General features: G+C 42.3%; 5 protein-coding genes across 9 annotated transcripts; 1 reads left to right on the top strand and 4 right to left on the bottom strand.

Annotated features, from left to right (window-relative positions):
* Nucleotides 1-376: 376 nt before the first annotated feature.
* On the bottom strand, nt 377-15,472 carry RAB2B (RAB2B, member RAS oncogene family; the record flags this gene model as incomplete). Of its 2 annotated transcripts, XM_079701331.1 has the most annotated exons (8): nt 377-484; nt 1,183-1,251; nt 1,845-1,956; nt 5,280-5,372; nt 5,584-5,666; nt 12,087-12,154; nt 15,117-15,188; nt 15,427-15,472. In XM_079701331.1, 8 exons carry the CDS (start codon nt 15,470-15,472, stop codon nt 377-379), a joined length of 651 nt encoding a protein of 216 aa, XP_079557457.1. The 2 variants fall into 2 exon arrangements, with proteins under 2 accessions (XP_079557457.1, XP_079557458.1); XM_079701332.1 differs by lacking the exon at nt 15,117-15,188.
* A 404-nt stretch (nt 15,473-15,876) lies between these two features.
* On the top strand, nt 15,877-30,782 carry TOX4 (TOX high mobility group box family member 4; the record flags this gene model as incomplete). The annotated part of the gene is made up of 9 exons (XM_079699151.1): nt 15,877-15,882; nt 16,094-16,162; nt 23,885-24,127; nt 25,021-25,281; nt 25,621-25,851; nt 27,465-27,545; nt 27,912-28,655; nt 29,639-29,802; nt 30,455-30,782. The coding sequence occupies 9 exons, from the start codon at nt 15,877-15,879 to the stop codon at nt 30,513-30,515; spliced, it is 1,860 nt and encodes a 619-aa protein (XP_079555277.1). The 3' UTR covers nt 30,516-30,782.
* A 941-nt stretch (nt 30,783-31,723) lies between these two features.
* METTL3 (methyltransferase 3, N6-adenosine-methyltransferase complex catalytic subunit) lies at nt 31,724-42,107 on the bottom strand (the record flags this gene model as incomplete). The annotated part of the gene is made up of 11 exons (XM_079701323.1): nt 31,724-31,946; nt 32,796-32,908; nt 33,081-33,146; nt 33,268-33,376; nt 33,559-33,597; nt 33,980-34,167; nt 34,397-34,613; nt 35,212-35,387; nt 36,310-36,714; nt 36,810-37,027; nt 42,008-42,107. 11 exons carry the CDS (start codon nt 42,105-42,107, stop codon nt 31,835-31,837), a joined length of 1,743 nt encoding a protein of 580 aa, XP_079557449.1. The 3' UTR covers nt 31,724-31,834.
* Nucleotides 42,108-50,124: 8,017 nt separating this feature from the next.
* SALL2 (spalt like transcription factor 2) lies at nt 50,125-62,163 on the bottom strand (the record flags this gene model as incomplete). Of its 4 annotated transcripts, none has more annotated exons than XM_079701319.1 (4): nt 50,125-50,340; nt 50,970-53,059; nt 53,459-53,776; nt 62,091-62,163. In XM_079701319.1, 4 exons carry the CDS (start codon nt 62,161-62,163, stop codon nt 50,125-50,127), a joined length of 2,697 nt encoding a protein of 898 aa, XP_079557445.1. The 4 variants fall into 4 exon arrangements, with proteins under 4 accessions (XP_079557445.1, XP_079557446.1, XP_079557443.1 ...); XM_079701320.1 differs by lacking the exon at nt 62,091-62,163 and adding an exon at nt 54,170-54,236; XM_079701317.1 differs by lacking the exon at nt 50,125-50,340 and having other exon boundaries at nt 50,841-53,776.
* A 27,728-nt stretch (nt 62,164-89,891) lies between these two features.
* Nucleotides 89,892-90,551, bottom strand: LOC307049604 (olfactory receptor 10G2-like; the record flags this gene model as incomplete). Its single annotated transcript, XM_079699152.1, has 1 exon — nt 89,892-90,551. One exon carries the CDS (start codon nt 90,549-90,551, stop codon nt 89,892-89,894), a length of 660 nt encoding a protein of 219 aa, XP_079555278.1.
* Between the last annotated feature and the right edge of the window lie 53,628 nt (nt 90,552-144,179).

Here is a 144,179-nt window from a genome sequence, read left to right on the forward strand (position 1 = left end):
TCAGCCGGATCCCAGTAATCTCAAGTGCTCAAGCAGAAGGTCCTAGACCGTTGTTACTAATTCTTGGTGGGGAGTAGACTGTATATGCTTATAAAAGAATTTATTTTTGAACTACCATGACAATCAGCTTTGATCCTAACATTTTAGAAATTAAAATAGAAGGATGAGAAGAGCCCTAATCTATAGGGAATGCTCACGTCCCTGAAGAAGGACAGGTCAATAAGGGCCCAAATTCTCCCCTGGTCTTTAAGTGGAAAGGCAAAACATCACACCTTGAAAAGAGGCTTTTCTCAGCCAAAGCAAGTTAAGACCTCTTTCTTTAAGCCTATTGATCTGAAGCTGTTCCAGGAAGGAAAAAAGAGTCCAGGCCAGAAGTTCAGCAGCAGCCAGAGTCGGACCCCATGTCACGAGAGCTCCGCTGGGAGGCACTGGGTCCCACTGATGTTGAAATACACTGCTGGGGGCCAATCTTGATGCCATTTGCCTGTAGAAGAAAAGAGGCAGTAGTTCCCACCTCAGTGTGAAAGTTAAGTGGGAGAAAGGAGAAGGGTAAAAGGAGAAATCATTAATCACATTTTCTAGAAGTAGATATGGCCTTGGCAGGTAACCATGCACTCTAGCCAGACTGCTGTGGAACAGTAATCTGTGACAGTGAAGATGAGATGACCAGCTCTGGTATTATCAATGACTAGAACTGGCTTTTGTGCCCATTTTTAAAGTGACTGTTATACTTAAGTTTCATAGCTATGTGCAGAATCGGGATGTGATTAGGTAAGAGTAATAGGAGGTAAAAGAGAAGTGGCAGCATATTAGCATATAATTCTTTTTTCTGTTTTGACCCCAAATTTGCTTTATAGAAATGGCCGTGCTGAGCAATTAAGAATCACACTTCCCCAAGCTCTGGAATAGTGAAAAACTGAGGTTGAAAAGAAAATCTCCCATAACGTATAAACCTTTTAGATCACCAATTAATAATCTCTTTAAGCATTCTGGGTCTCAGACTTGAGAAAAAACGAAAAGGATGACAGGTTTCTGTGTACCTACATAAAAAAAAAAATCAAGTATGAATTGGCATAGCTTCAAATAGTATCATGTTAGATAGGAAGTGCTTACGTTCTAGGGAGCTTCCTATCCTGTTTAAGACAAAGCAAAGTTAATTGTCAGACCCCCACCCTATCTCACCTCATTGTGGACATCAAATAAACCCTGCTGGATCTTCCTATATATTTCTTTGGCTGTGTTAATGAAGGCCTAAAGGAAACATAAACCATAGTATTAGGCTCAAGTTTAGGTAGAGAGATTAAGAAAAGAGAATACAAATATTATTCCTATTTGGATTTCAAAGGTGAATTAGGAACTATTAGGAGAATGCAGTAAAAATATAGACGGTCCCCCAAAGGCCCTGTAAAAGCCACTGAGAGTAGTTTCAAAAAGAAAAAGGGGATTCTACGGTATTTTGGTACTGACACACGATATACCTAGGGTTCCTAGGTTGGCACCCTCTGCAAATAAAACAAACATGCTCTCTTCTCAGTTAGTTACTGAAGATACAGTCAGTATCAGGCTTACGAATGACTAAAGTAGAATCTATTAGTTCTACTGATTTACAAATAACAGTAGTGTCAACCCACACTTACCAATTAATGTTATCTAATATAAAAGTAAAGCCTTAGGAATCAAGGAAAAAGAAATGGAAAAATTCCCTTAAAGGGAGACATATGGTCACTATGACCATAAGACATCCTTTTCTTACCCATGTCTTATAAGGGAAGAGAATTCTGAATAAAAGGACAAAGATATGGCATAATCTCTGAAAACTTTCCCTACTTTTTCCCAAATAGTACCTCTTCAACATTGCAGGCTGTTTTGGCTGATGTTTCCATGAATATAAGTCCATGTTCCCGAGCAAAGGCCTCTCCCTCTTCTCTCTTCACATCCCTACGGGATTCTAAGTCACTGCAAGAGATTAATTGGGGAGAAAACTAAAAAAAGATCCAAGTGAAAGAAGAAACTCTTGTTCTAAAAGAATCCCATAGCTGTTTCAACTGCCAGTTAATCCATAAAGAATGTAGATCCTGCATGATGTTCCTTGTATAGGGTTACTGATTTCTGTAGCCTCTTGGAAAATATTCTTCAGATCAGATTCTTGACAGCTGCTGCATGGTTGAGGATAATACCTTACTCTTATTACAGAGAAAAAGGTTTGTAAGAGGTTACGCAAGCCCCCTAGTTACTCAAGGTCTATGCCCTATGCTTCTTTTTTGAAAGAGATCCAGTTAAAGCAAAGGAAAGAAGAGGAAAGGGAAATTCCAGTTACTGGAAAGTAGAAAAGTCATAGATGTCAAATCTCATAGTGATAAGTGTCTTCCTCTTTACTAGAATCAATCCACAAGAAGAGAAAGAGCCAGGAATAGGGAGAGCGCAGTTGCCTTAACGCTCACTAGTCTCATTATTAATGTGTATAAGTAGCAGCCTGCCACCAGGGAAATGAGGGATTCAGAGAAAATGATATGGATAAAATTAGGTGATACTGGGCTTCCTTGGTGGCACAGTGGTTGAGAGTCCGCCTGCCGATGCAGGGGACACAGGTTCGTGCCCCGGTCCGGGAAGATCCCACATGCTGTGGAGCGGCTGGGCCCGTGAGCCATGGCCGCTGAGCCTGTGCGTCCAGAGCCTGTGCTCCGCAACGGGAGAGGCCACAGCAGTGAGAGGCCCGTGTACCGCAAAAAAAAAAAAAAAAAAAAAAAAATTAGGTGATACTGAGGATGTGAAGACAGAGCCAAGGAATGAGAAAAAATGAAGTGGCATGGAAAGACTTTATGCAAGACAGGATAAAAGGCTGCAGAATAAGGCAATGGTGAACTGTCTGATTTTCGTTTTTCAAATTGGAAATTTTCATTTGGGAGGATTCCAGTTTTTCACCATAAAAAAAAAATCAAGGAGTAAGTCCATTAGAGAACAACAAACCTGCAAGATGTAGATTTATTATTCATCAGCTCTGTGAAGACCAGGGAAGAACTAACCCTAAATGGCAACAGTCCAAAATTTGTACCTCTAGCCCAGACACACCTCTAAGCTCCAGATCAGTTTGTCCATTTGTCTGTTCTTCATTTCCTCTCTGATGTGTAAAAGGCATCTCAGAAGTACATCAAAATGAAATGTCCTGATTCTGTCCCAAGCTTCCACATCTCCATAAATGGCACAAGCCCAAAACCAAGACATTATTAACACCTTTTCCTCCTTCACTCCAAATACCCTATCCACCCCAAAGCAAGGTACTCCAAAAGGTACCTTAAAATCATCCTTTTCTCTCTCTGTGTCATCGACCTAGTCTAATCCACCACTCTCCCACTTGGACTGCTGCTGCCGAGATCCACGTCAACCCTTGCTCCCCTCCAGGGTGATCTTTTAAAACCTGATCAAGCTACTTCTCTGCTTAAAACTCTTAAATGCTTCCTACTGTGTTTAGAATAAAATCCAAACTCCTCTCTCAGATCAGTAAGTGCCTTGATGAGATCTGACCCCTGCCTTCTTTTCCAACCTCATCTTGCACCATTCCCCTCTGATTTAGTCCAACCATACCAGGTTTCTTTCAGCATTTTAAACTTACCGAGCTTCTTTCCAGTTTAAGGCTTTCACACAGTTTGTTACCACTATTTGATACTTTTTAAAATCTTTGCCCACTGAACTCTTGCACATCCTTCAGATTCCAGCTTAAATTACAACTCTAAATCAAAAATAAGTACCCTGGTACTCTTTTTTATAGTGCCCTTTTTCTTCCCCTTCGCTCCATTTATCATAATTTGTAATCAGATACAAATCATTTTATATTCAATATCTATGTCCCCATTGACTGTAAGCTCCATGGGAATGGGGGCAGGACTTTGTTTTCACCTTGCACATTCAGGGTCTGGCACAATGTCTAAGACATAACAGGTTTTCCATAAATTGGTTGAACCAATAAATGAGTACTAATGAATTAGTCTGTGGCCACAGTTCTCAAACGGTGCACCTTAGGCACTATTACCAACTCACAAGGGTGCCACAGGTTGCTTTAAATATTCAAGGGAAACACAGGAACACTCAACATCAGAACACCAAATAAATTACAAGCTTGATATAACTGGCAATGTCACCATCAGATCCTGACAGACTCCATTCAACATTTGCACATCTTTGCGAAGCTGACTTTTTGGCAGTTGCTGTGACAAAAAGCAAACCCTGCACTAAAATCAATTTGGAACGCAGAGTGGTAGTGTCCAATATTGATTCCAAGGTTTGAGAAGCTGTTCTGTCATTATGGTTATTTAAGAATGAAATTAAAAATTCTTTTTCTTTTAATTTATGTTTTTCATTTTTCAGTTAGTTGTTATGACAAAAATACTTGTTATGTTGTTTAGATCTATTAAATAACAAAACTATTAGGTATGTGCTTTGGCCTATGGGTGCCTTAGAAAATTTATTGAGAATAACAAGTGTTGGTGAGGATGTGGAGAAACTGGAACCCTTGTGCATTATTGGTAGTAATGTTAAATGGTGTAGCCACTATGGAAAACAATACAGCAGTACCTCAAAAAATCAAACAGAATTTCCATAAGATCCAGCAATTCCACTTCTGGGTGTATACCCTAAAGAATTGAAAGCAGGGACCCAAACAGATATCTGTACACCCATGTTGACAAGAAGCATTATTCACAATAGCCAAAAGGTAGAAGCAACTGAAGTGTACATCAATGGATGAATAAACAAAATGTGGTAAATACATACAATGGATTACTATCCACCCTTAAAAGGGAAGGAAATTCTAACACATGCTACAATATGGATAAATTTTGAAGACGTTATGTTAAATGAAATAAGCCAGTAATAAAAAGACAAATATTGTATGATTCCACTTATATGTGGTGCCTAGAACAGTCAATTTTATTGAGACAGGAAGTAAAATGGTGGTTGCCAGGGGCTGGTGGGATGGGGAATGTGGAGTTAACTGTTTATGGTAATAGTCTCTCAGTCGGGGAAGATGAAAAAGTTCTGGAGATGAATGGTGGTGATGGTTACAGAACAATGTAAATATACTTAATGCCACAGAACTATCTACTTAAAAATGGTTAAAATGGTAAATTTTATGTTATGTATATTTTAACCACAATAATTTTTTTTTTTTAAACTGAGACACTAAATGTACCTAAACTAAAAAAGTTTAGGGCCCAAATGATCCAATGTCCACAGAGTACCTAGATGACTCCTGGTACTTATTATTTATACAAATAAAATTTTACCTCTTATTCCCAATCAGCATGATAACCATGTTGGAGCTAGAGTGCTGCCGGGCATCCTCTAACCACGAGGTCAGGTGGTTGAAGGTTTCACGCCTACAGCAGAAAAGTTTAGAAAGTGGGTCAAAGGCTTATTTCAAAATGCCAAAGCAATTCCAAATGTATGGGAAAATGGGGAAAATTATACGTGTAAAGAAAAATATTAGAGAGGCCTTTCCTCTTTAGCATTCTAACTAGATTCAGTAGATTAAAAAGATATTGAGAACAGAGGAAAGAATCTCCCTCTCACCCACCAGATGTGACTCACCTTGTAATGTCATACACCAGCAGTGCTCCGGCTGCTCCCCTGTAGTAGGAACGGGTGATAGAACGGAAGGATTCTTGTCCAGCCTTTTCCGTCAACGTGACAACAACAAAAAATCCCAACAAAACCAGGTTATTTCCAGAGAAATTACTTGATCACATGCCACTCTAACACAAAGGACTTAATTTTACAAAAGAACTTCTACTAAGAAAAGAGAATTAGGGAAAAGGAAACCTGACTGCCCAGGGAGAAGTCCAGGTGGGAAATCAATATTTTTCAATGACAGTGCAATGGATATTTTGGGTGGGTCAACTCTTCCTATGAGACTGTCCATCAAATTGCTGAATGTTTAGCATCGCTGGCTCCCCATCGCAATGCTAGTAGTGCCCCACCGTGTGACAATCAAAGACATTCCCATACATTTCCCAATATCCCCTAGGAAAGAACTGGAAATAGAACTAGAAACTCAGAGTATTTTCAATCCCATATGATGCTGAACATATCACATTAACCTTTCTTTCTGTTTCTATTCCTTTATCTATAAAAAGGAAAATTATCTTAGAATGCCAATGCCCTGTCTAATGGAAGTTTCATTTTGATGGATCAATGTAGAAAATTAGATACCAAGCACTTAAATTGGGCATATGCTGATTGACCTTTAGTGTTCCACTAATAAAGGCAGGACTACCAAGATGTCCCTTGCTGGGATCTTGTCATGGCAAACAGTAATAACAAATAGGGAAAGAAGCCCAGGGCCCAGGACTGAGTTTTCCTAAAACAAACCCAACTGCTTATACTCTAATCTCATTTCCAACTGGGGCCAAGATATTAAGTTTTATTTATAACTGAGCAATTTATTAATGCCCCCATATACTGGATACTTCTGGTTTCCTGATGGAAGAAGTTTTTGGGTTTTTCATTCAAGGAAGCAAAATCATCTAAATATGAATACCCTGAGCACTGAATCTATCCTATCGGAAAAGTTTTCACATTCTTGAAATTCTTTATCCTCATATTCCTACATAAAGTTTAGGAAGGAAGACTATTGTTTATAATTTAAAGATAGGAAAACTAAGATGTGGAAAATAAATAGCTTTTTCATAGTATAATAACAATAACAGTAATGATACTAATTATATCACAAATGGGAAAAATTAGGCTCAAAGGCCAGTTCAGTAACTGGCCAAAAGTTATAAACTCTATATATGTTGAACCCATAAGTTAAATTTAGGAGCTTAAGCCGCATAGCACAGGGAGATCAGTTGGGTGCTTTGTGACCACCTAGAGGGGTAGGATAGGGAGGGTGGGAGGGAGGGAGACGCAAGAGGGAAGAGATACGGGAACATATGTATATGTATAACTGATTTACTTTGTTATAAAGCAGAAACTAACACACCATTGTAAAGCAATTATACTCCAATAAAGATGTTTAAAAAATACATAAATAAACTTAAGAGCTTAGTACTTCATCGCACAAAAGTTTGTTTTCTTAGACATTATTTCATATAACCTAAACCCAGGTTTGAAAGTGAGAAGAGTGTTCCAGTACACTAATTCTAAGGTTACTTTTCCAACAATACAAGAATCTCTTACTATAAGAATCATACAAATGGGACCTCCCTGGTGGTCCAGTGGTAAGGAATCCGCCTTCCAATGCAGGGGACATGGGTCGGATCCCTGGTTGGGGAACTAAGATCCCACATGCCGTGTGGCAACTAAGCCCACGCACCTCAACAAGAGACCCTGCGTGCCGCAAACTACAGAGCCCATGCACCCTGGAACCCACACACCACAACTAGAGAGAGAAAACCTGCAGGCCACAACCAGAAAGAAGCCCGCACGCCACAACAAAAGATCCTGCATGCTGCGGTGAAGATCCCTCATGTCACAACTAAGACCCGACACAGCCAAAAATAAATAATAAATAAATATTAAAATATATATTTTTAAAAAGGAATCATACAAATGTTTTAATGAGTTGCATACCTATTAGAACATCAAAATCCAAAAATAATTCTAAAGAAGTTTGTTGGTAATATTAACAAAATTTTAAGATTTAAAACATGCTTTTTCCCTCCAAGAGCTCACTTAAATTTTGTTTATCCTCTAATGGTTTTACATCTTAAATTATTTGATTCCTGTTTTGCTTTTATCTTACTTTCTCTCATCTTCTGCTATGGTTGAAAGCTTCCTTCCTTGTGGCCTTCTAGGAACTAAAAGGGAAAGTCTGAGGGAGGCCTGTGTTATGGTTGAATCATATGGCAGCATTTAACTTTAGCAGATGAAAATACTTCCAGTGGGCCATTAGAAATGCTTTTTAAAATCAAATCACTTTAACTCTCAAATAAACAATCTAACCCTACACTTAAAACAACTAGAGAAAGAACAAAGAAAACCCAAAGTCAGTAGAAGGAAAGAAATCATAAAAATCAGAGCAGAAATAAATAAAATAGAAACAAAGAAAATAATAGCAAAGATCAATAAAACTAAAAGCTGGTTTTTTGAGAAGATAAACAAAATTGATAAACCCTTAGCCAGACTCTTAAAGAAAAAAATGGAGAGGATGCAAATCAATAAAATTAGAAATGAAAAAGGAGAAATAACAACTGACACTACAGAAATACAAAGGATTATAAGAGACTACTACAAACAACTATATGCCAATAAAATGGACAACCACGAAAAAATGGACAAATTCTTGGAAAGGTACAATTTTCCAAGACTGAACCAGAAAGAATTAGAAAATATAAACAGACCTATCACAAGTAATAAAATTGAAACCATAATTAAAAATATACCAACAAACAAAAGTCCAGGACCAGATGGCTTCACAGGCAAATTCTATCAAACATTTAGAGAGAAGAGCTAACACCCATCCTTCTCAAACCCTTCCAAAAAATTGCAGAGGGAGAAACACTCCCAAATTTATTCTACGAAGCCACCATCACCCTGATACCAAAACCAGAAAAAGATACCACGAAAAAAGAAAATTATAGACTAATATCACTGATGAACATAGATGCAAAAATCCTCAACAAAATACTAGCAAACAGAATTCAACAATACATTAAAAGGATCATACACCATGATCAAGTGGGATTTATCCCAGGGATGCAAGGATTCTTCAATATATAGCAAATCAATCAATGATTGATTTGATCAATTGATTGATCAATCAATCACCCCATTAACAAATTAAGGAATAAAAACATATGATCATCTCAATAGATGCAGAAAAAGCTTTCGACAAAATTCAACACCTATTTATGATAAACACTCTCCAGAAAATGGGCATAGAGGGAACCTACCTCAACATAATAAAGGCCACATATGACAAACCCACAGCAAGCATCGTACTCAATGGTGAAAAACTGAAAGCATTTCCACTAAGATCAGGATAAGACAAGGATGCCCACTCTCTCCACTCTTATTCAACATAGTTTTGGAAGTCCTAGCCACAGCAATCAGAGAAAAAAAAGAAATAAAAGGAATACAAATTGGAAAAGAAGAAGTAAAACTGACACTGTTTGCAGATGACATGATACTGTACATTGAAAATCCTAAAGATGCCACCAGAAAACTACTAGAACTAATCAATGAATTTGGTAAGGTTACAGGATACAAAATTAATGAACAGAAATCTCTGGCATTCCTACACACCAACAATGAAAAATCAGAAAGAGAAATTAAGGAAACACTCTCATTTACCACTGCAATAAAAAGAATAAAATACCTAGGAATAAAGTGCCTAAGGAGGTGAAAGACTTGTACTCAGAAAACTATAAAACACTAATGAAAGAAATCAAAGATGACATAGACAGATGGAGAGATATACCAAGTTCTTGGATTGGAAGATTCAATATTGTTAAAATGCCTACACTACCCAAAGCAATCTACAGATTCAATGCAATCCCTATCAAACCACCAGTGGCATTCTTCACAGAATTAAAAAAAAATTTTTACAATTCGTATGGAAACACAAAAGACCTCGAATAGGCAAAGCAATCTTGAGAAAGAAAAATTAAGCTGGAGGAATCTGGCTTCCTGACTTCAAACTATAGCACAAAGCTACAGTAGTCAAGACAGTATGGTACTGGCACAAAAACAGAAATATAGATCAATGGTACAGGATAGAATGCCCAGAGATAAACCCATGCACATATGGTAACCTAATTTACTACAAAGGAGGCAAGAACATACAATGGAGAAAAGACAGCCTCTCAATAAGTGGTGCTGGGAAAACTGGACAGCTACATGTAAAACAATGAAATTAGAACACTACCTAACACCATACACAAAAATAAACTCAAAATGGATTAAAAACCTAAATGTAAGACCAGACACTCTAAAACTCTTAGAGGAAAACATAGGAAAAACACTCTTTGACATAAACCACAGCAAGATCTTTTTGACCCACCTCCTAGAGTAAAGGAAATAAAAACAAAAATAAACAAATGGGACTTAATGAAACAAAAGCTTTTGCACAGCAAAGGAAACCATGAACAAGACAAAAAGACAACCCTCAGAATTGGAGAAAATGTTTGCCAATGAACAATAGACAAAGGATTAATCTCCAAAATATACAAACAGCTCATGGAGCTCAATATCAAAAAAACAAACAATCCAATTAAAAAACGGGTGGAAGGGCTTCCCTGGTGGCGCAGTGGTTGAGAGTCCGCCTGCCGATGCAGGGGACACGGGTTCATGCCCCGGTCCGGGAAGATCCCACATGCCGTGGAGCGGCTGGGCCCGTGAGCCATGGTTGCTGAGCCTGCGCGTCCGGAGCCTGTGTTCCGCAACGGGAGAGGCCACAACAGTGAGAGGGCCGCGTACCGCAAAAAAAAAAAAAAAAAAAAAAAAGGTGGAAGACCTAAATGGACATTTCACCAAGGAAGACATACAGATGGCCCAGAGGCACATGAAAAGATGCTCAACATCACTAATTATTAGAGAAATGCAAATCAAAACTACAATGAGGTATCATCTCACACCAGTCAGAATGGCCATTATCAAAAAATCTAGAAACAATAAATGCTGGAAAGGGTGTGGTGAAAAGGGAACCCTCCTGCACTGTTGCTGGAAATGTAAATTGATACAACCACTATGGAGAACAGCATGGAGGTTCCTTAAAAAACTACAAATAGAACTACCATATGACTCAGCAATCCCACTACTGGGCATATACCCTGAGAAAACCATAATTCAAAAAGAGACATGTCCCACAATGTTCACTGCAGCACTATTTACAATAGCCAGGACATGGAACCAATCTAAATGTCCATCGACAGATGAATGGATAAAGAAGATGTGGCACATGTATACAATGGAATATTACTCAGCCATAAAAAGAAATGAAATTGAGTTATTTGTAGTGAGGTGGATGGACCTAGAGTCTGTCACATAGAGTGAAGTAAGTCAGAAAGAGAAGAACAAATACCGAATGCTAACACATATATATGGAATCTAAAAAAAAAAAAAGTTGTACTGATGAAACTAGTTGCAGGGCAGGAATAAAGATGTAGACATAGAGAATGGACTTGAGGACACAGGGAGTGGGAAGGGTAAGCTGGGACGAAGTGAGAGAGTAGCACTGACATATATACACTACCAAATGTAAAACAGCTAGTGGGAAGCAGCCGCATAGCACAAGGAGATCAGCTCGGTGCTTTGTGAGGACCTAAAGGGGTGGGATAGGAAGGGTGGGAGGGAGATGCAAGAGGGCGTATGCATATGGCTGATTCACTTTGGTGTACAATAGAATCTAACACAGTACTGTGAAGCAATTATACTCCAATAAAGATCTATTTTAAAAAAATCAAATCACTTTACTTCTTTATCTCAATCCAAGTTCCTGAACCAAAGTTTGTGAGCCAATAAGCTAGAAAGAGTGAGCAGTTCAATTTGGGTTGGTCTGCATCAGTCTGAGGTATCTTTGTCCATCCCCAGTAAAAAAAAAATCTGAAGCAGCAAAGAATTAAGATGGAGATAAAGAGAATTAACAGCTTTCTAATCTCCCCCAAACGGAAGCATCAGATATAGTTTCAAGATATATAATCCATTCCTACAAAGTCAGATAGGCTCATTTCCTAAGAATCAAAATGCATTCCAAAGTAAAATGCAAATGAATTTGGGATTTTTTTTTTTTTTTTGGCCGTGCCACGTGGCTTGTGGGATCTTAGTTCCCTGATCAGGGATTGAACCTGGGCCCTTGCAGTGAAAGCACAGAGTCCTAACCACTGGACTGCCAGGGAATTCCCAAATTTGGGATTATGTAAGCAATATTTTTACTAGAGCAAACTCATATATTATTTGGGTAATTTAAAACAAAAAGATATGGCACTCAGAATTTGTAACTGTAACAAATGGAAGTGAAAGCTTCCCTATCTCTTTGATTTCACTCTTCTACTGCTCTGATCTCCACCATGAGCCCCACCGTCATAGCCCTTTGCCCCTGCATCAGCCTTTACTGTTATATTCAGGACTAAAGTATTTTTGTTTCCTCTCACCGTATCCCAGATTTGCAGTTTGATTTGTTTTCCATCAATGTTGACCATACGGGCCCCAAACTCCACACCTGTCAGTGAAAATCAAGAGAAAGAATGAACAACAGCCATGCTGAGAGGTTCATGTTTTTCCTCAATGTGCTAAAGACTCATTCTCAGGGGCTTCCCTGGTGGCGCAGTGGTTGAGAGTCCACCTGCCGATGTGGGGGATGGGGGTTCGTGCCCGGGTCCGGGAAGATCCCACATGCCGCGGAGCGGCTGGGCCCGTAAGCCATGGCCGCTAAGCCTGCGCGTCCGGAGCCTGTGCTCCGCAACGGGAGAGGCCACAACAGTGAGAGGCCCGCGTACCGCAGGAAAAAAAAAAAGACTCATCCTCTGTCTGCACTTAGTACCACTAAGCACATTACAGCTGCCTATTTGCTCCAATTCATTTTGTGCTCCTTGAAGTTTTACTCACCTTCTAGAATTAAAAACTGTGCTCTAGATAATGACTTCAGAAATATAACCAAAAAGCAGATATGGGGATAAAACTAATTAAGAAATCAAGGAAAAGGTGAATAAATTTTTAGCATTATTATTTAATGCTTAAATGTTATTAGGTAATGTTTAAATTTGTAACTTTTTTAAAACTTCTAAAAATTTTGAAAATATTTCCTCATATTTTCTCAAAGTCACTCTCTAGTCCTCTATATGAAACAATATTTGTTTTTTTTAATAGATTTATTTATTTGTTATTTATTTATTTATTTGTTTGTTTTTGGCTGCATTGGCTCTTCGTTGCTGTGCGCGGGCTTTCTCTAGTTGCGGTGTGCAGGGGTTACTCTTTGTTGCACTGCGCGGGCTTCTCATTGTGGTGGCTTCTCTTTGTTGCTGAGCATGGGGTCTACGTGCGTGGGCTTCAGTAGCTGTGGTTCACGGGCTCTAGAGCGCAGGCTCAGTAGTTGTGGTGCACGGTCTTAGTTGCCCCGTGGCATGTGGGACCTTCCCAGACCAGGGCTCAAACCCGTGTCCCCTGCACTGGCAGGCGGATTCTTAACCGCTGCGCCACCAGGGAAGCCCTGAAACAATATTTCTTTTTGCAATTCTAGAATTTTTGTTTTAGAAAAGCACCTATCTAAGAAGTAGGTTCTCAAGAATGAAACATTTCAAGTCTCCAATAATTCCCAGAGTTCACTGGAAAACAGCCTTCCTCCTAGGAGTTTGGAAACAGATAGTCTGATAAAGATTTTGGTTTACCTGGCGTTCAGCTTTTCAAGGTAATGTCAGGACAAAACTTAAAAATTGAAGATTACTTACATTAAAATTACTTGATGATAAGTCAAACAATTTGTCCTACTTTCTATTTTTATACAGTACTTTACTCCAGGACTTCTGATTTCCAAGTAAGAAAGAGCACTAATCTAGCTTCTGCTATTCAGTGGCCCCAGGCACAATGTGACCAGAATCTCCTCTAAAGTTCTGCAGTCAATAAGACAAATTAAAAAATTGCTTCTTACTACTCTGGACTGCTACATCAAGTGATAGTTACTAAAAAAAAAAAAAGTCACTAATTTTGTTTTCTTTCTGGACAAGAAGAATGGAATTTCAATGGGGAAGAATTAAAAAATAACACTTTTGTCTCCTTTTATGCAACTTCCTCTAATTACACAGAAACCTTCATAATTTGCACATATTTTCTATCTAACTGCCTTGTTTATCTTGGTACAGAAAACTGAATTCAGAAAGAAACACAGCCTATACTGGACTCTGGGGAAAACTTGATTGATCACTTCATTCCTCTGTTTTGAAACTTGTCATTTGCTCCCATTACCTTCAGGTGTTTCAAAATTTCATCCCTAATATACTCTCTAGCCTTATTTCTTCCCACTCTCCAATTTAAATTCCATGCTCCAACCATATTAAATTACTTTCAGTTTTCCAAATGTAGCCTGATCTCTGTTATTCCTGAGCCTTTGCACATGTTATTCCTTCTTGCCCTGATCACTTTTCCCTCATCTCTACAACCCCTTTGCCTGGCAAACTCCTGTTCATTCTTCCATTTTCAGGCTCTCTTGATAGAGGTGGTACCTCTTTTCCCCTTCTGCAGTTGAAATTTACTTGTCATTATCTGCCCCCAGCCCCACCTCCTACACTGGAGCTTTCAATGTAGGCACAGTGTTTGCCTTGTTAAGCACTGTATCACTAGCACCTAGCACAGAGTGGTTGTGCAATTAATATTCATTTGCAAAAATATTTTCCTGTTGATACTATCCTCTAAATCCTTTTCTAACCTCATTAGGTATTTCTGAATAAGTCCTTTGGGATCAGTAGTAACTTAGACTTCCATAAGGTGTGACTTGGAAGTGGCAATATAGTAAGAATGGGAGCTAGGGATTTTATTCTGAAACTGCATCTGCATGGCAAGAAGACTAGTTTTACACATATATTTTTGGGGAGGCTGGAGTTATGGAGATTATGGGGAAGGGGTTGTTAAAGCCCCAGCAGGCCATGCCTTATCACAAATGTGTGGAAGATGTTCATACTTCCCAGGACCACCAGTGTGTCTCTGAACTCTACCATACTCTTTTCTTTAAAACGAAAGTTATTACTTCCATGTACCTTTTAATTCTAAGTCTGGGATGGCTCTTCAATTTGCTTCCTCCTTTCCAACACACACACAAAATCTATATAGTAGTGATTACTTTGAAAAAACACATGTGAGGTTCGCACTAATTTACCCCAAAGCAAGGTGACTTTTTGAATAGTTATGTTTCCGTGGGATTTTCCACAGACATACAAATTGCATTTGGAAAAACAAATCCTACAGCAACTAATCCATACCTCACGCTCATCTCTAAATTTAAAGTTACCTTTCAATTACTTACTCCCCATTTATCAGCATTTGATTAGTCACACTTCACTAAACATAACTTTAGACTAGTTCAAAAATAGGGAGAGGTAACTTTTTACTTCGAACACCAAAGGCTGCTGCTAACTTTCCACTTTAGCTAGCCATATTTCATAACCTATTCTAGGACAGGTACATGCACTTACCTATTGTGAGGTCGTGGACAGGCTGGAACCTCTTGTCTGTAAACTGCAAGAGGAGACATGACTTCCCCACACCTGAAAGAAGAGGACGCGCGTTCTAGGAGTTACGCCGCCCGGGAACAGTCCAGTGTCGGGGCGTCCAGGACTCGAGAAGGGTAGCGGGGAGCCCGGAGCCCGGCGCCCCGCCCCCGGCCGCCCGCCCCGCCCCCGCTTCACTTAATCGCCCAGCCCACTGAATGAGCCCCGCCCCCAAGACCCGATTTCGGTGCTTCGAATTCCCGCCCCAGCTTGAGGGCTGTCGCCCGCGGGTTACCTGTGTCCCCGATGATGATGTACTTGAAGAGATAAGCATAAGTCATGGTCCCGTTTCCTCTGGATTCCGGGTCCGCCCGACTTCTACAGCCCTTTACCTCCGGCCTCTCTAGCCACTCAATCTATCGACCTCCGGCCCCTCTAGCCCAGATCATGTCTCTATTGCTCTCCCTCGAAATCCCCTTTCGGTCGGAGCGACGGTAATACCCAGATACCACCTCCAGGGACGTCTGTAACACTCCTACCTGCCATTATCCCACCAAGCTCCAGAGGGCGATAGCTAGCCTTTCAGTGCTCTCGGCCTTCCCGGGCTGACTCGCAACATCCCCACGGCGCTCCTTCCAATCAGCGGAGAGCGACGCACGTCGTTGCGGAAGTGACGGCAGTTCCGTGTCCAGTGGGGCGGTGGGAGCGATGAGGACACTGAGACCGTGGTAGGCGTTGTGTAAAGATGGAGGTAGGCTCCTCAGAGCTTAGAAGGCTGGCGAGGGAGCGTGGCTAACGGGGTTGAAGCAAAGGCGGGAAGCCGGGCGGAGAGGCTGCTGACGGGAGGGGAGAGAGAGCAGGGTTTGGGGAGTGATGTCATAATGTCGGGGTCAGAATCTGTCGCTCCGAGTTAACTCCCTGCTTCCCCTAACTTATCCCCGCGGCTTTCTTTTGGTTTCCAGTTTCCCGGAGGAAATGACAATTACCTGACGATCACAGGGCCCTCGCACCCCTTCCTGTCAGGGGCCGAGGTGAGCACGAGCTGCCGACGCTGCGGGGGGAGGGCATGAGGCAGCGGCGGGGCCGGGTGGTGGGGAAGAGAGCGCGGACGCCAGGGGCCGGGTGTTGGAAACGGGGGGCCGCGATTGATGTTTGGAGAAAAGTGGCAGCTGCCTCCACAGGCTATGAGGACCATGGGGAAGGCCCGGGAGCTGCTGTCGTCAGAAAAGCAGGACGTTGGAAAAGAGCGAACCTATTTCAGACTGATTCTGGATTGGAATACAGAGTGGAATTGTCTCCTTTCGTGGGGGAGAAATAACTACAATAATCTTGAGAGATCGCAGCGGGGAGAAAATCTTTAAGCCAAAGAAATTTGAGAGAGGGAAGGAATTTACCTACCAGAGGTTAACTGTGGAATGTGTTCATTCTTAAAACATACACTGTTGAAGGGGTCTTTGTTTCGTTTAAATTTCCTACCCAGTGATTTTTGGAAAAGTTAATAGTTATGTTTACTTACATGGTGTTAGCTTGTTTTGCTAGTGACAGGATGAAAGGAAATAGTTGCCAGAAAACATGAAGGGAGTTGAGTAGACCATGCATTTCGTTTTTTAAAAAATAAATTTATTTATTTTACTTATTTATTTTTGACTGCGTTGGGTCTTCGTTCCTGCGTACAGGCTTTCACTGGTTGCGGCGAGCGGGGCTACTCTTCTTTGCGGTCCACGGGCTTCTCATTGCGGTGGCCTTTCTTGCTGTGGAGCACGGGCTCTAGGGTGTACGGGCTTCAGTAGTTGTGGCGCGCGGGCTTCAGTAGTTGTGGCGCGCGGGCTCAGTAGTTGTGGCACACGGGCTTAGTTGCTCCGCGGCATGTGGGATCTTCCCGGACCAGGGCTCGAACCCATGTCCCCTGCATTGGCAGACAGATTCTCAACCACTACGCCACCAGGGAAGTCCCTAGACCATGTATTTCTGTTTGCCAGTGACTCAGAGTTTGGGCAGGTTACTTCACCCCTGTATGTCACAGTTTCCCCAGCTGTCAGATGGCTGTAGTAATAGTTTCTTATGATGATGTGAAGTAAAAGTAACGATCATGGTGAGGTCCTTTAGTATTCGTGGGAAAGTTTTAGTTGAAATATTGTAAGTGTGTATCATTTGCTTAGGCAAGGCAAAAGTGTAAGATGGAACAGAAAAATTAATTTTTTGGTCTTTGAGAAACTGAAGTCTTGAACTTTTTACTATCTTTTGAGGATTTTATTTTTTAAAAAAACGTTGTGTAAACCATTTGCATCAGTGTTTTGTATCTAGAATTATCAGTTGCTGTTGAATGAACTTATAACAAAATTTAATGTTTTCATGGATGAGAATTAGATTGGCAAGGAGCATTTGCTGCCTTTTTTTAACTGCTTTATCGTGATTACTATTCATCATTATTCTCCTAAGCCAGGGAAAGTGTGAATCAAATAAGCAGCAAATTTAGAAACAATATAAAACAAAAATCTGTTTGATGCTTTGCAGTCTCATTGCTAGTTTCTTCTGAGTGATATCTCCATGGTTTAATTTCACTGTTTGGAGTGCTGTAAATTTCACATTGGTCTCATCCACATGAAAACGCATCATTGCCAATTTCTTCTGAATCAGGTCTCCAAAATTTCTTTTTATTTATTTATTCATTTATTTATTTATGGCTGCGTTGTGTCTTCATTGCTGCGCGAGAGCTTTCTCTAGTTGCAGCAAGGGGGGGCTACTCTTTCTCTAGTTGCGGCGAGCCTGGGCTACTCTTTGTTGCAGTGCTGGGCTTCTCTTGTTGTGGAGCACGGGCTCTAGGCATGCAGGCTTAGTAGTTGTGGCTCGCAGGCTCTAGAACACAGGCTCAGTAGTTGTGGCGCACGGGCTTAGTTGCTCAGCGGCATGTGGGATCTTCCGGACCAGGGCTCAACCCCATGTCCCCTGCATTGGCAGGTGGATTCTTAACCACTGTGCCACCAGGGAAATCCTTAAATTTCTTTATTTAGAGTGTTGTAAATTTCACACTGGGCTCATCAAGAAACTTTCTGGGTTTGAGTCTGTCCTTTGTTTTTGCTTTTATGACTTTAAGAAATGTTTTAAAAAACTATTTTGCCAAGAAGCTCATAACTAAATTTCAGTGGATTCCTTTAGCCTAGAGCCCTGTCACTGTTAACATTTCTCCTTGTCATTACAATTTCTTCACCTTTCTTTCCTCTCTTGTTCGTTTGGTTTTGTTGTTGTTGTTTCCGTTTTTTTGTTTGTTTTTCCTTTATTTCAATTGGTTTGTGCTTTTTGTATTTTCTGATCTTACTGTGAGCCACCCCAAATATGTCTTAGAACTAGATAAAGGTAATTAAAAAAATTTTTTTTCTTTTAGAAGAGTAAGTTTTAGAGTTTTCTTGCAAGAAAAATGTCCACAAAAGTACTAACCATAAAAAAGTTGAAAAATTGGACTTCATTGAAATTAAGAACCTTTTTTTTTTTTGGTTGCACCATGCCGCTTGTGGGATCTTAGTTCCCTGACCAGGGATCAAACCTGGCCCTGGCAGTGAGAGCACCGAGTCCCAACCACTGGACTACCAGGAAATTCACAGACTGGGAGAAGATATTTTAATACATGTATCTGGCTCATATTCAGAATATATTCAAATACTTCTGCAGAATAAAATAAAGAATCCCATTTTAAAATGAGCAAAAGATTTGGGCTTCCTTGGTGGTGCTGTAGTTGGGAGTCCACCTGCCGATGCAGGGGGTGCGGGTTCATGCCCCGGTCCGGGAGGATCCCGCGTGCTGAGAAGCGGCTGGGCCCGTGAGCCATGGCCGCTGAGCCTGTGTGTCTGGAGCCTGTGCTCCGCGGTGGGAGAGGCCACGGCAGTGAGAGGCCCGGGTACCGCAAAAAAAAATAATAATAATAATTTAAAAAATAAAATGGGCAAAAGATTTAAACTCGCACCTCAGGGCTTCCCTGGTGGCGCAGTGGTTAAGAATCCGTCTGCCAGTGCAGGGGACACGGGTTTGAACCCTGGTCCGGGAAGATCCCACATGCCATGGAGCAACTAAGCCCGTGTGCCACAACTACTGAGCCTGTGCTCTAAAGCCTGCAAGCCACAACTATTGAAACCCACGTGCCACAACTACTGAAGCCCACGCGCCTAGTGCCCGTGCTCAGCAACAAGAGAAGCCACCGCAATGAGAATCTCATGCACTGCAACGAAGACCCAACATGGCCAAAAATAAATAAATAAAATTTTAAAAATAAAATTTTAAAAATAAAATAAATAAACTTGCACCTCACAAGAAAGGGTATTGTCACTCATCAGGGAAATACCAATTAAAATCACAATGAGACACCATTTCACACCCATCAGAATGTTAAAAATTTAAAAGACTGACAATTCCAGGAGTTGGCAAGGATATAGATAACTCTTAATCATGGCTGGTGAGAGTGTAAATTGATTCAGCTTCTTTGGAAAACTAGCAGTATCTACTAAAGATAAACATATACCTACTCTGTGACCTGGTAATTCCACTCCTTGATATATACATAAGAGAAATGAGTGCATATACTAACTGAAACATGTTCACAGCAACTTTATTTATATAGCTAAACAGTGGAAACAAAACCAGATGCCTATAAACTGATACATTTGTTAAAAGGAATACAACACAGCAATAAAAAAGAATGAACTAATAAATGCAACCTGGGTGATCTCAAAAATATATTACTGAGTAAAAGAAGCCAGACAAAAAAGGGTAGACACTATAATAGTTCTTTTTTTTGGGGGGGTGGCGGACGGTGCACCTCACAGCATGCGGGATCTTAGTTCCCTGAGCAGGGATCAGCCCCGTGCCTCCTGCAGTGGAAGTGTGGACTCTTAACCACTGGACTGCCAAGGAAGTCCCCATGAGTTCATTTTTTAATGAAGATCAAGAATAGACAACACTAGGGCTTCCCTGGTGGCGCAGTGGTTGAGAGTCCGCCTGCTGATGCAGGGACACGGGTTCGTGCCCCGGTCCGGGAGGATCCCACATGCCGCGGAGCGGCTGGGCCCGTGAGCCATGGCTGCTGAGCCTGCGCGTCCAGAGCCTGTGCCCTGCAACGGTAGAGGCCACAACAGTGAGAGGCCCACGTACCGCAAAAAAAAAGAATAGACAACACTAAACTATGCTGATAGAGATCAGAATACTGCTACCTGTTGTGGAAGGGAGGGAGTGTTGACTAGGAAGGAGCATGAGAAAATATTTTAGAGTGATGGAAATGTTCTGTATCTTTATCTGGGTGGTAGTTAATTGGGTGTTTACGTATGTAAAAATTCATTGGGCCATACACTTAAAATTTATGTGTTTTACATAAGTTATGCCTCAGTAAAATAAGAAATAATAATAATTTTTTAAAAGTACGTGTCCAGGGCTTCCCTGGTGGCACAGTGGTTGAGAGTCCGCCTGCCGATGCAGGGGACACAGGTTCGTGCCCCGGTCTGGGAAGATCCCACGTGCTGCGGAGTGGCTAGGCCCGTGAGCCATGGCTGCTGAGCCTGCGCGTCCGGAGCCTGTGCTCCACAACGGGAGAGGCCACAACAGTGAGAGGCCCGCGTACTGCAAAAATAAAAAAATAAAAATAAAAAATAAAAGTACGTGTCCAGAGAGGAAGGCTTAGCATTTATTACAGCATTGCTTGAGATAGGAAAGCTGTATAATCTGAAGGGAGTTTAATCTTTCTGTTTCTCTTGTTTAGGTTGGCACTTAAATAATGATATTGTGCTTTGAGCACTCTGGGGAAATAAGTTATAAAGATAACTATCCTTAATTAGGAAAAGTAATCATTAGAACCAGTTAATGATTTCAGGCTGAATAGTTAAAATTTTCACTACTGTATTAGTTTTTAAGAACAATTAAACTATTTTAATAATCTGTAGTACCAGGGTAATGTTGAATAAATAGGTGTTTGATTAAAATAAATTTCCTTAAAATGAATAATCTACACAAGAAAGTACTTAAAGAAATACTGGATTGTGTGTTTTGATATAGAAGAATGTGAAAAGGATGGAAATGGTATTTTTTTATATTTTGGTTCTCTCAATAGCTAAGCATCCTTGCTTATAAACTGTAATTCCCAAACTGCTTTCTTCCTCATAAAGGCCCAGGAATTTAACAGAGAAGGAAACAAAAGCTGAGTTGAGAAGGTAGCGGCATCATGTTCCTATTTCCACCTTCTGTGTCCAAATCATTTATTTTTACTTTAATATTTGCTACAGTTTTATCTTTATTTTATGTTTGACAATCTAGAGTATGACTTAGTTATGTGGTGAATCCACTAAAATAAAATAACTTTAGATATTGGATTTACCCATAATCTTACAGATAACTTGTGGTAGTAAAAGATTTAGAGTGGATCTCTATTCTAGTACGTGTGTGGTTTACCTTTCTGTATTCTTGATCATTGCCATTATTTTACTCTTCTTTTTTAAAGGAAGAAACAAATAAAACAAAATCCAAAAAAATACTGTTAAAGCCACAGATACTGAATAACAAAGCTGTTTCCACATTCCGCGGGGTGGTACATAGAAAGAATGTCTTGTTAATTGGTTACAATGGAATCTCTACATGTCTGGTTTTTTAGTGTAGTCCATGAGAGCACTCCAGATAGTTTATGAGGGCTAGTCTTTGCAGAACACTGGTCTCTTGTTTTGGATATGAGTTTTTATTCTTTTTCAGTTCTCATTAATAGTATCATTTTCATATCTTGGCAGAGTTGCTTTTATATTTGTTGTGGTAAGCAGAATAGGATAGTCATTTTTTGCTTTACTTTTGCTGTATCTTCTTAAAAAATTGTACACCACTATTATACAACTATTAATCTAGTACAGTAAATGTTTCCCCAGGTCCTTTGTCCTGCCCCTGTAACTTTTGTTTGTTTGCATGAGAATTTGGTAAAAATCTTCGTACTCTTCTTCCTGAAAAATGCGCACATGAACTTAAACTGAAATCTCAGAAAAAAATCATGGACCTGAAGTTAACAACTTCCACACAATAACAAAAATGAGTTGTGTACTGAGAAAAGTTCAGTTCTTGGGGAGAATTTTAGTTTTTCCTAAAGAATTGTCTGCTCCCGTGCTCTTCATGTATGCTCCTCTCATGTTATATCACAAATTTTTACCATGCTAAGTAAAATAGTAAGGCTCTTGGAGGAGGAAAATATAGAAATGAAGCTATATACATATCTTTTTCTCATTGAGGAAACTTCTCTCAGTGTGATGTGATTTCAGAGAAATCGAGCATTTCACAGACATACTCTTTCTCCCTAGTTTTACTAGCTGGAAATATTCTTTCTAGCAAAATTTTAAAATGGTGATATTAGTGAGACCCTTTCTGGGTTTGGAAAAACCCTGAGGAATTCCTAAAGAATGCTTTACTTATAAATCATGAAAAAAACCCCAAAACTGTGGGTACCTATTTAATTTGATCTGAATCAGTTGGTATTTACTGTGCCATGTGACAAGGTTGATAGAATTTAAAGTTTCTAAAATTCCAGCAATCTGTGGTAATTGGTTGGGGCAGGTGGCAAGTTAATAATAATTAGGATATTAATATTATCATTAAGCAGTTATATATATCAGGCCATGTGATAAAGTTTTATATACTAAATCCTCATAATAACCATATAAAGAGATTACCATTACAAGTCCCATTTTATAGATGAGGACAATCCATTCAAGGTCATATAAATGGTAAATGGTAGAGAAGGGACTTGAACCCAGATCTCTGTGACACCACAGTCTCTTGCCAATATTAATGCTCTATTGCTGCAGATGCTGCCATTTTAGTTTTTTAGTGTCAAAAGGAGCCATAGCATTTAATGTATCTTAGGTCAGACATTGGTCTGTTAGCTCTGTGAATTGTGGCCTCATTCAGAATAGAAATAGTATATTATTATTGTAGTTGGACTCAGAGGAAGGGATTGGGTCTTCAGCTGGAGTAATCTTTTTCTTCCTTTCTTGCAGGAAGGCTTGTTCAGAGCAAGGCAGGAATGTGTTCAGGAACTGTTAGAGAACCAGTTTGCCCTCCGGCTATATCTCTTAATGAAGGTTTTTCTCCGCACTATTATCCTTATCTTGGCATTTTTGGGTTTTCCAAAAATCTTGTACAAATGGAAATCTTATTTGTTGTTAGTATCATGATTTCTAAAATGGAGAAGAGGTAGGAAACTCTTAAGTGCATATATTTTAGAGAGGCATAAAGTTCCCATGATCCTTTTAGAATCTGCTTCAAAGGAACCTAAAACAACAGTCAAAGTATAATTGTCTGGTTGACAATGAATTTCTGTGGTGTAACAGTTCAGGTGTAGTAAGTATGAAATAACTGCCATCTATTAGAATATTTAGAGAGATTTTAAGCATCATAGCTAAACAGGTTATAAAGGTTGGGTCCCTACTAATGGTGCTGAAAGAATCATTCACTAGACCAATAGGCAAAATAGTTTAGGACAACCAAGATGGTAAAGGTAGAAAAGAGAGAAAAGAATTGAAATTTGTGATTGATGTTGGCAGCCTTGTATGTGACATATGGCCAAGGATATGAGGAAGATTTATTTGTAAAATTAAATGGGTCCTAGGAAATTGATAACAGAAATGGGATCCAGGCCAAAAAGAGGTACACTGAGAATCTCCAGTACTCAGCCATGTTCTTCACTTAGTATGCAGTTCCTCCTCTTCCCACTAAATCTTTTTCCCTTTTTTTCCTCCCTACAGACGTTCCATACGCCAAGCCTGGGTGATGAAGAATTTGAAATCCCCCCTATCTCCTTGGATTCTGATCCCTCACTGGCTGTCTCAGATGTGGTTGGCCACTTTGATGACCTGGCAGACCCTTCCTCCTCTCAGGATGGCAGCTTTTCAGCCCAGTATGGGGTCCAGACATTGGACATGCCTGTGGGCATGACCCATGGCTTGATGGAGCAGGGCGGGGGGCTCCTGAGTGGGGGCTTGACCATGGTAAGGGGCAAGACATTATCAGGCTTACCCAAGCTCATGGGCATGGTGTTAGGGGAGACATAAGTAACTCTATTCCCTGCTACACTTGGGTAGTACTTATTTTTCATTCTTCTGGCTAAAGGCTCACCAACAAAGACCTCGTTTCCCCTGAATAAGTGAGATTTACCATCTGAATCAATTTTACTTGAAAAATGGTTTAAAATTGTAAAATGTCCAGTGTTGACCCTGAAATGAAAATGATTTATTGGGATTTTTGAAAGAAAAGTTTTTTCCCTACTACTGTGGCTTTCATATCCTAGGATTCAAGTGTGTAAGTGTGATTGCTGGCATGTTGAGGGATGTATTCAAAAAACTGTCTGAACCAAAAGTATTAATTGTGGATTAGTATATGTTATAAATCAGTGTATTTGGGCTTCTAGCACATCTCATTAGTAGCACATCTTCACACACTATACTTGATACCAAACATCTCTACCATTGCCCTTATGCATTCTGATTTGCCTGTGTATTGCAACTTTAACAGCCGTTATTTAGGAGGGTACAGGGAGAAAGTTTTTCTTTCCCTTGTGTGTCATCACTGTCTAGATTACTGAATAACTTATTTGCTCTTTAAATTAACTTGTCCAAAATTATGACTTCTTTGGTTATTTTTAGTTATTTTGGAATAGGCCTTTGAGTACAAAGAAGTGACTTAGTACTCAATTTGTAATTTCTGTACTTTATTAAAAAGCTTAATATGTTTTATATGTAGACAAATTATTTGATGTTTGTTTAAATGATGATACATTCTGGGTAAGCAGAAGGTTTATAAATTGTCCTGAATTCTGGTGGGGGGAAGGGAAGGGTAGTGTTTTTTATATTTAGTGTTTAATTAGTCCTTCTGCTTCTCTCAGGACTTGGATCATTCTATAGGAACTCAGTATAGCGCCAATCCACCTGTTACAATTGATGTACCAATGACAGACATGACATCTGGCTTGATGGGGCATAGCCAGTTGACCACCATTGATCAGTCAGAACTGAGTTCTCAACTTGGTTTGAGCTTAGGGGGTGGCACCATCCTGCCACCTGCCCAGTCACCTGAGGATCGTCTTTCAACCACACCTTCACCTACTAGTTCACTTCATGAGGATGGTGTTGAGGAATTCCGGAGGGTGAGGCATTCCCTGCCAAAATCAAATCTGCCATATTATTCTAGGATAAAACTCTTGACCTACAGATCCTACTAAGTATTCTTTACTCCTGCCCTGCTGTCTCCTCTGCTCTTTTCTGGGTATGGGGTCCTGCCTCTCTATTTATAGTTTATAATGCTCCTTCCAATCTCCATTCTTATTGGTCCTCACATACTTTACTGTCTTAATCCTATTGCCTCTTTTAGTATTTCTGAGAATTCCATTCATGTGACTAGTTTACTCCATATAAAAGTCCTTTTCTTTCAGTTCTCCCGACATGATACTTCTCTTCTTGTAATTCTCTCTCTTTTCCCCCCACAGCAACTTCCCAGCCAGAAGACAGTTGTGGTGGAAGCAGGGAAAAAGCAGAAGGCCCCAAAGAAGAGAAAAAAGAAAGATCCTAATGAACCTCAAAAACCAGTTTCAGCATATGCTTTATTCTTTCGTGACACACAGGCTGCCATCAAGGGACAGAATCCCAATGCCACTTTTGGGGAGGTTTCAAAAATTGTGGCTTCCATGTGGGACAGTCTTGGAGAGGAGCAAAAACAGGTGAGCAAATAACAAGGAACTAGTGGTTAGTGAATGTTCAAGTTTTAACTTTCTTATGTGTTCTTTCATATCAGCTCTTTGTTAATGGCATTCAAGATCATTCTTCGTCTTAAAAGTTGCAGCCATATACTGAATCCCAAATACCCATCTAAAAATTATAGGGAGTTCCCTGGTGATCCAGTGGCCAAGACTCCATGCTCCCAATGCAGGGGGCCCAGGTTCAATCCCTGGTCAGGGAAATAGATCCCACATGCCACAACTAAGACCCGGTGCAGCCAAATAAATATTTTAAAAATAAATAAATAAAAACAATTTTTAAAAAATTATTATAAAAAACACTGAATCTAACTTTCTATGCCTTTTTTTTTCTATCTGTAAAATTAGGCTATTCTTTGGTGAGTTGCATGCTGTAGCTAACTCTAAAATCCACAGCCAAGTTTGAATTTTTTCATTGGCCTCATATAAACTTGAACTATAATCTCCCTAAATTTAACCTGGATTAAACAAATGAAAATTGTGATACTACATGAATATAAGATACAGTTGAAATTGAAGATGGCTATTATTATCATTACCCTACACTCCCCAGGTCTTCTTATTTCTTAACCACTGGACCACCAGGGAAGTCCCCAATTTATTATTTCTTATGATTCTTTAAATTGGTTGGGTGTTTTTCCTGGCGTTCTTACCTGGGCTCATTCCTACAGTCGTACCCAAACAACAGCTGGTATGGCTTATCAAGATGACCTTGCTCCCGTGTCTAGCAGTTGGTGCTACCTGTTGGCTGAAATGCCTTGGTTCTCTTTCACATGGTCTCTCATCCTCCAGATAGGCTAGACTGGCTTCTTTACACTATGGCAGAGTTAGAGCAGTATTCCAAGAAAACAAAAACAGATGTCCCCAAGTTCTCTTTTTGTCAATTCAGCCACATTCTAATGGTTAAAGCAACTCACAGAGCTAGCCCAAATTCAAAGGAATGGGAAATAAGTTTCAGCTGTTGATAGAAGACTAGGTATGAGGCACAGGAAGAATTCTTGTGGCTATCATTGCAAAGAGTTTAGCACATTCCTTAAGGGAAGGTATACTGGTTAGACACAATCCCAGACTAAGCAGACTACTCATCTTATTGGCGGTCAGGATTTGTTTTGGTTACACAAGTGTGAGCAAGGGTTGCTGTTGGCTTTAGAAGTGTAGCTATTCTGCAAGCCTACTGTTGATTGGCTGGCTTTCAGATGCATGGTCACTGGGAAGTCTGCCATGGTGGCTGTCTTGATTACTAGCTTTCAGGAGTTGTCAATATTTAGACTGAGAGGGCTTCCCTGGTGGCGCAGTGGTTGAGAACCCGCCTGCCGATGCGGGGGACACGGGCTCGTGCCCCGGTCCGGGAAGATCCCACATGCCGCAGAGCAGCTGGGCCCGTGAGCCATGGCCGCTGGGCCTGCGTGTCTGGAGCCTGTGCTCCGCAACGGGAGAGGCCACAACAGTGAGAGGACCGCGTACCGAAAAAAAAAAATTTAGACTGAGATGAATTGTCTTTCATTGATGAATAATGTAGGATTATCAGTCTTTACTAGGAATTTGTGGACTTTCTAAACAGTCTGTCTTTCATGCAGGTATATAAGAGGAAAACTGAAGCTGCCAAGAAAGAGTATCTGAAGGCTCTGGCTGCTTATAAAGACAATCAAGAGTGTCAGGTAAGAAGACTGGGGTAGGTGGATATTTAAACCAATAAAAAGAGTTTTAAAGCTGTATATTAGCAATTATAAGAAGTAAATACCACCAAAAATCTGTGGAACCTATTAATAGTATATAGTATTAAAAGCTCAAAAATATGTAACAGGTTTCCCGTTTGTTCCCATCATAAACCTTGCCAAACCTTGCCAAACAGTCCGAGTTTATTTACTTTAGCCAGGCAGACACATGGCTGCTCTTTTTTCTTTCTCTCTCTTCGTACCCCCCGCCCCCCCCAATCTGATGTACCTTTTCTTGGGAGGTGATTAGAGTATGTCCTGGGGAAGAGAATAAATCTCCTGATTTCTTTTTTTTTGGTCTTCTTTTAGGCTACTGTGGAAACAGTGGAATTGGATCCAGCGCCCCCATCACAGACTCCTTCTCCACCTCCTGTGACTACTGCTGACCCAGCCTCTCCAGCAGCAGCCTCAACAGAGCCCCCTGCCCTGTCTCCTTCCATTGTTGTTAATTCCACTCTTTCATCCTATGTGGCAAACCAGGCATCTTCTGGGGCTGGGGGTCAGCCCAATATTACCAAGTTGATTATTACCAAACAGATGTTGCCCTCTTCTATTACTATGTCTCAAGGAGGGATGGTTACCGTTATCCCAGCCACAGTGGTGACCTCCCGGGGGATCCAACTAGGCCAAACCAGTACAGCTACTATTCAGCCTAGTCAGCAAGCCCAGATTGTCACTAGGTCAGTGCTGCAGGCAGCAGCTGCAGCAGCAGCTTCCATGCAACTGCCTCCACCCCGACTACAACCCCCTCCATTGCAGCAAATGCCTCAGCCCCCGACTCAGCAGCAAGTCGCCATTCTGCAGCAGCCTCCCCCGCTGCAGGCCATGCAGCAGCCCCCACCTCAGAAATTTCGAATCAATCTACAGCAGCAGCCACCGCCACTGCAGGTCAAGCTTGTGCCTCCGCCCACTCTAAAAATGCAGACTACCTTGGTTCCACCACCTGTAGAAAGGAGTCCAGAGCGGCCTATGAACAGCAGCCCTGAGACCCACACAGTGGAGGAAACCTCTCCTGAGACAATCTGTGAGATGATCACAGATGTAGTTCCTGAGGTGAGCCTGTTTTCAAGTATTTCCTCTAGACCAGTGAAAATGTGTAAGCATTTTTGGTTGATCTAATAAAAGCAGGGGTTGCTACTAGCATTTAATGCCTGGCACGACTAGGCATATGAAATACCCTGTCAGCTCCCTGCAAGATACTCTGTAGTGTTCTTGGTGAGAAACATTAAGAGGGCCTCCTATCCTAGACTACTACTTAACTAAGCAGAAGTAATACGGTAGTCAACTAAAGATATATCCTAAGCATAGAGTTATTTTTCAGGTGTCTTACCCAAGGATCCAAAGCTTTGGAGATAAATCCTCCCATTTCTCCCAAACCTTGACTGCTTGGCTTGATGTTTTTAAGTAAGGGGATGGGTAGGGAATACAAGTAGAAAAATTCAACTGGTTAGTATCATTGAGTCTTTTCAGAAACAAGCAGATGCCAGTTTACCCTAGTTTTAACTTGTACCTGACCAGTAGTCATTTTGAAATATGGGTCTGTTTGTGACTGTAGTCCCACAATGAATGAAGCAGTCATTTTAAAGAAAAATACCACCCACACCACCCCTGCAAAACCAGGAAACTATTAATCTCTAAGTTTTTTCCCTTTTTGCTAATGGCACCACATTTTATCTTCTTTAGTCTCTGATCTTAGTTGAGGTGACCCAACCTTTGTTCACATTCTATTGATTTGATATTTTCAGAGGAATATTATTCAACTGTAGAATAAAGTCAGTGATAGGTAAAATTAAGATTAAACACTAGCAGTATGGCAGCATTCCCCTTATAGGAAGCATCTTCATGTCAATCTGCATGGCAAAATTCTAAAGCTGGATATAGACAAGACCAAGAACTCACCTTCTTTTGGAACTGTACCCCCATCTGTGAGGACTGTAACATCTGTTGCTCCATTGGATCCTCGAGTTAATTTGACTAGCTGGCTAGCTAGGTAAGTAGCAATCCAATCCATCTTTGGTGCTCTCTCCCTCTCACAGGTTGAGTCTCCTTCTCAAATGGATGTTGAATTGGTGAGTGGGTCTCCTGTGACGCTCTCACCCCAGCCTCGATGTGTGAGGTCCGGCTGTGAGAACCCTCCCGTTGTGAGTAAGGACTGGGACAATGAGTACTGCAGCAATGAGTGTGTGGTGAAGCACTGCAGGTGAGCTTACAGTTCCCCTTCTTATAATTCAAGTATGACTAAAATTAACTGTGTTGGAAAACACAGTAACCCTGAGCATATAATCAGTACCACCTTACCTTAGGTAGAGTAGGTTGCTATATACATCTGATTGTAGAAGGTACTAGAGAAGTTCCCCTGCTTAAAAAAAAGCTTACATTTGCCATGTAGATAAAGATGACATAATGAGCAGTTCACACTTTTCAGTTACGTTACCTGTGTGTGTGCTCTTCAAAAATATGACACATCAAGCTGTTGGTGACTAAATCTTAGTTTAACTTATCTCCTTAGTGCAAATCAGACCTCTTAGGGAATTAGAACTTGAGAAAGAATGGCTAGGTGGTAAGTAGCACAGTAAGATGCTAAGTACAGGGGGAAAGGGAAGAAGTTCTGGAGATTTTGCCGATTTCCCCAATTTTCCTGAGACTGACCTACATCCATGAAACAAGGCATTGGTATTCCTATCTCAAATCCTCCAAAGTAAATTAGGATTGCCTATACTTCTGACTCTTAGGTCCACTGTCCTTATATTCCTATTGGGTGATATCTGTCAACCTATTTGTTTAAGACGAAGTTTAAAAAGAATATATCTAGGCTGTAATTCTGAGTTTCTGTGTATCTTTTTCTTTCTTAGGGATGTCTTCTTGGCCTGGGTAGCCTCTAGAAACTCGAACACAGTAGTGTTTGTGAAATAGTCCTGTTCTCCAAGCCAGTGAAGATTTACCTGCTGGGAACATGTCCACCGAGCCTGTTTTTAAAAGACAAGCTGGGCTTCTGGTAGTGCCTGATCTCAACCCATGATGGTCCTTTATGTCCTTCACGTTTCTCCCCTTTTATCTCTCTTCTACAGGGGCCAGGCTATGGAGCAGGGCCATTGAGTTTGCTGGAATTGCTTTTTACTTTCATGTACAAGCAGAGATATCAGTGATAATAACAGAGGAAAGGGTGAAGGACATATGAACAAGCAGAACATAGGGGTGGTGGCTAGGGGTGGGGAATTGTTTGAGGAAAACTTGTTGGTATAATTGTCATAGGACTTGCCTAAAATACTATTAAAATGATAGGGTAATACTCAGCTTTGAGCCTAGGAGAAAACATCACTGTGTGCATCCATTTTAAAGGGGCTAAAAAAAGGCTGCATTAAAGGTTACCTCTTAAACAGGGAACTATTACTATCACATCTGCACATTCATTACTTTGAGAACAAAGGTTTTCGACATAGTAAGCACACTGGGCTGTAGAGAAAATAACATCACCTAGGAGCGTCTTTTATTTATTTCCCTGCAACAATATTTCTGTAGTCAACGCACTTCCTTATCTCAGTTATCACAGTTTATGAGCGCAAAATGCAGAACTCTACATCCTTAATATAAGAGGTTTCACCAAAGTCTAAAGAAGTTGTGTTCACTTGTGTTTGATGAAATATCTTTTAAAAGACAGGCCAGAGGTGTTTTCACTTATATAATATATAGGCTAATTCTCTGCATACTCTAGGCACTTATTTAAATTTAATGTAAGATGTGCTTATTTCATTTTTCTTGGAAATAAACGAATAATAGACTAGCAAAGCCACATAGTTGTAACAATAAGCAAGATTTTAAGCATGATAGCCCTAGTGATGATAATCTTAAATGAAACTCAAATCTTACCTTGAGAAATGTTGTCCCAGAGAACCCTTCTTGATTACCATGTTTACTAGCGCTAATTGCTAATCACTTTGATCCTATACAGTATAATCAATATTTTAATGCTTTCCATGCATTCATTTAGTTTGAACCCTTATAGCAACCCCGTGAGGTAGGTAATATTCCCAGTTTACATACGTAATCATACTGAGAGATGAGTTACACATGATCACACACTGTTAAGTGGCAGAGCCAGAACTTGACCTCGAAATCCCAACTACAATACAAATTTTTATTTAAATAAGGAAAAAAAAACTATTGTACAAATATTACTCTTCAGGTGCAGCCTGCAGAGCCATGGCTATGGATGCTTAGGTTTAGAAGTACTTCTATAGATTCTTAGGTTTAGAGATGATACCATCTGGATACCTTTGCTTGAACCGAGCAACCACATCTGGGTCTAGTAGGTGGATCCCATCCAGTTGGTTTCCAAGGGTGATCCTGAAGCAAGGGGAAAGATGGGGCAAACCAAAAATCCTGGAATTTAAAGGCTTAATACTGTTAAAAGACGTGTACTTTTTATTAAGACTGCCTATCATCTCATTGAATATTCGTGCCAATTCTTTTAAAAAGATCTTAATATTAGTATAGTATATGGTAGTATGGCTGGTTAGAAATTGGGCAGATTCTGGTGTTAAAAAAGGCTGGATCTGTACTAATTAAGGGTTAATAACTTATGTTTAACCAGGCCTACTTCACAAAGTTGCTGCTGCCAGTGAGTATTCTTTGGATTAGTGAAATGCTAGCAGCAGGGTTTTTTTGTTTGTTTGTTTTGCGGTACGTGGGCCTGTCACTGTTGCGGCCTCTCCCGTGGCGGAGTACACAGGCTCCGGACGCACAGGCTCAGCGGCTGTGGCTCACGGGCCCAGCTGCTCCGCGACATGTGGGATCCTCCCGGACCGGGGCACGAACCCGTGTCCCCTGCATTGGCAGGCGGACTCTCAACCACTGCACCACCAGGGAAGCCCGCAGCATGTCTTTTAAAGCTCTACTAACAGGATGAAAGATTAAAATTGTTGACAGATTACACAGATTCTCAGTAACCACCAGGGGGCAGATTCAGTACATCCCACAGAATAACGAAGATCTTTAGGTTCTAACAGTGGAGGCCTTAAGAGCAGTGGTTTAAATCTTAAAACCTGTTGGGTTCCCAATGAATGCTGGTTGCTTAAGAATCCTCTGAAGCCCATTTATAGACTAGTGGAATGTGAGGTGAAGCTCTACTAACTTCTGTCCTTGACCATAAACAGTTTTGCCCTTGGGGGCTAGCATGTTCTCTGGTCACCTTACCAGTTCGGTTGCACATTGTGTGGTCGTCCAAATAACTCAATCTTGCGAGTGCCAGGGGACAGTCTTTCAATCATGCCATAGATTTCATCTGGTTTATGACTAGTGGAACGAACCTAGGAAATAAAAGCTCTAGCTACTTTTAAGTTACCCAAGATTGCAATTCTAGCCCTTTCCATTTATGTTTATGATCCCAATGAGAAAACCTGGGATAAGAATATACCTGACTAGAATAACTGATAGCAGTTATAAAATGTGGATCTTTGGATGCCTGGGCAAAGTACATACCTCAGCTACGATCACATCACAATCCAGACCCTGGTTGAAGCCTTGGGGGTTTCCTTTGACACCAACCTGCTCACCAGAGAACAGATTACCTTATGAAACCCCAGCATTTGAACTGTTTCTCAATAAGAAATCAAACAGTTCCTATTTTTTTGCTCCATCTATTGAATTGGGCCCCACTGCTGCTCACCAAGCAGTGTTCCTTCCCATGGTTCAACCAATGACCTGTGCGGCCTGTCCGAATGATGCGTTGCAGTTGATTTGTCTTCACCCAGATAATTTCATCTACCCGTTCGTAACTGTGGGGTATAAGAAAAAGAATTAGAGCTTTAATCAGGCTTTCACAGTTTAGGGGTGGCGCCATCTATTCTACAGAGGCAAGGAAATCACAGAATACTCTGAAAGAAAGGAACACATATCAACTACAGTAATTATGTACTTATTTCCCTCAAAGAAAAGCAACACAATGATCGTTACTTACCCCCAGAGGTTCAGACATTCTCTGCCCAACTCCATGGCCCTAGAAAGAAATAAGGGTTAAACAGCTATTTCCATCCCATATTTCTTCTCCCTTCAAGATATATGTGTCTTGTTTTCAGTAGACATTCAGTGAACATTTACATGCGAGACACCATTAGGGCAACAGAATGGATCTAAGAATGAAAAAATAAAACATAGTATCTATTCTCAATGACCTTACCTTTCACAAGCAACAAATGTAGAGTTACATAGAATTCATGTATCATTTGTGTTACAAACAGGCATTAGATCTCAGTAGGTAAAAAAGGCTGACTCAGTCATATATTTAATAGCAGGGCTAGGAAAACCCAGGATTTTATCCCCACCCAGTACTCACTCTATACTATATCTGCCCACACCTACATATCTTTGAACTGCATTACCTGCCTGTGACCCAGAGGAAGAGAAAGCCATCATCCTGCAGTACTGGTATGTTGAGCCTGCGCATCTCATCATCTGTCAGGGTCCCATAGGGCAGCTCCATGTGAATATCCCAGGGTGGGTCAGCCATCACAACTGCAAACTTGCCCAAGATACTGACGTCCAGGTAGCGGATATCACAACAGATCCACTGCATGAGGTGGTATTTGGTCATCTTCCCTTCCTTTACTCTTAGATTCATGGCCCCAGTCCCTCTTTTTACGTTTGATGTTCCTATTCCCTTATATGCATATCTATCCCACTCCATTCCCAATCAGTAGGGTGGATTGGTGATGTATGCCCTGCTTTCCTACATGTATGGCTACCCTACTAAGATAAAGGTCCTTAAGTTGAGGTAAGTTTTCTGAGCAGATAGGTACCTGAGGTGGGAAGAGTCGATCTGCATTGGAGTCACCTCCAACACTCTGTGTAAGGGCAAGCTCCTGGCTTGGTGTATGGTCTTTGCTTCCAGGAGCTTCAGAATCCATGCAAGCATCAATTTCATAGTGAACATATTTGCAGGTATCCATGTGGAAACATGTGTTAAGGAAAGAGCAGTCACCTAATGACTCATCAGTGTGTTTATTGATGATCCGTCTGGGGAAATAAAAAGGGAGAATTGGAATAAAGATGGTGTTCCAGTTAGATGCCACAGTTCGAGGTCCAAACTGTTGCAAAATTTCTAGTCTTTATCATTAGAGCTGCCTCCACAAGTTTTCAAATAAGGAAGGCAGGTGACATTAAAATCTGTAATTTACACTAAAGAAGAGTTTTAATTCCTCTCTGAGCAAAGAGTTAACTTCCTTATCTTATGACAGGAAGGAAGGGCTTGCTAGTTAGAGCAGAATAAAGCACCTACCTAACAGCCCAGGTTCCTGTTTCTCCTAAGATCGTCCTTCTTCCAGAGAACTTTAACTTTCACTGGGGCTCGGAGACAGAGATGTCTTGCTATTGCAAGAACAGAGGGGCATTTTTTTCTTTAAATCTCACATCTTTTGGGGAGTGTAGCCTGTATTCCCTCCCAGAGAACACTACTTCTGAAAGTGTACCTTCAGAGTCTGGAAGTCTTAGACAAATCATATTAAAACCACTTAATAACAGGATTAAAGACAGAAACCCAATAACCGGAAGAAACGTGCTTAAAAAGAACAACCGCTTCTAGGAGACCCATCCGATCCCCTCCCTCCCAAAAGACCTGAAGTGCAGCTTGCGACAGGGCCGGTCAGCATCACTGGCTTTCATGCACTCCTCCTTGGTTCCATAGTCACAGAACTCTTGCACTTGAGCCCGACCTCGTGAGCGAAACTTTTCAACTATGGATTGTTCCTTGGCTGTTGTAGTATTCAGTAGCTCTAAGATCTCCTGACTAACCTGTGACAGAAGAAACCTTGGTCTTAAAAAGGTTTGTAGATAAAATTAGCCCTTAAACCACCTCTGCAAATTCTACTTGACATCAATGTCCTATGAGGGGTCAATAGACTAAGTTAATATGGGAAAATTGGAGCCCTAGGAGAAGAGATGTGTCATGGGTTTAGTCCTTTCTCACAAATGTGCATTTGGGATGAAATTAAAATGTAAGAAGACTGGTTCCTACTGCTAAGCATTAAGCTAAACTCCCCTCCCCAGGAAAGCATTCCTTCCAACCAAAACCACTTACATTTATTAGGTACTAAACCAAGGCACAGTGCTAAGCACTTTAGTGTTTAGCTCAGAGCCTATGCAACAATTCTATAAGGGGGGGGTGGGGGAGCGGTAGGAAATGGGTAACTATTGTGGGTCCAATATTTAGACTCAGAAACCACTACAATGCCATTTCACATTGTACAATCAATTTCCATAATTATTGGTCCATATGACTATCTTCCAGTATTCGTCCCCTCTATTACTATATTTGGATTCCTCTTCTCAAGATCTGATGATTCTTCCAAACAGATCCAATGAAAAAGCTTCTCTAAATCAGAGTTTCCCAACACTGGTGCATTGTTTACATTCTGGGCCAAATAACTCTTTGTCGTGTGGAGGTTGCCCCTAAGACTGTAGGATGCTTTGCAGCATCCCTGGCCTCTACCCACTAGATGCCTGTAGTGCTCCTGTGCTGTGACAACCAAACATGTCTCCCAGACATTGCCAAATGTCCTCTGGGGGTTGCGAGGGGGGTAAAATCATCCTCAGTTGAGAACCACTGCTCTAAACCCTGAATTCTAAGAACTGCTCTTCGCCCTAGGGGTAAATTCCTCTCAACCAAAGCTAAAATTCAAAGTACATGTGTGAAAGCATTTCCATCTACCCCTACCTTCTTGCTCTGTTGTTCCTTAGTAGATTGTTGGTTAAGAAGGCTCTCTATCTCCAGATCAACATCTGAGGCAGCATGTTTCCTTGATTTCTTGGTTGGCTCCTTGGCTACTTCTGATGCTGAAGAGGCCAAACCAGAGGCCAAAGAGCTAGCAAAGGCAGCTACTGTGGTCGAGTCCTGTTCTGCACGCCGCTTCTGCCCTGTGATAGTCCCTGCTACCTCCCCAGAGCCCTTTTTTTCTGCCACAGCCCCCATCATGGCAGAGAGCTTGGAATGATCAGCGTAGGTCACAAGAGTGGGATGTGCATCATCTTGTAGGAGACCTCGCTTTACTTCAATCAACTCCTGAGCTGCAAACTTCTGTAGGAGGCTTTCCACCCCATCTTGAGTGGCAGGGGCATCTGGCTAAGGAAGGAGGGTGGGGGGAAAGCATTAAGACACTGACCATGAACTGAAGAAAAACAGTGGTAGTTCCCAACCTTGTCTTATCTGGTCATTACCGTGGAGATGGCAAGACGGATGGACACAGCATCAGTGGGCAATGTTAGCGCCAGATCAGAGAGGTGGTGTAGCAACTTCTTCTCTAATTCAGGGTCTGTAGCTAGTTCAGGAACTGCTGAAGCTGTGCTGGGCTTAGGGCCACCAGAAGTGGGTGCAGTAGGCACTGGGCTGTCACTACGGAAGGTTGGAGACAGTGCTGCCTCTGGATTCCGAAGATCTAGGAGTGAAGAGAAATGAAAATGAAAAAGGGCAACCATTGTTAACGTATACATTCCTCAGGAGTCAAGTTCTCCAGCATTCACAACGCACAGGTCTTTCATTTCATGAAGAAAATTCTCTGACCAGATTTAGCACTAGATACCCTTTATTAAATCACACTCAAGCATTCACTGCTTTGCCAAGATAATCCTGGATTTTCTGGGAACCACTTACCTTTCCTCTGTTGGGTAAGAGGTCTTTTCCTAATTCCTTTTCTTGCTGTGCTTCAAGGAAATAAATTAGCAGCTTGGTAGATTTAAATGTCCATACCACCTCCCTTCAGTCACTCTAAAATGACAGCTGATATAATCAAGCTGAATTTATAAGCCAGGAGTATTTTCAACAACCTACACTGTGATCAAATCTTTTTGAAGAACTGAATTTGAATTTGAATGATTTAAGGCCACTGGACATCAGAGGGTATAAAAAACGACAGCATTGGGGGTTAGAATGATGCGACCTTTAAAGTGAAACACAAAAATTTTATAAAACTGCTGAAGCCCTGGTCAGCAATGGTATTTCTTGACTATATTTTTATCACTTACTCTAGTACTTCACAAGCTGGGTAGCCAACATAACCTTAAGAAGAGTTAAGAAACTCAAATCGGGACAAAATATTACCTTTGGGAGAGCCTAATATCTGTGATTATTTAGTTAAAATACAGATGAAATATTAAACATTCAGAAACTGTATTGGAATTCTGTTAAATACTGTGTAAGTGGGCCACTAGTTTACATTTAGAGATATTCTGGTTACTTAGAAATTTCCAATCTAATGGAACTAACTTTAGTAACATTTAACTCAGAAGTCCAAGGAAAATGGAGCTGAAGTATACCAAACACCTTGCTGGAACAGTTACATTTTAGGAAAATAAGTTATACCATACATGGAAAACAGACTCCACAATTCCATACTAACTAGAAATGTTAAATAATTGCAGAACTTTCTTTACCTTGCTCATGTATGATTCTTTTATGTTCTGCTGAATCTCAGACTAGAACTTTTTTTAAAAAAAAAACATAATCCTATTTATTTATTTATTTATTTGGCTGCGTTGGGTCTTCGTTGTGGCACGCGGGATCTTTGTCGTGGCACACAAATACCCTAACAGACATCATCTCACTGAGGAAAAGCACTGATTTTGCTCCAATGTTAATGTCAGTAAGTTGAAAATGTACTTTTTATAATTAACCTGATACTACCAAGAATATAAACATTTCTTCTTCTTACAGAGTTTTCACTTTCTCTGGTAACTAAATTTATATGTTGAGTCATGTATAATCTTTCTTAAAGTAAGCAAGAAGTCTATGAAAAGAACCACTTTAAACATACATTTTCAATCCCTGGAACTGGATACAGACATTTTTTTTTCTCTTTGGTTATCTGACTAATCACTTGTTTTAAAACAGTTCTTTTGGGCTTCCCTGGTGGCGCAGTGGTTGAGAGTTCGCCTGCCGATGCAGGGGAGGTGGGTTCGTGCCCCGGTCGGGGAAGATCCCACATGCCGCGGAGCGGCTGGGCCCGTGAGCCATGGCCGCTGAGCCTGCGCGTCCGGAGCCTGTGCTCCACAACGGGAGAGGCCACAACAGTGAGAGGCCCGCGTACCACAAAAAAAAAACCAAAAACAGTTCTTTTAAAAAACAGCCTGTGGGCTTCCCTGGTGGTGCAGTGGTTGAGAGTCCGCCTGCCGATGCAAGGGACGTGGGTTCGTGCCCCAGTCCGGGAAGATCTCCCATGCCGCGGAGCGGCTGGGCCCGTGAGCCATGGCCGCTGAGCTTGTGCGTCCGGAGCCTGTGCTCCACAACGGGAGAGGCCACAACAGTGAGAGGTCCGCATACCGCAAAAAAAATAATAATAATAAAATAAAAAATAAAAAACAGCCTGTGATTCTGGTTATGAATCCTTGTGTTAGTAACACCTCCTAGGAGTATTCTTTTCAGGACATTCAGAACACTGAAGCTGAAAATACCTTTTTAAAAAATACCTTTTTCGGTTATTGGGAGGAGGAAGCTCACTTTTAACATTTTGGAAAAAATCTAACAGCTGATTAATGCAACTGTTATTTATAGATGGGCTTTAGCCACTCTGTGAATTCCATGAAGTTACTACAAATTTGGGGGAAAGACTCCAACGTTTCATCATGCTTAAAATGGGTCACTGGCAGAAAATCATTAGGAATCCTTGAGCTCCAACTCCTTCAAAAAGTATCTGTTCAGTTATTAATTCACTGTATTTACTGAGTGCTTCCATTATGCTGGTAACTATGCTAACACTCTGCTTCTAATCTAATGAAAAATTTAATGTGTTGGACTCAGCAAAGGAACACTTAATACTTGAGTTTATTCTTTGGTTAAGAGCTCCGATGAAGATAAATAAAATACTAGCTTGAAGACATAAAAATATGGCCAGTCTACTAACTTGCTGATCCCTAAAACATGTCAACATCTATATTCACATCTTCAATCCCACTGATGAAATATATTGAGCAGTTCACATATTTACTATGTGCTAAGCCTGGCCAAGTTTATTTTGTTTCAGTTAAAATGAAGTAAATATTTATTGGAAGTGATAATCCTCACTTCAAAAATCTGTACTTTACTCTATGGAAAACAGTATGGTGGTTCCTAAGAAGACGGAAAATAGAATTACCATATGATCCAGCAACTCCACTTGTTATATATCCAAAAAAGCTGAAAACAGCACCTTGAAGAGATATCTGCACAGCCATATTTACAGCAGCATTATTCACAATAGCCAAAAAGGTGGAATCAAGTATCCACCAGTGGATAAATGGATAAACAAAATGTGGTATACACATACAATGGAATATTATTCAGCTTTAAAAAGGAAGGAAATTCTGACACTTGCTACAACATGGATGAACCTTGAGGACATGCTAAGGGAAATCAGCCAGTCACAAAAAGACAAATACTTTATGATTCAATTTACATGAGGTATCTAGAGTAGTCAAACTCACAGAAACAAAATAGAACGGTGGTTGCCAGGGCCCGGGAGGAGGGGAGAATTGGGAATTACTGTTTAATGGGTAGAGTTTCAGTTTTGCAACACAAAAAACTTCCGGAGATTGGTTGCACAATAGTGTGAATATATATACATTACACTATCAACTATACATTTTAAAATGGCTAAGATGGTAAATTTTGTGTTATGTGTACTTTGCCACACTTAAAAAAAAAAGTTGTACTTTAAAAATGCCCAGCTAACGGGCTTCCCTGGTGGCGCAGTGGTTGAGAGTCCGCCTGCCGATGCAGGGGACACGGGTTCGTGCCCCGGTCTGGGAAGATCCCACATGCCGCGGAGCGGCTGGGCCTGTGAGCCATGGCCAGAGCCTGCGCGTCCGGAGCCTGTGCTCCGCAACGGGAGAGGCCACAACAGTGAGAGGCCTGCGTACCGCAAAAAAAAAAAAAAAAATGCCCATCTAACAAAGGTCTCCCAATGATTCTTGGTTCATAGTATTCTGCATTCATTAATGACACGAATACATTTTAGTTTACTCAATATCCTTGTCTTTTAACATTAACCTAAGAAGTAAACCATTAAGTATCAGATTTCAGTAATGCTATAAAAATCTAGATGTGGTAAGAAAATTTTTATTTTCTGTGAGAAAAGAACTGAATGAAGAAAAAAACTTTGCATATGGCGCAAAGTTTGGTTAATACCAAAGTGTGGTTAATACCATGGAGAAGTGAAGTGGAATTTCTATTAATTAATCCCTGATAATATGACTTGCACTTCTTCCCCTACTTACCCTGCCCTCTTACCTTCCCTTTAATTATCTAAGTCCTACATAGCCATAGAGACCAAATTCCAAGTGCCAACTCTTCCCTGACACCTTCAATGACTAAACTGACTCTTGTTACTTCTACCTTCACTGTACTCATTGTGGAATCGATTCATTTGGCATTTTACATATGTCATATTGTATTTCTGACTTTTCCTTTATCCCGAACTAAATTCTAAACTCCTTGAGGGCAGGGACACTGTCTTACTTACTTTTGTCTAACTAGACTCATGTATGCTGTAGACACTCGATAGATGTTCATTCATTATGGTATAAGAGTCCTGCCAGGGCATCTTCTAGTTCCAAGGGCCAGACTACAAGTGCATGGACCTAATATATATTTCAACACGAGACTTAGAGACGGACTCGAGTATACTGATATACAGTGGAACAAGCTACCACAAGAGTGGTACGGATTCATTATCCTTGTAGATCTTTGATTTGCCTTAGATAATTCAGGGCTTGTGCTGGGTATGTGGTATGAGTAGCACTTAATCTTTTAAGGTTCCTTCAAGTTTTAAGACTGTGACATAGGGGACAACGGGAGGGGAGAAAAAGTTTAAAAACAAATGTTTTCAGATTCCTGCTCAGTGTGTAAACGGCTAAGACAATGCCAGTTCCTCTACTCGTTTAGCAACACCGAGTGCTAACTCTGCGAGGGCCACTGAGCTGGGCACTGTGGATATAAAGGTTCCGTACTTGCTCTCACAGCGCCCAGAGTCTCAAAAGACATGACTACTAAAAAGCAATTGCTATAACCGAGAGAAGAACAAAGCGCCACGGGACTAACTAAAAAAGGGGACTTGCTGCTTCGAGGGATCGGGGGCTGAAAGGCCTAGCAAGTGAGACGCTCTCACAGACTCAAGAGCAGTCAACCTGACGCGGGGAGGCGGAGGCTTCCGGCCGGGGAAAGCGGAACCGGCGGAACCAGGGCCCAGGCTGGGAAGGAGCCGCGACTACTTGCAGGAGGGTGAAGCGTCTGTGCTGCTGAGGTGGGGGGAGAAGAGTACCAATGTATGAAGCCTTAAAGAAACGGCCGTTAGGGGAAAGGCACCGACTCGGGAGCTGTGTTTTTCTCCAGGGTTCCCTCCAGCCCTCCCCGGCTAAGGCTCGGCCCCAACAGTCCCGCGCCTCACCCAAGTGCCCCGAGTCCTGCTTCCGCCTCCGCTGCAGCCTCTCCCGCAGAGAATCCAGTTGCTTTTTGTGGGCCTGGATAGAGCTCCACGTGTCCGACATTTCGGTCTCGCAGCCCAGACACGTCTCGAACCAAGGGCGGCTGCCTTCCACCTCTCAGCCCTAGTTCCAAGAATTATCCAACTCTCACGCGGACACCCGAAGGCTAACCGGAAAGAGATCCCGGAGACGCACCGGACGGAATGTCATTTCCGGTTTTGCTCTCCCTTTGAAGCTGAAACGAGAGCCACCTTAAGTGTTGGCAGGATGATGGCTATGTTTTTTATGGGAGTTCTTTCACGCTTCTGGGTGAGGTGAGGCTATGGTTGCCATGTTGGTGCCTGGCAGAGCTGCCATGTTGCTTATAGCCGCGCATGCGGCCATGTTGAATATTAGGAAATGAGTTCGAGTTGAGGCGCTGAGCGGCAGCGTATGTAGTCTAGATTTTGGAAATGAAAGATCACTAATTCCATTTGACAGTTTGGTAGTAACATACCTTTGCCACTGAAGGTGTAGCTTCATGTTTCCGTGCACTTGTTTACAAAAATATAGCCATTACGCATGCATATTTGAGGGAGGAGAACTGATGGAGCAGAGATACTATAATGAGTCTACAAATACATATTCTCACTCTTCTTACTTATACCAAATCTACAAGTATCATGTGTAATACATTAAAATAGAGTCCTCAGGGAATTCCTTGGTGGTCCAGTGGTTAGGACTCTGCGCTTTCATTGCCAACGGAACGGGTTCAATCTGCGGTCGGGGAAATAAGATCCCACAAGCTGCTCGGAATGCATGCATGCGTGCATGCATAAATACATACATACATACATACATACTCAGAAGGAGGCACTAGGGGGCTCCTGAGGTTCTGGTTGAGCTGTGTTTCTTATTCTGAGAGCTGGTTTATGAATACGTTGTTTGTGAAAATTAACTGAGCCAAACATTTTGGTATGTGCACTTCTCTGTGTAGTAAACTTAAAAACTTCGTTTTTTTAAATGAGGTTCTCTGAATGGAAGCATTTGCGAACCACTGATTTATCAAGCCTACGGAAGCCAAACACTGCCAGAAAGAACAGCTTAAGAAGGCATGGCCCCTGCTTTCAGAGCTTCTGGTATGGTAAAGGAGCTAAGACCCAGTTTACTGATATTGAACCATCTTTACAGACTAAGGCAGCACCGAGCATAGGCTTAAAAAACAAACGTGATTGCAAAGAAGGGAGGACTCCAAGCCCAGATGACCCTTTGGCAAGAAGGTGACATCAAAGTTCAGGCTTGGAGTGACAGCTAGTACTTCAGTAGGTGAAGCTGTAGGAAAGAATTCCAGGCTAAGAACATGATAAAAGCAAAGGTCTAGACTAGATGTAGAAAAGCATGATGCATGCCGTGCTGACCCAGATTAATTTTGCTAGAACACAGAGAATTATTTTTGGGAATTTGGGAGAATATTTGTTTCTATATTTGAGGCCAAATTGCAAAAGGTACATGTTACCTGAGTAACGAGCTTGCAATTTATTCAGCACACAGCAGGGAACATTTTAAGGTTTGTGAATAGGGAATATTTTAGGGAATCTGGTGTTCTGGTTGAATTGAGATGGGGAGAAAAGTTTAGAGATAGGGAAAATAATTAGTAGCCTATTGTAACTGTTTGATGATAGAACCTTTAAGTCAGAAGCTATCTATGTATAGTAATGGAAAGGAAGGGGTGAATATGAAGGGAGACCACTGAGAAGAAAGATGTATGTGTTTAGGAATGTGGCAGTTTCATTAATTTATTCAGAAAATATTTATTGAGTGACTACTATGTGCTAGGTACTGTGGAGATTTAGTAGTGATCAAAATACCTATTTCCATATCATTTTCTGAATTTAAATTTACCTAGTAGATAATTTACATTGTCTTTTTTAGAAATTTATTTATTTTACTTTTATTTTATTTTTGGCTGCATTGGGTCTTTTGTTGCTGTGCGCAGCCTTTCTCTAGTTGCAGTGAGCGGGGGCTACTCTTCATTGCAGTGCGCAGGCTTCTCACTGCGGTGGCTTACCTTGTTGCGGAGCACAGGCTCTAGGTGCGCGGGCTTCAGTGGTTATGGCATACAGGCTCAGTAGTTGTGGCACACGGGCTCAGTAGTTGTGGCACACGGGCTCAGTAGTTGTGGCTCGCAGGCTTAATTGCTTTGCAGCATGTGGGATCTTCCCGGACCAGGGCTCGAGCCTGTGTCCTCTGCATTGGCAGGCGGATTCTTAACCACTGCGCCACCAGGAAGGCCGCCCTACATTGTCTTTTGAGATGTGTACCTTTATATATGAGCATTGAGATAGAGGACACAGAAATGAACATGGGCTCATATGAGCATATCTGGACATTTAATTCTCAGGATTATACTTAATTAGAAGCAAAAAATGCTATCTTGCTCAGCCGAAATACTCTTGGCAAAGTTGGCTGATGTGAGATCATAAGACTACTTACAAGGGCCTGCTCTACCTAAGGTTTTTTTTTTGGCAGCAACCTGCGGCACACGGAACTTACCTGACCAGGGATTGAACCCATATCCCTTGCTGTGGAAGGCAGAGTCTTAACCACCGGACCACCAAGGAAGACCCTACTTAACAGGTTTTGCTTCCTTTAATAACCTGGGTCTAACAACTACCCTCAAGAGAGTTGGCAAGGGATGCTTTGCACTTTCATTTGGGATATATTCTGTGTGGCCCATGTTTAGACACATGTATTATTACTGAAGTAAGATAATCCCATTATTGCTCTATTAGAGAACTGTTAGAGTTAACCGTTCACAAATCTGAATATCTCACTTGCTGTAAGATCACCGTTTCTTTCAAGATCCTTAACACATAGAAACGAAATACATAGAAATTATATAGCAGTAAAATTAAATAGGCTTGGGAGAGAAAGACAGTACTGGATAGAGCTTTGTAGAAGATGAAGGGGGTTGATTCATCTTAAAGACAGATTTCCACAGGTCAACCCTTAAATTCATAAGCATTTTCGTCTAGGAAGGATTTTTCTAGTGGAAGAGATTCAGTCTCTGGTAGAATTCGGGGTACCTAAGACCTGGATTGCCTCCTCTCACCTACAGAGGAAGCCAAAGAAGGAGTACAGGTACTCCTAAAAGTCAGCCAAGTTAAGTCTTTGCTTTCATATTCACTTTGGATAAATTATTACAGTAGTAAATTAGGCAAATTTTAGGAGCACAGGAGGGCCACTTAGCATGATCTGCTTATAGAGGGATTTTTTTCTAGACTCCTCAGGACCAGTTTTCAGCTCATAAGAAAGCCACTGCTTTCTTGTGTGCCCACTCTTAGCCAGTCTGTATACAACAACCCTGAGCAGTACAGGAAGGAGGAAGGAATCTCACCCATACCTCTTCTAGTCAAAAGAGTGTAAGCCTAGTTGTGAGTAGATGAGTGCTGCACGCACTACATTTCTTAACTTTTCCTCCTATCTGCTGCGGTAGACTTTCCAGAGTTAGCCACAACAATAATGGCTCGCATCCCACATGCCCTTATGCAGTGTGTCTTTGCCACTCTTCCCAATAAGAGGTAAAGCTTGTTTCCCCTCCTCTTGAATCTGAACTGGTCTTCTGACTAGCTTTGGCCAAGAGAAAGTGGCAGAAGTGATATTCTTTGAGTTTCAGAGTCTAGGCCTTAAGAGGCCTTGAAGCTTCTGCTTTTGTCGTCTTGGAGGCCTAGGCCTTCATGGAAGTCCAGTTATCCTAATAGCTAGACCATTTGAAGAGAGTAAAGGACAGGGAAAGGGAGAAGGAGAGGGAGAAAAAAAGAGTGAGAAAGAGACAGAGAGAGAGAAATCCTAGAGATTAAAAGATGTCAAGAAAAGGCCCTGGAGAATGAAAAACTCTAAGGAAAGAGACTCCAGCATTCCAGCCATTCAACTGAGGGGCCAGAGGTGAGTGAGGTCATCTTGGATCCTCCAGCCCAAATTGAAGCTGCTGAGTGAGCTCAGCCCTCACCACATGGAACATAGACAAGTCATCCTAGCTGAGGCCTGTTGGGACAACCCATGGACTCACAAGCAAATACGTAATTATTGTTTAAGACACTAAGTTTTGGATGGTTTGTTACACAGCAATGGGTTACTGAAACATCCACAGTATTGACCAAATACTGCACTTCGTAACTGGTTCTTTGGTCAAAATTTCTTTTTTTCTTCACTTTTGTCCTTACTCATTTTTTTTAATTATATGATCAAAAGCAAAGTGTCCAATGGGGTTAGTAAATCTGTTGTTAAATTAAACATTAGAAAAGACAAGGAAATGTAAAGGGAAGTCAAAGTTGGGTCTAATGGAGAAACACTCATGTGAGTTGTTTTGGGGATCAGGAGACGGATGTTCCTTGATTTACTGAGAAGTTCCAGGGATGGTATCCAGAGTCCCAGGAGCAGAAATTTGTGAGACATGAAAATGTGCCAATAGAATTGAAACCTTTTTTGGGGGTGACACAGGTTGAAATCTGGGAGAAGCAGATGCTGAGAGAGTCAGGAGTCCAAAAGTTTTATTGGGAAGTAACACTTGTAAAAAGAAAAAGGGAAGAAAATGAGATTGGGCAGGGAGAGCTGTCCAAAGCTGTCAGTGATGCAGACATGACAGCCTCTGCCAGACCACTGGAGAGTTCCATAGCAAGAATCGTTCACTAGTCCCATGTTCCCTGGGAATGGCTAAGCCCTGTAACACCCACCACCTTGCTTAGCCTTTGGCCAGGGGTTTGGAGAACAGTAGGACAGCTGGAGGCTGTCAGCTAACCAGGTTTCTTGCAGCTAGGTAGCCAGTTCTTTCTTAAGGGGACATCTCTGAAGTAGCACACCTCTGTATCTGCCAAAGGGGACTTGACGTACCTTATGTAGGTTTTTATATGGTAACTGCGTTGGTCCTTAGGTTGTCATATGGATTCAGTTAATATATTTCAGCATGGTTATTATGAAAACTGAATGTAAGAGAACTGTACATCCCCGCCCCCTTCTCTCTCTTCGTAACATGAGTTAGTTATTTCCCTTTCTGGAATCCCACAGGCCACTGTGTCTATCACAGTATTTACTACCATGATATAAAAATGTTTTCTTTTTTTTTTTTTTTTTTTTTTGCGGTACACAGGCCTCTCACTGCTGTGGCCTCTCCAGTTGCGGAGCACAGGCTCCAGACACGCAGGCCCAGTGGCCATGGCTCACGGGCCCAGCCGCTCCGCGGCATGTGGGATCTTCCCAGACCAGGGCACGAACCCGTGTCCCCTGCATCAGCAGGCGGACTCTCAACCACTGCGCCACCAGGGAAGCCCGTTTTCATTTTTCTTCTTCCTTGACTGAGCTCCCTTAGGGGCAGAAGTTTGTCTACCTTTGTATCTACCCAACACTTGGTCTCTGAAACAAAATAAATCCTCAAAAATTAACTGAATGAATGAGTGAGGAAGCTATCTCTTGCTTCTTATACTAGTGATCTTTTTATCCATCTAATTTGAACTGAATCCACTATGTATATTTCAGGTAAAGCGTTTCGCAAGCTGCATTTCTTGACATATTCATTTCAGCAGGTTAGAGTTAATTCACCTTCCAAAAGGATGGTCAAATGAGAAGTGCTTGAGAGTAAGAAATGGTGGGGTTGAGGGTGGGGATTGGAGGGGACTGCAAGAAGGAAGAAACTGAAGGCTCTAAGAGAGGAATAAACTAAAGGTGAAGAGAGAAAAGTAAAAGTTGTAGGTCAATGAAAGAATAAAAAGCAGGAGAGGAAAAACAAGAATGAAAAGGAGACAGAAGGGAAAATAAAGTAGAGTTATGAAGGAGTGGGGTGGGGAGTCCAGCTCAGTGCTGACCTGCCCAAGGAAGCACCCATTAGTAGAAGCCTCACTGACAGCTGTTACCATAATGGGAACTGGCATCTAAAGAGAGGGCAAGTCTAGTTTAATTAGTTAAATGGCATTATCTATGTCCAATGGGGGTAGGGGAGGTAAAGGGAATAGAAGGATTGGTGACCTACCTCCTTCCATAGGCTGAAAAGAAAAACAGATTTATAAAGCTTTGGTAAGGAATTAAAGAGACAGGAGCTGTTTCTTCTCCAGCCGACTTCACCAGATTGCCATGTCCTATTCACTAGTACCTTTAAAGCGGGACGGGTTTAAAGTTGCCTCCAGGAGGCAACTAGAATCAAACCTCTGTTCTTTACCTTGAATCGAGCCAGTAGGTTTACTCACCTTTCCCTTCAGTCTTCCAGCCAGCCTCACTTCAGGAGTCGTTAGTATGTAACAGGAAGCAAGCACCATTCCTGACGACTGGTGGTTAGCACTGAGACTGGGATTCTGCCGACCTGGGTTCTTAATCCAGTTCTGCCACTGATTGGCTGAATGTCTTTAGGCAACTCATTTTACCAGTCCCATCCCTTTAGCATGTGGTTTCAGTGATATAATCTTACAAACGAAAAAAAAAAAAATTCCGGAGAATGTTCTCTTTAGGAAAGCAAGGTCTTAAGAGTCAAATCTGAACCTTACCATGTTGTGGAGAGACAAAACCAAACAAAAAATATATATATATGCTTCATTTCATTCTCCCACCCCCAATGTATTTCCACTAAGAATTCTCCTTTATATTATCTTGTTGGTAGAAATTACTAGGGTTGAATTTTTTTTTTCTGTTTATAACACCAGACCTCAAGTATCATAAAGATGAATTCATCTTGGTTCTGCAGATTAACTGATGTCAGCTAGGCTGGCCTACAGGTCAGGATAGATAGATAAAGAAACAGCTTTCAACTTCCAAACAAAACAAAACAAAAAAAGTAAAATAAAATACAAAAAGCCTGGTGGTAGAAGGTTCTAGGCAAAGAGAAAACCTGGACAATGGCTGTAAACAGTGAGCAAATCCCCTACCTTTTGAGAACACAAACACCATTTCTACAAGGAAATTACATTCACTGGAGGTTGTTTTAGGACAAGGCTGATCAAATTAAATATTTCAACACCATATGTTCAGCTTTGGCAGGAGATGTAGGTGGGAAGGGAATCTCAATGTTAGGGAATGCTCATATCACACCCCAGCTGGCTATTTAGTCATGAAATAAGGAGAAACACACAAATATTTGGTTAAAACACCTTTAATGAAAAGGGAAAGACACTAACATCTCCGTTGTCTGCTCTTCACATTTTACTATGTTAGGAAACGGAAGCCTACACCTTTGGAGGAGGAGCCACCACTCAAGTCAGTCAATAGCAGAACCCTCACTCCCTCCTCCTCAGAACTCCTGTTCCAAATGATCCTATGTTAAGAGTAAATACTACATCTGATTACAAAACGGAGAGGCAGGGAGGACAGCACCTAGGGCTCATCTCCCAAAGTCTGGGACTCTAAGAACCAGACAGCGGCAAAGACATAAGCCCCGGTCCGTGGACAGGCAAAATGGGAAGGAAGTGGACCTTGAAAGAGGAAGATGAGGAAAATACAAGGGGCCAGGGAATAGAGGAGGGAGTTGTCTAAAACTAGAAGCACGCTAGTGCTAGGAAATCCCCCATGATCCATGGTGCATCGCTGCACACTAAAGTCACCATTAGTTCAAAAGAACATTCATGAGACCCGTCGACCCATCCAATTAAGAGTTTGAGGTCCCCTCCCTTATATCACACCCCTTTCTTAATCACATAGGTTCTCAGCAAGCCCTATGCTTTAGCAACACTCCTAAACTCTCCATTATTCCTTCAGCTAACCCTCATCAACAATGCTTGTTAAAGATAGGAACTTCACATTTCCTTCCCCAAAATATCCATCCCATGGGAGACCTCTCAGCAAGAAATCCACTTGTTTCCTAACTCAGAGGCAAGGATGAAAGATATGAGAAGCTCAAAATATCTTGGCATGTTAACCAGCCAACACCTTTGCCTTAACGTGACGAAGGCACATTAGTGCCCTACTACTGGGAAGAGTGTCCTATGCCCTTCGTTTCTCCCTACACCCTGGGGCTGAGCCACCAGATACTGATATTGTTGCATCTTCACTGTCGGCACCTTCTGGAGCAGGGGGAAGGAGAAGAAATGTACAGTTTGCTACTTCTCTTCTATGATGGGCTTTCTCAGGCACTGTCTTGGATGCCAGAGGCCAAAAGAGGAGGAGGGGGGAATCTCTTCTCCTTGGCTTCTCTGGATCCCATTGCTGGAGGCAACTTCTCAGCCACAGTTCCTGGGCCAAACAGCACTGGTGGTGCGGGGCCTGAAGGGGTAGTGGAGATGGAGATGGAGCTGGAACTCTGGGGCTTGGTGGGCAGGTCACTTGACAGTAAAGCCGTGTCCTGGTTTCAGCAAGACAGGGAGCCCACCCTCACCAGCTGGGCAGGAATGCCCTGGGACAAGAAGTCCTGCAGGTTGACCTGGTCACCAGAGAGGAGTGGCCCTAGGCCCTCCAGGGACAGCTGCTGGCCCCTTCAGGCTGGGCTATAATTCCAAATGTGGGTGCTCAAATGCACCTGCCAAAGGGAAAGGGAGAGGAGAGGGTAGAAGGGTCATTCCCAGGGAAGGTGGAGAGGGTTCTTCTTGGGAATGTGAAAGCTGTAGAGAATCTATTTTCCTCAGGTACAATAAATGAAGAGGAAAGAAAAGTTTCTCAGGGGGCCATTCCCCTGTAAGCACAAGGATTTCAAAGCTCAGGGATTAGAGAAAAGCCACTAGGGCCACATCATATAAGAACTCAGAGAAACAGACAAATAAGGGCTCATAGATCTTGGAGGTCCTTCTACAGAGCTCTCAGTTTCTGCCCCCCGGGTCAAGGGGCAGCAGGTTCAGAAAAACAGGCTCATGGGATCGTGGGGTCATCTTTTCGGGGAAAGGGGGAGAGCCCTGGGGAAGTAATGGAGGATGAGCAGCCAGGGACCAAGGAAAGAGCAGCAATATTCTGAGGGCCGTGGGGGGCAAAGGGCTGTACCTGGTGGTGAGCCAGCAGCATATGCTTCTTGAGCGTAGCCCGTTCGAGAAAGCCCTGCCTGCAGAAAACACAAGTGAAGAGCGGCCCCTCCTTGGGGTGGGTCTTCTGATGCTCCTCCAGAGCTGCCTGGGTGGGAAAGGTCTGGCCACACACCTCACAGGCCTTTCTGCTACTGCTCTCTCCGGGCTCCTTTCTCATCGCTTCCTGCAGGCTCAGCTCCTCCACCAAGGTGGGGCTGCTGCCTTCCCCTTCTAGGGCCAACGCTGACACTGGGCTGGCGCTCCTCTCCGGTTTGCCCCCCTCTTCTGTGCCTCCTGCAACATCACTGCCGCCCTGCTCCACTGGCTGCGTTCGATCCAGGCTGTCAGGCGGCGGCGGCAGAGAAGGCTGTTGAATCGTTTTCTCATTACTGTCCATCTCCTTCCCAGCTGTGGCCACTGCCACCACAGTTCCCACTTCCTCCTCTGCCCCGGAGGCCTCTTCTGAATCACCACGCACTGATATCGCCTTCTCACCTCCACTCTCGGAGCCTCTCCCTGCCAGGGAATCTTCATCAGTCACGTCTTCCTCTTCTTCGTCGTCCTCTTCTTCCTCTTCGGACAACTCCTCTTCTGGGGATGGCTGCTGGGATGGCTGCTGGGGGAAGCTCCCCGCCCCGGAGACTGCAGACTGCTCAGGGCCGTTCTCCTGGGCAGTTCCCCCACCTTCAGGGAGCGTGGTACCACCGTTGGGGATCTGGCCCCCCAGGTGCATCCGAACATGCTGCTGCAGAGTAACAGCATTGGTGAACTTCTTCTGGCAAATGGGGCAGGAGTTCTGGGCCCGGGCAGCTGGACTAGCCTTGTGGCCCACAAAATGTGCACGCAGATTGCCCCGGGTAGAGAAAGCTCTGCCACACACTTTGCATTTAAAGGGCCGCTCACCTCCATGTTGGCCGTAATGCAGGCGCAGCGCTCGAGGACAGCTCAGCACCCGAAGACAAATGACACACTGGTTAGGTCCCGATGAGGCTGAGGATGAAGTTGCAGGGGCAGAGGTTGTGGAGGCTCCCGAAGCAGTAGAGGCCACTGCCACGGCTCCTTGACGGTCAATCTTCTCTACCAGTTGCTGCAGCTTGGAGGTCTCAGAGGGTGAAGCCCCCAAGGGCTCTAGCACATAAGGAAAGGGGAAGCTACCAGTGGATTTAAAGTGGTTGGTAAGCAGGGCCCAGCTGGGTAGCGAAGTCACCAGCTTACTTAGCTGCATGCGGGTTGCTGTGCCACTTTCTGCCACCCCAGCGATGGCTGAGCCCTCGCTCCCGGGTGGGGTGTTTTCATCAGCTTTACTCTTCGGCTCTACCGCTTTCATGAGCACGAACTTATTGAAAGCAGGGAGTGCAGGAGCCGTGGCTGTGCCTGCCCCGGTGGAGAGCAGCGTCAGGCTCTCTGTGGCACTGAGTGCCGTGGTGGAGGCCACCAGAGGCTTGCGTTCCACACCGCCACCTGGCATGGCCGCCTCCTCCTCGGCCTTCTCTGGCGGCACGGACATACCATAGGGCAGGCCGCTGCTGGTGATGACGTAGTCCAGATGCTCTGGTACCGGGTGAGGGTTCATCTGCACGTGCGGGTACTTCTCCCGATGCCGGTGGAAATGCACTTTGAGGTTGCCACGCGTGGTGAAGCGGTTGCCACAGACATTACACTTATAGGGCCTCTCACCTGTGTGGGAACGCAGGTGGATCTGCAGGGCACTGTCACTGCCAAATACTTTGGCACAGAAGCGGCATTTGTGCCGTCCACCAGGCTTCTCCAAGGGACCCATCAATTCCCCATAGCCCAGCTCACCACCTCCATTCTTTGGCTTCAGGAGCCCTGGGGAGGCAGTAGCCTCGAGGCCCCGGGCTGCCCCAAGACACTGTGCTGCCAGTAGTCCCGTGGTGCCTGGGAATGCCAGATGAGGCGAGGCAATCAGCTGATCTGTGCTGCCTGACAGGGCCGGGGAGGGGGCAGGGGTGGGTTTGTGGCTTCGCCCGACCCCTCCGGCAGCAAAAGGGTGCTGTGACCCCAGTGGATGATAAAGGTGGAAGAAAGCCTGCTTGGGTGTTTCCGCCCCTGAGGAGGAGGAGGTGGAGGAAGGCGCCAGTGTCTTGCCAGTTTGGACAGGCTTGATGGGGCTGAAGAGGGGGAGCAAGGGCTTGGTGGAGGAGACGGCGGCTGTCCCAGGTAACTCGGAGGGGCTGGAAGGGGTGCCCACTGTCTGGCCTAAGGAGCCAAGCAGCAGCACCTGCCGGCAGATTTGCTCGGTCATCTGCATCTGATGGATCTGCCGCTGCTGCAGTACCCGGAGCTCTTCCAAGATCAGAGGGATGTTCAAGTGGCCGCTGCCTACACCTGGGGGCGGAGGAGGAGGTGGAGGCGGTGGGGGTGCAGGAGTGGATTCTGGAGGTAATGGAGTTGCTCCTAGCTTAGGGCTGGCCAAGATCAGGCCCCCACCTCCCCCAGCTGCTGTACCTGTGGCAGCTACGAGAAAGTGCCCCGAAGACTCCTCTCCCCTCCGCTCTGGGCCCCAGGTGGGATCTGTGGGTACAGAGGACCCGGAATCCGAAGGGTTGCTCTGCTCAGCCTCCATGACCTGGGGACTGCTGTGGCCCTCAGGCCGGGGTTCAGAAGAGGTCGAAGAGTTGTTGGGGTTCTCCTGGCCCCCAATTATCACCATTACAGGGGGGTCAGGAGAACATGCATTCTGGTGGGCGAGGAATTCAGCTGGGTCAGTGAATTGTGCGCAGCACTTGGCACAGACTTGGGGGTGGTCCTCCTCGCTAGCATCACCTGGGGAGAAGACAAGGAAAGAGCGTGGGTGGTGCGGTTCGGATGGGTATGCAGAGGCTGTAATTAACAACGAGCCCAGTAACCGCTAGTGGGGGTGGGGAGATGAGCTCACCATCCGGCCGGCCGTGCAGGAGGCTAGAGCTCAGTGCTGTCCCGCCTGGACCGGAGACTCGCCAGCACTGGCGGCCAGGAGGGAGGGGGAGCGGGCATGCACAAGCTACTCCCCCCCTCCACCCGCCCCCCGCCCCGGGCCACTGGCGGGCGCAAGGACTGGGTGTGAGGACCGGGTCCTGTGCAGAGAATCGTGCCTTCTATCTCGTCCACCGAAAGTCCTCTCCCCGCCCCCCGCGTCCCCTTCACCCCCACCCCTGCCCGCGCCGGGCCCTACCGCACCTCCAAGCTCCGCCGGCTCCCCGCAGGGCCCCCCGAGACGAGAGCTCCTCCCGGTTTCGTGCGCCATGGTTGTGTGGGAGGTGGAGGGCCAGGTGGAGTGGGAGACAATGGGTATCCGGATTGGGGGAGGCGGCAGTGGCCGCCGGGGCTGCGGCAGCTTCTGCACCCAGCGGCCCAGACTGCGGAGATGGAGATCGGCGGCGGGGGCAGGGAGCGGCGGAGGAGGGGGAGGGGAGCGAGGAGACGCGGAGGAGGGGAGGAGCTGGAACGAGAAAGCTGGGAGAGGGGAGATGGGGGAGGAGCTGCTGGGGAGGGAGGGGAGCGAGCCCAGGGCCCGGGAGGGTTTCCGGAGGCTCAGTGACAGGTGCTGTGGGGCATGGCGGGGGTCCACCTTTCCTTACCCTCTGCCAGCTCCCCCCATCTCCGGATGGCCTTGCCCAGACCTGCCCCCCTCCCCCCAACCCCCCAGCAAGCTCAAGGGGGCACAGTAGGAAATACAGCCTTGCTCAGTAGAGCAAAGCGACAGGCTTCTCTTATTTTCCTTTGGATAAAGGATCCGCTGAGCCTGGAAAACGTGGGCTCCAGAGAGGGTGGCCTGAGGGCCAGAGCGGGAGGGGGATCCCAGAACACCTACCCCTTACCTACACATATATATCTGGTACCCCCAAGATACCCCAAGTTTTGTCCTGTTTTCCTGACCTCCATTCCCACCCTACCCCCACCCCATCCACAAAAGAAGTTTCTCAGGGTGGGAGCCGCGAGGTAGAATTTCCAAGGAAGTCGTTTCAGGACTCCTCTCTGCGTAACACTAAGCCCCTTTACTCCCCGCCCCTCCTCCCCCAGAATAATAGCTGAATGCGAGTTACTCCACAGATCACCCAGCCCACACCTAATTTATAGAGTTCATGCTTATTTAAGGGGCCATCTCCTATTTAGTACCCTCTTCTCTACCCTTCTTCTTCCGTTGTCTTTCTCTGGCAACACAGCCACTACTGAGGACAGCTGGGTTTGGGGAGATGCTAGCCTGCAGAGGCCTACAGAGGCCTACCTAGCTCTAACCTGGGGGGAGGGGAGCTCCCCCTGAAACAATGGGGAAAATGCAGTAGGAGGGAGTTACCAAGCAGCCTCTAGGTGCCTAAAGCCCCTTTTAGCCCCAACCTGGCTTGAATGCCTAGGAATGACTTAACACCTGCTCACCAGCAGAGAGGTGGCCTCCTATTCAAAGAGAGGATAAGTAGGGATAAGATGCCTCCTGGACCAGGTACTCTGCATTCCCTTTCTACCTTGAAATGAGTCTTAATGGGTTTCCCACTTCCTTAAGAGCTTATCTTACTTACAGGAAATGACCACAAGTCCTTAGTTTTGTGGTTTGCCAAGGCATCAGTAAATGCATATTGTTCTAATCCCAGTTCCAATCTTGTCTGGCTGATAAATTGAGGCGTGGTGGTCAGTCACACCATGCTATACCACCATTTCCTCTTTTGTAAAGTGGAATGTTGTAGCTGTGCTATCTACATCAGAGAAATATTGTGGGATAAAATAATATGTATATATGGGACTTTAAATTTTGGGAGGAGTCCCAAATATTATGAATTAGAGAATTTATACTGTCAGTGGCAAAACAATCAAAATAAAATACATATATATTAAAATTAGATCTGTTTTCATGTTGCCTATTAATTTCTTATTTATCTATTTAGTTATTTATTGCTAAGCCTCACAGCTTGCACAGGACCTTAGTTCCCTGAACCCAGGCCCTCGGCAGTGTAAGCCTGGAGTCCCAACCACTGGACCACCAGGGAATTAGCAATCTTATTCATTTCTGAGGCTGATATCATTGGCATATATCAGGGGTAGGAAGTCTTTTGGGGGGGAGCTGAAACAATGTAATATTAGTAACGTCCACTTTGACTGAAAACATTGTACTGAATTATGTTTTGAAACTTCAGATAATCACAAGGGCCTTAACACTGTGGACAATGTCTCTGAAACAGATGAGCTACATGCTTCCAGGCCTGACCCCAACAATGAGGGGGAGGGGGTTCTATTTCCATATGGCAAGTCACAGGTTAATGCAATGTTGTTTATTTTTACAGATAAGAAAATGGAAGCTTGGAGAGGTTAAGTGACTCTTCCAAGTTCACACAGTAATTCAGTGAAGCAAGCGTTCAGAATTTTGACTCCTGTCCAGTGCTTTCCCAAGCACATCAACATTGTGTGGCTTCCCCAAGCTAGAGAAAGGGCCCTGTGTGGCTCCTACCTGCCATTTGCTCTCTGGCCTCAGTAACAGAGAGGGAATCAGATGGAAGCTTTCTACTGAGCATTTGTTAATTAGCATTGAACATTTGATATCAAGTTGCTGTTTTGTCAAGTCTTCCGACAAGAAAAGAAATCCTTTTCTTTTCATCTTCTCCTGGGAAACACTGTCCCCTTTCTTGCTCTTTAATGAAACTTGCTTTCTGATGCGTAATTTGATCTGGGCTCTTCTTTAAGGTAAATTCAGTCCCTGGTGAGAGGTGACGGATCAACAGCCACCTGTAAGAGGAAGCCTCTATTTCTCAGCACTTTGCACTCACTGCCTATCCTGAAAAGGGGGGCAGGATTCTTAGGCAGACACGAATGAAGTCATAAACACAGGAATAAACTAAGCTGGTAATGGTGTCCCTAGATAGCAGATAAGGTGAGGTAAGCTATCCTGGGTCACATGCAAAGTCTGGGGTGGACATAGGACTGAGACAGGGACATGCTTGTTTAAATTTATAAAGAGCTGAAATGACAAGGAAAAAGGAAACCAAGTGACTCTCTAAACCTGGTAACTCATTAAACTTGGGAGAGGATGGCTGGGAGAACAGAGAAAAATTGGTGGGTAGCAGGGTGGTAGAGCTGAACACGGGTTCTCAAACTTTGCTGCCCATGAGAATTACTGGGAGAGCTTTTAAAAATCCCAATGGCCAGGCCGTACCCTAGACCAATTAATTCAGATTCCCTGAGGGTGGGATCTAGGCATCAGTGTTTGTAAAGCTCCTCAAGTGATTCTGATGTACAACCAAGGATGAGACCCACAGTACACATCAGAGGAGTGCCCTCCCCATCAAACCTTCCACCCTGCTCCTCAAAAATCTTACCTGTGCTCAACTCGGCCAAAATTAGGGTGTAGGCAAAATGAGTTGCTCAATGCGAAATCTTCCTGTCGGGTTGCCTCTCTACTCTGACCACAGCCACACTTTGGCTCTCTTGTATCCTGCTTCCGGGAACAGAATTTGACATGATATACACCTGTCTATGAATTTAAGTGACTGTATTGCCCTTCCCAGGGTATGTGCATCTTGAGCCATACTTCCAATTGTAAAATGAAAGGCTTTGTTCTACACAGAGTTCAAGCATCATCCAGCCGTTAAAGAAACAAGCACACTATGTAAGCGCCTGCCTAAACTTAATGTTGGACCAACACAGATTGGTAGTGTCCACAATTATGAGTTGATTCTGTAACTGCTGCTATAGAAAACTTCTAAGGGAGAATGTCTCATATTCTCTTCCTCACTCCTCTCTCCTAAATACATACACATACTCCTTTGCTACCCACACCTAGTAAATGCACCCCTGGCCTGTGCAACACAGTGGACAAACAGGCACAAAGATTTATACATCTGGTGCTAAGTGAGAAAAATATATTTGTTTCCATAATAGGAATATCTTAGATCAAACACACAAAAAAGGGTTTTTTTTTTAAGGACGTTTTTCTGATATCAAAGGACTCGGCACTTGGTATGAATGGCACTTGGAATTCATACCACTTTGGAGCTGGAAGGGACTTTAGAGATATGACCTCTCGTTAAGCACAGTGACTGAGAGCGCCAGCTCTGAATCAGACTTGAGTTAACGTCCCAGCCCTTTCTAATCTTTGTGACCTTGGGAAAGTTTCTTAATTTCTCTAAGGCTTGCATTTCTTTAAAAAATGGGGGTATAGCCACAAAAAGGAATGAAATACATGCTACAACATGGGTGAGCCTTGAAAACATTATGCTAAGTGAAATAAGCCAGGCGCAAAAGGACAAATATTGTATGAGTCCATTATATGAAGTGCCTAGAATTGGTAAATTCATAGAGACAGAAAGTAGAATGGTGATTTCCAGGGGCTGGGAGTGTTGGGTGAAGGGAATGGGGAGTTATTGTTTAATGGGTATAGAGTTTCAGTTTTGCAAGATGAAAGAGTTCTGGAGATGGATGGTGGGGATGGCTGCACAACACTGTGAATATACTTAATGCCACTGAATTGTATGCTTAAAAATGATAAATTTTATTATGTATATTTTACCGTAAATTTTAAAAAATTTAATGGAGGTAGTAATAGCAGAGTTGGGAGGAATAAACAAGAGGAAATATATAAAGGGCCTAGCATGGTACCTGACAAATAGTAAATGCTCTGCAAACATTAGCAATGAGTATTATTATTTAAAGTCTAAAAGCTGAAGCCCTGGCAGAAGGATGGGCCTGCCCAAGGTCACAAAGCTTCAAGGTACAAGCTGGATTGAAAACCAGGTTTTCTGCTTCCTTATCCAGTGCTCTGTTGCACCCTCCCTGAGTTACTTTCTATCTACTCAGAAATGTTTTCTGTTTCACCCAGGAGTCCCTAGGGCTGAAAGGCTCAGGGATCAATACCCTGAGAGGTGACGCTCTCTACCTCCAGTTTTAAAGAGAACAGAACCCGCAAAACTATTTTTGTCTTCTTTCCCCTTTTGCTGCTCTTGTTGTCTGCCAACTGCCATTTCTCCCCCTAGGTCTGTTTGGCGGTTGTCCTGGTTTCTCCTTCTCACTAAGTATCTGGGTTTCTGATCGTTTCCTTTATTTCCCAGATGTACTAGTTTACATTTTCCCAATTCACATCCCTTATGTTCTCTAATCCAGATTTCTAGACTCTCTAGGGGAGACAGAAATTTTTTTTCTCTCCAGGGTTTTTAAGTAAATAGACTATTTCCCTCTCATCACTTATGTGCAATAACTATTCTGGTAGGTTTTGGTGTTCTGGTCAGGGAAGCTGAGCAGAAACAGGGCGGGAAAACAGGTTTTTCGGACTGTGCCTTGGTGATATCTTAGGTCACTGCAGAGATGAGGCTTTTAAAGTGTGCAACAAAGGCTCAGCATTTGCTTGTCACATATGGTAAACATTGCTTAAAAGAAGGCAAAGACTCTTGAAAACCTTAGTGGCACCCTAGCTTACTAAATAAATGTCTGCTGATGGTCATGATGATGCCCATAGTTCCACAGGTATACCTGTAAAAGGACACGTGTAAGAGCCCCCAAACAAGAGCCCTCCCTACCTAATTTTGGGGCATGCAGAACAAGAAACAGTCCCTGGGGAGCCTGAAGATCACATAAATGAATAGAAACCCTATCTATATATCTTATAAAAGCAGGAAGGAATTTAGATTTGATCAAATATTAGCCACCTCATCTTACAAATGAGACCCAGTGACACGCCAGGTCATACAAGTAGCCCAAGGATCTTTCAGTCTCTCAGGAGAATTCTGTAGGCAGATCTTTCTTAAGGTTACTACTGCTTTCTTGCTCCTTAACATTTATGTTTTCAACTTTTATGGCTCAAAGGCAAAATTGCAACTGAAATTTGTTGCTGCCAGTGAGTTCAAGCCTGCACTGTTTCTATGGGGACGGCTTTGCAGCAGCATCCCCGTGGCCCCAAGTGTTCACAGCCACAAGTGGGAGCTATAGTTCAAGGGGCTGGAGAATCCCCTCAGGGCAGTTGTGAAAGATTTCTTGTGACTCCCAGATTCTTCCTCAGCAGCGGTATAGGGAATGGGTGAACTGAGGATGTGGGAAGAAGAGAGGAGATGGGGGGAGAGGAGAGGATGCTTCTGGGTTGGAGGGGATTCAGCATTGTTCCACAATTTAACCAGCAGGGGAGCAGGACTGTACGGCAACTCTGAGGCTCTGGGGGAAGTCTCCTGTAGAGCAGGAGGAGGAAACATCCGGCCTGCAGCAGCATTAAGGGGGGGCTAATGTGTCCCAGGAGGGAAGATGCCACCAGCATGCCACCTCTTAATACTGGCACAGTGGGATCCCAGTAAAGCACTGACTTGAGGGGGATGTGTTCTACCCAAAACACAGTCTGTCTGTTAAGGTTGTTCCGTAGCATGTCGTGAACTGATTTGATCTCAAGTCCTTTTTTACAACAGGTAGAAAGGTAAATTTAATCCATGTTTTAGTTTTAGCTACTACAAATACATTATCCTAGAGCTTTTCATGGCACACATCTCATAAAGAAATGCTGAAGTTCGCCAAGAGGCTCCCAAGCTTTGGTCATATTTCAGCACTTACAGGAAGTGCACTGTACTCACATATAATAATAATAATAATAGACTTCCCTGGCAGTCCAGTGGTTAAGACTTTGCTTTCCAATGCAGGGGGCGCAGATTCGATCCCTAGTCGGGGAGCTAAGATCCCACATGCCTCACGGCCAAAAAACCAAAACATAGAACAGAAGCAGTATTGTAACAAATTCAGTAAAGACTTTAAAAATGGTCCACATCAAAAAAGTCTTAAAAAAATACATATTAAGTACTTACTTATGCTAGGGACTATGCCACATGTATTAAGCACTTATTTATGCTAGTTATTTTTCCAAGTGTATTAACATGTATTAACTCAGTAACCTAATGAGGTAGCTAGTATATTCATCCCTATTTTACAGATGAGGAAACTGAGGCATAGAAAGGCAAAGTAAACCAACAAGGTCGCACAGCTAACCAATTGGTAGAGCCAGGATTTGAATCCTGAAAGTCTGCCTTCAGAACACTTGTGCTTAATCTTACACTGCATTGTTGGGTGAATCAACCATTTGCTAAATAGTTTATCCCTGAGCCAGGACTTTCAGACTTTCACAGTGTGAACATATGTAGCCATACCAGATTGTCCCAAACTTGCTCGATCCTAAGAATTACCTGGACATTTGCAAAGATACAGATTCCCAGACTCTAGCCCAGATCTACCCACAATCAAGCAAGCTTGGAAAACCCTAGTTCAGGTGGAGTGAGCACCACTAGCCCTAAATGTCATGAAATCTAGGTTTCTGTCCTGACTGTGCCTCTGTTTCTGAGACTTTGGGCAATGTCATTTCTCAATACCTTAGTTGCTCTGTTGGCTGCCTCTTACTGGAATGTTATAAGAATACTTGAAATTTTCCCCCCTCATAAAGAAAATCTGTTACTTAAACAAATAATCATATCCCCATAAAATGATATGCATGTATCAACAAGTATGTTAACTCACACACTTTTTTTAGCTTGGCTTTCCTTGAAACACAAACCTAAGCCCCTCATCCAGAACTTTCCTCTAGCCTCTACTCCAGGTGACACAGATACACACCCCAAACCAGGCTGCATCTGACCGACATTAGCTCTCTCCCTCTGGGAGCTCTGATCTGTTCTCTGCTCAGCCCAACAATGAGAAACTTTTTTCTCTTCTCCCTCAGGGGACCCTTCACGTTTATCCAATTCATTCTCTTGCAACCCAACTCTCCAGAAAGAAAAGGGGGGAAAATCCCACCCCTAAGAGACGATCTTCAGGTCTGAGGAGGTTACTTAGCAACGCCACAAAGACCAGTGAGCAAAGGGGGGACCTGGGGAGAAAACTCTTGGGTGGGGAAACAGAGCCAGTTTGAAAACTCCATTTCATCCAGAGAAAAACAACACAGAAAACACAAACATAATCAACCCTGAGAAAAGCCAAGCGGGGCTTCTCCCCAGCACAGGTCATCTCCTTACACGCTGCATCTCAACTCTTTCAGCCCCCCAGCGACCAAGTTCTCCCCCTGGTTTTGCCCATGGCCCGGGTGCCCTCCCCTGGCCCTGGCCTGACCCACACAGGCTTGGGCTCAAGGCCCCCCCAACCCCTCCCCGGCACCCACCGTTCTCAGACGCGCTGGGACCTTCGCAGTCCGAGATTAACTGTTGGGGTTTCCGCTGCTTTCGCCGAGACATTCCCGGGTGGAGAGAGGTGGGACGGGGAGGGGCAACTCTCACTTAGTCTTAACCGGGGTGACCTGGTCTGGTCTCCCCCTTGGGTCTGAAGCCAACTGATGCCTCTCCCCCAGTGCCAATCACTGTGAAGCAGAGATGTTCTCCCTTCCAAGGGACGGACAGACAGACAGACAGACAGACGCGCGCGCTCTGATTCTCTGTCCCTGACTCTCTCTTTCTCTCTCAATCTCTGCAAGTCTTTAAAGGGGAGACGCCCCCTTTTTTTTCTTCAGCTTCTTCCCTACGCTTCTGCAGCTCCCATTGTAAAAGCAAAAATCCTAATCTTTCCGCACACTCTTTTCTTTTGTACTGCAGAGGAAAGGATTTAACCCTCTCCTCCCTGCCGGGGCTCCCGGCCTCTCGCTGTGCTGTCTGTTCAGAAAATGTCCCTTGGTTGTTTTTCTAACTCTTCTTCTAAGCTCTTCACAGTGCTTTTTGGTTATTTCATCATTCTATGCCACCTTGTTTGATGATGGGACTGCTTCTGAGGTATAAGCTGAAATGAGAACTTTCTGGTATATCCTGATTATAAGGCCAAGAAGTCAGCTACCTGCCAGTCAAAAATGAGGACGTGAAAGGCTGACAAAAAGATTGAGTAAAAAAGGTCATTATAATAATAACTTAATACATGTAGATCTCTTTATAATTAATAGGATATTTTCGTGTACAGGACATATTTTGAGTATTACAACTTTGAGGTTAGCATAACAGGTTTTACGACTCCTATTTATAGATGATCCTCTTTATAGATAAACCAAAAGGCTCAGTGAGGTTAAGTAACCTATCCAAGATTGCACAGCTATGATGCAACAGAGACAGGCCTGCAAACCAGGTGTATCTGACAGTAGTCTAGCATTTGTTCCCCTCTATATTGTTAAAGGTACAATATGCCACCAGACTCCTAGTGTGAAAAAAAAAAGTGATTGATCTTAAGGAATCTCATTTAAAATAGTGTCTCTTCTGTCTCTCCCACTCCTGTCCAGCTCCCAGGGTTGAGGGATGCCACCGTTGAGAAGATGATATAGATGAGTTCTCTGGTACTTCAGAGTAGAAGCTACAAGGAGGCACTTTCAGCTCAATATAAAAGAACTTTCTAAAGTGTAATGGACTCTCCAGTAAATGTGTGAGCTCTCTGTAATATGTTCTCACAGAGGCTGAAAACAGTTGTCAAGGATTCTGTGGAAAGAATTTCTTTGTGGATGTGAAGTTTGACCTTTAAGAATACATCATTTGGCAACCAACCAACTGGATCTCTCCTGTTCAGCTTGAACACTTAAGGGTGATTGGTTTATTGTTCTTTAACTTCTGACCTTGCTGTTCCTCCCTGAATTTAAGGTACTACTGTTACCCCTGGGCATAGAATATCCAGATATGCCCCATCTTCTAGCTTTATGCCTAGGTCCTCTCTTTTAACTTTATTTATCTTTTACTCTTCTGGCTAAGAGAGCATCTGAAACAACATCTGTTAGGAAAGTGGGAATGATTTTCCCCTTTGGAGTTGAGTGTTGCAAATCTCTGATGGCTGTGTCTTCAGAGAATAGCAAAGCTCACTCACTCAGTGTTGGGTGCAAACTTGAAGTTTCCATCATTTCTTCCCTTACGCAAGTCCAGGCTATTTTGGCAATACTAAGAAAGGGAGAGAGAGACAGATGGTAGGAGGGTTACTGGTGATAAATGAAGCAGGTACCACCATCTGAAGAGATTTGGAAAGCATTCTGATCTTTGCTTTGGAGTTCACTGAATCTCCATTATTTTCCCAGTCCTTTGGGGTCAGGACCTTGAGTGGCTCCCTCACGGTCAACCCTTGGAACTCTTGCTGACATTGTCTCATTCATCCTGTTAATCTCCCTGTGGTAGACAGGTGCAGTTATCACTAGGCTATTGTAGGGGAAATGGGAACACTGGGGCCAGGAAAGCTTCTAATTTCTCAGTGGAATAGACTGGGTTTTGTCACTCTTTCATTCCACTGTTTCCATCTGTACTTCCTCTTTGAGGAAAGGAAATGAGAGAAGGAACATAGCTTTCTGCTTTTCTCAGGAATCTGGAGATCTCCAAGGGCAGATCTGGGGGCCCAATATTCATCTCTTTACTGAGTCTTGTCTGTCTGGTCTTTTCCTACTTTGGTCCACCCTCCTTCTTGCTGGCCTTATTGTGAAAGGAAGGGCTCTTTCCCCTCCTCTCCTTTCTTCCGCCCTCCCCCATTTACCATTTTTTCCTTTTACCTCTCCACTGTGGCCTCTTGACCTCCCCACAGAGTTACAAAAGTAAAATCCTTGAAGAGATGCTGCTGTGGGAATGTTAATGAGCCTTCCCCACAAAGGGGCAAAGACTTTACTTCACTGAGTTGGAAAAAAGCCCCTTTGAAAAGGGGTTTCTGTGTGTGGTGAAGTGGAGAGGGGAGGGGAAGGAGAGAGAGGGAGAGAGAGGGAGAAAAGAAGGGAGGGAGAGAAAGAGCAAGAGAATGAAAGGAGAGAGAGAAATGAGAGAGAGAGAGATTGAGAGAAACAGCAGAAGAGAATATTAAAGCAACACTGTTCTTTCTTTAATTGGTGATTTAATTTTTGGAAAATGTTCCATAGTCATTTGACCTCGTAAACTAAGCATTTAAGTTCCCAAAAAAGCTGAAGAGGCACTCAAGGGCGTTGAAGATAATAAAGGATGGGAAAAAGGGACTTATCCTGGCACCCTGTCCCCAGTTCCTTCTCATGTGTGGGAGACTGAGAGGCTCTAGTGGGGAAGGATATTCTGGATGGCGGGAGTTGGTGGTGAAGATGGGCTTCTCATTCTGGTTTAGTGGTTCCTCCTTATGATATTTTCTAATTTTATCAACATTTTCTATTTTGGCTTCCCCATTGACTTAAAATTTTTCCTCTCTTCAGGAATAGCTTAAAGTACTGTTGGGTGTTTACATAGTGGAGCCAATTTTCAAGCCAGACCACTTGAGCATAATCTCTGTATCCTTCATTTGTGAGCACAGGTTGCCCCTGAATTAGTTAAAATGGATGTTAAGGTACTGTTAGTATCAAAAAAATAAGTCCCTGAAAAGCAAAGATACGACGTTGATTTTTAAAACAATTGAAGCATAATTGAATGTTGTTGCTCTTCGAAGAAAGCCAGTCATTATGTTTGACTCTCAGAGATTTTCCTACATGTTGTTTTGTGATATCAGTGCAACACTCCAGTTAAAGAAGCCCAGAACTGTGAAGAACAAAGAGAAGGTAGGTGATTGGAATGAGATCTTTGGAAGAGAAAGAAGAGGGGCCAGTCAGGGATGCTAATTCCCAGAGCTCTGTAACTCCTCTGGACTCAAGGTAATCAACCACATGGGGAATTTACCGAGAATTCACATTCCTAGCCTCTACCCCTGATCTACTTAATCAATCTCTGGGGGTGGGGGTGGGGGGGTGGAGCCTACGATTTAAAAATAAGCTCTTAAATGATCCTTTTGCAGTTTGAGACAATCGAGCTTGACTGTTGCTTTCTAAACCATAAGCTCTAGATTCTTAGGGGTCTGCAGTGTTGTTGCAGTGGAATCCATGTACACATGAAGTGAGCCCAGCCTGTGGCCCCAATAAATAACATGTCTCTCAAATGCATATACTACTGTTGCCCAAATGTTTGTTGATGTTGTTGAGTGTAATACACTTTTAAGTCACTGAAAGTGTTTCTAGACTCATAGTGGCTTTTGCTCTAAAAATACAACTACAGTCATGTGGGAGTCCAGGAAGTTCTTTGCCATTTCATTGAAGGCCTCTTCTCTCCGGACAATACTCTGCTCTTAGCATTCCTCTGTTTCTAGTTTGTAGAGCAGCAGGCACTGTGGAAGCATTTCGTCTACCTTCCTGAAAGTTAGAATCCCATGAGGAATTTGATTTTCATTGCAAGAGAACTAAACTAGGAGTCTAGAAAGCATGTAACCTTTCTATTGATAACCATAGTCATAGCTAATCATAGCTTGGGTGCATTCTGCTTACTACGCCCTATAATTGCACGGCCTCATTTAATCCTTAAAATAACTTTGCAAGGTAAACATTGTATAATCCCCATTTTAGACAAGCAGAACACCCCATTTTACAAATGAAGAAACTGAGGCACGGAGACGCAAAGTAGCTTTCTTGTTCAAGGTCTTATAGCTGATAAACAGCAGGTTGAAATTTGCCCAAGTACTGCCTGACAGTACTTGGACAGCCTCTGTTTTTTTCACCACAGTGTGACCATTTATTGTCATCCCACTGATTTCTGCCTCTGCTATAGGCCTCACTTTCTGGGTGCAGACCTGGAGGATGACAAACTTTCAACTTACAGAGAAAATTTGAAGACCTACAAGTAAATATCTACAACAAATTACGGTTCTTATAATCACATGTACTACCACATGTTCTTTGTCTTGCTAGCATTAAGGGAGTTAAGGCAATGAAGGGTAAGGGAAAAGTACCCTTTGCAGAACTTTATTAAATAAGAAAGCACTGGCAAGCAAACCTTGGTTTTATTGGATGATTTCCGCCTGGCCTCTCTCAGGTGGCAGTTGCCATGGTGTTTTAGGGGCAGAGGGAGGGAGTGAAGATCAAGGAGGTCATTCGGACTGAGGCTTTTCTGGTGTGTCTTTTCAGAGTTCATTCTGCAAAGGATGGCAGGAATTTAAACATTCATAAGAGAAAGGACAGAAGTTATTCTTTTTGTGTTTCTTAATTTCTCCATGTTACTGATGTTAAATAAAGGGGAAACGGAGTTTGTGAAGAGTTCAAGGTTGTGGAACAGGAAAGGGAGGTTGTGGGGGAAGGGCCAGGAGCCTAGCAGGCAGTTGGAGAAGCCTAGGGTGGGGGTGGGGAGGAGTGTGTGCACGCGTGTGTGCGTGTGCGTGCGCATGCGCGTGTGTGTGTGTGTGTGTGTGTGTGTGTTTTCAAGGACGAAATTATAGGAACAATTTGCTGAAGTTCTGGGAAGCCTGAGGTTGGTCATTTGAAAGAAAATCAACAAATGAGGTACAAGCAGTGAGGGCAAGGTGGGGAGGGAGCATGATGACAAAGGCAAAACAACAGCAACAACAACTAAACCCCAAGCCATCAGAAGGAAAAACAAATCAGAGGATGGGAAAGAAAGAGGTAAGTCACAGAGGCAACTCTTTGGAGGAATAAGAACAAAGGGACTGAAGTATGTCAGAAAATACGAATAACTGACAACCTGTAATAGAAACATGGTCAGAGCCTTCAGAAGGAAACTTTAAGAAGAGGAACAAGTGACTCCCAAGGACTTTGGAGCTAGAAGGGGGCCACGGGGATCATGTCCAAATCTCACTTTTCTGATAAAGAAACTAAGACCGAGAAAGGTTAAAAGACTTTTCAAAAGTTTCTCCAGAACCAGATCTTATCTCAGGGAATTGCCCTTTGCACTAGGCCATGGAACTAGAGAATAAATGGGAAGAGGCAAAATGAGAGGGAATCCAAGCAGAAGTAAAAATTGGAAAGCTAGATCTTAAATTAATTTCTCAATCTTCCCTAGAATTTATGAACTCTTTTTTCTTGTGGGGACCACTGTATTTTAGGAGCCAATTCCATTCTGATAACTAAGTACCTTAAACTATTTCAATCAAATAATAATCCATTCCCCACATTGGAGACTATGCCCAGGAACAGGATCATTCAGTGACTAATTTAAGTATTGAGAAAATTTTTGATCATGCCTAATTGATTCCTAATTATATTTTGAGTGCAAATCCTTTAAATCTGCCCTTGGTAGAGTGTATTCATTCACATTTATTCATTCAACAAATATTTTTAAAGCACCTACTATGTGCTAAGTACCTAATACACAATAGAAAATAAAACAAACACTGTCCAGTTTATTATTATGCAGCTATTTTGCAATTGGACTTCAATTTTTTGGTGATAATTGGACTTCAACCTTTTGTTTGTTTTTCACATTATTTCCATTTCCAAATTATGCTGCTCCTTTATTCCTCATCCATAATTGGGGTAATCCCAAGGATTCTTAGGGACTTCTGATGTGGCTCCTCATTTATCCTGGAACTGTCTTATGGCCTCAAAATGAGCCAAGACATGGAGTTGATCAGAGCAAGCTTACTGTGGAAGATAGTCCAAAGTAAGAAGAGCTGATGGGACAAATCAAAGCCAGAATACTTGAGGAGAACTAAAAGGAGCTGAAATCCAAAAGGCAACTTGCTAGTCCAAAGGGGCTGGATAGCAAATGAGGTAAAAGAGAGAGGAGCTAAGAACTGGAAGAGTTGCTGTAAATAATTGACTTTACTGGACTTTTGTGGGTTTGAGGTGAATAGCACTGGCTTAAATATGGAAGTTAAAGATGCATGATGTACCTAGAAGAGAACATAGGCAAAACATTATCTGATATAAATCATAGCAATGTTTTCTTAGGTCAGTCTCCCAAGACAATAGAAATAAAATAAAAAATAAACAAATGGGACCTAATCAAACGTATAAGATTTTGCACAGCAAAGGAAACCTTAAGCAAAATGAAAAGACAGCCTATGGAACGGGAGAAAATATTTGCAAATGATACGACTGATGAGGGCTTAATTTCCAAAAGATACAAACAGTTTATACAACTCAATAACAAAAAAAACCCAAACAACCCAGTTGAAAAATTGGCAGAAGACCTAAATAGACATTTCTCCAAAGAAGTCATACAGATGGCCAACAGGAACATAAAAAGATGCTCAACATCAATAATTATTAGAGAAATGCAAATCAAAACTACAATGAGGTATCACCTCACAGTGGTCAGAATGGCCATCATTAAAAAGTTAACAAATAGGGCTTCCCTGGTGGCGCACTGGTTGAGAGTCCGCCTGCCGATGCAGGGGACGCAGGTTCATGCCCCGGTCCGGGAAGATCCCACATGCCGCGGAGCGGCTGGGCCCGTGAGCCATGGCTGCTGAGCCTGTGCGTCCGGAGCCTGTGCCCCGCAACGGGAGAGGCTGCAACAGTGAGAGGCCTGCGTACCGCAGGAAAAAAAAAAAAAAAAGTTAACAAATAAAAAGGGAATGCTCCTACACTGTTGGTGGGAATGTAAATTGGTGCAGCTACTATGAAAACAGTATGGAGGTTCCTTAAAAAGCTAAAAATAAAGTTACCATATAATCCAGCAATCCCACTCCCAGGTATACATCCAGAAAAGACAAAAACTCTTAATTCGAAAAGATACATTCATGGGCCTCCCTGGTGGCGCAGTGGTTGAGAGTCCGCCTGCCAATGCAGGGGATGCGGGTTCGTGCCCCGGTCCGGGAGGATCCCATATGCCGCGGAGCGGCTGGGCCCGTGAGCCATGGCCGCTGGGCCTGCGCGTCCGGAGCCTGTGCTCCGCAACGGGAGAGGCCACAACAGTGAGAGGCCCGCATACCGCAAAAAAAAAAAAAAAAAAAAAAAAAAAAAGAAAAGATACATTCACCCCAATGTTCATAGCAACGTTCATAGCTATTTACAATAGCCAAGACATGGAAGCAACCTAAATGTCCATCAACAGATGAATGGGTAAAGAAGATGTGGTATATATACACAATGGAATATTACGCAGCCATAAAAAAGAATGAAATAATGCCATTTGCAGCAACATGGATGGACCTAGAGATTATCATACTAAGTGAAGTAAGTCAGAAAGAGAAAGACAAATGTCATATGATATTGCTTATATGTGGAATCTAAAATACAATGCAAATGAACTTACAAAACAGAAATAGACTCACAGACAGGAAAACAAACTTATGGTTACCAAAGGGGGAAGATGGTTGGGGAAGGATAAATTAGGACTTTGGGATTAGCAGATACAACCTACTATATACAAAAGAGATAAACAACTAGGTCCTACTGTACAGCACAGGGAACTATATTAATATCCTTATCATAAACCATAATGGAAAAGAATATATATGTACACACACACATATATATGTCTGAATCATTTTGCTGTATGCCAGAAACTAACACAACATTGTAAATCAATGAGACTTCAGTTAAAAAAAATTAAAAGATTCATGGTGTATATTGTGGAGAATTCTGTGCCTCCCTGCAATCAAGCATTTTTATGAGACTGAATGACAATATAGTACTTATGCTATTTAATAATCATATACTGTTTGATTCTCTATTCTTTCTCCATCTTAACGTGCATTGCACATTTCTTGACCCCATGATCCACTTAATCCCATGGAATCTAATATGAAGTTCAGGAATTTACTACACATGTTGTGAATACTATCTCTCCTCTCTCTCTCTCCCTGTCTGTAGATTAATATATACAGATATCTATATCTATATATCTGTGTATATATGTATATTATCTGTATCTCTCTCTGTTCTCTCTCTGTATATATACATATATACAGAGAGAGGTATAAAGGTATATATGTTTTATTTATTTATTTATCTATTTATTTATTTATTTTTTGTGGTACGTGGGCCTCTCACTGCTGTGGCCACTCCCGTTGCGGAGCACAGGCTCCGGACGCACGGGCTCAGCGGCCATGGCTCACAGGCCCAGCCGCTCCGCGGCATGTGGGATCTTCCCGGACCGGGGCACGAACCTGTGTCCCCTGCATCGGCAGGCGGACTCTCAACCACTGCGCCACCAGGGAAGCCCAAGGTATATATGTTTTAAAATGTATATACAAAGGTGAGGAAAGGGGATCAGTGGATTTGGAGCAGAAATTGGCGATGATGGAGGAGAAACGTAATGACCAAATTCTACTCTATGAGGTTTATATATTTCCTTGCCCTATATGGTTCAGTGACTTCTGTTCCCATCGTTTGGTCAAGGGATAAATGTCACCAGGATATGTGTATGTTTCAGAAAAACTGGATGAAAGTCTGAAAGAAAAGAGAGGGTACAGAGGGAGAATTGCGAGAAACAAGCTTGCTATTCAAGGGGAGTTATTCTTTTTTTTTTTTATAAATTTATTTAATTTATTTATTTGGCTGCATTGGGTCTTCGTTTCTGTGCGAGGGCTTTCTCTAGTTGCGGTGAGCGGGGGCCACTCTTCATTGCGCTGCGCGGACCTCCCACTGTCACGGCCTCTCCTGTTGCGGAGCACGGGCTCCAGACGCGCAGTCTCAGTAGTTGTGGCTCACGGGCCCAGTCGCTCCGTGGCATGTGGGATCTTCCCAGACCAGGGCTCGAACCCGTGTGCCCTGAGTTGGCAGGCAGATTCTCAACCACTGCGCCACCAGGGAAGCCCCAAGGGGAGTTATTCTTTCCATCACCTGCTCCCATTTTATACTGCAAACCTCCCCATCTTTACACACCATTTCTAAGCTGTCCTTCTTTATTCAGTCAGCTTGAAATCCCAGTATTAACTTTTTTTCTTGAAATGGAAGAAGGAACATTTCCCTCCCCCGACAAGATACCTGAACGTAACCTTAGAAAATAAACAATAAAATCACATTACATACTCTAAAATCTTAGAAAACAAATGAAAAAGTGCCACACCATTAGAGTAAGATGAAATCCCTTCTAAACGTAAGATCTGTTTAAAATAAGAGCATTAAAAATATATAATTTTCAAAATAAAAAGCACATTTTGGGAATTCCCTGGTGGTTCAGTGGTTAGGACTTGGTGCTTTCACTGCCGGGGCCAGGGTTTGATCTCTGGTCAGGGAACTAAGATCCTGTAAGCTGTGCAGCAGCAGCAGAAAACAAACAAACAAACAAACATTTATATGAAATCATAGTTTGACCATTCTTTGATATTCATTGGGTATCACTCTATGCTAGCTGGGAATGATGTATGTGAATATAACCTCATGTCCTTTCTACCCTCCAGGAGCTTATGTTGAAATATGATGCATATTTCCATTTTTAGTGGGAAAATCATTGATTTGGGTTCTAGTAGACTCTGCCACTTCCCAGTCAAATCACCTTGGGAAAATCACCTTTCTCTGTCCAGACTTCAGTTTCCTCATGTGTAGTGATAAGGTTAGACCAGATGACTTTAACACATGGCTTTAACCTCTGTGCTTTACATGTGACTATCTATGTGAATCAACAAAGTGTGTCTGTTGCAACAGTTTCTCCACAGGGTCCTGCAAAAATAGATCCATGAGAGTCAGTTTCTAAAGGCACTAGTTAAGACAAAATCATCTGGAGACAAAGTTGAACATCCCTGAGGAAGGAATGCACCAGAGACTGTTTTGCTCTGGTATTGGAATAGATGATCATTTCTTTGACTGAGTATCAAATGATGTAGAAGGCCTGCGTTTAGGGGGTGGGTAGAATAAAAAGTATCAATATAGAATCATACTTGTGCTAATATCAGAGAGGGACAGGAGAACCGAGAGACTCACTGTGTGCTCACTGAATGGAATGCTAGAGTGGGATGAACTGCATTCCGACTACATTCCTTAAGTTGTTGTTTCTCCCTTTCTTCCACAGACCTTAATGTGATTATAATTGAATTTGCATATTGAAATTTCATTTAAATTTTAAGTTAAAATATTAAAATTAACCAACAATCTTCAGGCCTGCCGATCTTTGTGACCTCTAGAAGTTAAGTCCAGTCAAAAACCAAAGCAGGGGATTTCCCTGGTGGCACAGTGGTTAAGAATCCACATGCCAATGTAGGGGACACAGGTTCGATCCCTAGTCCGGGGTGATCCCACATGCCGTGGAGCAACTAAGCCTGTGTGCCACAACTACTGAGCCTGTGCTCTAGAGCCCGTGAGCCACAACTACTGAAGCCTGCGTGCCTACAGCCCGTGCTCCGCAGCAAGAGAAGCCACTGCAATGAGAAACCCTCACACCACAACCAAGAGTAGTCCCTGGTTGCTGCAACTAGAGAAAGGCTGCACGCAGCAACGAAGACCCAATGCAGCCAAAAATAAATTAAAAGAAAAAAAAAGGAGTAGAATTAAAAACAAAAACAAAAACAAAAAAACCCAAAGCAGCTTACAGATTTATGATTCTGTATCTCCACATGACAGAATCACCTCAGGATTTAAACCCCAGCCCAAGCCAGAGAAATTCTTTCGTTCTTTTGGGACATAAGGACCAAGCTAGGCCTTCCAACTAGTTATACTCTCAACAAACATTTATCAAATGCATTTCATATTTCACTCACCAGACTTGCATTTAAGGAGCAAGTAGAATTAAAAAAATATGCACTTCTCAACATAGAATCACATGCATGCTCATAGTAAGAGACGAACAACAGAACTGAGATACTATGGTGACGAAGGTAAATGAGACATGGACCTGCCTCTCCTTGACAAGCAGGGAAATGTTAAACAAGAAAACATAATACAGTATAGGGAATTCCCTGGTGGTCCAGTGGTTAGGACTTCACACTTTCACTTCCGGACTTCCGGGGCCTGGGTTCAATCCCTGGTCCTGCAAGCCGTGCAGCGCAGCCAAAAAAAAAAAAAAAAAAGTACACACACACACACATACACACACACACACATATATATAATACAATGTGAAGAAATTTCATAGAGTATGCATAAAGTTCCAGGGGAAGAAGAAAGGAGAGTTGACTTGGACTGATTGTCACCAGCAATAAATTATCCATCAATTCGTCCATTCATCCATTCTTCCCTCCCTCCCCCCATCCCTTACATAGCCTTTTGACAAGGCTATGTGAGGCTCTGTCTTGCAGTGATCTTGTGAGGTAGACATTATTATCCCCATTTTACCAACTAGGAAATTGAGGTTTAGGGAGGTTAGTAAATTGCTGAGGGTCATGCCACCGTGAATTATGGAGCTGAGGCTCTAACACATTTTCCTTACAACAAAGTCTGTGCTCAAAGACTATATGGATTCTGGCTTTGACTTTTGGGGTTTAAATTGCCTTTACCACCAATCAGCTGCATGATTTGGGGCATTTTACTTAACTTCTCTGAGCCTTGGTTTCCTCATATAAAAATGAGGTTAAAGGAATTCCCTAGGGGTCCAGTGGTTAGGACTCGGTGCTTTCACTGATGAGGGCCTGGGTTCAATCCCTGGTCTGGGAACTAAGATCCTGCAAGACACGTGACACGGCCAAAACAAAATAAAATAAAAACGAGATTAATAGTGTCTACTTGATAGGATTGTGGTGGAGATTTAAAAAAACAGTTAAAGCATTTGGTCCAGTGCCTGGCCAATCTTTCAAGCTCACTACATTTGATGGCAATATTATTATGCCAAGTGGTGAGTGCGCAGAGAAATGCAGATCAAATGTGCACTCATTCAGAGGAAGGAAAGGTCACTTCCAACTGGAGGGTAGGAGGGTGAATAGATTAAAGGAGGATCATGAAGAATTCACTTAAAATGGAGTTTTCAAAAAAAGGTAAGACTTGAGTATTTAGACTCTAAAATTTAGAATAGAAGGCTCTGTGAGGAAAGCAGCAAGGAGCTTGTTAGCTGTGGGAGGTGACGAGCAATAAAAATGCAAGTAAATAAATTAGATAATTATAGAGTGGTAATTAAACAGGATAATGGAAGAGAAAGTGAGGTGGAAAGGTGGGGTTGGAAAGTAAGCGATTAAGGGGGAAAACTTGATTCTATCACCAGGTAGAGTGCTGTTCATATGTAGATCAACTGCTATCGGTGAATGGATACTGAATAGTGGCCCAAACTGACGGAAATGCAAATACTCTTAGAAACAGGTGCTATTAGTAATGCAAATATGAAAAAACCTCTTATTAAGCAGAAAAGCAACAAAACCCCCTAATCGATCTTTGAATGAATTGATCTGTGAATCAACACATTCACATCCTCAAGATTTTGATGACAAGAAAAGACAACATTTTTTCTTTGTCTCTAGTTTGTCTTTTCTCACGCTAGAATTAAGTAAAATTAGTTAAAGCTAAAGCTATCATATTAAAAAAAATTATTTCTATATTTATTTTTTTTGGCCACACCACGTGGCTTGGATCTTAGTTCCCCGACTAGGGATCAAACCCAGGACCTTGGCAGTGAGAGCGCAGAGTCCTAACCACTGGATCACCAGGGAATTCCCAAAGCTATCCTATTCTTATTGCTCTTATTTATTCATCCATTCAACAAATATTTTACTGAGAGTTTACCATGTGTCAGGCACTGTACCACACCTGGGGAATACAGTGGATGGTCTTTCCTTGGACTTCTCATCTCTTGCTCCAGAGTGCTTTTGGAACAGGAGGACATATCAGGACCCCAGGCAGGTTCTGACACAGGTCTGCCGATATTTTTGGATAGGGGTAGGAGAGGACCTGGTATTATAAAGGGCCCAGAGTGTGTCTTGAAATGGTCTATGGTAAGAAGACAATTGAAGAGTTTTGGAAAAGACTTTAATGTCCCCAAATTTTATTTGAACTAAAACATTATTTGCCTTTCACATTCCTCTGTGCACTCCATTCCAAGGTTCACCTCATCACTCCTCCTTCTATACCTGTCTTCGTCTTTTGCTATCCAAATTCACCAAATAAATCTCCTCCTTTCTACCCATTCCAGCTCCTGCTGTTCTTCACAGCCAGTCTCTGGGCTCAGCCCCAAGCCTTGAGGGGCAGTAAATGGATTCAGAGTTGCTGCTCAAACACAGATCCCCATGGAAACCAAAGGACTAAGAAAACAAAAAGAGAGGAAGAGGCAGCCACTGCCTGACCTTTTATGCTCACTCTTCAAATTCTTTTCGCTCTTGGGCGTGAAGGCAAGTGCTTATTTGTATAACTAGTGGAACCAAAGAACCTGACCCCTGCCCCCACACCCAAAATTTCTTAAGAACATCTCTTCTCTTTGATAGTAAGTGAAGAGCAGTGGGACACCTCCATCTGGTGGTAGAAATACCAAATTACCGCCAAGACAAGAGATTTATGAGTGACTTAGCGGCAAAAGGAAGAGGATGCAAAGACATAACATGCAGGAGTAACTCCTACGAAAGTGTTTAGCGTTTAGTACCTGCTCCTTCTCATATATATATATATTATTTTTTTAACTTCCTTATTGGAGTATAATTGCTTTACAATGGTGTGTTAATTTCTGCTTTGTAACAAAGTGAATCAGCTATACGTATACATATGTCCCCATATCTCCTCCCTCTTGCGTCTCCCTCCCACCCTCCCTATTCCATCCCTCTAGGTGGTCACAAAGCACCGAGCTGATCTCCCTGTGCTATGCGGCTGCTTCCCACTAGCTATCTATTTTACGTTTGGTAGTGTATATATGTCCATGCCACTCTCTCACTTCGTCCCAGCTTACCCTTCTCCCACCCCGTGTCCTCAAGTCCATTCTCTACGTCTGTGTCTTTATTCCTGTCCTGCCCTTAGGTTCTTCAGAACCATTTTTTTTTGTAGATTCCATATATATGTGTCAGCATACGGTGTTTGTTTTTCTCTTTCTGACTTACTTCACTCTGTATGACAAACTCTAGGTCCATCCACCTCACTACAAATAACTCGATTTTGTTTCTTTTTATGGCTGAGTAATATTCCATTGCATATATGTGCCACATCTTTTTTTTTTTTTTTGCGGTACGTGGGCCTCTCACTGTTGTGGCCTCTCCCGTTGCGGAGCACAGGCTCCGGACGCGCAGGCTCAGGGGCCATGGCTCACGGGCCCAGCCGCTCCGCGGCATGTGGGATCTTCCCAGACCGGGGCACGAACCCGTGTCCCCTGCATCGGGAGGCGGACTCTCAACCACTGCACCACCAGGGAAGCCCTGTGCCACATCTTTATCCCTTCATTTGTCGATGGATACTTAGGTTGCTTCCATGTCCTGGCTATTGTAAATAGAGGTGCAATGAATATTGTGGTACATGACTCTTTTTGAATTATGGTTTTCTCAGGGTATATGCCCAGTAGTGGGATTGCTGGGTCGTATGGTAGTTCTATTTTTAGTTTTTTAAGGAACCTTCATACTGTTCACATATATTTTTAAAATATTTAAATATTATCTTTATGTTGATGACTCAGTTTTTTTTGCATCTGATCCAAATATGGGTACACAAGGTCTAGTCTCACACCTCCCAACTCTGCAGTAGATATTTCCTACCTGAATGTCTTGTCACCACAGATTCAGTGTAATTCCAGAGCTAGATGGTGCTCTTCTCTTCCTTTCCTTTCCCTTCTAGAGGGCAGCCTTTGCTAGTTTACAAAGGGAAGCCAGAAGGTGTTTATTCCACTGTCTCTTTGGTATATCCTCTCTGGTTTCTTCATGGGTATGATCCTTTCTGCTGCCACTAGAGATGGTCTGTGCCCCCTGCCCCCTCCCACCCACTTATAGATTGTCTCCCTTTCTCTTCAGGAGCTAGGAGGGAATAGGGAAGGACAGATCCATTTCCTTCCTCTTGCTTCTTGATTCCCTCAGATTTCCCAGGACGAATACACCAGAGCACCTGTGATGTTCTTAACTGGAAAGTTAGGGCAATTTCAGAGGGGAATTACAATGTAAGAGAGATAAAAATTGAAGTTCTAGCTAGCCTGAATTTTCCCTTTCACTGTGCAAGGGAAGGTAGCTCAAGACTTGGATCTTTACGGGAAGGGGTGTCCCCATGGGTCCTCCCTCCATTCCTGACCTGCCAGTGGAGGCTTCAGTTTCTGGAGTTCCTTAAGTCCAACCTTCTGAGTTCTTTAAACCCAATCTTTCTACAGTGAGAGCTGTGGGCTTTCTGATGCCTATATAGGTTGATCTATTAAGTGAGCACATCTCTCAGGGTCATTCATTATTATCATTATTAATTAATTAAGTCAACACAATCTGAATCCATACTAAAGATACCCTACCACCCTTTTAGCAAAGCTCTGGTCCTTACCTTGCATTGAGGATTATATGATTCTTTCTTACTCCTCTGGGAGGGCCTGGTGACATGATAGAAACACTTCATACTTTTTTTTTTTTTTGGCCATGCCATGTGCCTTGCAGGATCTTAGTTCCCAGACCAGGGATCAAACTTGGGCCCCCTGCAGTGGAAGCACAGAATCCTAACCACTGGACTGCCAGGGAATTCCTGAGTTTCAGTTTTATTTGGGGACTTATTAAGGACTATAGCCCAGGAGACAGCCTCTCAGGTAGCTGTGAGGAATTGCTCTGAAGAGGTAGGCGGGGAGGTCAGTAAGTCTGATTTTGGAGGAGGGTGCGTGTACATGCAATCAAGCACACATCTCGGTAGAAGGTTGCTGCTAGTCACGAGGCACAGATATCTCAGTTAATGATTTTGGTGCTTTTCCAAGTATGGGAAGATACAAGCAATTGGGTTCACAAAATTTTCTCCTGAAAATATCTAATTATCTGAGGGTGTTCTGCCAGTTTTCCCAGAGCACAGACTGCCTCATTCCTGAGCTCCACCCTGAAATCCTTTTGCATTGTGTTGAAGGTCAGGGACTGCAGTGGCTAATGACTCAATCCTTGTAGAGCTGGATGGCAAGCAAGAATTTTTATTTGGCACTTTTAATATCTGATTCTCAGTCATAATGGATGCCAGCCTCGACAAAATTCTTTTGCCTCAGAGTCTCTCTGATAGGAGGGGGTGAGGGATTGGGGGAGGAGAGTGATTCACTATTCCCTCCCATCTATATCAGCATACCTAAACCACAACTAATTATTTTGTCCCGTAAAGCAGCTTTGCCTCCCAACTTTACCTTCCCTGTAGAAGGCACTTTGTTCTATTAATTAGTCGGTCTTTACTTCCATTTTCCTTTTTCCTTAAAAACAAAACCAAAAATAGAGACCTGGAAAAAAACCTAAACAACCACAACAGATCGATCCTTTTATTAAAATACTTCTCATAACCTGTCTCATAAAAATACTGTGGAGGGACTTCCCCGGCGGTCCAGTGGTTAAGACTCCGTGCTCCCAAGGCAGGGGCACGGGTTCAATCCCTGGTCAGGGAACTAAGATCCCACATGCCACAAGGCGCGGCCAAAAAATAAATAAATAAATAAATAAAATATAAATTACTTAAAAAAATACTTCTCATAGTCTTGTCTCATAAAATACTGCGGAAATATTCTCCTTCTATTTCCACAGGTACTTCCTAATCCAGATCTTCAGCACTTCCCTCTGAAGAATTACCTCTAACCCTCCTACCCCCATTTTCTCACTTCCAGGCTACCCCTTCACCACCACCTTTATGTTCTATTCCATCCTACGAATTATTTGTTAAATATCACTTGCATCAGGTCCCTTGTCTATCCCAAATCTTTCATTGGCTCTCAGATTGCTAGTACATGCAGTAATATTTCCCCTAATGCCTGGGGACTCATCCTTACCAAATATTTACTCTGCCCGCCTCTTCCTCTGTCTGCCGCAGGCTTTTTTTTTTTTTTTCCTGCTGCAGTTTGGCCAGGCTACCTCCTGGCCCCAAAATCACTTCCATCACTGTACTTCCTCAAGTCCTAGAGCCCTCCTTTCCTCCCTGACTGCTCCAGCTTCTATGGGTCTTCATCTTCGCTGGAAGGCTGCAATACTTTTAGTATTCTGCCCACAGTCTAACATGGAACATTGTTTGCTGCTTTTTAATAATGTGTATTAGCTTTCTCACTCCAACTATATAGTCATCCATGTCAGAGAGGAGGTCAGGGCTTTTATGCACCTTCTATAACGCCACAGCTCTGGGCACAGCCTGAGCATACTGTAGGTTCTCATTAAACTTTCTACTTGCATGTGAGTCACCTGTGACCTTTCCTTTCTCCATAATAGCACAGCACAATGTTTATACCTTGATTATACCACTTACCAGAGTTTACCTTTTATCAAAGGTAGAGCCCATACCTGTTTCTTTGGCTGCACTGGGAGTTCCTCAGGCATAGAGACCATATTGTATTCATTCTGCACGGTTCACAGCATTTAGTAGAGTGCTATAGTAAGAAGAAGCTCAAAAACTTTTTTCCCCAGCCTAAATACTTTTCTAGAACTGAGAGAAACAATTCATATATTTGAAAGACAGACCCATTGAGAAGATAATGGTAAATTAAAAAAAGAGATTTCTATAACTAATTAACTCTTCCATTTATAATAAAACATTTATAATTGAAGTTTTAAAAATTTATTTATTTTAAAATTTTAGGTACAAAGAGCTAGTGTTTCTCTCAGCAGATAGATGTTTTGGATAATCCATTCAAGGAAAATCATTTAGTCCAACTTGATGAGTCCTGTATCCTTCTTTTAGTGTTGTAAACACTGGCTGCATGTATTGAGGCCATATTTACAGATCAGACCATTCTGATTTGAGTGATTTGGAAAAAGTGGGAAACACAGCTGAATTTTTGAAGGCAGTTCCAGTAGAGCTGCTGGTGATCCATCTTGCTTTCAGGAGAGCAGTGAGTCAAAAACAATTGGTTTTTTGGTTTGTTTGTTTAATTTAATCAAATTCTTTAAGATCCTGCTCTGGATCTTTCTCCAGGATATAACAACAACAATAACAATAATAATAGCAGCTAATGCCTACCTGACATTTATATATCCCTTACTCTATGCCATGCACTGTTCTAAGTGTTTTTGCTCATTTAATGTTTACAACAACCTTATGAGCAGGACTGGGACTAGGGGTGGGGCAAGAGAGGCATCTGGGGAACAAATTTAAGAGACACTGACTCAGGGACACACAAGTGCACTTCCGCACCCTAGGTGCTTCTCTTGCTTCACCCTGGTCCTGGCCATGCTTATCAAGAAGGTACTACTATATACCCCCTTTTCAGATGAGTAAACTGAGGCACCGAGAGATTAAGTAACTTGACTAAGGTCACACAGGTAGTGGCAGAACTGGGATTTGAATCCTAGAAGTCAGGCCTCAGAATTTGCTCTTAACCAGTCCCCTACACTGTCTTTTTTTTAAATTTATTTTTTATTGAAATATAGTTGAATTACAATGTTGTGTTAATTACTGCTGTACAGCAAAGTGACTCAGTTATAAATATATATACATTCTTTTTCAAATCCTTTTCCATTATGGTTTATCATAGGATATTGAATATAGTTCCCTGTGCTATGCACTAGGACCTTGTTGCTTATCCATTCTATATTTATCAGTTTGCATCTGCTAATCCCAAACTCCCAATTCAACCCCCTCCCACCCTTCTCCCCCTCGGCAACCACAAGTCTATTCTCTATGTCCCCCATTCTGTTTCTGTGTCATAGATAGGTTCATTTGTGCCATATTTTAAATTCCACATATAAGTGATATCATATGGTATTTGTCTTTCTCTTTCTGACTTCACTTAGTATGATAATCTCTAGTTGCATCCATGTTGCTGCAAATGGCATTATTTTGTTCTTTTTTATGGCTGAGTAGTATTCTGTTGTATATATGTACCACATCTTCTTTATCCATTCATCTGTTGATGGACATTTAGTTTGTTTCCATGTCTTGGCTGTTGTGAATAGCTGCTGTGAACATAGGAGTGCATGTATCTTTTTGAATTATAGTTTTGTCTGGATATACATCCAGGAGTGGGATTGCTGGATCATATGGTAATTCTATTATTAGTTTTCTGAGGAACCCCTATACTGTTTTCCACAGTGGCTGCACCTACTTACATTTCCACAAATAGTGTAAGAGGGTTCCCTTTTCTCCACACCCTCTCCAGCATTTGTCATTTGTAGATTTTTTAACTATGGCCATTCTGACTGGCGTGAGGTGGTACCTCATTGTAGTTTTGATTTGCATTTCTCTAATAATTAGCAATGTTGAGCATCTTTTCATCCTACACTGTCTTTTTAAGTGCTAGGTTACCTTTTTTAAGTACTAGGTTAATTTTAACCTAGTAAAATGATATATAATGGTCAGAATTAGATATAGATCTATATAGATTCTCTGGATATGTGCCTGAAGAGTCTTGGAAAAGGTAAATGCATCAAGAAATATGGGCATAGCGAGGGGAGGCAGCTGGAATGTGTTTGTAACTAACAGAAACCTAAATTATGTGACTGCACAGTCACTTACCTAAAGAAAGACTGTAAACATAAGGGGAGTGGTCTTCTTGGAGACTAAGGAAAAGGGGTCAGAGATCAAGACTCTTACGCTGAGCCAGTACTCTCTGAGGAGAGCAGCTGCGGCTACTGACTAGGCTCCAAGTGGGGCTGGGTAAACAGGCCTGCAATGAGCTGCATTGTGTCCACCCAAATTGATACGCTGAAGCCCTAACTCCCAATGTGACTGTATTTGGAGGCCTTTAAGGAGGTAATCAAGCTTACATGAGGTCATAAAGGTCGGGCCTTAATCCAATAGGACTGGTGTCCTTGTAGAACAGTTGTGGCACTTTGATCTTGGACTTCCAGCCTCCAGAACTTTGAGAAATACATTTCTGTTGTTTAAGCCACCCTGTCTGTGGTATTTTGTTATGGCAGCCCTAATAGACTAGTACAGGGCCCTCCAGACCACTGGCCGCTTTTTTTTTTCTACTTTTCTGCTCACAAGTGACTTTCTGAATATAATTTCACTTCTAAGGTACTATAATTCCAGGATAGGGGTGCTTTGAATAATGTACCTAACCTCTCTAGCCACCAGTGAGAAATAGTCCCTAATCCTGAGCCCCATAATAAACTCTTAAATATCTTATAATAGTGAAAGGGCCTCAAATCTGGGCTGAGATGGAACTATTTTGTGTGATGCAATTCACACTTTCTTCTTAGAAGAAATTAGCAGTGAAAAAATTTGCTTAAACATTTTTCGAATATACTTTCAAGATATTAAGACTTGTTCTGTGACATTAGCCACCTGCCTACTCAACAGCTGCCTTGAAGCAAAAGTCAATGATCTTTAACCAGATTTTCTTTTCTTTTTGGCTCTCCTCTGAAAGTGATTATCTAACCATTCTCTTTTCTTATAAATACCTCTTCTAAAAGTGATTATTTTAATTGGCCTACCATAGGGGCCAGTATGACTTTATTTGTTGACAGCATTACTTGTCCTAGGAGGCTCAGATAGAGCTCTTCTCAGCTAATCTTGAACCCATACCTTATAACTTACCAGGCCCATAGGATGGAAACAAAATGATTAACAGAGATCCCCAAGTGTGTTTTGCAGAGTATCAGGGAAACCGCAGGAATGGAAACAACTTGCTAACGGCCCCTTGGACTGAGCATCTGGTAGGTGCATTGAGGGTCTAGAATGACTGATAGTGAACTTGGGATGTCACAAGCTGACACCACATGTAATATACGGAGCCCCCTGAAATTGCACATGTGATCCATGAAGAGGTGTGAAGGACAGTCGCACCTATGCAGAGAACTCTTTTTTTTTTTTTTTTTTGCGGTACACGGACCTTTCACTGTTGTGGCCTCTCACGTTGTAGAGCACAGGCTCCGGAAGCGCAGGCTCAGCGGCCATGGCTCACGGGCCCAGCCGCTCTGCGGCATGTGGGATCTTCCTGGACCGGGGCACGAATCTGTGTCCCCTGCATCGGCAGGCAGACTTTCAACCACTGAGCCACCAGGGAAGCCCCAGAGAACTCTTGAAGCTTACTGATACATTTACTTTCCATCAATCATTTCTGAGTTCCCTCCTCCTTTTGCTCCCTACTTCCATGATTGATAAATACCCCACTCAACAGGGGAGACAGATCTGAGCATTGCCTTCTGTCTCTTTGGCCACCCTGCCATAAAGCCTTTTCTCTCTCTCTGCAAAAGACTGCTGCTGCCTCGGGTTTTGGTCTTTCCGTTGCAGCTGGCAATGAGCTCACTTGCTGGGTTACAATCTGAAAGGAGATTCTGGAGGGAGCCACAACTGCCTTAGAATTATTATGCCAAAGTTTTTATTTCACAAGGAGTAGAGGCAAAGGAATATGTGCTGTATTCAGAAGAAAATTAATAATCACAGTGACAGCGTGTGCTTGCCCCTCTTCAGGAGAAAACCATCTGCAGTACTTCTTGGTGGAAGGAACGAAAAAAGTTGAGTTGTGTCAACCTTCTTCCTCTCCGTTGTGGGAGCAGAAGCCCAGGCTGCAGCAGGCACGTACTGCTGTCCTTGGACTCCCATAGCTATCACGGGAGTCCAAGGACAGTGTCTCCCAAACATTGTCTAGGGGGATGTGATAGCCCTCTCAGCAACTATGCTAGAGGGCTCCCCTCAGAGAGCTGTTAGCACAATCCCACCACGTACTTATAGCTACATGTTCCAGCTAAGGGCCCAGTAGGGGGATGCTGGGGCTCAGCACAAAAGAAAGCATAAGAAACGGCCCATTTTCTTCAGAGGGGAGTGCTTTCTTCTATGAAGTCTTTCAAATTGTAGGTGGCACATCTCTCCCTGGTTTTGTGTATACACAGGATGAAATAAAAAACATACTCAAGGGCTTCCCTGGTGGCGCAGTGGTTGAGAGTCCGCCTGCCGATGCAGGGTACACAGGTTCGTGTCCCGGTCCGGGAAGATCCCACATGACGCGGAGCGGCTGGGCCCGTGAACCATGGCTGCTAAGCCTGCGCGTCTGGAGCCTGTGCTCCGCAGTGCGAGAGGCCACGGCAGTGAGAGGCCCGTGTACCGCAAAAACAAACAAAAAAGAACAAAAGTTTATACACCATTGTGAAGCAATTATACTCCAATAAAGTTGTTAAAAAAAAAAATACTCAAGATGTTGACTAATTGTTCCTTTTTATCTTCTTTTCTGAAGTTCTGTTTCCCCAACCTTTATTTCTATCTTTTGGCCTTCTCTAGTTCTTTTCCAAAGTCTTCTTTTAAAACCGATTGAATTATTTAGAACAGTTTTAGATTCACAGCAAAATTGTACAGAAGGTCCAGAGTGTTCCCACATGTCCCCCGCACATGCATAGCCTCCCCGTTATCAACATCCCCACTGGAGAGGTACATTTGTTACAACTGATGAACCTACACTGACACATCAAGAAGCAACCTTAGAAACCAGAACCAGCGCTGGGGTAGGGAAACCTGAACTGTAATTGATGCTTTCCTGGAGGCTCAATGTGTACAAGTCTGAGAGAGAAAAATTCCAGATTACTCAGTCAAAGGGGAGCTTCCAGGTTTTTGTGAGTTTTATCTCCAGGAGCTCTACCTGGTTCTCATAGTGAGTATTGGAGAAAAATTCCCTCGTTCTTCCAGCAGGAGAAGGGAAAATGGAACTGTTTTGAAAGATGCCAGAATACTCTGCTCTTAACAAGTCCTGCCCTCAGGGGAAACTATTTAACCAGAGCCTAACCTGCTGGGGTATTATCAGAGCCTAACTGACCTGGGGAAAGGGAAATACTCAATTCCAGCCCCCTCTAGCCATCCTGTCCCACCTGTGCCACGAGAACCACATGTGAAGGTCAAAATCCAGAGGTACAGGCTCACTGAAAGACTGAGATGTAGTCATAAAACTGTAGGATGCTCCCCCTCCTCTCAAACCTCACCACCATACTACTAATGGCTTTTTTACAGCAATTCCTTTTTTTAAAAAAATTTTATTATTACTATTTTTTTTGGTTACGTTGGGTCTTCATTGCAGTGCACGGGCTTCTCATTGCGGTGGCTTCTCTTGTTGCGGAGCACGGGCTCTAGGCGTGTGGACTTCAGTAGTTGCAGCACACGGGCTTAGTAGTTGAGGTGGGCGGGATTAGTTGCTCCGTGGCATGTGGGTTCTTCCTGGACCAGGGATCGAGTCCATGTTCCCTGCATTGGCAGGTGGATTCTTAACCACTACAACACCAGGGAAGTCCACAGCAGTTCCTTTTACCAAGTAGCTCATGCCCAGCTATCAAGAAAAAAATTACAAGACATAATTAAAGGCAAAAAAAAAAAAAAGAAGCAGTTTGAAGAGATAAAGCAAGCATCAAAACTCAACTCAGATATGGCAGGGATGTTGGAATTATCAGACCAGGAATTTGAAACAATTATGATTCCCATGCTAACAGCTCTAATGGATAAATTAGACAGCATACAAGAACATATGGGCAATGTAGGCAGAGAAATGGACATCCTAAGAAAGAACAAAAAAGAAACACAAGAGATCACAAACATCATAACCGAAACAAAGAGTGTATTTAGGGCTTCCCTCGTGGCGCAGTGGTTAAGAATCCGCCTGCCAACGCAGGGGACACGGGTTTGAGCCCTGGTCCGGGAAGATCCCACATGCTGTGGAGCAACTAAGCCCGTGCGCCACAACTACTGAGCCCACACACCACAACTACTGAGACTGTGCTCTAGAGCCTGCGAGCCACAACTACTGAGCCCAAGTGCCACAACTACTGAAGCCCACGTGCCTAGAGCCTGTGCTCCACAACAAGAGAAGCCATGACAGTGAGAAGCCCACGCACCGCAACGAAGAGTAACCCCCGCTCACTGCAACTAGAGAAAGCCCACGCGCAGCAACAAAGACCCAAAACAGCCACCCCCCAATAAATAAATAAATAAAATTTTAGGAAAAAGAAAAGAATGTATTTAATTGGCTTACTGGTAGTCTGGAAGCAACTGAGGAAAGAACCTCTGAGCTTGAGGATATCTCAATAGAAACCTCCAAAACTGAAAAGCAACAAAAAAAGAGACTGGAAAAAACAAACAAACAAACAACAGAACAGAATACCCAAGAGCAAGAGCTATGGGACAACTACAAAAGATGTAACATATGCTTAATAAAGTCTATTTTTTATTGAATTATAGTTGATTTACAATGTTGTGTTAGTTTCTGGTGTGCAGCAAAGTGATATATATATATATATATATAAATATATATATATGTATACACACACACATGCTTTTTCCATTGTAGTTTATTACAAGATATTGAATATAGTTCCCTGTGTTGTACAGTAGGACCTTGTTATTTAATTTATATATAGTAGTTTGTAGCTGCTAATCCCAAACTCCTAATTTATCCCTTCCCCAACTCCTTTCCCCTTTGGTAACCAAAAGTTTGTTTTCTATGTCTGTGAGTGTGTTTCTGTTTTGTAAGGAAGTTATTTGCATCATATTTTAGATTCCACATATAAATGATATCATATGGTATTCACCTTTCTCTTTCTGACTTGCTTCACTTAGTATGATAATCTCTAGGCCCATCCATGTTGCTGTAAATGGCATTACTTCATTCTTTTCATGGGTGAGTAGTATTCCATTGTGCATATATATACCACATCTTCTTTAACCATTCATTTGTTGAGGGACATTTAGGTTGCTTTCATGTCTTGGCTATTGTAAACAGTGCTGCTATGAACATTCGGGTGCATGTAAATTTTTGGATTTGAATTTTCTCCAGATATATATCCAGGAGGGGGATTGCTGGATCATATGGTAACTCTATTTTTACTTATTTATTTATTTATGCTGCATGTGGGATCATAGTTCCCCAACCAGGGATCGAACCCATGCCCCCTGCACTGGAAGCGCAGACTCTTAACCACTGGACCACCAGGGATGTCCCTGTATGTCTTCTTAATAAAGTCTATTTATAAAAGAGAAAGAACATGGTGCCTTTGATCTAAAAGAGATTAATTTCTACTATGACCATTGAATGTATTCTTATTAGATAATCATTATGAGAGGGAAATAAGATATATTAAATCAAAATGAATTAAATAAGAATGCCCTTGCTGGTGGAGATCATTCGTGAGCTAGCTGATCACAAGGAACTTGCATGAAAGTTTAACTCTGTATTCTAACTTTATAAACAGATAAGAAGATGGCAGCCCTACAAAACTGCAGGTTCTAAGCACAACTTTGTGGCCTCTCCCGTTGCGGAGCACAGGCTCCGGACGCGCAGGCTCAGCGGCCATGGCTCACGGACCCAGCCGCTCCGCGGCATGTGGGATCCTCCCGGACCGGGGCACGAACCCATGTCCCCTGCATCGACAGGTGGACTCCCAACCACTGCGCCACCAGGGAAGCCCCATAAGCACAACTTTAAAGCTGAAAATGCTGTCACTAAAAAGAAAACTACAGACCAATATCACTGATGAACATAGATGCAGAAATCCTCAACAAAATACTAGCAAAGAGAATCCAACAGCACATTAAAAGGATCATACACCATGATCAAATGGGGTTTATCCCAGGAATGCAAGGATTCTTCAATATATGCAAATCGATCAATGTGATACACCATATTAACAAAGTGAAGTATAAAAACCATATGATAATCTCAATAGAGATTGAGATTCGTTCGTGTTTTTCTGTAACACCTTGTGGAAAAACTCGAATGAACTTCTTGGCCAGCCCAATACATCTTCAGAATTCACTGCCATGACCTTAATCCAAGCTATTATCACCCCTTACCTGAACTGTTGCAACAGTCTTCTAACTGTGTTACTGTGTTTTACCTTCTACAATTCATTCACTACATAGCAGCAATAGTGACAGTATTAAAACACAAGTTGGGTCATGTTGGTGTAGAGCTTTGATTCAGTCAGTGGTTTGGGCATTATACTTAGACTGAAATCCGTAGTCCTTAAAAGGTCTAAATGATCTGACCCCACGTCACTTGTCCTATCTTTTCTTATATCCCTGATCCGCAATCTCATTAACCATGCTAGTCTTGCCTAATTCTTTTTCATCCATCAAGTCTCATATTAAAAACCATATTATCACAAAAACTTGTACATGAATGTTTATAGCAGCATTATTCATGATGGCCAAAAAGTGGTCACAACCCAAATAATCATCAAATGATGAATGGATAAACAAAATGTGGTATAGCCATACAATTGAATATTATTAAACATTAAAAAAGATGAAATTCTGATACATGCTACAACAAAGATAAACCTTAAAGACATTATTTTATAGGTTTTTTTTTGGTTGTGCTGTGTGGCTTGTGTGATCCTAGGTCCCCGACTAAGGACTGAACCCAGGCCCTTGACAGTGAAAGTGTGGAGTCCTAACCACTGGACTGTCAGGGAAGTCCCTAAAGAAATTATTTTAAGTGAAAAGCACTTAGGACAAATATTGTATGATTCCACTTATATGATGTACCTAGAATAGGCACACTAATTATATGATACAATCCTGTATATTTCAAATCTTGGTTCTCCTCTACTATCCACATACTTTTTCATTGCTAGGTAAATATCTCTTTACTTCAGTGTTCTATATACTGTGGTCTGGGAATAATGGTTCCTGCCCATTAGCCTGTGGCAGGTCAGGTGAGGCCTGAATCACATGAGAAGTTCTGGTGCATGGAAGAAGGAGGCCCAGAAAGGCTGAGTGGTCAGGCTGAAAGAATCAACAGGCAGAGAAACAAATACAGTGATCTGCCCCAGGAGAGTGACAAAGGCTACAGAGGTCAGGCAAAGATCAGGCTTCCAAGGCATTGGAGAGCTGTTTTAGTGTGGTTCCAGGGCAAACATTTGGAGAACAAAGCACTGGCTGTGGGTGGAGGGAAGAGAAGTCTTTGGATGTCTGGGTCTTAAGTCATAGTAGCCAGGAGGATATTAAAAAGAGTAGTTGCCAACTTCACCAGCTTCCTGTTTCTTCGCTCAGACCTCAAGCCCTGCCTGCCCTTCCTTACTTCTTTCTTGCTGCCCTTTCTTCTCTTGAAAACTATAAATATTATTATTCCTAGAACCTTTGATTGCTAGATCTTCCAGTCTGAGAGCCTCCAGGCTACTTAGGGGGTTAGGGGTTGGGGGAGAGCAGAGGTGGTGGAGGCTGGCTTGTTGCTTGTGCAGGGTCCAAATTGATTGAGGGATTTCTGCTGTTGTGGTTGTTTCTTGCCCTTAAGAGCTGTCTAGCTTCTCTATAGAGGGAACAGGGATCCATTCTCTATATAACTTGTGGTAAAGATAGGTCCAGAGAGTGGAGACAAAGGCCTAGGAGTCCAGGCTCTCCCCCTTTGGTTATCTTCACACTTCAGGCTGTGTGAGGTCTTCTATCCCCAGGGAAACCCTGCTCTTGATGTTTGGATTCATTAAATGGAGCATAGAATGAGGTCTGAGGTCTCAATACTGCAGGAATGTCACAGATAAAGTAATCCACCTGGTTGGCCCCACAGTAGGGCAGGCGGAAGGTGAGGGTGGCCTGGATGGACCCATGAATGGAGCCGGCCACCCAAGCTCCAGCCACAAGGGTGGTGCATAGCCTCCCATTTATGATTACGGGGTAGCGCAGGGGCTGACATATTGCCAGGTACCTGTCGTAGGCCATCAAGGTGTAGAGGAAGCACTGAGTGCTGCCCAGGAAATGAAAGAAATACCGTTGAGCCACACAGCCACCAAATGGGATTCTCTTGCTGGCGGGAGTAAAATCCAATATTAGCCGGGGAACGATAACCGAGGAGAGCCACATGTCCAGGAATGAGAGCACGACCAGAAGCATGTACATGGGGCGAGCATGGAGCTTTGGGTCAGCCCACACGGTGAGCAAAATGATCAGGTTCCCCAGCTGAGTCAGGATGTAGATGGTGAAGAAGACCAGGAAGAGAAGTGTCCTCAGACTCGGGGGGTGAGATAAGCCCAGGAAAACGAAATCTGTCACTACAGTGTCCAGGGATGTGTTTTTGGTCTTCCCCATGTCTTTCTGTAGTCTGCTAAGACGAATGATGAAGTCAGACAAGGGGAATACAATACAGGGAGGTGGTGAGGAATGCTTTTGCCTGATGATTAATGCCTGAGAGTTATGAGATAAACTGAATACTATTAAATTTTTTTTTTCTAAGAGAAGAGGTGGTATTGTCATTAATCATTTTGGTTTACTTGATAAGAGAAATCACCCACAGGCTGGTTAGTGTCCTAGATGGTTGGAAACTCTTATCTCCTGAGAGATACTGAGAAGCAGAATTTGGCAGATCAGGGAACACAGGAATGTGTGAATGATAGGGAAGTACCATTAACTCCAATCAAAAAGGGTGTTTACCAAAGAGGGGCTAAGGTTGAGACAGAGCAGTGTGGAATGCATACCCCAGAATTACTACATCTATTTTTTCCTCCACTTACCGTCATTGCCATGTCCCCCCTTTGACCTAAGCTGAAATCCCATCTCCTCACCATAGCGTGCAACAGTATTCATTTTTCTGGTCCTTATTTGCCACTGCATCATACTCACTGTGATTCCTTCTTAATGTTCCGATGCACAGACTTCCTCAGTGCTCTCACAGTTCAATGCTGCAGCTTGGAACATATGCACACACTGCCTTCTCTGCTCCCTTCCCTAGTTAATGCCCACTTTTCCTTCAGGACTGTGTTTGGAGGTCCTCATCTTCAAAAAACTTTCCTGATTCCTGAGGAACATGTTTACACTTTTCAGAGCATGTATCACATTATGTTGTCCTTGTCTAATGTCTCTTCCATTAGTCATCCCTTCTAGCACAGTAAAAGTGATAATTATTTCCTGAATAACTGAATGGCTGATTGAATGATTGTTGCCAAATCCTACGGATATGACACAGTGTTTCTTTCTCCAACCCGTGGGCCCACCTGGCTGGCAAGGGACCACTTCATTCTTATGCATTATGGGTTTAGTTTCATTACAACAAACTCCAAGGATCTTTTGTTTTTTATTGCTCCAGGGTATCATTTAGATTTATTGGTTGGTTTATGTGGTTCATTGGTTTGGGATTGGTTTTTTTTTGTAAGGTGTTTCAGAGAAATTTTTATTGTTTACTATAAAAGCTTTGATTAATGCAGGACTTAATCTTTAGTTTGTACCTATATAAAATTATATCCATATCTGGATCTAGATCTAGATCTTGATATATAATTGACTCTTGAAGTACATGAGGGTTAGGGACACCGACTCCTGGGCAGTCAAAAACTCGAGTATTGCTATCTCTGTCTCAAAAACAAAGGAATTGATTAATATCATGTGATAAACCGTAATGTAAAAGAATATAAAAGAGAATGTATATATATGTATAACTGAATCACTTTGCTCTACAGCAGAAATTAACAGAACACTGTAAATTAACTATACCTCAATTAAAAAACCCCGAAAACCCCCCAAAGGAATTGATAAATGTGTTACCAAGGGGCAGGAAGCTGAAACACTTTGGAGAGAACCGGACTCACATCCTGGACATTTTGATTCCACATATTGTGATCTCTAATGGAACACAACTTTCCCCCCTTACTTAATTAATTTAAATCTCTGTAATTTGAATATACAGGTAGTATACTGAAAAAAAAATCCAGTTATAAGTGGATCTGTATAGTTCAAACCTGTATTGTTCAAGGGTCTACTGTATACTGCAGTCTATGATACAGTAACTCTCTCTAAAGATCTTGAAAGAAACTGAAGTACATAATCCACATGATAAGAAAATATAGAGGGGTGAAATGTGTTTGTTTCACTCCTTTTGTTGAATATGCTATTTGAAAAAGATTTTTTCCCCCACTAGGGGGGACTGCTGTCATCTGTCATTTAGCAATAAAGTAACTTTGTTACTTAAATGTCTACTTTCAGGAAGCAATTAACATAGTAGCAGACTAATTATAAATTATATGTGAGTATTAGTAGATTTAAACACTAACTCTCCATCAGAAAATTCACCAAGAGATTTTATCTTGGTTATTTTCTAAAATAACTTAATTCATATATTAATAGTAATGATAATACTTAATACACCTGGTTCTTCAGGATCCATAGAAAATATTAAGCATGCCTTCTGCCCACAAAGAAAGAAGAAATATCAGGTTTTTACTGCCTGAGTTTCAGGAAGACACCTTGATTTATTTGAAAATGAATGGGAAGATTGGTTCTTATTTCTTTGGCTAGAATATAGTGAAGAGATAGAGTTAGATTAAGATTATGTTTAAAATTCTAATAATGAGCCAAAGTAAGTTTTTTTGGGTCAATACATACAGGTAATATCAGTGTGCTTCCACTTAGGCAAAAGATATATTCCTGAAATGTTTTATGAAAATCAATTGTATATCAAATCAGATTGAACTGTACCACTGGGGGACTTATTTGGAGGTTTTCCATAATGCATATTTATGTATAGTGAAAAAAATTCTCCCTAATTTATCTGCTTTTCCAGTCTGATTTTTCCCATTTTTTGTGCATAAATTTGGTTCCACTTCTCCCAGGTGCCCTGTTGGAAGAAAGCTCCTTTTACCTCTAGGTTCTAGGTGTCCTGCCCAGTAGGGCTAGGAAACCGAGGTGTTACAGCTGGTGGACTTGAGGGCAGGTAAATTTTCCAGGCAAATTTGGTAAAGGATGGTAGTTTTGACTTGGGGTGTGGTGCTCAGGGGTTGCATAGGAGGGCAATCTGTGGTGCAGAGAGATGGGCAGAGTAGATTCCCAGAGGTGGATTTTTGGAGAAATGGAATGTGTTTGATGAAGGATTAGATCTCTTATTTATTTATTTATTTATTTATTTATTTATTTATTTATTTTTTGCGGTACGCAGGCCTCTCACTGTTGTGGCCTCTCCCGCTCCGGGCGCGCAGCCTCCAGACGCGCAGGCTCAGCGGCCATGGCTCACAGGCTCAGCCGCTCCGCGGCATGTGGGATCTTCCCAGACCGGGCCACGAACCCGCGTCGCTTGCATCGGCAGGCAGACTCTCAACCACTGCGCCACCAGGGAAGCCCCAAGGATTAGATCTCTTGATGAGAGAGAGCAGTCTGCCCCCCTTCCCTGCCCCACCCCTCCCCGTTCCCTCTTCTGGTAGCTTTACGTGTCATTTTGTTTTAGGTCTGCTTCTGTTTTTCAGCTGTGGAAACTCAGGATATTTAAAGTAAAGGGCAGGCTTAAAGAATTTCAAAAAATTAAAAACAATTTTAGTATATCTACCCTGGCTAATTAGATAACCAAACTATACAAAACTTTCCCAAGCTTTAGGCTATTTGATGTTGCTAAAATCATGTGGTAAAATGGTCAGAAATTAAATATAAAAGCACATAAAAATAGCAAAGTGTTAAAATAGTATAAAAAGAAGGGCCCAGTAACATTGGAGAATAAGCAATACATGCTTAAAAATCAATTATTCTGGAAACTCTAGGGAAAGGCAGTGCGGATGGGATGAAAGAGTGGCATTGAGAAGATAAGGACTGGGGAGAGGGGAGAACAAGAACATCTTCTAGAGAACTCTACGGAGCCATGGGATCATGGGATGGGCTGCTTTCAGTGCCCTCCCATCCCTCCACTCCACTCCCCCCTTCCCCAAATCAGGCCAGTTTGTTGTGAGTACATCTCTTGCAGTAACCTTCCCATTTAGAGAGGCTCAGAGGAGAGCAGCCCTCCATCCAGCTATTTCAAACTTTGGATTTCTACAGTGAAGTTTGGGATCTGAGCCATTGGGAACAGTTGTAAAATCCTGAAGAAGAGGAATGAAGACTGGTCCAGTGTTGTGTTAGACACACTAGGATCAAAGGACCCACCCCAAAACTGTTTCATTCAGTAACTAAACATCCTGGTAGAGCCTAGGGCAGAGTAGGGCAAATGGATAGAGTTTGGGATGGCCTAGACATATTTTATCTCTTTTCACAAGAAAAGTTTAAAAAGAATGAGCTTGCTTGCACAATTACCAAAGAATTTTCTTCAAAACTTCTATGACTTTATCACTGCCCAACTCTGCTGTTTATGACTGCCAGAGACAGAGAGAGAGAGAGAGAGAGAGAGAAATGAAAATAAAATAGCATTTTCTTTTGAACCACTTTCTCAACCCAAAAAGAAATTCCCTAAGTTTGGAAAGAAGGAACTTAATTCTAGCAGTTTAAGAAAGAGTTGAGGAAGAAAATGGGGAAAACAGACTGATTAACGTTTGGGGAAAAAAAACAGAAAATCTTAAGTTTCCAAAGTTAGTTTGTGGCCTTATTCTGAATGGAGTTGGTTTCAGGATTGCTTTCCCATCCTCATAGACTCACGTGTACAGAGCTGCAAAATCGTGGAGGAGGCTGGCGGTCCTTGAGTGGAATGGTCTAGTACATAGAGAGATGTCCTTCAGAGATTGTCTAGCCTATTGTAAAGGGCTCCCATATCTGTTTTGGAAGTCTTTAGGATTCTTTCAGGAGTGTTGCCTGGCAAATAAATATTTAGAAACTTTGGGAGCACCTGCCTTTCAGGGCTCTTTGATGAGTGTGACTTCTACATCTCTCGAGTCATATTTTACATTAGTTTTCATCAGCCGTTGCCTCTCTCACTCTGAATAAAATGGGAAAAAACAAAACACTGTCAAGAGGTTTGAAGAAAAATTCTAACCTCAGGGGAATTTACTACTCTGAAGTAACTCCCTATTGAGATCTTCCTGCCCCAATTCCTCATTATTTTGTTTTGAGAGAGAGAGCAGGAAATGTTTCTAGTAGATCTCTGGAAAGGGGGCTGTGGGGAGTACCTTGTCAGTATACTTTTGGATGATTTCCAGTTGCTTAGAGGTGTTATGAGCTCTCAGTTGATCACTGTCTCTCCCCAGATATCCATCAGGGATCCTCCATCATTTCTTCTGGTTTCTATACATATGTCACCTAATCATTGAGGGTCTCTTGACCATCACTCTCCCCCTCTCCTGTTTTATTTTTCTCAGTAGCACTTAGCATCATTTGACAAACTATATTTACTCTTTTACTTGTTTGTTGTTTGTCTCCCTTCATTACAATGTAGGTTCCATGAGAGGAGGGGGTTTTGCTCACTAAGGAATCCCCAACACAAGCACACTGCCTGACATATAGTAAGTTCTCAATAAATAGTTTTGAATGAATGAATAGGAGAAACTGCCACACATATAAATGCTGTGGGCAGAAAAAAGCTGTGCTTTCAAATATGAACCTTAAATTTTAAGTTACTGGGAGATGATTTGGTATCAAGTTGATTCTCACATGCATATGCAGGTCTAGTCAGCATATGGCAGTGTAAGTAGCTTTGGGTATTCATTTATTTATTTTACAAAGGTTAATGTTAATCTGAGTAATATTGGGGAACTGGCTATAAATGAAGAAATGAATCCTGGAGTGTGATAGAAGCTTCTGGAGCCTCCGTGGTAAAACAATAGAGCTGGACAAAGATTGGATGATTTCTAAGATTCCTTTTAATTGTAAATTACTAAGGAAGAAGATGTTTAGTGTTTGGGGTGTCAGTGCACGTGCGTGCGTGCGTGCGTGCGTGCGTGTGTGTTTAAAGTTGCAGTGCTAAATCTGGCCACAAGATGACAGTATTATCTTTATTAAAACCAAGTACTGGGGCCTCCCTGGTGGCGCAGTGGTTGAGAGTCCGCCTGCCGATGCAGGGGATACGGGTTCGTGCCCCGGTCTGGGAGGATCCCATATGCCGCGGAGCGGCTGGGCCCGTGAGCCATGGCCGCTGAGCCTGCGCATCCGGAGCCTGTGCTCCGCAACGGGAGAGGCCACAACAGTGAGAGGCCCGCGTACCGCAAAAAAAAAAACACAAAAAACCAAGTACTGGAGGGGGCCTTCAAGATGGCGGAGTAGTAAGACGTGGAGATCGCATTCCCCCTGACAAATACATCAGAAATACATCTACATGTGGAACAACTCCTACAGAACACCTACTGAACACTGGCAGAAGACCTCAGACTTCCCGAAAGGCAAGAAAATCCCCATGTACCTGGGTAGGGCAAAAGAAAAAACAGAGACAAAAGGATAGGGATGAGACCTGCACCACTGAGAGGCAGCTGTGAAGGAGGAAAAGTTGCCACACACGATGAAGTCTCTTCACCGGCAGAGATGGGGGATGGGTGGGGGGAAGTTTCAGAGCCATGGAGGAGAGCGCAGCAACAGGAGTGCAGAGAGTAAAGCGGAGAGATTCCCACACAGAGGATCAGTGCTGACCAGCACTCACCAGCCTGACAGGCTTGTCTGCTCACTGGGGCTGGTGGGAGCTGGGAGCTGAGGCTCGGGCTTTGGAGGTCAGATCCCAGGGAGAGGACTGGGGTTGGCTGGGTGAACACAGCGTGAAGGGGGCTAGTGTGCCACAGCTAGCCAGGAGGGAGTCTGGGAAAAAGTCTGGACTTGCCTAAGAGGCAAGAGGCCATTGTTTTGGGGTGCATGGGGAGAGAGGATTCCTTCCCAGTGTGCCCACAGAAGGCAAAACACTGTGTAAGCGAGCTCCAGCGACAGGCATGAGCCACGGCTATCAGCTCAGACCACAGAGACAGGCATGAAACGCTAACACTGCTGCTGCAGCCACCAAGAATCCTGTGTGCAAGCACAGATCACTCTCCACACACCTCAGGAGCAGCGGATTAAATCTCCACAATCAACTTGAACCCTGCATCTGTGGAATACCTGAATAGACAATGAATGTTCCCAAAATTGAGGTGGTGGACTTTGGGAGCAACTGTAGACTTGGGGTTTGCTGTCTGCAAATGATTTGTTCTCATTTTTATGTTTATCTTAGTCTAGTTTTTAGTGCATGTTATCATTGGTAGATTTGTTTATTGGTATGGTTGCTCTCTTTTTTTAAATTTTATTATTTAAAAAATTATTTTATTTTATTTTATCTTTTTCTTCTTTTTTTTTTTCCCTTCCTTTTCTTCTGAGCCATGTGGCTGGCAGGGTCTTTGTGCTCTGGCCTGGTGTCAGGACTGAGCCTCCAAGGTGAGAGAGCTGAATCCAGGCTCTCCAGTGGACCACCAGAGACCCCTCAGCCCCACGTAATATCGATCAGTGAGAGCTCTCCCAGAGATCTCCATCTCAACACTAAGACCCAGCTCCACCCAGTGACCAGCAAGCTCCAGTGCTGGATGCCCCATGCCAAACAACTAGCAAGACAGGATCACAACCCCACCCGTTAGCAGACAGGCTGCCTAAAATCATATATCATACTAAGTTCACAGACACCCCAAAACACACCACCAGATGCGGTCCTGCCCCCCAGAAAGACAAGATCCAGTCCCATCCACCAGAACACAGGCACCAGTCCCCTCCACCAGGAAGCCTACACAAGCCACTGAACCAACCTCACCCACTGGGGGAAACACCAAAAACAACGGGAAATATGAATCTGCAGCCTGCGAAAAGGAGACCCCAAACGCAGTAAGTTAAACAAAATGAGAAGACAGAGAAACATGCAGCAGATGAAGGAGCAAGGTAAAAACCCACCAGACCAAACAAATGAGGAGGAAATAGGCAGTCTACCTGAAAAAGAATTCAGAGTAATGATAGTAAAGATGATCCAAAATCTTGGACGTAGAATGGAGAAAATACAAGAAACGATTTCTGTAGACATTGTCCTTGCATATTTAGCTCCCTATATATCCTTCTTTCTCCTCCACCAAGTACTGAAAGTAAGCTGGTTATTTATTCCATACTTTGTTGTATCCACTCTATCAAAATGTTACTAGAAGTCATTAGCACTCATTGATCTTTTTCCATGGGAAAATGGAAAAATTCCTCACGCAGAATACATTGGGAAATTCTAGACCTCGAAGAGGCACTCCCCAAATATTTTCTAGTGATTTTCCTTTCCCATATTATATGAGCAAAGAACTAAACACACCACTATCTTTTCCACATTAATGTGAGTATCTAACATGTTTGGATTTTTGCAATTGGCTGATTCAGCTAACATTATGGTATCTTTTGGATTTAGCTCCTTTCCTGAATGGATGTCTTGTTTTTACTTTTAATTTTTGTGTTATTGTTACTGAGTTTATATTGGGTGTTTCTTGAAGGAAGAGTGAATGATCTATATGTACACTTAAACAATCAAATATATAATCCTACACAACTGCTGTCTACTGGCCATAGTTCTTTGCATGTAGATAAGAAGGAAAAGAATGGGAAGGAATTACAATTTACTGTTGACCATATACCATAGGCTGACTCTGAAGTAGGTGTTATTGTCCCTATTTTACAGATGAAGAAACTGAGGCTCAGAGGAGTGAGTTGCCCAAGGTCACAAGGTGGCAGAGCTGGGATTTGGATTTAGGTCTGTCTGACTCTGAACTTGTGCCTTTTCTTCTTCTCCTCACTTCCTCTCTTCCATATCAAATGTCCTGTCCTAGCTGGTCAGTAGGGACTAGTGAGGGGTCTGCTTCCCTGTTTAAAAACTGTTAAGTGAGATTTGAGTAGCAGATGTAAGATGTGGACTTAGTGTGATTATAAAAGGACACCAGGGTGTCAAGAGATGAAAGGTCCAGTTCAGATGGTCTCATTTGCTCTTTTATGGAATAAGATTAAGATTCCATTTCATCTTACACAGGAATCAATGGGGGATTTCTGGGCATGAACTTCTAGGTCAGATGGGTTATTCTCCGAGCTCCATGAGCATGAGACTGGCTACAGTAGGTGACCACCTTCTGGGACTGTGGAAAATTGATGGGGAATAAGGAGCCCAATGGAATCTACCCTCTGATATATTTGTTTCATTCAGACTAAATCTCTAAAGGGTTAGACCTAAGCAAAGATCTAAAAGGAAAGCAGACTGCTATGCTGTTGTGCTGGAAGTTTTTACCCTCTATTCTTCTTCCTGAGTGCTCAGTTGAACCTTGAAGGGAAGCCCATTCTGAGGAGCTGTCACCCTGCTATTGGCTTGCTTCTGGGGACAGCCCTAGGTGAGAGCTGCTAGTGTGGGCTCTGGCAGGTGCTGCTGTGCCTCGTCCCTGGTTCATATCCCTGGTCCAGGCTCAGACTCAGCAGCAGAGCCTGACCCTAGGTCCTGGTTTACACTAGAATATGAGGCATTTGACAAGAGTGACTGTGCTCCTGATCTTGGGTGAGTTATTTTGGGATTAAGAGAAATAGGGATATGGGTCTGGACAGGGATCTGCAACCTTGCCTGCTACCATTGCTCTTTATCTAATATGTTGAGAGATGGCTTTGGGGTCCTATTTTTCTCTAGGCTGTTGTTCCTTGGTATTTATGTGAGGGGTGAGAGCAATAAAGATATTCTGGGTTATTGAGCTCTGGTCCATCAGGGGAGGAAGAAGTTAGACCTGCCACTTCTGTTCATGTATTACTGGGATTCCTCAGAATAAATATTAAAAAAAATTTGTCCCAAAACACAAATGAGAAGTAAATTGTATGTGTCTCTGTACGGTGGGGATGTAGGGGATTTACTTGAGAAAGAACCTGGAGGGTGCTGAGTTGGACCTTCAATTCGGTTTCAGGATAGGAACCAGTGTTGTGTTTTTACTTCCACAGGTACTTTGAGTCTTGCTAAGACCATCCAGCCCATATTCATTGACTCATACGAAGGACAAGAAGTGAACATATCCTGTAACCATACCAACATTGCTACAGGCGACTATATCTTCTGGTACCGACAGTTCCCCAACCAGGGACCACAATTTGTCATTCAAGGATATAAGACAAACATCGTAAATGAAGTGGCATCTCTGTTTATCCCTACTGAGAGGAAGTCCAGCACCCTGAGCCTGCCCTGCGCTGCCCTGAAAGATGCTGCTGTGTATTACTGCATCGTGAGTGGCACACAGTGAGACAGGTGGAGCTGCACCTGTTCAATATCTCCCTGTGGAGTGGGAGTCACAGCCCAGGGGGAATCCCAAAAGTAGTACTTTCCAAGTACTTTATTATTTTCAGAAGGTATTAGTAAATCTATATATTACTTTACTGTTTTTAAAAATTTTGATCTTATCTTTAAAATAGGTATTCCATTTACATGGTCTAAAATTCATCCTATTATTGTCTGTGAGCTGCTCAATTATACAAAATGAGGCAATCTATGGTACTTATACTATTGTTGCTTAGCTCACTGGTGTCCCTCAGTTTGTGCACATGCACACACACACACTATGCACACACACACTACACACCCTTACATGCACATTGCATGCTGTAAGTTTGGACAACATGCTTCTCAGCTTTTGAAAAATTCAGCCCAAGTGTCAGATTATTATTTACTGTCATATGCATTTTGAACATTTCTTTGTTATTTCAAGCATCTACAAGATGCTTTCCAAGTCTCCTCTGAGTTTAGATCTTTTACTCTCTGTTGCCCCTCTTTCACTTTTCTTTTGTCCCACTCCCCTGTTATGGATGGTATGGCAAAGAGAATGGAGATGATGATGGGGGCAGGGTGGAAGAGTTTTTTTGTTTCTAATTGGTATGATAGACTATTTTTGCAATATATTAAGCAGAAACATGGGGATTCTGGGTCATTATCACTTTTCAGAGTTGGGTCCTTTGGGGGCCAAAGGGAGACAGGAATAATGACAAAGTTCCTGGGAATGTTGCTAGTGAGTCAGTAGCTTAATCAGGACTGTGAGGATATTATTATTAATTATTTTTGGTGGGGGGCTAGTTTCTCATTTTGGCAACAGGGAATGCAACACTTGATGATATTTTCTTTTTTTTTTCTTTTTTTTTGTGGTACACGGGCCTCTCACTGTCGTGGCCTCTCCCGTTGCGGAGCACAGGCTCCGGACGTGCAGGCTCAGCAGCCACGGCTCACGGGCCCAGCCGCTCCGCGGCATGTGGGATCTTCCTGGACCGGGGCACGAACCCGTGTCCCCTGCATCGGCAGGCGGACTCTCAACCACTGCGCCACCAGGGAAGCCCCCTTGATGATATTTTCTATTGAGACTGACAGGGCTACACCATGACATGAGAGAGTATTTCCATGTAGCTCATCTTAGGGTTTGGTAGGGAAGCAGTATTGTGGAAAATCAAATAGCTACAGAGCATTAGAGTCCATAAACTCATCTCCTTTGGTTAACATCTTTCTAAACATGGTTGAGGAACCTGCAGAAGGTGGAACAGAGTGCTGGGTCTCTGAATGTTTAGAATGTAGCCAGCGCTTCTGTCAACTTCACTTAAGAAGACCACAGGGCTTCCCTGGTGGCACAGTGGTTGAGAGTCCGCCTGCCAATGCAGGGGACATGGGTTCGTGCCCCGGTCTGGGAAGATCCCAATGCCGTGGAGCGGCTGGGCCCGTGAGCCATGGCCGCTGAGCCTGCGCGTCTGGAGCCTGTGCTCTGCAACAGGAGAGGCCACAACAGTGAGAGGCCTGCGTACCGCAAAAAAATAAAAAAATTAAAAAAATAAAAAGAAGACCACAATTTCTAGTACTTCTTGTGGTACAGGTAATATCCTGGAAAAGCCTAGGGTTTCTTATTCCCATAAGCTCAAATGGAGAAAAAGAGAAAAGAAGATTCATAGCATTTGAACAAAGACAAGACACCTACAGACTCAGATACCTACATCTGCGTGGCAAGTTCACAGTCATCCCCAAGTGCCTGGAGTCTCTGCCCAAACCAGCGGCAGAGGGTCCACTTACATTCCTGACATGAGAATTGAGAGGATCGTGTAGAGGGGAATCTCTGTAAGGTTTCTATCTACTTATGGAAATAAATACCTATATCATATCTGAGAGGCTGTGTGTGATTAACTAAGGAGGATGTTAGACTATTCTGTAGATAAATGATCCACAATAGAAAATTATAGGTGGAATATTGGCCTGGATAAATCTTCAAAATGTTTTCTATCCACATTGGAGTTTCATCCCACCCTTGTTCATCAGATCACAGTTGAATGATGCCTTGGTCATAGTCTAAAGGAAAAGAACTTTGTCTCAGAGATGAAGAAGCCAGAAATATGGCCCACGTTCTTTCAAAGGGTCACTGGCTATGGGGAAACAACACAGTTAGGCTTAATTTTAAGTTCTAGTTTTATAAACAGGAATCTGCATGTTGAACATTTTGGAATAGTAGCCACTGAGTGATGGTTGAAAGAGCACTGGGGTTAGAAGTAGTAAGTTATCATTCTAGTTGTGCTTCATCTTTGCTACCTGCCCTTGGGTAGCAAAACAGTGGAAAAAGAATAAGCTCTGGAGCCAGGCATTCCTGGGTTTGAATCTGAGATCTGTTACTCTTAAGAGTTTGACCTTGATGAAATACTTATGGTGTCTGAGCTTCAATACCGCTTCTGTAAAATGGGGCTCATAATACTATGTTCCAGTGTTATTATGAGGTTAAAATAATATTACACCAAAGGTCCTGCACTTAATCAGCTCTCATTAGTTAAATGCTGTCAATATCCTGCATTATTACTTCTGTATAATGAAGTTATTAAACATGATTTGCCAACTGTACCAAGTTGTTTAGAGGATGACATCAAATCTTGTCATAAATTGAAGAAGATCTAAACAAATACAAGAACTTTTTGTGGGGGAGAGAAAACTCTTGGTCTTGTTATCTTTGTCCCCCCAAATCAATAAATTGATCAGCTATCTTTCTGTAAAAGATCATGTGGCTTTTTTGCCAAATAATCTCCACAACGAGGCTTTAAGTTTCAAGTAGATAAATGACTGTTCGTGGAATGATTGGTGATTCTAGACTCCCAGGGATGGATGGGTAACTCTCTGCCTCCAGGCTGAGGATAGTCGGTATGAATAAATGATTACAAAATATTCAGAGCTTTGTATAATTACAGAGACCAGGATGAGTTTTTGTCTAGGTTTCTGGCGGTCAGTTTATCAAATCACAGAGCTCTGTTATTGTTTGGACTTATATGACTTCCATCATAGTGGTCAGAAGTAGAAGTATTTATCAAGTATCAGTAGAGTACGGCTTTGGCTTAGATCTTACCACTGCACTGAGCACATTACAGGCACATACCCTGCCTTACTCAGATACATTTCCATACTCACATATACACACACATGTGTGTGTGGTTTTAAAAATATAGAATATATGGTTGTTCTTTCCAAATGGTCTCTGCTCATGGTGTCTCCAGCATGGTAGTTGGGTTTCTTACATGGTAGCTCCTAAGAGTATAAAAGGAGAACTGATTTCTTAAGCTTAAGCTCAGGACTGGTGCAACATTACTCTTCCTGCATTCTATTATGTGAATGGTTATGTGAATCCCAGGGCCTTCCCAGATTCATGGAGAGGGGACTATACAAGGCTGTGAATATCAGGAAGCATGATTCATTGAGAGTCATCAATGTAATGGAGTACTACAATAGCAGTAGAAAATCTAGAAAACAATGATAAATAAAATGGACAAAGAAATAAAAATTCCCCCCTCCCATATCTCAATATCCTTAGACAACCATAATTTACTTTTTGATGCGTACACTTCTGGAATTTTTCCATAAAATATAATAATATTAATTATGTGTAAGTAATAAATAGACCATGTGTGAGATAAGAAGCAAAGATCCTGTGAGTCAAGACTTTGGAAAATATTGGGTGATTGTCTTTTGAGGGTTAGATCATATCTTCTGGATGAGTTGACTCTTAAAGCTGAAAATTAAAAATAAGGTAGATATTATAACCACAAGTAAAAAGTATACTACAATTACATACCCTTTTTTGTACAGTTTTTCTTTTTCATGGAGTTTCTAATTGCTCTCCTTCCCCCTACTTTTATTTTATTTATTTATTTTTATTTATTTTTTTGCGGTACGCGGGCCTCTCACTGTTGCGGCCCCTCCCGTTGCGGAGCACAGGCTCCGGACGCGCAGGCTCAGCGGCCATGGCTCACGGGCCCAGCCGCTCCACGGCATGTGGGATCTTCCCAGACCGGGGCACGAACCCATGTCCCCTGCATCGGCAGGCAGACTCTCAACCACTGTGCCACCAGGAAAGCCCCCGCACCCCCTACTTTTAACCCCAATGTCAATCTCTTTAAGTTCCTCAGTGTAATTTATTCTTTCAAATTCCCTTTCTTCCTAGAGGTCATTATTCTCCTGTTCTATCACAGTCTAGTTGTTTAGTTACACTTTTTTGAGACTATTATTTTTGTAATATAGACAATTAGCATTTTTGTAAAGTTTTTCTTTTCTGTTTATTGAATTATCTCTGCTGTCTTTAGGGTCATTTTAAATTTGTTTATCTCAATCTTCATCATTCACATTGTAGACTTCTAAATTTCTGCTGATGACATTATTATTTAAGAATGAGGCTTACTTTATTATTTAAGAATGAGGTAATTTTAAAAAGCTCTCTCTCCTCACTCTACCAACAGGTGGTCTCAGCGGGTCTCTTTCCACAGATCTTTCCAGGCAAGAGTCAGATTCCAGTCTCTGTCCCCTCAAATTCCAGGAGGACATATATCAGATCCTCCCAGGAAATCTCTTGTGCTCTCTTCTGTTGGCAGGGCAGGACAGGCCTCTCCTGCAAAGTTTCTGCATTGCAGCAAGCATTCAGCTGAAGACAAATATGTCTCAGTCTCACTTTCTGGCACTTATTTCTCAGCTTCCTGAGGGGTTCCGATGCTACCCCCACTTAGCTTGAAGGAGAGGACAATGTTCCCTTTCCCAGGAGGAAGACAGAGGAAATCCCACAGAGACCTGTCTCTGAATAGTTTTCAAACAATTCTCTCTTCCTTTCTGCATCTCTCAACTTCTCTCACAGGATGGAGGCAGGTGAGGTGCTTAGGGTCTCAGGACAAATTTATCACTCTTACCAAGTCCTGTTGGATGTGTCTAACTTCTAGGTTTAAATTTTATGGAAACTTATCCATATTGTCCTCAGCCTTAGCTGATCTGAAGAAAAACAGGAAAACTCCTCATTGTTTAACTAAATTTAGTTAATATTCATTCATTCCCCACAATGAAAGCAGACTTTGTAGCTCATTTATATTATATATGACAGTTATATTACTATTTCTTTTTTTGTAAAATTATTTATTTATTTATTTTTGGCTGTGTTGGGTCTTCGTTTCTGAGAGAGGGCTTTCTCTAGTTGCGGCGAGCGGGGTCCACTCTTCATCGTGGTGCGCGGGCCTCTCACTATCGCGGCCTCTCTTGTTGCGGAGCACAGGCTCCAGACGCGCAGGCTCAGTAGTTGTGGCTCACGGGCCTAGTTGCTCCGCGGCATGTGGGATCTTCGCGGACCAGGGCTCGAACCCGTGTCCCCTGCATTGGCAGGCAGATTCTCAACCACTGCACCACAAGGGAAGCCCTACTATTTATTTCTGTTTTTAAAATAAGAAGCATGTACCTCTAACTGCTGGTCCATCACATTAGCCAGTGTGTTCATTCTTCTCTCTGTGAGATGAAGCTGCGAAGGCTCCCACTCAGCCCTCCCTGCTCTTTCCCTCCTCTGTCCTCACATACTGTCCACTGCATTGATACCTTTATGTCCTTTCAATTGTCAATATTTTTATTCATTTTTTTTGTTTATATGTTGGTTTATAAAATTCAGAAACAATAAATGCCATTATATCATTATAAATATGATATTTTGTTATTTTGTTCACTCCACATGAGGCAATGTGGAATGAACATCTCCTACTCTAAAAAGCCAATGTCATAGCCAAACAACATTTTTCCTAGCATCATCAGTTGGTTTTTCTTTTCCTAAATCCCCTAAGTTTCTTAAAATAAATTAACATTCATTTCACCCCTTTCTTGTATATTTTCCCCCTCTGTAGTTTCTAATCACCTTCATTTTTACTTCTTTGGAAAAAAAACCCAATATACTTTCATCATTTTCTCTATTTATGTTCTTTTAATCACTTATCTGCTAAGAAGAACCTGCCTTCTTCTTTTTTAGTTTTTAGCTTTTGTTGGCTTAAAACTCCTCTTTCTTGATTACATATTCTGCTAGAATGGCCTTGCCTTTTTTGAACTGATGATTTTGTGAGATGTTCTGAGGGAGTGATAGGCATTTTTCTTTTTTCCTTTTTTTTCTTCTAGCAACAGCTAAGTATTTGTGTGTGTGTGTGCACTTGTGTGTGTTTTAATTGTCATGATGCCCTAATTTGATCTGTCAGCAACTCCATAACTAAAATTGAACCTGGGTCAATCTATCTGATTCCTTTGCCCTAAGGGTTATGCTGATGCTTTCTGTGTAATGTTATGGGCAATGACTCAGAAGACTATTGTACTAGTCCAGTCAATTTTTCTGTGGAATCTTAGTTTCTCTCCTCTTATGGGTCTTCATACCTGGGATGAATAGTATGGACCATAGAGTGTCACATACTCATATATTAGGGAAGTAGGAAATGTCAGAACAACCACAAATCACATCATGCCTCTGAAATCATAAGGACAAGACAAATTGTGCATCTGTGGGGATTATGACTATAATGGTTTCAACTGAAAGAAAGGAATATTCCTGAGCCATCTGATGTTAGAAGTTTGCCCAACCTTTTCCTTTCTAAGTCCCTCTCCAATTATGCCTGGAATAGCAAGGGATATGGCAAAGTGTAATAGAAGAACTACTTCTGTTTGGTTTCCAGAGGGCGATGTTGCACAAACTAGAATTACAGTTAAAGAACAGCAACTGCTCCTTTAGCTCCTCCTTCACAGAGCTGGCTAAGGTGTTCACCTGGAGCTCTCTGAAGACAATTACAAACGGAGAGTGTTTAGAAGTCAGAAAACATCCAGATTTGTCAAGAAAGAGACTATTCCAAACACCTCTGGAACGTGCTTAGGCAAGATTCTAGAACACTGACAATACCCATTCTTCCTTGAGAGTGCTGTTTCCTGCTCAGGAAGGATCTTCAAAAAAGTATCCCACAGCTTCTTCACTGCTCAGTCATGAGCTTGATTCCCATATCAGTGCTTATGACACTTTTTGCCCTGAGTGAGTAAAATTCTATTCCATCTTCTTGTTCCCTCGAAGTATGGTATTGCAACTGGACTCTGAATAGAGACACCTTCTCTTAATAGGTAAGTCTGTCCTGGTCTCACTGACACAGCATTGATGTTTCAGGAGGAACGGGAGCCCAGTCGGTGACCCAGCCTGACGGCCACATCGCTGTCTCTGAAGGAGCCCGTCTGGAGCTGAGGTGCAACTACTCATCTTCTGTTTCACTCTATCTCTTCTGGTATGTGCAGTACCCCAATCAAGGACTCCAGCTTCTCCTGAAGTACATATCTGGAAACAGCCTTGTCTCAGGTATCAAAGGTTTTGAGGCTGAATTTAGGAGGAGTGAGAAGGCCTTCCACCTGAGGAAAACATCAGCCCATTGGAAAGACTCAGCCAAGTACTTCTGTGCTCTACGTGACACAGTGCCTGGGATGGGAGAGGGAGCTGAATACAAACTTCTGGCAAATGTGAGGCTTTCAGTGACTCAAGAGATCAACCTGGGGCATTTTCAGTAAGATCTCATGTTCTATAAAAACAAATAGGACAGAAGGGACTCAACCGCTTATCTCTTGTGCAGACATGGTCTTAATCTTCAGAGTCATGATTCAGGAGGAAAGACAACTCATGAGGAAAATACAATGTCTCCAACAGACTGGAGACTGGAACTTGCTCAGAGAATCACTTCAAATGGGACAGTGGCAGAGTCTGCTTTTGTGTGGGGATTGCCACATGACCTGAGATCAGACATAGGAGAGTACTGCGACAGTTTACGCTGATTGCTTTAATCCATTAGCCTCAGTCTAACTGAGGAGCTTTTCTTAAGGTCTAGATAAGCCCATCTGTGTGTGTGTGAATATTTGAAAAACTGAATGAGGAGATGGTTAACAAGAGTTAGAGGAAGGGCCACCCTGGTGGCACAGTGGTTAAGAATCCACCTGCCAATGCAGGGGACATGGGTTCGAGCCCTGGTGTGGGAAGATCCCACATGCCGTGGACCAACTAAGCCCGTACACCACAACTACTGAGCCTGTGCTCTAGAGCCTGTGAGCCACAATTACTGAGCCCATGTGCCACAGCTACGGAAACCCGTGTGCCTGGAGCCCGTGCTCTGCAACAAGAGAAGCCACCACAATGAGAACCCCACGTACTGCAATGAAGAGTAGCCCCCGCTTGCCGCAACTAGAGAAAGCCCGCGCGCAGCAACAAAGACCCAGTGCAGCCCCCCCCCCAAAAAAAGTTAGAGGAAGGGACTGAGGAAAATGTGATAAAATAAAAATCACTAAGCATACAGGGAGAATATTTACCGAATGTTCCTGTCATTTACTTGGCTCTTCCATTTTAACATAATCTCACAAAGATGGAGCTCACATCTTCCTAAATCGGTCACTGGATCAGGATGAGGAGGGCCTGGGCTATGATAATTCGACAGAGATGATTACTGGAACAGGGTTAAAAGTAGGAATCCGTTAGGGCCAAGTGGGGCTGTGGAGGGTCCAGTAGAAAAAAATCTATATTATCTGTTTCCTTTTCCCCTAAATTTTAGAAATAAAAATTCTTTTTTTAAAAAAAATTTATTTTATTTATTTATTTTTGGCTGTGTTGAGTCTTCGTTGCTGCGTGCGGGTTTCTCTAGTTGCGGCGAGTGGGGGCTACTCCTCATTGCGGTGTGCGGACTTCAGTAGTTGTGGCATGTGGGCTCAGTAGTTGTGGCTCTCGGGCTCTAGAGCACAGGCTCAGTAGTTGTGGTGCACGGGCTTAGTTGTCCTGCGGCATGTGGGATCTTCCCGGACCAGGGCTCAAACCTGTGTCCCCTGCATTGGCAGGCGGATTCTCAACCACTGTGCCACCAGGGAAGTCCTATAACTAAAAATTCTTAAAATGACCTTCTATTCCACTGACTTAGAAATTACTCTAATACCCCTGATGAAATTTTGTATCCTTTATCTCCTCGGAAGGAAAAGACAAAGAGAAGGGGGAAATAAGGAATAAAAGTAAAGAGAGGAGAAAAAGGGAGGTGTAAGGAAAGACTGGAAGGGAAAAAGAGAAACATTTCATCTGAACTAAAAAACATGGTCCTCCCCTTATGTTCACAGAGTAGAATCAGCCATGTGGTCTGCAGGATGTCAGGGGAAACAGTTGGATGGGAGAAGAGAGGAGGTGGGAATGTGACCAAGGTGGATATCCTGTACATGTTCAGTTTCTTTTTCTACCAGTCTAAGTCTTATTGTAGACCTCTACTGTGTTCAGGTATAAATATAAATCTAAAGTTTTAGATTTACAAAACTATTCTAATTTCTTTCATTTGTATTCACTTTTCTAAGAAAAGGGATGAACAAAATGTGATGTAGCATGAAACAGTATTCCTCTGTTAGACATTCCATATAAATAAATTATCAAATTCTCTGTCAAACTACATGTCTTAATTCTCATCTAGAAAGCAGGCTCATCTTCCAGGATGTACTGAAACCAGGCCTCTATTTCCCTCTGAGTTGTCTTTTCACTTTTCACCCTCCATCCAAATGTTCCCTGTTTCCTACCTAAAACAGTTCTGAAAAAAACAAAAACAAAAACGCTGGGAAGGTTGGATATTTCCCTTGACTGCTCCCCTCACTCCCACCAGCCTGGGTTCCCCCACCCCCAACACATCCACACACCTGAGAGAACTTACACACTCAGCCTGGGCTGGGCCGTCTCTGGTGGAGTTTCCTGTTAAGAAGTGAAATGACAAAACTCAAGTGCGTGATTGGTGCTCAGTGATTCTGGTGGAACATATTAACAGTAAGAACAAAATTTCTCTGGACCCAAGACTCTACACCCTCCAGAACAGGGATGAAGGCACCCCAGTAACTGGGCAAGGAGTCATGAAAAGACACTGGGGAGCCCTGCAGAGGCTTCTGTGGGTCCAGGTTTGCTGTGAGTTGGGGTCATCCCAGAGGGGGGACTGGGGAGCGTTGCACAGCTGACAGAGGGAGGGAGGGAAGGAGAGCTGACCCAGAGCTCCTAGATGGTCCTACATCCTCATGGGTGTTTCTTCAGATATTTTACAGGTCTAGAAACTGCATCAGCGATTCCCCAGTGACATCATATGTGTTTGTTTTTCTCTTTCCAACAGGGGTGAGAGGGATGAAAGTGAAGCAGAGCCCTTCAGCCCTGAGCCTCCAGGAAGGAACCAGCTCTATCTGAGGTGCAATTTTTCTACCACAATGAACTATGTGCAGTGGTCCTGACTGAATCCTGGGGGCAGCCTCATCCATCTGTGTTTCATAGCTTCAGGGATGAAGCAGAATGGAAGGTTAATTTCCAAAATGAATTCTAAAGAGCTGTATAGTACCTTACACATCACAGCCTCTCAACTGGAAGACTCAGCCACCTACCATGCAGTGGAGGCACAGGGCTCCCAGGTGATCTACCGCCTGTAATCAAACTGCAGCTGGGCTGCAGCGCCCCCCCCCACCCCGCCCCCATGGTACTACACCATGCAAGTAGCCTTTGCACCTCTTGGGTTTCCAGATTCATAATTCAGAACTCTTTACCTCCTAAAATTAGACCCTTTAGGCCTGTCATTTCACTTGGTTTTTTTGTTTGTTCATTTTGCTCTTTTTCTTCTCAGAAATCCCTTTGCAGATATAAAGCTCCAATATGGAACCATTGTTGTAACTGATAAAGATGCCAATATTCAATGTCCTGTTAAAACAATCCAATGCTCCTGGCAGATAAGATATAAATTACATGTAAATTGCTCTGATGGAAAATGCTTGGAAAAATATACTGTGGTCAACAAATAGAAAGAGACGACTCAGTTTTTCGCTTAACTGCACATGTCTCTCCTTTCAAGGGGAAAAGGGAAGAGAGTGTGCATAATGTTTTTAAAGTTAGTATTCCACTTTTTCACTCCTGGAAATAACAAATATAATAAAAATAATTTTAGATGTGAAGACAAGGCAGACACTGGAGCGATGTGTCTGCAAGGCAAGGAGAACCAAACACTGATGGCAGATGCTAGAAGCTAAGAGAAGGGCATGGAACAGATTCTCCCCTAGAGCTCTCAGAGAGAGCATGGCCCTATCCACACCTTGAGGTCGGACTTCCAGCATCCAGACAGTGAAAAAATACATTTCTGTTATTTAAAACCAAAAAAAAAAATTTTATTGAGGGTCAGACACTCTATCTAGCTTATTACACGTATTATTTATTTCAGTACTGATAATACTCTGTAAATAAGTACTTTCTCTTATTTATGCATGAATAAAGTGAGGATTGCAGAGCATAAATGACTTGCCTGGGCTTATGTTATTACTAAATTAGTGAAGCTAGTGTGACATGAGAACTTATACTCTGCACTACCTGATATAGGAGACACTTTAGAACCACAAAATCTAAATTATTTCTATTGTTTAATTTGTACATGTGTTTACATACATCACTGGCAAAAATATCCATTTTTGATCATTTCTAAATAGCACTTTGTATGGAAAAGCTCGTGGAAATTTATATTCTGTTCCTTTAAACTCCACTGTTCATCTTGCATTTTGAATGAATCTATAACCCATGACTTTGAAACATCATTCACAGTTTGGGAAAAAGAGCAGAAAGTTTCCAGGACTACCCGAAAAGAAACCCTTATATTCTGTAGCCAAAGACTTCAGACAACCAAGCCTGAAGTTTCAATTGGCACAAGGAACAATCACAATGCAAATCGAATTCCAACCTGCACTGTCTTTTGTGTTAATGAAAGGACAGTGCTAGGAAGGACTGGGACCCTGAAAATTAAGATGAAGACACATAAGCAGGCTCCAGGGACCTGGGAGCAGGACCACCTTTCTGGACATGTGAGCTATGCAGTTGCTCAAGCCTCACTCTCAGAAGGAACCCTGCCCTCGGTTTCATGCTCTGCTATGGCTATCTTGAAATTCTTAATAATTTCCTCTGTGTACTTGTGTTTTGTAAGTGAAGTCCCAAAAATGGATGGAACATGTGCGTGAGTAGAGGAGACACATGGGGCAGCAGGACACAGGACAGGAGCACATGAAGGCTCAAGGTCATGGTCACAGCAGGCAGTGTGTGAGCTGTGCAGCTAGTGGGGCCACCTGCTGTGCATGTGCATGCTTTGGACTATCTGGCGCACTGACATGGAGCAAAGGGGTGCAGTAAACTTTTTCTGTAAATTATTAGAAAATGAAAGTGTAGCCATGGCATTTCAATATAGCAGTTTGGCAGTTTCCTACACAACTTAACATACACTTACTGATCTTGGAGAGACAGCAGTGAGGGGTCCTGAAGAGAGGTCTTAGTTCCCTGCCCAGGAACTGAACCTGGGTAGCCTGGGTGAAAACCCAGGAATCCTAACCACTAGACCACCAGGGGCTAGAGGCTAGAAGCAAAGTTCCCCTTGCTCTTGCCCCCATTTGAAAGCAAGAATGTTTCAAGGAGGCAAAAACTGTAAAGACAGGTACAAAGTTTATTATTAGAGATACAGCAAAGTGTATGGGAGAGCACACAGAGAAACAGTTGGTTTATTTAACACTGAAGCAAGGCAGAAATATGCACCCAGAGAGAAAGGGTATGGGTGTCCTCTCTAATGAGGAGGAGCACAGTAAAGAGGTGATTTAAATCGCTTATATAGGACAGTCCTTCCAGGTCTTTGTTTACATTTGGCCAATTATCTTGTTTCTTTTTTCACACCTGACCAGTCCTAGGACTCTCCCCAACATGCCTGAGCAACTTTTTGCTAAGATGGATTCCACTGCAGAGGCCTGTGGGTGTATGTCCACACTTATTATGGGGTGGTGTCCCCTCCCTTTTTGACCCCCCCCTCTTTTGACCCCCAAGGAGCCTTCCTGCGCATGTGCAGACAGGGTAGTTTTCCTTGACCTCAGGAGTGGTCGCCTTATCTCTTTACTTCACCAGAGCTCAGCTTCTGCCACTAGCTTTGTCCTTGGAATGTCTGGGTGAGAACAAAGCTTCAGTTTTCCTCCAATTGACAAGCACCAGCTGTCCAGCCTGTGAGCCCATCTATCTTCTATCTCATTACCACATGATCCAGCAATGGCATGCCTGAATATTTACCCAAAGAAGTTGAAACTTATGTCCACATGAAAACTTGCACATGGGAGTTTATAGCGGCTTTATTCATCATTACGAAAACTTGGAAGCAACCAAGATGTCCCTCAACAGGTGGATGGATAAATAGATGGTGGTACATCCAAACAATGGAATATTATTCAGTGCTAAAAAGAAATGGGCTATCAAGCCATGAAAAGATAGGGGAAACTTCAATGCTGTAAGTGAAAGAAGCCAATGTGAAAAGGCTACATACTGTATGATTCCAACTATATGACATTCTGGAAAAGGCAAAACTATGGAGAGAGTAAAAAGACCAGTGATTGCCAAGGGTTGAGGGGAGTGGGAGGGATGAATGGGTAGAGCAGAGAGGATCTCTAGGGCAGTGAAACCACTCTCTGTGATACTATAATGATGGACACATGCCATTATACATTTGTGTAAACCCATGGAATGTACAACACAAGAGTGAACCCTGGTAAACTATAGACTTTGGGAGACTATGAAGTGTTAATATAGGTTCATCAGTTGTAAGAAATAGACCAGTCTCTTGTGGAAGTTGATAAGAGGAGAAGCTATGCAAGTGTGGGGTAGGGATGTGTATTGGAATCCTCTGTATCTTCTTCTTAATTTTTCTGTGAACCAAAAATGGCTGAAAAAGTAGTCTTAAAAGTTAAATTCAGATACATGAAACTGATTTGTAGGAAGAGTTAAAGCATTTTAGAAAAATGGTTCCACTAGAAACATTACCTAATGAATATTCCCCCTGCTTTTTTTTTTTTTTTTTTTTGTGGTACACGGGCCTCTCACTGCCGTGGCCTCTCCCATTGCAGAGCACAGGCTCCGGACGCACAGGCCCAGCGGCCACGGCTCACGGGCCCAGCCGCTCCGCGGCACGCGGGACCCTCCCAGACCCGGGCACGAACCCATCCGTGTCCCCTGCATCGGCAGGCAGACTCCCAACCACTGCGCCACCAGGGAAGCACCCCCCTGCTTTTTGAATAGAAGTTTCCAAATGTTCATTTTGCTCTGGATCTGAAAAATTGTATAGCTCGCCCTGGCTGGGAACTTGGACCCCCATCTAAACTTGCAAGGAGAAAGCCTGAAGCCAGAAAGCAGTCTGGCTGCTTTAGAAAGTGCTTCTTGCTTTACCTGTTAGTGAGCTCATCCACTTCTTCCAGGTCCTCCAGCTGGGGAGATTTTCCCCCCTTTTATCCCACAAGATGAGATAAGACTTATGAAATAAGTCTCCAAAAGAACATCTTGCTTACCAATGGCTCAGCCACTAGGGCCCTTTGACCTCACCGTCTGTGATGATCGTTACATCCAGTGAACCAAGTCCCATTTTATGCCATTTTACTATGGATTTAGACTCTCCTTGACCTTATAGGAGAAATGAAACCACAGATGGGGATTCACTCCAAGGACCCTGACTCTGCTTCATAAGAGGCCCCAGGGTTAATTAGTGGCAAGGTCAGCACCCCAAGATTGCACGGGGATGTGAAAATCCTGTTGGGGTTTCCACAATGCAGGGGATTTCTCCCCACTGTCACACCACTCTACTCTGTACATAAGCAGGTCTCAATAGAGATTTGCTCTGTTAAATAGTAAAAGAACTTAGAGCTAGATGAGCCCTTAGACACGCTTTAGTCCAACCTCATTTTACAAAACAGAAACTAAATCCAAGATGACAGAATGAAAAATCAGGTAATTAAAATTAGATTAAATGAGCTGGGAGTAGAAAGAAACTGGATTTCCTCACTTCCTCCTTGGTGTTCTTTTCCCTATCTCCTTCCTCCAGACCCTTATTGCTGAGCAAAGAGAAACTGTCTAATGCAAGCTGCGCCACTTAGATCTCTGCAGTTCAGTAATTGCATTTTAGGATACATATTGACTGTTGGCACTGTCAGTTCTCTGAAAATAGCAAGGTCCCACTAAAAACCAGCTTAGAGGAGCACAGTCTGAGATAACAGGCATTTGAAACGTCAAATGATCTTCTCTCTCTTACTCTGATCTTTGGCTTACACGTTCCTTGTAGAGTTTTCTTCCATAACAGGCAAATGAGAATGGTATATTGGCTGAACAGGAAGTTTTATATTTTCTTTATTTAAGAGAGTGAATTATGGTGCTTTTATAACTTCAAAGCTGTATATCAGGCCCATCATTGAATAAAAAGCAACAGCATCTACCTCTTTCCAGCTTATTAACAATGACTCAGTCCTGTGCAGAGATAAAAATACTGACCTCTACATTCTTACTGTGCATTTAATCTTCAATCTAAGGCATGATTTGTTTGATCTTTGCTGCTTTCATGCATCTGAGTCCCTCAAAGGCACAGGGTATGAGAAGAACATTTAATCAGAGTTCAGTAGTTAGAGATGTGACCACCAGATGGTGGTGCACCTCTGCTGATGTAGAATACAGGGAGGGTTCATTTTTGTGGATTCTGAATGAATAGGCTTAGGGCAGAAGCAGAGCCTTTTTCTTATTGGCTGGGTAGACAATGTGAGAAACCATCATGATGGTTAGAAAAAAAAGGGCTCTGTTGGTAATAGAAGCAGCTCTCCTGGTTGGAGACTGCAGGTCCACAATCGATCCTAAATGGGAAGAACGATGAAGACACCCACTGGGGCTTTAATCATGTTCTTGTGGCTGCAACTGGACTGTGAGTGGAGGGTTTAAGGGAAACAGTGTATTAGTGGATATTCTTTAGAAGCCAAGACTGGCTTTATTCAGGTTTCTTCTAGTTATTATAGAGAAGGAAAAGTAAATTCTGGAGCTTAGTAATCTGGCAACCCTTCTCCTTTCTCTGACTTCTTCTTTCTGCATAGGTGTCAGCCTTGGAGAGAAGGTGGAGCAGAGTCCTTCTACCCTGACTGTCCAGGAGGGAAACAGCTCTGTTATCACCTGTACTTATACAGACACTGCTTTAGACTACTTCCTTTGGTATAAGAAAGAACCTGGAAAAGGTCCCCAGCTCCTTATAGACATTCGTTCAAATATGAACAAAAAAGAACGCCAAAGATGGAATGTTTTATTGGATGGCAAGGCCAAACGTCTCTCCCTGCACATCTCAGACACCCAGCCTGGAGACTCAGCTGTCTACTTCTGTGCAGCAAGTACACAGTGCTTCCCAGGCACCTGCTACCTGTACTCAGAGCTGCGACTGGGGCAGCCTCCTTCCTTTGGCACAGACTTCCATGTATAGTATTTGTCATATTGTTTGTCTGCAAGTGGAAACTAATGTATTAGACATGAAATGCATAGAATAAGAAGATTAGGTTCAAAATGACCCAGAAAGTGTTACACATTTTTGTGGATAACTGTTGCTTACTGAATTCTTGAAGGGAGTTAGTAATATTTTATTTCAAAATTGTAAGATTGATGTTACATTGCTATTCAGACTCTTCTTCTATAAATAACTCCCTGGTATCAATATCACAATCCTTATGGTGAATAGATTTTTAAATACTGTGTTTTGAAAACAGCATTTATTATTTTTCTGATTATACAACGTTACATGCCAGTTATAGGAAATGTGTGATATTCAATAATATGATATTGACAATTCTGTAATCACATAATATTGCTAATATTCAGTTTACTCTTTTTTATAAATTCTTATTATAAATAGGCTCATGATTTTTTCACTTACTATTATATCTTGAATTGAGCATTCCCCATTCATCAAGACTTCTCCTCAAACATCTGCTTTTTTAATTGTCCTGCAAGAGATAGTAATAAATTACAGCTTTATAGTAATTTTCTTCCTGTAAATTTGTGGTAAATTTGTCAGCCTGTTTTATGTGCTTTTTATGTACCACTTTCTTATTGAGAAAATGTGACATAGGTCTTCCTTTAGTGTCCATTGATGGCATTTTTTTGTGTGTCTTTGAGTTAAATTAGGATAGGAAGTGATTTGAGAATATGAGCTTCATATAAAATTCACAAATCTATTCTCTTTACGAAATTCTGTAAGCATCTGTTTACATTTACTCTTGCATAGAATTTAGAAGACAGAGTTGTGTGTCTTATTTGCTGCTTTATCTGTAATACCTAGCACAAACTTTTTCTCATAGTTGATTATCAGATGCTTGTGAAAGAAATAAGAAAAGGTGAATTCTATTTATTCATATTTTGATTTAAACTTTGTAATTGAATTAAATTATAAATTGATTTGTGGAGAACAAAGCTCCTTAACGTGTATATTTGATAATTTGATTAAGAACATACTATTTATTGCTATTTATAAATGTCTTTAATTCTCGGTAAAGCACTGCTTAAAATAATTAAGTTTATTCCTAGACTTGTAACGTTTTGTTACCATTATGATTGAAATTTTTCTTTCTGGGGTATATGGGACATTTTTTTATATGTATTTATCAGCCCCTTACTATTATTACTGGTTTGCCTAAAGGCATTTGGGCTAATGGCTAATCTAGAGACAGCTTGCTACAAATCTCCTGCCTCATCTTCATGCTTTGACTGGATTAAAGATCACTAAGCATAACCTTCTCTTTTAAAATGTTATTTCCTTAGTGTTGTACCTAAATCAATGGAATGAAAGAAGTTGCATAAATAATTAATTCCCTAGTTCTGTGACACCTGGTCAAGGGTAGGCTATTCTCAAGATCCCTCATATTCTTCCTAAGGATGGATATAATTAATGACTGGTATGGTGAGAATGATGCCTCTTGTCTGAGTTATGGTTGTTAGTAATTTGCAAACTCTTTTTTTTCTTATAGGGAAAGTCATACTAAATCAGATTGAATACATCTAAACAAGAAAGACTAGTATTGAAGCCCAACACCTCAACCGGCTTTGATTATTTCCCTCATTGTAATCACTAGCTCCTGTCCAGGAGAAGCAAGGTGACTCTTAGTTGTTCCATTTCCTCCAAGACTGATAATGGAGTGAGTGGGAAGCGTGGCTTATATTTTATTGATTTATTCTTCTTAAATCAAGTCAGAAGAGAGAGAGGATGCAATTACTATGGGCTTTCCTGCTTTGCGGTAGTTAGGTGAGAATTTATTCAACAGAAGTGGAAAAAAAAGCTCTATGCAGGGGCTTCCCTGGTGGCGCAGCGTTTGAGGGTCCGCCTGCTGATGCAGGGCGTGCGGGTTCGTGCCCTGGTCTGGGAGGATCCCACGTGCCGCTGGGCCTGCGCGTCCGGAGCCTGTGCTCCGCGACGGGAGAGGCCGCAGCAGTGAGAGGCCCGCGTACCGCAAAAAAAGAAAAGAAAAAAAAAAAAAAGCTCTATGCAGTGTGCAGAGTCAGTCACAGCTCAGATTCAGACACATTCGAGCTTTAAACCTCCACTATGGTTAGTGTATTTGTTTCTTACTGTCTCTGAAGACGTTACTGCAAACTTCACCGCCTTCTCTTGATCCTGGGAAGCCAGTCTGGGTGCTGACAGCCTCCCTTTTTCTTCCTTTCCCTACAGCGGTGTTGACTGCTTTCATTTGTCTTGTTTCTCCCGAGCCTGCAGGATGGGGCCGCCTTCTGCACACGCTCACTATCTATCTGCAAAGCCTTGCTCTAGCTGCCCTTCTTTGTGCACTGGGAGCAGCCACAGGGTGGGGTGGTGTTTGGGTGAAGTGTTGAGCGTTGGTGGTACCCTTGGGCCACTTTTGGTGATTGGCAAGCAAGGCATCCCAGTGGTTGGTGTGCGGGTCCTGATGGAGTCTGTGCCCTGGCTGTAGGGCCCTTGTCCCTTTAATGTCTTCCTGGAGCCCTGGCTGCTGTTCTCCCAGGTGCTCCCCACTCCCCAGCTGAGCAGCACACCTCAGTATTCTGGGTGAGGTGAGAAAGGGGTGGATCTCTTTGGCAGCCTCCCTCAAAGCTGGGGAGCAGCTGCTCACTCACAGGCTCTCACTTTCCTCTGTGGAGAAATCACAGGCCAAGAATGTTTCTCTTGGTGCCCAGCTGTGGGCTTTGCAGAGAGAGGTGATGAGGGAAAGTGAAATTTTCCCCCTAATCCTCTTCAGTGTGTCCAACCTCAGACGGTGTGCAGGAACTTCTCTGCTGGACTCCTGGACTCCTCAAGGCACCCTTTACTTTATGACTGTGAGAATAAGTGGGGGTTTTTTGGGGGGAAATGTGGTAGAAAATTCTATTTTGCCATTTTGAACTTAGTGTTTTAAATTTTTGTTTCTAAGTAATTATATAGAAAAATTGATTATTTTTGGTGTACATTTCTGTTTATTTGAATTTTAATACATTGTATAGATCACGTAGCCATCACATGATTATGATACATAACAGGTTCATTGCTCCCCAAAACTCCCCTGTGCTATCCTTTTGTAATTACAAACTCCCCTATTCCTAACTCTTTGCAAGTACTGGTCTGTTCTTTCATATTTTTATCTTATTAAGAATGTCATATGGGGGCTTCCCTGGTGGTGCAGTGGTTAAGAATCTGCCTGCCAATGCAGGGGACACGGGCTCGAGCCCTGGTCTGGGAAGATCCCACATGCCTTGGAGCAATTAAGCCCGTGCACCACAACTACTGAGCCTGTGTGTTAGAGCCCATGAGCCACAACTACTGAGCCCACGTGCTGCAACTACTGAAGCCTGTGTGCCTAGAGCCTGTGCTCCACAGCAAGTGAACCCACCACAATGAGAAGCCCGTGCGCTGCAACTAGAGAAAGCCCACGCGCAGCAACGAAGACCCAACACAGCTTAAAAAAAATAAATAAATAAAAAGAATGTCATATAAATAGAACCATACAATATATAACCTTTTTTTAAAATTTTTTTTATTTATTTATTCATTTCTGGCTGCGTTGGGTCTTCGTTGCTGCTTGCGGGCTTCAGTAGTTGTGACTCGTGGGCTCGAGAGCACAGTCTCAGTAGCTGTGGCGCTCAGGCCCAGTTGCTCTGCAGCACGTGGGATCCTCCTGGACCAGAGCTCGAATCCATGTCCCCAGCATTGACAGGTGGATTCCCAACCACTGCGCCACGAGGGAAGCCCTATAACCTTTTGAGATGTCTGAATCTCGGGGAGAGGAAACGCATGCCACTGGGCACAGGTGGGATCTCCATCTCTGCCAACACACTCAGTGTTTTCTACCCCTGATGTTTTAAACTTTTGTTTTTATGGGAAGAGCTCATCATTTCAAGTGTTTGAATTCCTGTGGATATTTGATTTATAATTCTATGAAAAACACTATGGCAATTGATAATGGAGAGGTAGTGCTGAAGGTTAGACCATATCCTATAATCATGTTGAGTCATGTTCTGTATACAAGTTTAGTTGCACAAACTCCATCCTAAATTTTTATCAATAGATATTTTTATCACACTTTAAGGCTAATTTTATTGATGAAGATTTACTCTAGCAGTACGGATTAGGGTATAGCTATTACTTGGCTTTTCTAGGATGGCATTGAATGAAATATCCAATAATTCTTTAACTTTGTTGCAATACCAATATCTTTGTAGGGCTGAACATTTGCATTAGGATGGGTATTTTTTCAAATAAAGCCATACCTTAGCAAGTTATATTATTGGTAAGAGGACAAAGTCAGGAAAATCAGAAATATATAACATTCTACCATTAAAGTGGGAAGATGTCTCTAAAAGATGAAAAACAAAAGAATGCAAAGGAGAGTGTGACAATCTCCAAACATCTAGGAGAATTCTTTTCTAATGGTCTTGGATGGAGATGTATACTTTAGGCAATTATATGTTTGTTTTAAGGATCATGGGTCAGCCTCATCTTCTATAGAATGTCTACTTCTGACCATTCCCTGGAGAACCTTAGTTTAATATATCTAATGTGAGTAACTTTTCAATTCTTGTCAATTAAGGAAGCATGATGTTATACTAGTTGGTGCACATGTAACACAGGATGTATTTCTTGTACTTTATCTGCTGAATTAGTAACAAATAGTACCTAATAAGGTCATTTCTGCAAGCTCAATGGAAGTCTTTCTCTGGGTATCTTGCAGAACATCCAGTCACCCAGGTTAACATCATGTAAAAGCTGATTAAATGAAAGGCTATAAAATCAACCTCTGTCTGTGATGAAAGGACTGATTATATTGGGTTTATCTATTTTAGTTCAGTTTGTGAAAGATTGGAATACGTGTTGTTTGGGACCTTGTGGGTTACCTGGGCCTATCAGTGACCAGTTCATAGTGAGACAACATATGACTTTGTGAGGGGAAGAAAGCAGAGCCATGGGGGCCAAGGCTAATTAATAATGCATTAGACCATAGTAGTTCAAGGGTGTCTGATACAGTAATTCATTTCAGTTCTAATATTCCATTTGTTCTTTCCACTTCTTCAGAAGACAGAGGGATGATAAGAATAGTAAACTTTCTGAGTGAGGGCCAAAACTTTCTATAGCTCCCCTATATAGATATACATTGAAATGGCACAGGTAGTAAACACAATATCAAGTTGATTTTCAACTATCGTGAGTGCTGTGGATTCTCTGACAAAAGACTGCTTCAACCCATGTAGAAATAAAAATACTACTACTAGTACATACTCAACCCATGGGGAAAAAGCAATTGTTTAACTCCTTTTCGAAATACCCCAAATGTTTCCTTGGGACAGTATTCCAGTTCATATCCCACCTTTACAGATTTTTATGGGAGTTTGTTTGTTCCAAGAAAGGCATGAACTGACCCCATTCTTTGCCATCCTAGAAGTTTCCCCACCAGTGTTTGTTTAATGTTGCAGCCAATATGTCCCTACTGTGATGTCTTTTCTCTAGAGGACTTTAGCAAGAGTTCATCGGAGATCATTAGGCTCCACCAGACAGCTGTCCTGGCTTTGATATATCTTGTCCTCGTGAATCAAACAAATCAATCATTCCTAATGATTCTTTACAAAATTGGGGCCAAATTTTGTGCATCTAAGATGGAATAATTGAACTTCTCCATGGATTTGTGTTTATGTTCTAGAAGAGGTGCTTGCATAAGGATTAAGTCAGAAAGGGATGCTTAGCATAATAATCTGCTCAAGCATTTTTTCCTAGCTTCTACAGTCTTTTACACCATGAGAGTTGGTTTTTATGACAAAAATTTCTTTGAGTAACATGAAGACATCAAATAATTCATGTATTTGACATCCATTTTTAATAGGCATACATGAGATACACAAGAAGGTTAAGAAAATGTTAAGATGCTTAAAAAACCTCATTGTCTTCCTAGTATTTGGAAGCCGTGAACTGTGTTAAAAATCTATAACTAACACTGTATGTATACTTTTTGTAATTTAATATATCCAAGAGAGATCCACAAGTTCAGCTACTTAAGTTAATTTTGCTTCTGCTAATGATTGGTTTTAAAGGGAGTTTAGAGTAGCTATTGCATAACTAGCTTGGTATTTTTCTTTTCAATATTTAAAGTAAGATTATTTTAAAAACAAGTCAATTCAGAATTTGGTATGAGAGTGTCCAAAAGATCTGTTCTGGACATGAAGGCATTTTGAATAACAGAAGTACAATCATGAGATCCTTTAATTGAGAGGTGCAACAAAGTTGAATAATATGCAGAGAAATTAATATTTTATGATTAGTCAACTAATTGGTAGACAAAGTTTGAGTGTTTTAGATTGGAGAACAATTTGTACTGTATGTAGTACCATCAGATTTAAATGGAAATTCCGGAGCAAGATCTGAAGATGCTTCAACCAATTTAGCCAAGGCTGTAATTACTTTGAGACAAGGAGTATAAGTTTTGTTGAACTTTAAGGGGTAGGCCATGATAGGCAATGGGTCTTTGTTTTTTGCCATGTTGTTTAGTAATATCCTTAGGCATGGCTTTCCTTTTACATTCATACACAAAGAAATGTTTATTACAATCAGTGGTGAACTTACGATCAGCTGTCTTATGGAGGTGTATGATGTCACCTGCAATATATTCCCTTTAGAGCTGGGCGCACAGAATATAGGGGCTTCTTGTGGCTCTTTTAGGGTTCTAACTGAGTTAATGGGAAAAATATAAATTCAAAGGTTTGATAACCTAATGGCCAAACTCTGGCATCTATTTTGGCCTTTCTGAACAGAGCTGGGCTGTCAAAACTAATAGAGAAGAGAAGGGGACCTCTGTGACAGGACTCCATGTCTGCAAGCTTCATTCTAGTCTTCTGCAAAGGGAGATTATCTTTTCTCCTGCTATTAGGTCCCAAGATAGGTAACTGAACAGATGTTGTGGTGAATAATTATACTGATTGCTATATCAATATATAGGTTGAAAAAGCTGCAGTAATTAGTCTAAAGAGATTTTGCCTTCTTATCATAAAGTGATTTATTTCTACCTTAGGTGAAAGAAAAGCATACATAAGTGTCAGGATACATGATCATTACATCTTAGGTTGTTTCCATAATCCATTATATATAGTATTTTAAAATAAGTTCCATCACTGACGCAACGACTAAACACAGCAGTTGGTCGAATCATCAATCTCCCTTTCAATAACAAATTTACCTCGTGTTTATTTTCAGATGTAATTGCTATCAGTTGAAGAGCTGGTTAATGCAATAGGAAGTCTGGGTTGAGTGAGTCTCTCACCTAGTCCATAGAGAAGCTGACATGACCCACATCAACTTGCTCCTCCAGGAAACCCCTGTTTCCTGTTGTGGGGCAGCAGCAACACATAGCCCAGCAATTCTTCCCTCACTCTGTCAGGTTCAGCTCACCTTGCAGAGCCTTGAAATTGAAGAAGACACTTTCCATCTAGTGGAAGACCTCAAACATGCTTCTCTCCAGCCTTCTGAAGGTGGTCATGGCTTCATTGTGGCTAGGTAAGGATGGCCCCAGTGGGATTGTACCCCTCTATGACCTAAGGACTGGGGGAACAGGTGGTTTATGGGCACCCTGGGAAGAAGGGGCAGTAGAGTGTAAAATAGAATTTCTTTGTTCCACAGTACTTATTCCTAAACTTCTGATTCTGTTTTTTTTTTCTTTAGGATCCAGTATTGCCCAGAATGTAACTCAAGACCAACCAGTAATATTAGTGCAGGAGAAGGAGGTTGTGACCCTGGACTGCATATATGACACAAATGAACCCAGTTATAGTCTATACTGGTACAAGCAGCCCAGCAGTGGGGCGATGATTCTCCTTATTCGTCAGGACTCTTATAACCAGCAAAATGCAACAGAAGGTCACTACTCACTGAATTTCCAGAAGGCAAACAAATCCATCAAACTTGCCATCTCAGCTTCACAGCTGGAGGACTCTGCAGTGTATTTCTGTGCACTGAGTGAGCCCACAGTGAGAGGCGTGTTAGAGGGAGGTATACCAAAACCCAGGGCTCTGCTTGATACATCTGCCTGCTATAGGGACCAGGGCAGGGAATTGCCTTCACAGACAAGAAGTGGTTAGGGCTGTGGCAGCACAGGTGTAGGGTTAGAGGGAAAACACTCCTTCTAAGAAAATATTTCTCTGGGTTCGTAGACCATGTCTAGAGCTATCATTCATCAAAAACATCCTTATCCCTGAAAATTTGTGTTCAAATTTTTTATTGAAGACAAAAAATAGCCACATAAAATCCTTGCCATTTAGTGATTAGAATGAGCTAGAATAATTGACTAAGGAAATTCAGAGACATCTGATTCAAAAATTAGTAAAAGTATGTGTGAATTTTTGGATTTTCATTTCAATTTGTTCATTAAATATTTATTGAATATATATTATTTTACAGGCTTGTTTTGAGTAAGGAAGGTTGTGAAATCTCTTTGTGATTTTCCTCTTTTTGAATATTATGCAGTTTTACACCGTTTAATGAATTCATTTATTTTAGTTTTGTTACCTGAGTTAATGGTACACTTGTTTACTTTCTAAGGTGCCTGATATGTCACAAACTTTGTGCTAATCCTCATTCCATCTTATTAACACCTCTAGCATGGAATAGCTCAATTACCATAATGTAAGTTTTACCTGCCTCCCATCAGTCTTATCCACAAAAAGATCAATAATTAGTGGCTCTTAAAAGGACATTGTGAGAAGCAGAGTATGAATTATCTTGTTTCTCTGCTCTTGCCCTTCACTGCACCACTCCTTCAAAAGTATTTTTGCCATCATGTGGCACATTTTGGACACCTCCAGGCCCTCTTTTCCAATCAGTGTTACACAATCCTAAATACTCTTTCTCTCCAATTTCCTCCTGCTACCTCTAATCCCATTTTCTCAGTGTCTTAAAATTTGAATGGTAATGGGTGGTTGCTAAGTGATCTTGTATTGTAACTGCCTCTTATATTCGCATTTTGAAAGCAGTTGTGTAGAGTAGAAATCTTTTTTTTTTTTAGTTACTATCAATCACCTCACATAGCTATAATTTTTATTTCTTCTGATGAGAACTTTTAAGATTTATTCTCTTAGCAACTTTCAAATATTCAGTACAGTATTGGTAACTATAGTCACCATGCTATACATTACATCCCCAAACTTACTTAGAACTGAATATTTGTGCCCTTTGACCGACTTCACCCATTACACTTTACCCCCCTGCACCTCTGTCCTCTGGCTACTATGAGTTCTTTTTTTTTTTTTTAATTTTAGATAGAGTAGGAATCTTTTTTTTTTTTTTTTTTTTTTTTTTGTGGTATGCGGGCCTCTCACTGCTGTGGCCTCTCCCGTTGCGAAGCACAGGCTCCCGACACGCAGGCTCAGCGGCCATGGCTCACGGGCCCAGCCGCTCCACGGCATGCGGGATCCTCCCGGACCGGGGCACGAACCCGCGTCCCCTGCATCAGCAGGCGGACTCCCAACCACTGTGCCACCAGGGAAGCCCTAGATAGAGTAGAAATCTTAAAAGGAATGTCTTACAGTCCCTTCATTAAGTGGTGCTGGAAAAATTGGACAGCTACGTGTAAAAGAATGAAATTAGAACATTCTCTAACACCATACATAAAAATAAAGATCTAAATGTAAGACCAAATAATATAAAACTCTTAGAGGAAAACATAGGCAGAACACTCTCTGACATAAATCACAGCAAGATCTTTTTTGGTCCACCTCTTAGAGTAATGAAAATAAAACCAAAAATATATAAATGGGACCTAATGAAACTTAAAAGCTTTTGCACAGCAAAAGAAACCATAAATAAAATGAAAAGACAACACACAGAATGGGAGAAAATATTTGCCAATGAATTCACAAACAAAGGATTAATCTCCAATATATACAAACAGCTCATGCAGCTCAATGTCAAAAAAACCAAACAACCCAGTCAAAAAAAAATGGGTGGAAGATCTAAATAGACATTTCTCCAAAGAAGACATACACATGGCCAAGAGGCACATGAAAAGATGCTCAACATCATTAATTATTAGGGAAATGCAGATCAAAACTACAGTGAGGGGTCCTTCCCTGGTGGCGCAGTGGTTGAGAGTCTGCCTGCCGATGCAGGGAACATGGGTTCGTGCCCCGGTCTGGGAAGATCTCACATGCTGTGGAGCGGCTAGGCCCATAAGCCATGGCCACTGAGACTGCGCGTCCGGAGCCTGTGCTCCACAACGGGAGAGGCCACAACAGTGAGAGGCCCGCGTACCGCAAAAAACAAAAGAAACAACAAAAAAAACCTACAATGAGGTATCACCTCACACTGATCAGAATGGCCTTCATCAAAAAATCTACAAACAATAAATGCTGGTGAGGGTGTGGAGAAAAGGGAGCCCTCCTACACTGCTGGTGGGAATATAAATTTTTATAGCTACTATGGAGAACAGTATGGAGGTTCCTTAAAAAATTAAAAATAAAACTACCATATGATCCAGCAATCCCACTTCTGGGCATATATCCAGAGAAAACCATAATTCAAAAAGGCATATGCACCCCAGTGTTCATTGCAGCACTATTTACAATAGCCAGGACATGGAAGCAACCTAAATGTTCACCAGTGGAGGAATGGATAAAGAAGATGTGGTACATATATACAATGGAACATTACTCAGCCATAAAAAAGAATGAAATAATGCCATTTGCAGCAACATGGATGGACCTAGAGATTGTCATACTGAGTGAAGTAAGTCAGACAGAGAAAGACAAATATCATATGATATTGCTTATATGTTCAATCTAAAAAAAATGGTACAAATGAACCTATTTACAAAACAGAAGTAGAGTCACAGATGTAGAAAACAAACTTATGGTTACCAAGGGGGAAATGGGGAGGAGGGATAAATTGGGAGATTGGGATTGACATATAACACTACTATATATAAAATATATAACTAATAAAAACCTACTGTATAGCACAGGGAACTCTACTGAATACTTACATGGGAATAGACTTAATTGGGAATAGAATCTAAAAAAGAGTGTAATGACTTACATGGGAATAGAATGTAAAGTAATGACTTACATGGGAATAGAATCTAAAAAAGAGTGGATATATGTACATGTATAACTGATTCACTCTGCTGTACAGCAGAAACTAACACAACATTGTAAATCTACTATACTCCAATAGAAATCAATTTTAAAATGTCTTAAAATTTTTTAACTCAAAAAATCTTACCATTTTAACAGACATTTTTACCATATTAATAATTTTAAGTGTACTATCCAGTGATATTAAATACATTTACATTGTTCAACCAGTACCACCATCCATCTCTAGAACTCTTTTCATCTTGAAAAACTGAAAATTTGTACTCATTGAAGAGTAACTCCCCATTCACGTGTCCCTCCAGCCCTGGCCACTACTATTCTACTCTCTCTTTCTATGAGTTTGACAGCCCATATAAGTGGAATCATGCAATATTGGTCATTTTGTGACTTATTTCATTTAGCATAATGTACTCAAGTTTCATCTATGTTGTAACAGGTGTTAGAATTTCTTTCCTTTTTTTTGAATTTTATTTTATTTATTTTTTTATATAGCAGGTTCTTTCCTTTTCAGGGTTGAATAGTATTTCAGTGTATGTGTATACCACATTTTGTCTATCTCTTCATCTGTTGATGGATATTTGGGTTGCTTCCACCTTTTGGTGGAACCATGGATATATAAATACCTCAATATTTTGGGTATATACCCAAATTCTTTCAATTTTTTTGAGTATATAATTAGAAGTGGAATTGCTGGATCACATGGCACTTCTATTTTTAAATTTTTGAGAAATATTTATACTGGTTAATTTTTTTTTTTTTTTTTTTGCAGTACGCGGGTCCCTCACTGCTGTGGCCTCTCCCGTTGCAGAGCACAGGCTCCGGATGCGCAGGCTCAGTGGCCATGGCTCATGGGCCTAGCCGCTCTGCGGTATGTGGGATCTTCCCGGACCGGGGCACGAACACGTGTCCCCTGCATCGGCAGGTGGACTCTCAACCACTGCATCACCAGGGAAGCCCTACTCCCTGATCTTTGATGACCATCTCAGTCTAGGGCACTGATCAAAAATGACATCTTATAAACGGGCATCAGACTGGCTGCAACAAAACCATCTGGGAGCTTTAAAAAATTACACACTTGTGGGAATTCCCTGGCAGTCCAGTGGTTAGGACTCCGCACTTTCACTGCTGAGGGCCCGGATTCAATCCCTGGGTGGGGACCTAAGAGCCTACAAGCTGTGCAGCAGTGCCAAGGGAAAAAAAATAATTACGCAGTTGTGGGTCTCAATCCTGGAAAGTATGATTCATGAAGTTAGTTGTGGGATCCCAGAATCGGTAATTTTAAATCACTTACACATTGATTCTATTATCAGCTGTTGTATGAATATCAGCTATGTCTTTAATAATTTGAAAAGCTGGGAAAAAAGAGAGTCCTAACTCATGCTCGAGGCTTTTGAAACAAATCCACATCTTTAGAGTTCCTAACCAAGTGGAGGAAAATTATTTGATTAAAGTTTGGCAATAAAATATGGCAGATGGATGGTAACAGAAAGCATCCTTGAGGTTATTCACTAAGAGTATAAGATTAGTACTTGTCTGATTCACATAGGCCAACACTTTTATCTTGGAGTCAAGAAAATAGTAGGAGAATAAGACATGGATCTCAGACCATTCTATAAGGATTTGATCATTTCAATTATGATATTTCTCTTGTTTTCACATTTTAATGATTCTGAAATTCAGGATTATTTGACTATTGATAAGATAGTGTGGCTTTTTCCTCTGAAAAGATTTTATTAAAAAGATAGCATTTCTGGGCTTCCCTGGTGGCGCAGTGGTTGGGAGTCCGCCTGCCGATGCAGGGGATACGGGTTCGTGCCCCGGTCTGGGAAGATCCCACGTGCCGCGGAGCGGCTGGGCCCGTGAGCCATGGCCGCTGAGCCTGCGCGTCCGGAGCCTGTGCTCTGCAACGGGAGTGGCCACAGCAGTGAGAGGCCCGCGTACCGCAAAAAAAAAAAAAAAAAAAAAAAAAGATAGCATTTCTTACAAATGATATTATTTTGGGACCGATAAAATATTATATTTCAAGTAGTAGTGATTCCTCAATCAGTGACCCTTGATTCATTATTTTTGTTTGGTATAGCAAATATTTAGTGAGCATGTAATAAATGTCAGTCACTGTTGCTCTATAAATTGGGGTACAATGCTGAAACACAGAGATTCACTCAGTACTGATTTGGCTTCTTATTACTTCCTCTGTAATCAACCTCAGATTCTTTTCTGACATTCAGTGGATTATAGGCTGGCCCACCATGGATACCTGAGAATATAAAGTACTATTTAAAGTGCTTAAGAAAACTGATATCTTCTCAGCTGCAGAAATACCTGGGATGCTCTGTCAAAGAACTTCCATGTCAGGTAGTGTCCTAAGAGCAAAACAGACCTGATAAGTTATGACAGCTCTTGATCAGATTTCCAAGCACCACCTGAAGACTGGCATGTACCTCATGAATAAAGTCAAGGATAACATTTTTCTGACTTGAGGAGACCAGGAAGTGTGCATCCCATTTCAGTGTCTGTCCACCAGGGGGTGCAGTTTCCTAACACAAACACATTTCCTGTCTGAAACTAGGCTTAGGTTTATCACTTCACTGTGACTTCAATATTTCTTCAAGTGAAGAGTCAAGGACATTATTCAGGAGACACTCTAGAGATGAACTCTTCTCCAGGCTTAGTGACTGTGATACTCCTAGTGCTTGGTAAGTAAAATGCCTCTAAAAATTTGGATTCTTTCTTCTGTTATGTCAACAAAACCTTTAATCATAATTTTACCCCAGAGCTTTATGCCCAAGATGATAAAGAACTCTTTTATTTTTCCCCAGGACAAACCCCTGAAGACTCAATGACCCAGATGGATGGCCAAATGACTCTTCCAGAAGGGGCTGCCTTGACCATAAATTGCACTTATTCAGCCACTGGGTACCCCATTACTTTCTGGTATGTTCAATATCCTGGAGAAGGTCCACAGGTCCTTCTGAAAGCCATGAAGGACAATGAGAAGGGAGCCAATAAAGAGTTTGAAGCACATACCACAGAGAATCAAAATCCTTCCACTTGGAGAAAGCCTCAGTCCAAGATTCAGATTCGGCTGTGTACTACTGTGCTCTGAGTGATACAGTAATGGGAACTGCAGGGGTGGCTGAGCACAAACTCTTTGAGTGGCAACAAGGGGCCTGGAGGCTGAGTGTCTCCATTTGATCCACTCTGTGGCACTGTCTATGGTGGTTTGTCCTTCAGTCTCTGCTTGATACAAAACTCATACAAATTTCTAGAGAATAAGAACAGGGCTTCCCTGGTGGTGCAGTGGTGGAGAGTCCGCCTGCCGATGCAGGGGACACGGGTTCGTGCCCCAGTCCGGGAGGATCCCACATGCCGCGGAGCGGCTGGGCCCGTGAGCCATGGCCGCTGAGCCTGCGCGTCCAGAGCCTGTGCTCCGCAACGGGAGAGGCCACAACAGTGAGAGGCCCGCGTACCGCAAAAAAAAAAAAAAAGAACAAGAAGTGAATATTCCCTACACCCAACTCTTCATTAGTGATTTTGAAAGAAGAGTCTGACATCAATAGTTCCTCATCCAGGGCCAAAGTAATTTCAAGGTAAAGTCACATAAACAATGAGACTTGGGGCTAATGTAAGAAGAAGCAAGAAGCACTGGATGTGTGCTGTACCCCTGTGGAAGGGTTTAGAAACCAGAAGCATTAATTACACTTGAATAATTAGGGTGGATGGTGCTGTGTGTGTTTGTGTGTTTTGAGGGCATTCAGGGAGTGAAGGCTGAAAATAGGAAGACTGAAAATATATAAGCAGCAGACTACCCATGTTCTCTACCAGTGCCTGTATAACAAGCAGTGATCATTTCCCAAACCCAGCAGAAAATTGGAAGTTAGCCATTGATGAATTGAGCAACAGCACATATAAGTAAGAAAGCCAAAATAATTAAAAATTTTAAATGTAATAATTAACTATTCACTTCAAGGAAAAAATTATTATTCAAGAAAATAGCATACTCATAGTCTATATGATTCAACTAAATTTTCTTCTAGGTAAGTTTTACCACCAGTAGTCATGATTAGGCAGAATATCTATTTTCCCCAAACCTTGCATATTACTAAGGTTCTGGACTGTTGCTATCAGTTACGCTTTTTAGAAAAAAATTAATAATTTAAAATTTACGAATGAGATGGAGCTTCATTTCATTTAAAAGTCATTTATACGTTTTTGTATAAATTGTCTATTCATATATCTTCCCATTTCCTACTGTATTATAGTCATTTAAATATAGAGTTTAAAGAACATTCTCTATGTTAAGGAAGTTGTCATAAGACTGTCACATATATGTGTCTTTTAAAAAAGTTTAATATAACCTTTTTGACTTTATGGCCTTGTTTGTTTGGCAGGCAGAACTTTAAAAATAGTATGTAGTAAATTTTTGAAAAATTTCTTTTATGGATTCTGAGTTATATTTCGTGCTTAAAAATCTGTAGCACTCTAAAATGATAAAATTTTATCTCATATTTTCTTTAGTTTTTCTCAGATTAATTTTGTCTTTAAATCTTTAAATTTGCGTGTGTGTGTATGTATGTGTAGAGAGGTTGAGGTTTAAGGCTTTGTATTTTTCTTAATTTTTGTTTGTTAGTTTATTTTGAGGCATGTATCCAGGCTCAACATTTTGAATGACTCATTTTTCTTTATTGATTTTAAATGTTATATTTGTCTTTTTTCCTATCTCTTTCATTTTTCCTTATTAAGATTTTCAACCTAGGCATTCTTTTTTTTCCCAGTATTTATACTTCAATATTAGCAGTGCTTTATGCCAATAGCTTACTGGATATATAAAGAATATATATCCAGTCAGCCCTAAGACCATGCTAGAAATAAATACAGAGAAAATGGTGTGACTGGAAGGGATGCCATTGGAGAAGGAGAGAGAGATAAACCCACTCCACTGCTTCACAAGATGTGTATGAGATGTCACCTCAGGCAATGGAAATTATCTGCCTGTGTTCCCAGCTCTGTCAGTTGGTTTGGACTATGAGGACCCAGACAAAGTAGCTGACAACATGCTCACAATTAGTCCATACAAGGATGGGAAGTAGACAACCAACACTGGAGAACAAGAAAAATTTTGTATCATCTGTCTTCTTGAAGAAGAGGATTTAAATAATGGGGACTTGATTTAGAGTTTGGAAGGATCCCATCTACTTGAAATGCCTTGAAATCTGCTGCTGCCTCAGTGTTTTGAACCCTGTAATTGCTTTGGAGGACATTTTTGAATTTTTCCTGTTGCTACATAGCTTTTTGATGAAGTTTGTAAAACTCCATTGTAGTAACTATCATTGCCTCTGTTGAGGGTGTTGTGGAAAATTGATTACTATATTTCAAACATCTTGCCCCTAATTTAAGCAGAGTAGGTATGGGCAGTTCTGTTCTCTAAGGTTCTCTCTTTCTCCCTCTTCCTCTCCTGCTCCCTCTCCCTCTCTCCTCTCCTGTCTTCTCTCAGTCCTTTTGCTCTTGATTTTGCTGGACTGATTCTCTTTTCATCCTTCCCTGAAGTAAGCATTTCTGAGGGATCAACCATTTCTTTGAGCCATCAACACATAAAAATTATTTTACTGTGAAATATAACCAGTGTTCACAGAAGTATGTAAAACCTACAAACAATCAATCTATATTATTTAGGTACATACAAATTTGAGACTGTGATTTTTTTGGTTATGAGATTTCTGCATGAATTTTAAAAACTCTCTGTATTAGTCAGGGCTCTCCAGAGAAACAGAACCAAAAGGATCAATAGAATGTGTGTGTGTGTGTGTGTGTGTGTGTGTGTGTGTGTGTGTGTATGTGTAGAGAGAGACAGAGACAGAGATTTTAGGAATTGGCTCATGTGATTGTAGGGACTGGCAAGTCCAAATTCTGCAGGGCAGGAAGGCAGGCTGGAGACCCAGGGAGCAGTTCATCTTGTACTTTGCATCCAAAGGTGGTCTGGAGGCAAAATTCCTTCTACCTCCAGGACCATAATATTTTTCTCTTAAGACCTTCGACTGATTGGATGGAGCCCACTCACATTATGGAGAGTCATCTGTTTTTCTCAAAGTCTACTGATTTAAATGTTAATCTCATCTAAAAAAATACTTTCACAGCAACTTCTGAACTGATGTTTGACCAAATATCTGGATACCAAGCTTAGCAAAGTGGAAACATAAAATTAAGCATTAATTAATTATTATCTCTAATAATCCTATTCTGGAAGCCTAGTTTGTTTTACACAGATATAATATACTAGCTTTTTTGGGTGTTTGTATGATATAGTTTTTTCCATTTTTCTGCTTTCAACCTCTTTGTGCACTGTATCTGAAACTTGGAAGAAATCCTCAGAAATCCACACTCTCAACTGTTCATTGTTTTCCTATTTCACTGAGAAAATAGAAGCAACAAGAAGAGGATTTTCACAAGCTTCTAAACTTAGCTCTTACTAGCATCTATGCTCAAATACTCTACTTCTTCTCCTATTAGATGGTATTTCCATGATAGCAGAGATTTTGCTTATCCTCAACACATAGAATCATACCTGGCAAACAGTTGGCATATAAAAAATTGTTGAATTACAAATGAATAATAGAAAATACCACTATCAATGCCAGAACAAAAAATTACCATTAATTCATTCAATAAAAATTTGTTATGTGCCTATTTCTTGGCAGGTCCTATTTTAGAAAATGTAGTAGAGAATAGAACAGATAAAAATTCCTATAGTAAGGAGCTTATATTTTGCTTGAGAACTAAGTTTAGACTATTTACTACCATAGGGTCTTTATATGCATCATCTCTTTTGTTTTAAAATTTTTCCAGCTTTATTAATGTACAATTGACAAATAAAAATTGTCTATATTTAAAGTATACAACATGTTTTGATATATGTATAGATTGTTAAATGATTATGACAACAAAACTAATTAACATATTCATCACTTCACATAGTTACTATCTGTGTGTGTGTGTGGTAAGAACACTTAAGATCTACTCTCTTAGCAAACTTCAAGTGTACAATACGGTATTACTAACTATAGTCACCATGCTGCATGTTAGATCTTCCGAATGTATTCTGCATAATGGAAACTTTGCACCCTTTGACAGCATCTCCCTGTTTTTCCCACCCCCAAGCCACCTTGCATCTACCATTCTACTCTCTGCTTCTATAAGTTCAACTTTTTTAGATTCCTCATATAAGTGATTTCATGCAGTATTTGTCTTTCTGTGTTTGGCTTATTTCACTTACCATAATGTTCTTCCGGTTCATCCATGTTGTTGCAAATGGCAGGATTTCATCTGTCGATGGACATGAAGGTTGTTTCCATGTCTTGGTTACTGTGAATGATGCTGCAGTGAACATGGGAGCTCAAATATCTCTTGGAGATACTGATTTCATTTCTTTCATATATATATATATATATCTCCATCTAGAGGTGGGATTCCTAGATCATATGGTAGTTATATTTTTAATTTTTTGAGGGATCTCCATATTGTTTTTCATAGTGGCTGTACCAATTTACCTTCCCACCAACAGTGACCAAGGGTTTCGTTTCTCCAAATCCTCACCAACACTTGTTATCTCTTGCCTTTTTGATGATAACCATTCTAATAGGAGTAAGATAATATCTCATTGTGGTTTTGATTTGCATTTCCCTGATGCTTAATGATCTTGAGCACTATTTTATATAACTATTTATCATTTGTATGTCTTCTTTAGAGAAATGTCTATTCAGGTTCTTATCGATTATTCAGTTGGGTTGTTTCCTTGCTATTGAGTTGTTTGATGTCTTTATATGTTTTGGTTGTTAGCTCCTTATCAGATGTGTGGTTTGCAAATATTTTCTACAATTTTGTAAGTTGACTCTTCACTCAGTAGGTCATTTCCTTTGCTATGCAGATGCTTTTTAGTTTGATGCAATCCCACTTATTTACTTTTGCTTTTGTTGCCTGTGCCTTTTTGTCATATCCAGAAATTATTGCTCAAACCAATGTCAAGATTTTTCCTTGTGTTTTCTTCTGTTAGTTTCACAATTTCAGGTATTACTTTTAAGTCTTTAATCCATTTTGAGTTGATTTTAGTACAAGGTGTGAGGTAAGGTTTGACTTTCATTCTTTTTTTTTTCTTCTTTTTGAGGCACGCGGGCCTCTCACTGCTGTGGCCTCTCCCGTTGCGGAGCACAGGCTCCGGATGCACAGGCTCAGCAGCCGTGGCTCACGGGCCCAGCCACTCCGCGGCATGTGGGATCCTCCTGGACAAGGACATGAACCCGCGTTCTCTGCATCGGCAGGCGGACTCTCAACCACTGCACCACCAGGGAAGCCCTTGACTTTCATTCTTATGTATGTGGATATCTAGTTTTCTCAACACCGTTTATTGATGAGACTATCTTTTCTCCACTGGAAATGGGAGCTATCCTTTCCCCATTGTATCAAAGATCAGTTGACCATACATATGTGGATTTATTTCTGCACTCTCTTCTGTTCCATTGGCCTGTAAGTCTGTTTTTATGCCAGTACTATACTGTTTTGATTACAAAAGGTTTGTATTATTATTATTTTTTTATTTGCGGTACGCGGGCCTCTCATTGTTGTGGCCTCTCCCGTTGCGAAGCACAAGCTCCAGACCCGCAGGACCCAGACCTGCAGGCTCAGTGGCCATGGCTCACGGGCCCAGCCGCTCCGCAGCATGTGAGATCTTCCTGGACCAGGGCACGAACCCGTGTCCCCTGCATTGGCAGGCGGACTCCCAACCACTGCGCCACCAGGGAAACCCTCTGGAGGTTTTTGATGACTGAATCAATCTCCCAAATTGTTATTGTTCTGTTCAAATTAAATTATTGATTTCCTCATGATTCAGCCTTGGTATGTTGTGTATTTCTAGGAATTTGTCTGTTTCTTCTAGGTTATCCCATTTGTTGGCATGTAATTGTTCATAGTAGTCTATTATGATGTTATGAATTCCCATAAGTCCTTCAGGTTTTCTTCACTCTTTTTTCTTCTTTTTTCTTTTGATCCTCTGACTAGTGACTTTTCTTCACATTCTCTGATTCTTTCTTCTGCTTGATCAAGTCTGATTTTAACCCTTCTAATGAATTTTTCAGTTCAGCATTGTGTTCTTCAGTTTCAGTATTCCTGTTTGGTCCTTTATATGTCTTCTATGTCTTTGTTGAACTTCTCACTTTGTTCATGTATTGTTTTCCTGATTTCATTTAGTTGTCTCTCTGTGTTCTTTTGTAACTCATTGATCTTCTTGAAGATGATTGTTTTGAATTCTTTGTAAGGTAATTCACAGACTTCCGTTTCAATTGGTTACTGGAGATATGTTTCCTGACTTTGATTGTATCATGTTTTCTCGAGTTTTTATGCACCTTGTAGATTTTCTTTGTTGTCTGAGCATTTGAAGAAGCAGGTAGCTCTCCCAGTATTTATGGTCTGGTTTTGACCAGAGGAGACATTCATCTGTCAGCAGTGCTAAATATGAGGCAAGATAGAGACCAGAACTGGGAGTGCACTGTAAGGTTGAACAAGGACCCCTTGCGTTCCAGTCCTCTCTTTTGGAGGAAATACCTCAGTTCTGTGCTTTTCCCCACCTTGCAGAGCAGTACTAGCTGTAATACCACAGCATTCCTTTTTCTTTGCTGCTAGCTGTTCCAGGAACCAAGCTCTACCAGTCATTCAGTGCTAAGTATAGCATGAGGTAGAAACTGGCTCCATGGAGGGTGCTTTGAATTATCAGGCATAAGGCCCCCTTCGCTTCATTCCCTTCCTTGTGGAGGTAAAACCAGTTCTGCACTTATTCTCAATCTTGCAGGGCAGTGTTAGTTGTAGAATGATACCCTCACTTTCCTTTGTTTCTTACTGTCCCAAGGGACCAGGCTCTGCTGGTCATTCAGCACTTGGGTGCTGAATGCAGGGAGATAGAAACCAGATCTACAGAGGGCACTCTGAAATGCTAGGAATAAGACCAGCTCTCCCCCACCCACCTGCTTTCTTCTCCCCCTGTGGAGGAAAAACCTCAGTTCCGCTCTTCCAATTCCACAGAGCAGAACTGGCAGTAAAGGAGACATCCTCCATTTTCCTGTGTTTCTTATTGTCTCAAGGGATTGCTCTCTGCCTGTCATTCTGTACTTGGTATGAGATAAGATAGAAAACCACCCCACAGAGGGTGACCTGAGAGGACTGGAGGTCAGGTTCAAGCTCCAGTATCACTCCCCTCCCCCATGGGGGAAATCATGGGCATTGGTTACCTTCTTAGTACTGAGCTATCCTGACTTGGCTGAGGGACTGATGCGGGTAAAGTGAAATTCTCTTCTTACCCCTGTAAGTGTGACTGCTCTCAGTTGGTGCTTCCTTGAGTGCTTTTACTTTTAGCTGGATTCTGAATTTCTCTTCAAGGTATTTTGGTATTAATATCATTGTTAAATCCATGTCTGTGTAGGAAAGAGAGCTAGGGCTTCCTCCTCTGCCATCTTGCTCATGGCCTGCATCATGTCTTTTAAATCTTTCAGTAATAGTCAGGTAAGTGTTACTACACATATTTTCAGATGAGAAAGCTGGGGCTTAACTCTCCTATCCAATACAGCCAGAATTCATACTGGGGTTTTCAAACATATGTTTTATGTACTAAACTACTGTGCTTACAGAGACTTGTAGGGGCTTATATTCTGTATTAGATTGAAAATAGAGAGGAAGAAATTTAGCAAGAAGCCTAGGCAGAGGTTGTGAGCAACTGTAGCTCTGACCCCAAGATGGCAGTGTTTGCAGTGTTTGGCCCTGCCTGTAGATACGATTGAGTATAAAGTAGCAAAACCTGGTCTTTGACTGATTAGGCATGTAATCTCTGATTGGCTAAGCATACTCCCTGAGAATCCCTTTGTTAATGTAAGAAATAAAAGATGTTGAATAGACAAGTCAGTTTTGGGGGACAGCCCAGTGCAGAAGAATGGAGAAGCATGTGAGGACCTCCCTGGTGGTTTTGTGGCTTCATTTTTGGTGTAAGTTAATGAAGAGTTTTAGCCAGGTTGACACAGGAAGTCCAGGGAACATTTTTAAAGGTTTTCAGCAAAGGTGTATTGCATTGGGATGGGAGGAGGGAAGAATATGGGGTCATTTTATGGTTCACCTGGGATTCATTTTGGAGAAGAGGAAGGGATGCAAATTAGAAAGCATTAAAAATGGATGATCTGGGCTTCCCTGGTGGCGCAGTGGTTGAGAGTCCGCCTGCTGATGCAGGGGACGTGGGTTTGTGCGCCGGTCCGGGAGGATCCCACATGCCGCGGAGCGTCTGGGCCCGTGAGCCATGGCCGCTGGGCCTGCACGTCCGGAGCCTGTGCTCTGCAATGGGAGAGGCCACAACAGTGAGAGGCCCATGTACAGAAAAAAAAAAAAAAAGGATGATCTATCTCTCAGATCTCTCTTTGCTTTTTGAATAGGGGTGAGTGGCAAAAACCAAGTGGAACAGAGTCCTCCATCCCTGACGGTCCTGGAGGGACAGAACTGCACGTTTCAATGCAATTATACAGTGAACCCCTTTGGCAGTTTAAGGTGGTACAAACAGGACACTGGGAGAGGTCTTGTTTCCCTGATAATCATGAGTTACAGTGACAGCAAAAAATCGAATGGACGGTACACAGCCACTCTGGATGCAAGTGCCAAGCACAGCTCCCTGCACATCACAGCTGCCCAGCTCAGCGATCCAGCCTTCTACATCTGTGTGGTGGATGCACTGTGCTCCCCAGGCACTTGCAGCCAGTACCCAAACCTGCACCTGGAGGCTGTCAGGGAGCATTTCTTTTAATGTCGTATGTAATTTCACAAGCGAGCTAGTACTTCTCTCTCAGACACGACTGAATTTGAACTTGAGCCTAGATGTCTATTAACATAGAGGTATCCTCACTCAACACAGAAAGTTAACTGCTACACCTGGCTATTCCCAAGGGTAAGATGCATTACTGCCCTGAAGTAGATGATAATTTTGGTTCAAAGGAAGAGTCCAGCTCTCTGTGGGGCCCAGCTACCAGTAGAATGTCTACTGGATATTAAAGCAAAGTGTTGATGAGGCTTATAACAATATTTGATAAGGTTCCTTCCCCTTGAGAGATTTTTAGTCCTCATTTAATGGCTCTCCAAGTTCTCAGAAAATTTTCTTTGGGGAGAGATCTACCATACCAATTTACCCATGCTCCACATCAGGGCAACTTTCTAGATGCTGCACCACCTCTTTTATTGCCTTCACCAGCTGCTCCTTTGGAGGACGTCACTGCTCAGACTGTTATGCCAGCATGATACTGGCAGGGAGAGTCACTCTGAGGCAGCTGGAAAACTGTCCCAGCTTCTTCAACTATCAGTATTCTAGAACAGAGACTTAAGTGACAGAATGCCTACTTGGTATGTGTAGTCCTAGGTTGACAAATTAGCGTGATGCTCCTTTTGGGGACAATTAGAGAAATTTAAATATGGTTTGAGAATTAGATGAGATAAATATGTATATGAAAGGCATATATCAATTGAGAAAAACAGGAAGGATATATACTAAGGTATTAAAAATGATCAGGTCTGGGTGATGGGAATATTATATTTTTATTTTTGTACCTTTCCTTGTCTGTATTTCTAATTTTCTATAGTTCACAGTCTCTACTTTTAAAGTCAAAATAAAGATTATTAAAAAACAAAAACTAGGGGACTTCTGGTTTCTCGTTCTGCATGTGAGGAGCTTTGAAGTCACCACCTGAACTAACAACAAGTATAAAGCTGAACTGACTGAAAAATCAACAATGGTCCTGGGATCTGTAGAGAGGAGGACAAAGGACAAACTGCTGCCTCTAAGACTGGAGAGACAGACAGTGAAGTCAGAGAGCTGCAGCTTACTGGAGCAGAGACTCAGAGCAGAAACTGCCGCGGGAACCAGTGCTGGAGTTGGAAAACCTGAACTGTCATCGGCGAATTGCTGGAGGCTCAGTGTGGACAAGTCTGAGAGTTAAAAGCAGTCATAGAGGGACCCCACAATGTTGTGAGATTTACCTCCAGGAGATCAACCAGGTATCCGCAGTAAATATAGAAGAAAAATCCCCTGATGCTTCTGGGGGTGGTGGTGTGGGACTATTTTGAAATGCACCAGAACACTCTTTTTCTTAACAAGAGTTTCCCCATAGCGGAAACTAGTTAACCACAGCCTAACCTGCTTGGGTATTATTGGAGCCTAACTGACCCAGAGGAATAGGCACAACGAAAGGCTGTGAACTGATCTTCGGGCCGTAGAACACTTTCCCTCCCCTCACGCCCCACCACCAGATTGCTGAGGTTTATTTCAGCAGTTTCTCTCACTCAGTATATCATGTCTGGCTATCAAGAAAGAATCACAAGGCATACGAAAAGGCGAAAAACACAAGGTGAAGACACAGAGCAAGCATCAACCAGACATGGCAGGGATGTTGGAATGATCAGATCTGGAGTTTAAAACAACTGACTTACTAAATGGTGTGACTTTGGACAAAATTACTTAAACTTAGAGCACATGTATTTTATCATCTATAAAAACGTATAGTAGTCAGTTGAGAAATAGCTACTGAATAAATGTTGCTTGGCCCTTCTCTGTTTTTTTCCCTTTTTCCTTCTTGTCATTCCCACCCTTGTAACTCTCAACTCTGTGTATGTTCTCCTTGCTTGGTAGGTGGTACAATTCAGTTCTCTCTGGCCCTTACCTGCAGACTCAGATTCTGGCCTTTTTTGGCTCAGTGAGCTCTGTTAAATAATTAGATCCACTCAGGGTCTCAGCCTGTCCTCAATCAACTGACCTCACTTTGTCAGGTGTAATTTCAATGAACTGGGTCAACTTGAAGGCTAGTAACCCCACAGTGAAATATCTAAGAGAAAAAATAAGACATGTCCAAAAGACTTTGGAAAATATAAAAGGAACTTCAAGTCAAATAATTATGAGCACATGTCAAAATTTGATTTCAAATTACTGCACAAGAAAGTCTCCTTAGGGAACATATTCAAATAATTAGCCTTAGTAGAAACGTTTTATAGGAGACTAGATTTTTTAAAAATAAATTTTATTTATTTATTTATTTATTTATTTATGGCTGCGTTGGGTCTTCACTGCTGTGCGCGGGCTTTCTCTAGTTGCGGCTAGTGGGGGCTACTCTTCATTGTGGTGCATGGGCTTCTGACTGCAGTGGCTTCTCGTTGCAGAGCATGGGCTCTAGGCACGTGGGCTTTGGTAGTTGCAGCAGGAGGGCTCAGTAGTTGTGGCTTACGGGCTCTAGAGTGCAGGCTCAGTAGTCGTGGCTCGTGGGCTTAGTTGCTCCGTGGCATGTGGGATCTTCCCAGACCAGGGCTTGAAACTGTCCCCTGCATTGGCAGGCGGATTCTTAACAGCTGCGCCACCAGGGAAGTCCCCGATCCAGTTTGGAGTTCATTGTTAAGCTTAATTAGAATCATCATTACTTCACTTTGGTTAAGCTATATGAGCAGTGTCATTCGTGAGGCATAATTCAGGATTCTCAGACATTAGAAGCATATATGTCTGTACCAGTCATACTGAAACAAGGTTGTGCTGATTTATAGGTTTGTACACATACAGGGATGGTAATCCATGTTGAGCAGCTTCCATTGATGGTGTCAAGCACAGCAGAATAGTCCAGGACAAGCCATATTCATATGAGTTTTTCTGTTTTCACAGACCATATGGTTGTTCTCATAGGCTGCAGTGCTGGGTCTAGCATACAAAGATGGTATTAATCCCCCTCCCTGCCACAAACACAAACCTTCCAGGGTCTAAGTTTCTCCCTTCCTTGGTACCAGGGCTGTTGCTCTTTTTCCACCACCACAAAACTGGTGTGACCATTCTAGCCACTATAACTATGTCATTTTTTCTAGTCATTTCCTAATCACACTCAAAACTTTTGTATAGGAGGATAAAGAACAAGAAAGACAAGGGCATTTTCATGCCATTTACAGAGACCAACTATATTCACCACCTTGGGTCTGCTGGGCCACTGTAAGGAATTCTTAGAGCAGTGTACTCAAATAAATGGTAGTTATCTTCATGATGTAGGACCACATTTATCCAATGATAAATCATAATCAGGGATAATCATTTATCCTTGATTTAGGACCAGCCATTTATTCTAGATGGCTATACAAGAATGACAATTTTTTTTTTTTTTTGCGGTACGTGGGCCTCTCACTGCTGTGGCATCTCCCGTTGCAGAGCACAGGTTCCGGATTCGCAGGCTCAGTGGCCATGGCTCACGGGCCCAGCCGCGCCGCAGCATGTGGCATCTTCCCGGACCGGGGCACGAACCCGTATCTCCTGCATCAGCAGGCGGATTCAACCACTGCGCCACCAGGGAAGCCCAAAGAATGAAATTTTAATGCCATTTTGACTGGGCTACTACCAGTAAGGTGTATTAACCAAGCTGGTCAGAGGTTCGCCCTTCAGGGAAAGAAAGAAGCATTATGCTTTCCACTTCTGGCAAGTTGGAGTAGGTGTAATTTTTTCTACTCAACCTGTTAAGTACAGCTAAAACCCTTGACCACATGTAAAAACAAAACGTAAGAATTTGGAGAGAAGAAGCTAGACTAGCTAGGAACTTGGGGCTTGAGGAATGATAGAGCAGTGAGTTCCCTGAATTTTCTTTTGCCTCATATAACCCAAGTGAGTCCTGGAGAAGCCAGGAACCTGGAAATGCCAACAGGTGCAGACAAAAAAGTCCATGAAAAGTCTTCTCTCTAGCCAAAGAACCAGGAAGGGGACAACGTAGAAAGATATAAACCTTTAAGACATTAATCAGCACACTCTGGCCAAACACCACAGAAAGGTATGCAGCAACCAAGCAAATATTTAAGAAAAAGGTAACCAAAACCTGGTAGGGAAGCTTTGTGGCATTTTAACTTAACGCTTGCTCCGTCTTTTCATCACTGGATCCATGACAGTGTGTAGATGGCCGCCTGCGTTCCCAGTGTGGGTTCCTGGTGGAGGGAGCAGAGCACTTGGTCATCACAGAATAAACCTTGATTGTGTGACCTGTTGGGGGGCTCGTGAAGGACTAAGGCAAAGGGCTTGCCTATATTTCACATAACTCAGAGCTCTCTCAGGGCAGAGAAGTTGTTACACGGAGCACATTTCCTAAGAAAAAGCTCACTAGAGGGATTCAACAGTAGATTTGAATAGGCAGGAGAAAGAACTTGATGATAGGTCAATTGAAATTATCTAGTCAGAGAGCAGAAAGAAAGAAGAATGAAGAAACATGAACAGAGCCTAAGAGCCCTGTGGGACATTGTCAAATTCACTGACAGAAGTATA

This window comes from Hyperoodon ampullatus (genome assembly GCF_949752795.1).
Source record: "Hyperoodon ampullatus genome assembly, chromosome: 3".
Lineage (NCBI taxonomy): Eukaryota > Metazoa > Chordata > Mammalia > Artiodactyla > Ziphiidae > Hyperoodon > Hyperoodon ampullatus.